This window comes from Cibotium barometz, chromosome 11 (genome assembly GCF_041138505.1).
Source record: "Cibotium barometz isolate CiBa-2024 chromosome 11, ASM4113850v1, whole genome shotgun sequence".
NCBI classification, from domain to species: Eukaryota; Viridiplantae; Streptophyta; class Polypodiopsida; order Cyatheales; family Cibotiaceae; genus Cibotium; species Cibotium barometz.
The window spans coordinates 48,832,645-48,976,823 of record NC_141056.1 but is presented as its reverse complement, the minus strand read 5'-3'; the positions used below and the strand labels follow the sequence as shown (position 1 = coordinate 48,976,823).

Sequence of the window (144,179 nt, the reverse complement as noted above, 5' to 3'; positions counted from 1 at the left end):
AGATGACAAAACTTAGCTCTTATCCTAACTCTCAGAAGGAGATTGAGCAACTCCAAGAATTTGGTCATTTAGTTATGAAAACCCAAGAGGATTGTGAGCCAAAACCCAAGCAAGTGAGAGTCTCAGATACTGTACACCCTAGTACCTTAATGTGCCTACTACTGAGATTTGTAAACCTCTAGATGTGCCGAGTGTCAACATGGAAGAGACTGAGGCCTCCACATCTCATTGTTTGATCCCTGATTGGTTCAAGGGGGCATACAGAACCCTTGAGACCATCTCGAAAATGGATTTGCAGTCTCACCGTCGGCACCTACTTATGGAAAGGAGGTCATGAACGCACCACTAAATATCCCCAAATTGTTAGACTTTATAGCCTCACAAAGCAGTACAACTATAACTTCCCGATTGAGTGGAGATCCTGAATTGAAGCAATGAGAGCTCTCCTTAATGGAAACTCAATGTCGGACTTACCACCATTTGCTGACATGCATAAGGCATGTCCCCAATGTACAACGGAGACACCTTGAGTTATACCCGAATCAATAGTCCCTGGGGAAGAAGAAAATACCAAATCTATGGTTAGAATTCCACTTAACAAACTAAGAATATTTTGAAGGTGACGAGTCTAACGCATTACTACCAATCATGCCGAAGGGTATCACAGTAATGGGAGTCCTAGATGGTGGTGCGGGAGTCAATATAATCACCAAGAATTGCTGGGAGAAGATGGCCAAGCCACGTCTAGAAGTCTCGGACATCATTGTCAAGATGGATGACGGGGCTATCGCCAAACCTGTTTTGGGATGTGTTAACTCGTAGATTTATCTATAGTTATTTACTACTTATCTGCCGTAAAATAAGCCATGAGAATTCAATCGACATACTGGATGTATGTGTTGTTTTGTACCACACCTGTTAACATCTTAAGGTGCAAAGCGCACTATTATATATTCGATTATTCATTCATTCAGAGCAACAGTAATATTCACTGATGGTTTGCTGATTATCTATTCTTTATTTCTTTGTACTGTTATCTTTTAATGTTCTGTATCTGTTATGCTTTAATAGCATAATTGTATTTGTTGGCTTTTTCACCAACACTTTGGGCGATCCTGCTGTATTCGATTTCCATTTGAGTCTCTTGGTTCTGGTTGTTTGTTAGCATGTTCTTTTCCATGCATGGATCTCTCACTGGTTGAGTGATTACCTCTCCCAACGAAGCGAGTGATTGTCTAGCCTTTTAGAGACTGGCAATGCCAAAATCATCAATCGCAATGTGGCATCGTCGGGTTCTATCCCCATTTATGTTTAGATTATGGTCGTAGATGTCTATGCACTCTCATACGTTGATCACTATCCCGCTGAATTCACCACCATCCAATTAGCTAGTCATTGGGGTATTGTTGATCACATTGAATTTAAAACTATTAATTTTTCAAATGGGTTGGGTTATTACTGCCATCAATTTTTACATTGTGTTTCTCGTGCCATGTGGTTTGATGATTTTTGTTAGTTTTTCCCTTTACTAAGTGGCATGCTTGTGCTCTTTGATCCGGATACTAAACAGGAACTGGAAGATCTGGAAACTCTCTGGGATGAGCAAGGGTATGATTCCTAGACCGCATGACCAACCGGGCACAACGTTATGCCGCTCGTCAGGAAAGACTTTGCCTCATATTGCGCTGGCTGACGATAATCCCCTAGACAATGCCAGCTAGTATAATTCAAATCCCAGAGATGCATGGGAGGAGAATTCCACTCACGAAGAATCTGGAAGTGATCTTAATTGCCTGGATGGCCTTGTTCGTGCACGGAATTTATTAATCTCTGGTCTCCTCCTCGTGGGTCTCGGCGTTTTCTACTCTTGCTTTGGTTCCATTGGGCCTTGGTAGTACTATTGCTTTGCCACCTGTCACATAATGGTTCATCGAGTTTCCTTAAAGTATCCAAAGTTCAATTTGGCAAGAAAAAGGAAGATCCGGATACTCTTGTCGCAACTTTTGAAAATATCTGGTGCTAATGGTATGCCACCCACTGTTCTAATAGTTACCAAGTGTAATGCTTTCAGTGGCACTTTTGATGGCAAAGCAACAAATTGGCATGCTCCATATGGTTGCAATCATTTTCTTACCTTTGAGGCCCTTCAAGATGCTTTCCTTCATCAGTTTCGGAAGGATAAAACCTCTTCTCAAGTGCTGGATAAACTTCGTCGGTTGTTGGAACAAAAGCAGTTGCCTGTGGAGGATTATACGGCCTGTTTCCGTACTGTTTCGAGTTGGGTGGACCTGTGGATTGGCCTACTGAAGCTTTAATAGGGGAATGGTTTTTTCACGGATTGCACAAGAAGTTGAAACCAGCTGTCGCTTCGATGGATCTTATGGGTAAGGGGCTTTGATGCATTGGTGGAAGCCGCCCGATGTGCTAAGCACAGTTTGACAAGTCACACTTCTAAGAAGGGAAGGCATAAGCACAACTTGGACACCTTGGATGATGACCAAGAAGCTTGGAGGAGGACACTTCAAATGTGGACTCAGATTTGGATTTGGATGTAGATTCCAAGCACTAGAACCGGATTTGGATGTGGATTCCAAGCACTAGAACTGGAAGCAGCAGATCTAGAAGGAAGTCGATGAATGACTGTTGGTAGTATTGGCAAAGCTTACCGGAGGAAGTGCGGGTGGGACTAGATCCGAATTTTGTCCGGGAGTTTGGTGGACCAAGTGCTCCAATGAAGGTCATACCAAGGAAGAGTGTAAGCTGATCCCATATTGTGTAATCTGCTCGACCAACACACATATCACAAAAGCATGCCGGTACAACAGTCATGTTTACTGTACCCCATGAGTCGTAGGACTAGGGAAAACCAGTGTTTCCATCTAGCACAATTGGTGAGTGTCAGTTTGTCAAATGCTAATGCACTGCCGTATTGTTCTTATAGGCAAGGAAGCTCTCGAGGAGTACCCGGAGGCAATTTTCATTGTTATTATTGTAAATCTCCAGGTCACCGCCCGCAAGTTTGAATGTTCAGTCTGGAAGAGGGGGAGTTACAAAAAAATCAGGTGGAGGGATCTACTTCTCAGGCTCTGGCAATTAATATGGTGTAGATTGAGCCTATTCCAGTGGAAGACTGTCCACCAATGGCTGTACTGGCGGTGACACATTCACAGGAGTCAGTGAGATGAAATAAAAAAATGCCTTGCGGGGAAAAGGACAAACCCACGAATTGGGTGGACCAAAAGCGTGTCCGGGACCAAGTTGCCAAGTAAGTACAGGAAGCACAAGGGGCAGTTTGGAACATAAGCAGGTCTAGTCTCAGATTCCAGTGCTACATCTAGCTTTGCCCGTTAGAGAAGCAAAAAAAAGGAAAATACTATTGTCGTTTCTTCTTATGGAGAGCGTAACAGAGGCTAAAGTAAGAAGCTGATGGCCTGCGAAGAATTCGACCCTCGTGTGATGAGGAACTGACATTGGATGGAGGAGGCCGAAAAGTGCTAGTACGCACTGGGATGCATGAAATAAATCAAGTTGGATGAAGGAGGCCGGAAAGTGCGAGTTTGCATCGGATGTGGGAAAACCATCCAGTTTGAGGATACTTTGCTAAAGAGGTGTGAATAAAAGTCCAAGGAAGCAGAAAGCTTCAGCCAGCAGATGGGGGATTAGACCCCGAAGACGATAAGCCAGTCCAAGCAACACGATACTATCTGGAAGTCTGGAAAGAAGAAACAATCTGGAAGTGGAAAGGTAGTAGCTTTTGAGTATGATATTTGGGAGGATCTAAAAAATATGAAGCTGGGTATGATGCTGGATCAATTGTTGCTAACTGTGGTACCCAATTACCGGACACAACTAATTCGAAAGCTTATGGGAGAAGATGGCCTTGTTAAGGTTCCAACCACATTGATCTGTACTCTGGAAGACAAAGAGAATCAATCTGCTTTCAAAGTCCAGCCTAGCTGGCGGATTAGGACGAATCAGTTCCAGAAGTCACAGTTCAGATATAGGGTAAGACCATAAAGGGAGTGGTTCTTGGCAGATCCGGAGTAAATATCATTACGGATAAAACCTGCCAGGAACTAGGCATCCTGGAGAAAGAATTAGAACCGACTCCATTTCTCATCCAAATGGCAAGTCAGCGAGAGTGAAGCTGCTTTGGGTTACTCCGAAACTCTAAAATCCTGATAGCAGGGTGTGACTTCCCAGTTGCTTTCATTGTGTTGAAGATGGAGGGAGTGGCTGAATCTTACCCCATGCTGTTGGGCAGACCATGGTTGATGCAAGCAAAGATTAAACATGATTGGGCAACTGATTAGATTATAATCCGAAACCAGAAGAAAAAAATCCATGTACAAGTGGCATCCTGTGATATGTTACAAGAATTCGTGCGCCCAGTTTGTGCTGAAGGATTGAACTGGTTAGAAGGAGTTGATGTAGATGAAGAGGACAAAATCCTTAGCCATAATCTAGATTTCGTATCACGGTTTGAAGTGGATGTGGATAAGATTATTTCCCATTATACTCCAATTCTGGATATGGTCTAGTCTTTGGAGAGCACTATCTTAGATGACCAATCTTCTGCATTGGAGAGCACTATCTTAGATGATGCGGGTGTACCGGATGAAGTTCAAGCCCTCATCCAGGCTGAAGAAACTCATGAGAGAGCAAATAAAGCACATCCCACTGGGTCACAACAGATGAGCTGGAAGATATGAATTTGGGTGATGCGGAGGATCCAAAGATAGTTCACGTCAGTATCCATTCTCAATAAAATATTATTGAGAATCTTGAAGAAAGTGGTCAATGAAAACCAGATAGATTGGGATCAAAAGCTATATTCCACACTTTGGGCATGCCGTATAGCTTACAAGTCAGCAATAACAAACGCCGTTTTCCATGGTCTACGGACTGGAGATGGGGACTGGAGATGGTAGTTCCAATGGAATATTTGGTACTACCCAGCTTAAGAGTGGCGGTGTTTGCAAGATTATCTTCTGATGAATCCAAAGCACACTGATTGGAATAGTTATTGGTTGTGGAAGAAAAGCGGTTTCAAAGTTTTTGGACATTTGATGTCATCCAACACCAGAGAAAGCTGTGGATCGATTGCAATACAAAATTTTGATTTTTTTTAATTTTAACGATCCGGTTTTATTGTTTAATTCCAAGATGGCTCCACATTCGGGTAAATTAAAGTTGCGGTGGACGCGCCCATTTTGGATATTTTTCAGACTCGGCACACCGGCACTCTGGATGGTGTGAAACTTTTGAAGCTCGTAAATGGTTTCCAATTAAAGTCCTATTTCGGATGGTTACCTGAACTGGAGTGTGTCATCCTAGTGTACATTGTTTTTGCCATACATGCATCTACCATGTGTCGTAGTCCACGTTGCACTCATGTATTGGTTTGTGCATTACCAAATTGGGCCATTATTCCTATAAAATGGGGCGGCATTTCTTTAATCATTATTAACTCACATTGCCGCCTTGTTCTTTTGGATAGAGCGCATCTTCATTATTGTCATTATCATGAAATCGTGGGTAAATCTTTTTCCCGTTTAGATTATCATTACCATGGTTTAACATTCTTATTATCTACTTTTCATATTTCGTCTACAATATTTTACCAGAATTTTAGCTTTCTTGGCTATCATCGTGCTCACTATCCTCTTTGCTCTTTTTCCACTATTCACCTTCACAGCCTTTGTCGCCTCCTTCATAGCCTACTCTATTATCCACACTTAGCAGCAACCATGGTGGAATTTGAGAGGCTAACAACAACCGTGGATGTCAATCTTAAGAGAAATAAGGCATGTTTGGAGAAAGTGGGCCTATTATAGTTTGCATCCATGCCATGGATGTCAATCTTAAGAGAAATAAGGCATGTTTGGAGAAAGTGGGCCTATTATAGTTTGCATCCATGCCATGGAATTAGATTCCACGTGGCCTTGAAGTTTTCAAGCAATTGTTGGAAGTGCAAAAAAATGTAGTATCAAAACTGCAGATTGCAACTTTGCCTTCACTCCTGAATATGTTTCTCATGTTTTTAATATTCCCTTAAAAGGTGCAGTCGACGTATCAACTGCTATAGAGAAGGACATGGAGTCCTATTTTTCAGCTCCAAAGGATCGGCTAATGAATTCAAGCTCAACAACCATCAAGATGCCCACAACAAATTGCACTTTTGATTCATCTTCAAAATGATAATCTTAAGGTAACTTGTATATGAAAGAAGGCCATGGGGTTATATTTGTATGCCTCTACAGGGAAGCCTATTGCATGGGCTAGAATTATGTACCAGCAGAGCTGAAGGAAGAATTAAGGAATATTGGGCCTAATTCCAAGACCAAGATTGGTATGTTTATTCAATTCATGCACCAAGAAGGTGTGCAGAGCACACCGAGCTTGCAGTCGACTGTAGGAGGAGCATTTGGTTTCATACACAGGGATAAGCGCAGTAAGAAGAATCAAGTGCAAGGAAGTGCCTCTGCTTGCAGAAGAAACACAGGAGGAGCAGCAACATAGAACTGTGAAACCAAAGCGCTCTTCCGGATCCAACTGGTCAACAATAGGACTTTGCACAAATCTCTTTTTCAGATACAATAGATGATATCAATCCGGAAAAGATTCAAGCTGCTTGCAAATGTATCTCCCTATGTGTAGACAAAACTGTTTCTCTTCAGCAAGGAGTAGATGATATCAAAGAAGAGCTTTGAAAAACAAAGGAAGAGTTGCAAACACTTATAGAAGCAATCAAACAAAGAGTACAAGTTTTTGTTTGATATCAAAGAAGAGCTTTGAAAAACAAGGAAGAGCTGCAAATACTTACAACAGTAGTCAAACAAAGAGTACAACTCCTTGAAGAGTATTATTGATATGCCAGCCAAGGAGCTCTCTCAAATTAAGCAGGAAAAAGTCCAAATGTAGTAGGAGATGAGGACCTTGCAAAAGAAGTGTACGATTGCTGAGCTTCAAAGTGAACATCTGTTAAGCTAGCATATGTTTGCTATGGAGCAGCGAAGCTTAGGCAAGGGAAGATAGAGAAACTTTGCAGGTGCTGCAAAGTAGAATCGACGCTTTGGGTGCACGGGATGATGCATACGTGTATGAGTTGTTATCCGCGAGTGAAGTCGATACATATGAAGCTCACATTCATGAGCTCATATAGGCAGTCTCTACGCGGGTACATTCAAGAAGATTATTCAAGTGACATGCCGTTCGGATGATGTACTCCGACAACAAAACGATTGATGAATACCGAGAGTCAGATTCGGAGGAGGAGTTGAAGGAGTAGGAGGATCACGAACTTCTGAACAAGCTAGACAGAATCAATAGATAGCCGGAGAGACCACTCAAACAACTCAAGAGAAGTCTACAGGAAAAGATAAAGGCGATCAAGCTGAACCATCAGAAGCTCTAACATTGAATCAACTTAGAATGCAATATGTTTTGATTCAAGAGCAAATAAGAGCCTTTCACCATAATGTGGAGCAGTTCAAGAATGAAGCTAAAGCATTAAAGCTAGTAAATCAACAACTAGAGGAGTGTAATGCCCAATTGGAAGATTTGGTAGCTTAAGATTCCACCATAATTGATAAATTAAAGGAAAAAATGCAAGCAATAATGATAGAGTGAAAAGAATGAAAGAATATACGTTAATTCTTCAAAGACTATAGGATGAGCACAACAAATATGCAAAAGCAAGTGAAGAAAATATAGGGGAGTTTCGAAGATCCATACAGGTGCTAGAGAAGGAGTTAAGTGCTCAATATGCATAATGGAGGCAGTGGAAACATTGCAATAACATTGCAATCTAGTGATTTACCTCTTCCCTCAAATTGGCGGTTGGTACAAAAAATAGTGCCACACTTTAGCAAACTTGTACAACCGGTTAAGCCAACAACCACTGGATGACCAATAAAGACAAAGTGTAGAATGATCTGGAAGATTTAAAGAATCTACATAGAGGGCTCAAGGACAGTCTTCTAGAGGAGTTGGTCATGCACAATGCGAGGTCTGTTACTTGACTATATGGTTAGAGTAACCAACCGAAAACAAAAGAGTAGATGCAGAGGAAGCTGGGTCGTGCACAATGTGAGGTCTGTTACTTGACTATATGGTTAGAGTAACCAACCGGAAACAAAAGAGCCGATGCAGAGGAAGCTGGGAATTTGGATAATCTGGCACATTCTTTCTTAGATTACTTACAATCTCAGTTTTATTCTTATAGGCAAGCACATCCATCAGCCCATATTATAGATATAGATTTTAGAAATCCTTTATATAGAACCAGATTAGAAATCCTTTATATAGAACCAGATTAGGCTTTTAGGAAGATTTCTTGAAGAAGTGACATAATCTGGTTTCACTTTTACTTATCCTCGACATCAAGTGGGTTCGACTTTCATCCACTGTGGGACAGACTGCCCATCGGCGGGTGTGCTAGATTTATCCTTAGTTATTTACTACTTATCTGCCAAATAAGCCTTAAGAATTCAACCGACATACTGAATGTATGTGTCGTTTTGTACCACGCTTGTTAACATCTTAAGGTGTAAAGTGCACTGTAATGCATTCGATTATTAATTCATTTAGAGTAGTAGTAATATACACAGTCTCACTGATGGTTTGCCGATTATCTGTTCTTTATTTCATTGTACCGTTTATCTTTTAATGTTATGTATCTGTTATGCTTTAATATGTGTAATTGTATTTGTTGTCTTTTTCGTCCATAGGATGCTATGAGATTTAAAGATCAAGGTTCTCAAACATCGGGTTAAACATACCTTCATTATTATGTACTTTTCCAAACAACAAGAATAATATGAAATGATCTTAGGATGCCCATTCATGAGAGAAGCAAAGATGGTACATGATTGGTCTAAGAACCATGTCTACCTCCAATTCGATGATTCCATCATTAGGGTTGATCTTGTGACTGGGGCCGCGTACATCCTATGGGTAGTGGAGGACTTTTTGAAAACCATTTAGACACCACCACTTATTCGGCCCCATTGCAATACTGCTACACTTACAGAGAAGAGACCGATGTAGGGAAGGACCCACCCTACAAAAATGCTAAAATACAAGCTATTGAGCCTAAAGATGATCTAAACTGGATACATATGATGGCTACAATTGATACCTGGGAAGCTAGAGGATTTACTGAAAAGATGCAGGAGGGAAGAGAGCTTGAGCTCTTGCAAGCACACACACACTCACAAAACCCTAATAGAGAACACACAAGGTGAGAGGCTGAAAATCTTCTTCTTCTTCACTCAACACTCAACACACCATATACAAAGATAAGAGTACACACCTATGAAAATGTACTTAACCAAATACATACTAGGGTTCTCTATAGTGTGAACCCAACTAAATGACCTGGCGCTATAACTATGCCAGTCTCTAGAATGGCTGTCACACATAGCCTCTCATCCCACTGGCTGCATATCACCCATGATCTCACCAACCATGCCAGTGGTGTAAGTGTGGGACCTATCCTCCAGGCGGGTCATCAGTGTTCACCGCCACCGCCTCACTAGATGAGCTCGATATCTCAACACTCCCCCTCGAGCTTAACTCCATCTCATGTACACCAGGCGAAGCCCTGAATCTGCAGAGCTTCTCTGTATACCCAATGCTTTGGTGAAGATGTCACCTACCTGATCCTGTGTGCTGACATAAATAAGGTCAAGGTCTCCTGTGCCAAGACCTTCTCTCTGACAAAAAGGTAGTGGACCTCTATATGCTTCGTGCGAGCATGAAAAACTGGGTTCCTGGCCAATTGTATACTACTAATGTTGTCACAGAAAATGATAACTTGTCTATCCACCACTGATAGACCCAAATCTGCAAGTAGCTTTCTCAACCAAGCTACCTCACATGCTGCCATAGCAGCTCCTCTGTACTCGGCCTCTATACTGGATAGAGCAACTGTAGGCTGCTTCTTGCTGCTCCAAGTCACAGCAGCACTCCCCAAAGAAAACATGAAGCCACTAGTAGATCTCCTATCTGAGATACTACCAGTCCAATCAGCATCTCTGTACCCATGTACACATATCTCTGTCCCAGTTTCATAAAATAGTCCACAATGCAAAGTAGACCTCACATACCTCAGTATGCGTCTCAATGCATCCAAATGCAACTTTCGAGGAACCTGCATAAACTGACTCACCAACCTAACAGCATAGCTCAAATCTGGCCTGGTGATCGTCATGTAGATCAAGCTTCCTACTATGCGCCTATACATAGTAGGATCCTCCAAAACCTCTCCTGAATCTGCACTCAACTTGCCATTTTGATCCAATGGCACTGAGATAGGCTTACAGCCTGTCATACCATACTTGGACAACATGTCCAAGCCATATTGTCTTTGCAGTAATCCAATACCATGTGGTGACCTAATCAACTCAATACCCAAGAAATATCTGAGCTCCTCTAGATTCTTCATCTCAAACTTCTGTCTAACCAAGATCTTTACAAAGATCTCTGCATCATGGTCCCCCGTAATGATTAAGTCATCTACATAGATGACAACAAGCACAACCCCTCTATCACCGTGTCTCACATACAGCGAGAAATCTGCATTGGCTACATGAAAGCCAATAGTGATAAGATATTCAGAAATCTTGTCAGACCATGCTCTTGGTGCTTGTTTTAACCCATACAAGGCTTTCTTCAACCTGCAAACATGCTTGGGGTGACTCACATCCTCATAACCAGGTGGCTGCAACATATACACCTCTTCCTGCAAATCCCCATGCAAGATTACATTCTTTACATCCATCTAATGTAAAGACCATTTCTTTGATGCAGCCACTGCTATCACAACTCTCACTGTTGCCATCTTGGCAACTGGGCTGAAAGTTTCCTCATAATCAATGCCATATGTCTGCGCATATCCTTTGGCTACCAATCTAGCCTTGTACCTGTTTATGCTTCCATCACTGTTATGTTTTACTTTGTACACCCACTTGCATCCAATGGCTTTCTTGCCTTCAGGCAATTGCACTAAATCCCAAGTCTCATTTCCATATAGTGCATCTCCTCATCCATAGCTTTCCCCAACACACATTTCCAACAGCCTCATCAATGCATGTGGGCTCTACAACCTGCACAACCTTTGCCATGTATGCATAGTGAGGTGCCACATAACCATCATAGGTAAATCTCTGCACAGGATTCTTCACTCTCCCAGATCTTCGCAGCTTTGCATTCATGGCTTCCATATAGCCTTCTTTACACCAGGTGTTCTCATAGCTAGTATCCCAAGCTCCTCATCAAGGCTCATCTGTGAGCCACTAGACTCTCCATGAACATGAGAATGCCCTGCAGAAATGTCAGGCATACCAAGGGGCTCAACCACTTTCTCTTTTCCTTTATGTGATGCACTAATCACATTTGCAGGACTTGTATTATGACGCAGCTTGCCACTCCATGGTCTATCAACAACTGAACCACTAGATGAGGACTCTCCTGGTCCACTCAAAGACTGTGATTGCTGACTTGCATTCTGTGCAACCACACTTCCACTCACATCAACCCCAACAGCTTCTTTTTCAGCAGCATACCAGCTGCTCATCTCATCAAAAACAACATCCTTGCTTACCCTCAACTCACGTGTAGCAGGGTTATAACACCTGTATCCCTTTTGCTCAAGGGAATATCCAATAAACACACATTTTTAAGCTTTTGGATCCAGCTAAGTTCTCAGCTCATCTGGCACATGCACATATGCAATGCATCCAAATACTTTCAGATGAGACAAATCAGGTTTTCTGCCAGTAAACCTCTCCTCTGGAGTTACATCATGTATGGCTGCAGTTGGAGTCCTATTCATGATGTAAACTGCTGTAGAAATAGCCTCAGCCCAATAGCTATGCGGCATATTCTTCTCTTCCATCAATGCTCGCGCAATCTCAGCAATGTGCCTGTTTTTCCACTCAATCAGCAACTCCATTTTGCTGCGGAGTGTATCACTTATTTGGCCTCTAATTTGACAAGCATAGAAATTACTTTTAGATTAGAGAATTGCTTCATGAGAGAAGCTTCATTTCAATATAGAATAGGTCATAGGAATGACCATTCTTTGGGGGGGAGAGAGAAATGCTTAAAAAACATTATAATTTAAGCATAAATAAAATTTTATGTGTTTTATCACTACAGTTCATTAAAGAATTTCAATTGTATTCAAAAGCCATTCAATTGAATGCTTCTCAAGCTTGAGAGGGGTTGAGAAGAAAGAAACATTTGGAGATTAAAGAAAAAAGACCATAAATCACATTTTACCTTCTAGATTGCTTGATTCTTTGATCAAAGTAGAGGCCCCCAACCAATCAATTGGTTTGGTATGTTGATAGAATCTCCAAGGAAGATTGAAGAGAGAGAAAAGCTCCAATCTCTTCAATTTGTAGAGGATTTTTAGAGGATAATAGAAAATAAGCTTATCTTAGAGTAATACCGGCATAGTTTAGCTCATAGATGAGAATACAAAAGAACGAGGGTCGAGGCCACTTACTGAGTCCAACTGAGTTCTAGAATTTTCCAGCTTCAGTTTGGCTGAATTTGAACAAGATTTGGACTAGTTTGGCTCTCTTTTTGATTTGGTTTGATCTAGGAGAGAGGAGAGATAAAAATATCCTATTATTTTTTAGTTTAAAACTCATCCACACATGTGAAATAGGCGCCTCCTTGAAGGGCCTCCTTCTCCTTACCAATGTGTCAAAAATGAATGATTACTCCAAAATATCTCATTTTTTATTAATACTTCATAATTTTTAACTAATAAATCTAGTACTTAGTCAACTCTTCATCTTATGTGGGCATTTACTCATTTTTTGGTATTTTCTTTTATTCTTTGGATTTATCTTATCCCAACACTTGGATTAATCTTATTGTCCATAGGAACCTTAATCCAAAATTTTCAGAAAATCTTGACCCTTAGGCTAAGGTCTTCTAAATCATTTTTAATTAATTCCAATTGCACCTTGGAAAATCTATTTTGATTTTCTATTTCAGGAAAATATTTTTTTGATATTAGTAGAATTTATTTATCCAAAAGTATCCCAATATTGATTTACCACTCTCTAGAAATTTTTATCTCACTAGGCCAAACAAGGAAAAATAATATTTTCTTGCATTCAGAAACATAGAATGATTACAAGGGATTGAAGTAGAGGCTTATTTGTTATTCAGGCTGCTGAGGAGGAATCTTACAAAGCTAAATGCCTTCCCTGACCAGCAGCGCCAAAAATGTTAATGGATAACATACTTTCTCACATACACAAGAGAAAGAATATGAGAAAGGTGCATGCAAGGGTCGAATCCGATGAATGGAACTTAGCCAACCCTATGAGGGTTAACTCCCCATGTGAGGCCGCTAGGGGCTCACTCTACACTCTAGGGGCTCACTCCTTGTGTCACCCAAAGAGAGATCCAAGGCTAGGCAATGAGCAAGAGGGAAAGAGCTATGGAGAGCTCAATCTCTACCTCATGCCAATCGTATGAAAATAAGACATGGTAGATAGCAATGAGAAGGTAGAAGAGAAGAGAAGAGAAGAGAAGAGAAGAGAAGGGAGAGCACTACCATTCCTACTCACATACACCAACACAAGCAAGTAAGCCACAACACAAGCAAGCAAGCAAGCATCAACTTAAAAGAGAGACAGAAAGAGAAGGCAAGAACCAATTGAGACAAATGGGATTGTCCCTTTTCATATTTCTTGAAATGTCTTATATACATGAGCTCATATTTACAATTTTTGGCCGCCAAATTACAAATAGGGGCCCAAAACTAGTCTTCCTAATTTAACTAGCTATATGTACATCAATTCCTTATGACCGGCATTACACAAGTCGTAAGCTCGGTCATCCCATGTCTCTTTTACAATAAGCGCTTAGCGCGGTTACAAAAAGATGAGTTACAAAAAGGCGTAGTACAGCCACGCGAAAGGCCATGTTAACCGGAGTAGTTAACACTAGGTTCACACCTAGACTCACATCACTAGGTTGACATTGCAAGCTCATGTCTTTCTTGTGTAGGCACACGTACCTTCTTGCAATAAGCCTCTACTTGGGGGACAAATATCTAAGAACTAGGTCTATGATAGGGTTGGTATATGCGCTTATTGGGTAATAATTATACTTTAATTTCCCAATCATTGGACCTATGATGACAAGGTTGGTGTGCACCTATTGGGTAATACTTTAATTTCCTAATTATGGAGGATAATAATTTTCCTTGGAATTTGTAGCTCGTACAGATTGTATGACATGAAAATCTTCCAAGAACATGAGTAGGTGTATTCGTATGAGTCTTTATAGCAGTAATAATTAGTTCATACAATGTTAGGTATACCTACTTGTAGAGTCGCATCTAGGGACTCGCATATGCAAGCTCACCTGTCTAGGCTCACGGCTCACATGTCCACACTCACGGTTCATATGTCCAAGCTCACAGCTTACATGTCCAAATTTATGTCTTTTTTTGCAAGACTCTAGGCTCACGCCCTCTACCGAGAGCTAGTTTGGCTTGGTTTTTTATGTTTTGAAGCTTGATGAGGAGGTGTGATTAATGATCTTAATCTTAATTAAGAGTTGTGCTATAAGTAATTAAATGGTTTTTGACAGATTTGCATGCTAATATGCTACCAATTTAAACAATGCATGAAAAAATACAAAATATACGTAATGCATGAACAAAAATTGACTGTCCCACTCTAACCTAACCTAATGGATCTCAATGCTCCACTCCTAATCACAATTGCTAAGCTAATCCTTCAATCAAAGCAATGAAATCTAAGCCTCTTTGTCTCTAATTTCATGCGAATTGCGAATGAACCAGGGTTTTATCTCACCAATAGTTAAAAATAAAATGATCTACTCTCAATAAAGTTTAAAATGCTCTACTCTCAATAAAGTTTAAAGAAGAATCAAAAGAAACAAAGAAACACATTAAACAGCTTCAAAACCATATGTTTTTCAAAGTGTGACCTAATCAACACCTAGAAATATTGAGTGATCCCAATAGCTTAGAATGTAAATGGTGCTAAAGCCCTAGCCAATAGTGCCACCAAATATGTTCGATTCAAGAGCTTACCTTATCCTTGCCAAGTTAGGTCTTTCCTTAGGGCCAGAAACTATAACTTCCTTATGTGGGTATGCTAGCTCATCCATCGCATCCTCACTCTATTGTCACACCAAAATGCTCCTATGAAGGGAGAGCTCTCTATGCCTAGATATAGGCAACAAGAAACATTCCTTTGTGATGATTCTCTCTTATAAAAGGGAAGGGAAGAACAAGCTAATAGATAGAAGAGGTAAAGGGGAGGTAAAGCTACAAAATCAAACCTATTTAAACAAGAATCCAATAACATACAAGCAAGAAAGAAGAGGAAAGAAGGAGAGCTCACAAGTCAACTATGGCAAAGAAATGATTGTGTCTCGCTTATTGTCAAAATGGACTTATATACAAATGACTTCTTTTCACTCTAGGTCAACCAAACTTAACGAACTCTTTCACATGTCTTAAGCAAGTATGTACATGAAGTCTTTAGACTTTCCTTATTTGACATCAAGCATGGGATATTGCCACCTTAAAAAGGATCCCTCTGAGTGGGTAAGATGGAAAAGCGCCTTACGATAGGTTGGGTGGGTGAAACCATGTTAACCTACGAAGTGATTAACACAAGCTTAAAAAAGCATGGGTCTGAAAGCCATGTAGAAAAAACTCTAATTGAAGCTCTTGATCCTTAGTATTTCTATTATTTTATTTATTGAACAACTTGGTGATTATTGCAATGAAACATAATGAAAAAATGGTAAGATGTGTGACATTAAGAAATTGAATATGGGATTCGTTGCATCTATAAGGTATTAGAGATTTTTTTTTTAAACTTCTCGTTACTACTAAACAAATTCTGAAGTGAATCATGATTGTAGTCTTCTAACACATACATTTTTCTATTTATTCCATCATGTATTTGTATTCTCGTTAAGAAATTGAATATGGGATTCGTTGCATCTATAAGGTATTAGAGATTTTTTTTTAAACTTCTCGTTACTACTAAACAAATTCTGAAGTGAATCATGATTGTAGTTTTCTAACACATACATTTTTCTATTTATTCCATCATGTATTTTTTTTTAAACTTCTCGTTACTACTAAACAAATTCTGAAGTGAATCATGATTGTAGTCTTCTAACACATACATTTTTCTATTTATTCCATCATGTATTTGTATTACAATTGCTACTTGATGTTCAAGACAATGGCATTAGTAGTCATTTTGGAAAATCTCCGAATAGCAACATCTAAGTATTATCTTTCACTCATTATTATGCGACCCATTATTGCTACATAAAATATAAGTAAATTTTTCTTATCCCCTTTATCTTTTATGTTGTGCAAGAAAATCATTAGCAAACTTCCTCATTGCATTTGTCTTGCACTTATCACTATGCCTCCCATTCTTTTATGTGCAAGAAAATCATTAGCAAACTTTCTCATTGCATTTGTCTTGCACTTATCACTATGCCTTCCATTCTCTAAAGTCGAGGCTTGAGCTCACTTCAAAAGCATATCCAATGTGACTGTGGCCACACAATTTCTTCACACATCCAATAGAAATATAGCTAACTCTTGAGGGCTATTCTACACTATCAAGATTTAGAAAGCCGATATCATTGGCCTAATACAACTTTATATAAAAGATTACCTCTCTAAGATGCATTGCATGGAGTCAACCAAAGCATTCTAAGATGCATTGCATGGAGTCAACCAAAGTATGTCATTTCTATATTGCACCACATGGTTGCAGATGTTATGTGACTCAATTGGGAAGTACCATCCATATAGCTCATTCCAATTTTAGGCTTCTTTTGCCTTCTCAAGACTTTTTCTTCACTCCATTTGTTACTTATATCATGTCTTCACATATGACATACCTTGTTTCTTTCATATTATCCTTTCTTATGAATTATCAACCATGAATCTTTCTAAAGCATGAGGGGGGGTGTTGGCAACCAACCAGCCTATCTGGCAGCCGCCCAGGTTGGTGCCCATAGTGACCCGTTGTGCAACAAGCTATTATGGTTTGAGCCTTCTTGTTTTGTAACAAACCTATAAACAATTTCTTGGAAATGGGTAGTACTCGGATGGATCTAAGCAGCAAAGGGAAAATTATTTAGATATGTGTGGATTAGAGGATAAGGAACTAAAGGGATAGTTGAGTACAACATGGATGAGTTGAGCCTTTGCCATTGTACTGGAGTGTATTATTCAAGCTAATACTGAAGAATGTTACAGGGATTGATCTCTAACTTGATTCTCTGCTCTGGTGTGCATAGCTATGTCTATTCTGTATCCGTTCCCATGTTAAGTGCATTCTTATCTGGATGTGAACTCCAGTCCCGAATCATGACAGACCTAGGAACAAACCTGCATCTAGACACGATTAACTCTCCTAGATTGAGCAAACGGGTAGCTCAACGTGCCAACGTTGAGCTTATTGCATTGATCATAGTTACATTAGTCGTTGCTCTTCAAGAGCCGACTAGGTGGTCTAGAACCATGTAAGTTATTGAGAAATGTGGTGCCAAAGAGCACAAGGAAGAGGTAGTGAGTGAGTTAAGTAGCCAAGAAAGTGTAAAGCATAGCATGAAGCCACATGAGCAAAGGGATTTATTCCACATTGATATACAAGCCCAAAGGTGTACCTCATTATATAAAAGGGGACCATTTCAAGCAATGAATCATATCACTTGCACATATCTCATGCCTCTTTATGAGTACAAGTCTTAATCTTGTAATAACAACCTAATTGTACTTGAGTCTGTTACACATACTCATCATCATGAGTTCACTTAGGTATCACCCACCTTAGATTAGTCATGTTAATTGTGTTGTCATTAGAGTAGGATTAGTATCAAATTAGTCCTGTTAATTGTATTATCATTAGAGTAAAATTAGTATCACCCTCCTTAGATTAGGAATGTTAATTGTGTTGTCACTAGAGTAAGATTAGTATCAAATTAGGTAGATGTTTTAGAAGAGCTTGATCCATGATTCTCAACATGGTATCAGAGCTAGGGTAAGGCTCTCCAGGTTTTAGAAAATGATTAGATTTTATTAAGCAAGTATTTTAGTCTTAGATTAGATTAAGTTTATCTTCTCTTCTAGTCCTTAGGGTTATATTTCTCATTAGAAACAGGTCTATCAATCATCTCCAATATTCTTTCAAAGAGAAGAAGGAGGTGCATCATCAAGAGAGAGTCTATGCTGGCCTGCTACACCCAAGCTGAGAACTAACAAAGCAGCCATCCAATAAAGCAACAAGAGGTTGAGCAGCTGAAAGACAAAATCTTTGAAGAGAAAGAAGAAGCTGAAGTAGTGCGTATAACAAGTGGAGCAAGTGCAACACAACAGCTTCAAGAGAAGAGCCTAGAAGCACAAAAGTAGTTAAAGGAGCATGGTGAAGAAGTTGTTGTCACTGCCCGAACAAAATGGAGAGGTCTGCAGTTCAAGGAGGAGAAGAGAGGCAGTGACGTTCTTCTCAAGACAACTCTCTACATGGCTTTTGAGCAGAGAAAGCAAGCGTGGCTTGGTGAGGCGGTGAGAACAACAGAGTTGGCACCTTCACGCGGCAACAACATAATTGAGGAAGATATCCAAGGAGATACTATTGCAGCACCGACAAGGCATAACACACACCCTGCAGAGAGTGTAGAGAGAGGCACAATAACAAGTAGACATCCCATCACAGAAGAGCAGTGGAAAGACAAAACTCTCTGAGAAAAGCAGCCGGGCACTGTGGTCAGAATATTGAAGCAAAAGCACAACCAAGAAATAGATGTAGTGCACATTTCTTGCGCAGCTCTGTGAAATTTGGCAGAGAGAGAGAGAGAGAGAGACTTGTTGGTTTTCTGTCTGGAAAGTGCAGTTGCATAGCGACTCCCGTAAGGGTGGTGGCTTTTCAAAGCAACGCCAATTGTGGAGAACAAGCAGGTCCTTGGCACCACCTCCTAAGATAAGGCCGATGTTGAAGAGGAGGAAATATGCATCACCAACCGAGGCGGTCTCCATAGCCAAGAATTTTGGCCCTAGCAAAAAGATAAGGTGAAACATACATATTATCTCAAAATTTTTTAAAAAAATAAAAAATACAAAGGGTTGTTTAACCTTATCCTCTCATAAAGGGTGTTCTCATGGGAACCAAAGCAACAATGTCTATGGGCTGTATGTCCTACCCTCTGGGGCAACCAATGATGTAGCCAAGGTAGTAGAAATAGTTAAAATTTGTTAACCCTAGTCTTAGAAGAGACCTCTAGACCTCAAAGATAGGTCAAGTCTCTATCAAGGGAGGGACCTCACTCTTAGAGATGACCTCTAGGCCTCAAAGATAAGTTACGTCATGGCGTGAAAATATATTATAAAACCTCGCATCCAACCACCTTGAGTAGCCCAAAGATTTGGCACCACGGGGGGGTTTTGAGAAATGTGGTGCCAAAGAGCACAAGGAAGAGATCAGAAGTGAGTTGAGTAGCCAAGAAAGTGCAAAGCATAGCATGAAGCCACATGAGCAAAGAGATTTATCCCACATTGATGCCCAAGGGTATACCTCCTAATATAAAAGGGGACCATTTAAAGAAATGAATCATATTACTTGCACACATCTCAAGCCTCTTTATATGAGTACACCTTAATCTTGTAACCTAATTGTGCTTGAGTCTATTACACATACTCATCATCATGAGTTCACTTAGATATCACCCACCTTATATTAGCCATATTATTTATGTTGTCATTAGAGTAGGATTAGCATCAAATTAGGTCATCAAAAATTTTTTCGACCCAAAAAGGACCTCCTAAGGATTCCTAATTTTAAGAGATTAGAGCTTAAAAAGCTGGGCTTAAGAAGGACAAAGGCTATGACGACCCCTATTTTTTGTCTTGCCACATCAACCATACCCTCCTAGTTTCACTTTTTAAAGGGAATATTCTCATACTCTCTCTCTTACTTTTTGACTTTTCTCATACTTTCTCTCTTAGTTTTTGAATTTTTTATCTTCACTCTCTACAAATTGAATCTTTCTTGTCAGTTTGAAATCTCCTTCCTCATTAACTCCCACCATATCTCCCTTCCACATCAGCAAAACATTCTTGTATTATTTAGGTGGACCCCAAAAAGTGATTTATTTATTTTTAATTTTGAGGTGGAAAAAACACCACCCAACCAATATGTATGATGAAAATACTTTTTTTCCTCCAAAAAGCTTGTAATTAAAGGGTCACATCAGAAGCCTGTCAAGAACTAGTACATCCATAACTAACTGTCAGGTCCCCACAACCCCATAACATAACTAACTGTCAAGAATCACTACATCTGTGAGATCCTGAAATTGTGGGGACCCCAAAAATTATTATTTTTTAATTTTTCTCATAAATGTACTTTATTATGAAAAACTCCATGTTAGTATATTTGTATATCAAAAATATAATTTTCTACTTAGAAAAACAGATTTGTGTTAAACCTCCACAGCAACAAACATCAAAGTTTTAACAGTCTCTCTCTCTCTCTCTCTCTCTCTCTCTCTCTCCTCTAAGAATCTCTATGCTTTAGCTTCTTCTTCTGCTTAGTTATGGAGCCTTTGCAAGCTTTGTGTGTAGCCCCTTGTGAAGCTAGAAAACGGAAGGTTGATTTACACATTCATATTCCTGAAGAGTATGACAACTCTAAAAAAACCCATCCTACTGATGCACAATTTGTCCAAGCTCGTATGATAGCTAAGTTGAAAAATGTAGATCTTTGGGTTGATGGGCGTCTCTATCCAATTGACCCTCCATTAAGAGCAAACCCTCCTTTTCCCGCCGCGATTTATCATCTTTTATGCAATTTGTTGGTGGTGAAGGAGAGCTTGGCTTGTTAGGATACTGTAGAAGATTGACTATAAGTGGAGCTTGGCAAACCCATATTCTCCAATATCAATTGCAAGCATTACAATTCACCCTTTTACAATGTCAAGAAGGACTTCAAACATCATCAGATAAAATGAAAGAGATCCTCATAGAGAATGTGGAGAAGAATGCAAAAATTCAAAGGCTAGAGAAACTTATCAAATGACTCAAAGCAACGCCAAATGGTGAACGCAAAAAGACATTAGCTGGTATAGAATTTCTTGCGTTTAAAGGTGGAGCACGGAAGAAAAGGAATTGTACAACAAAGTAAGTAACATAAACTTTCATTATGCACTCAGTGATTTAAACAAAATAGTCATGATTTGTGTTCTGCCAGGAATTTTCTATAAGAGGTGTGTGGTTCTAAACGAAGAGGGATGGAAGGATTTGGTCAAAGCCATTCTGAATACCAAGGATATTCTCTCAATTATTACTGACCCTCATCGTCCTAAAATACGCCAAGCTGTTATCAACAATGTGGTGAGCGAGATTACCACCTCCATCGATTCTTCATCAATTCAACATGCTTGTGATGCGACTGGAATCAGTGAAAGGGTACCAAGCAATCCGTCAGGCTGTAAAAGATGCATTTCTAAGACAAGGGATCACTGGCACTTTATTTCCTACACTCAAGGTAATTCACAATGTCAAGCGTATCAATAATGATGATGTGTAGCGAGCTATAAGACAGTTTTATCATGTTGAGGGCACACTAACATTAGACACAGGGTCGAGCAAAAAGAAAAGCAAGACAACAAGTATAAAATTTCACTATGATGTTTACAATAACATCTTTGTTCATATTGAGAGACTACAACAAGCTATGGTGAAGTTCTATGGTCTTTCACCAGAAGGTGAGAACTTGTAATTGCTACTATTCATGTTTCTCAGTATAAAATGAAGATGATTATTTTGTTTTGAATATTGTAAATTATTGTTTATTTGCAGTTTTGGGGAGCACACTTTCATTTGTGCTCAAGCTAGATGAGTGCCAAATTGTGAAAGGTCGAAAGCTGGAACATATGAGCATTACGCTCATGAATGAGGCCATGATATGTGTATAGGAAAAGACTACCAAACCAAGTCTTAGTGTGTAATCTGAGAAAGAAGTCTGGTGGCTTGGTGCATTGGAGGTACCGAAGGAGACACATGAGGTATTGACATAGATGTTTGAAAGGACTTCCTGGATAACAAATGTAATCAAAAAGCAAATTGATGGTCAACTTTTAGATATAGAAAACATAGGAGAGTTCAAGATGGATTGGCATCTTGGGGAAGATTTGAAGACAATTAAATGCATGATGGGTTGTGCTCAAGGCGTGACATCAAGATGGCCTTGTCCATACTGCAATGCTCATATTGATATTCCTAGGCAGAAAAAGACAAATGGAAAAGGTATGCAGAAGGTTGGTTCTGTTGGGAGGATGCCTCGAAAGGTCCCAAGAAAGAGAAGAAGCAATAGGAAGATACAAAAGATCCAACCGAGTCAACTGACGATGAAGATGAGGAACAACCAAATGCAAGATGGATGGACGGTGTCATGTCTCCTGATATGCTAGGAGAACCAAACATGAATTCAAATTGGAGCCCCATCATTAAATTTTCACTAAAGAATATTCACTTTTGCACACTTCATGCATGCATGAGAATCTTTGATCGATTGCTTAAGTGCCATATCGATTACGCATTCACAATGCCTACACAAAAGAGGAAAGTTGCAACCCTTGGTAAATTAGAGCATCTTTTGAATTCTATGGGCTACCATGGTAGAAACATGAAAATTGAAGTGAATAAGCAGGCCTCTGATTTGAGGTTGCTCAAAAGATCTCTATGACTGGAGCAAAGGCAAGGAGATTTTTGGAGAAGCCAGCAAACATAGAGAATTCAAAGAAGAATTGGGGACTCTGGAGAGACTTGTGTGCAATCACCATAAATATAGATTGTCCAATGCTAGCTCTTGTAAATATGTGCAAACAGCTTTGGATAAATTTCAATAACATGGTTCACATTATGAATCAAAGTAGCACAACTGCCCAAGAACGAGCATCATTCCAACAACGTATCATAGAATTCACCAAAAGTGTGCTAGGTGGTTGGGGAGAGAGTAAAGTAACACACTATATGGTAAGTTGTATAATAAAAAAATAAACTTGTGTTTTAACCTGGACTTTTTGTAATTAAATTCTATTGTCATGTGTACAACACATAGTTTATGCGCATGGTGCGTATTTCATGAACAAGTATGGATCGCTCGACATGTGGAGTACCCAAGGGATGGAGAAAAACTATTAATAGTTCCTTCTCACTTCATTTTCATTTCACTTTTTTAGAGAGCTTGAGCTCAAGATCTACGTAGGCACCCATGTAAGGACACCAGCACATCACCACGTTAGCACAATAGGCATAGTCACACATGGATATGGCACGCACCAAGAACACCACACGTGTTACCATGCCTTCACAAAACACAGTGCAAAAGGTACCCAATGACCACATACTGGCATTACCACGGAAGAGAGTAACCCCTTGGATTCTAGGACATGCCTAATTGGACCACCAGAGTCCAACCCTCCTCCCATAGCAACACGAACGCACACACGTGCAGGCCCTTCTAGTGGGAGCAAGCACGTGAAGAAGACCCCACAATGCAGCCACCCCAGAGATCAAGACAGAGAGGCCGATGATGAGCGATTCGACTGGGTTGGTGAAAACATTCTTACATTGCGCAGCACCATAGGTGGCAAGACTCTACTACCAGGACAAGGTCCCCTACCTACCCGGGAGGAACTTGATACACATGTACCACAGCAGCATCAGCAGGAGGATTCAAACTCTGAGAGAGACCAAGGGGAGGTTCCTCTGCAAGTGCATGCAAGCGCAGAAAGGTCAAGCTCTTCAAGCCAAGGAAGTCCCAACCTCGCCAATGCACCAACACAACACAGAGAGCTCCAAGGAGAAGGATGCGCCAAGGGCATAGGGCTCTACAAGAAATCAAGTTTTATCAGAGGAACACTGAGTTACTGATAAGAAGAGCCCTTTTTGCTCGCACAGTGAAGGAGATTCTCCAACGATATAGAACAGAGTTCCGTGTGCAAGGGATTGCCCTTGAAGCATTGCAAGAAGTCGCTAAGGCTTACCTTGTTGGGCTTTTTGAAGACACCAACTTCCTTGCAATACATGCAAAGAGGATTACCATTTTTGCCAAGGACATGCAACTAGCTTGGCGTATTCAAGGCGAGTGAGACATGATCTAGAGATCTTAGATGTTAACCTGCTTTTTGAAGCAACTCTTTTATTTCAAACCCCCCTTTGTAACAAGCCTATATGGATTTCATTTGTAACCTTCTAATAATTTAAATTTTAAGTTTCTCTTACAATGTCTCGGTGTCATCATGTTTGTTTAACATGGAGTGTCTATCATGTGCCAGTTTGTCACCCAAGGCATCAGCAATGCTCCTGGTGGAGAACTGAGGAAGCTGTGCCAAAACAATGCGAATTTGGCCTCTACTATGTAGGCTAAAAATTCGCACTATTCTGGCACTTCTACCCTAGCCACTCAGGATCATTTTTGATGCATTTATAATGAAGTTGAGTACACTAATTGTGAGAAACATTAGTTTACAAGATAAAAACACCTTTAATCATGTGTAAAAATACATTGTTTGTCATCCAATGCATCAAAATTACTCTTGGAGGATTGGGGAAGCTATGCCAGAATAGTGCAAATTTGGGCTCTGCTCATCAGCGGTGGGCGGGCGGTGCAAGCTTAAAATTCGCACTGTTCTGGCATTGCTCCCCCCGCCACTCAGGATTATTTCTGGTGCATTTATAATGAAGTTTACATTGATTATGAAAAACGATAATTTACAAGATAAAAACACCTTTAATTATGTATAAAAATACATTATTTGTCATCCAATGCATCAGAATTGCTCTTGAAGGGTTGGGAAAGCTGTGCCAGAACAGTGCGAATTTGGGCTCTACAGCAGCAGTACAGGCTTAAAATTCGCACTGTTCAGGCACTACTCCCCCAGGCCCCAGGGTCATTTCTGATGCATTTACAAAAAAATTAATGGTACAAACTAAAAAAAACAATGATATACTTGATGAAAATAAGTTTGCAAAAACTGTATTGTATTCATATAATAAGACGTGATACATCAACTTTACAAAAGCTTTCTTACAATATTGAGCTTCCTTCTCTTGTTATTGGACAGAAATGCAGAACGCTGCATTTTGCCCAAAATACAGCCTTCACAAACATGTTTCAATAGTGCCTCAAGAGGGGGCAATGAAGCAACCATATCAAATTTCTGCAAACGCACAGCAAACTAGCAAAGTTCAGATGACCAAAACGAGCATGCCATAGTTTTGCATCTGAAACTGTCTTTTCATCAGAAACTGCATTTGCTGAATCTTCCACACACTTGTCATAAGAATTGAGCCTATACAGCCCACGAAACAAGGTGCTAGATGCAATAATCGTATCACCAGAAGTCAAATCATGAACAGTACATTTGTCATCCACAAATTTGACTACAAGTCCAAGTCTAGCAAGCATAGAGACAGACAATAGATTCTTCTTTATCCCTGGCACATACAAAGCATCTGAAAGTGTGAAAACGCTGCCATTTGCAATAGTAAGCATAATTTTACCAATGCCCTTCACTGGGTAAGAAGCATTATTGGCACATGTGACAGTATTCCCATTAGAGACAGCCTCAAGACAAGTGAACATATCACGATGCGAGGTAATGTGCTTAATGTAGCACCACTGTCAAAATACCATACATCAGAGTCAACAGAAACTGCCAAACATGCATCATGTACAGATGGGTCATACTGGCAATACACGCTAAACGCCCATTCTGTATCCTGCACAACATTTGCAGAATCTGGATTTGTAGAAGCATCCGCTATTGTGGCTGCATTTGACTCTTTCTTCTTTGCCTCTTTAGCCTTTAGCTTAGGGGCTATTTCTTGAGGATCCTCTGTGCCTATGCTTTTGGCTATACCTATACGAGCAAAAAGCTTACCCCTAGATCTAGAACCAAAAACATCGAAGGCAAGGGATTTTTTAATCAGAACTATACATTTGGTGCTCTGCGCCATATAGGCTACAGAGAGCACCTTAGAGAGGGCTTTCAAAAAGAAGATATTGAAGGCAGATTGAAGGGTATAGTCTCTATGGATAACGGTGATGCCATCCATAGGAAGCTGGCCAAGATAGTGCGCCAACGCAGCATCATGTCCATGGATCTTGGCCTGGTCTCTGCTGCTCTGCCGCCTCTCCCAGCAAATGTGTCAATTTCAACCACCCTCTGCAATCAAAGGAAAAATCAAAATATTTTCCTATACATAATTGCAAATGTTTCTAAGTTGTAAAAGGTCGATTATTACCTCTTGCTCAATGTCTTCTTTTGCGAAAGTGCTGGTGGGGGCAGAGAGGTCAATCGAGGACTTAGCCTCATCCTTTTTAGGTCCTTTGGTCTCCTCCATCACTCCAGCAAAAACAAGGGTATCCTTTTCAGCCTCTAGCTTGTCTTGTAAGGTTATGAATTCCTCCTTTTGAACTAGGGCTTGCTCCACGGTCTCAACCACAGTTTCCTTGACCAAAGCAACTGTCTCTGCGATAGATTCTCTAAGGGGTAATATGACACTATCTAGGTGAGGACCGATAGACATATCAAGGTCCGCCCTCACATCACATGCATATAATGTCCAAGCATTCATCCATTCTCAAGCCAGCTTCCTTTTCAAGGTCATGATGAAGAAATAAGTATTCTTCACCTTCCACAACAATGGTCCCGAGATTGATCTCAAGCTCCGGGAGCACCTTGCTCTCCTCATGTGGGGAAGATGGCCCCGCATCTTCCACTATAGCGAGCTGTTCAGCTACAGATTGTGCACCCTCTAGAAAGTGCTCTGATGCAAGTTGCTCTTCCACACCAGCACTCGTACCTAGTACCTTCACTTCCTTGTCATCCCTCAAATACCCTGCCAATTGCAATACAGGCATCTCTACCTCCTCATCCGAATCCTCATCCTCGCTGATGAGGAACGCAAAAGTGGCGAGCCACGAGAGGAACCTAGTTCCTAAATTGCCCTTCCCCAACCTCTTCACCTCCTCCTACTTATTGAAGGTACAGTAAGCTCCTGTGTTGCGGGGATGCAGATGTTGATGAAGCGTTCAAGGCGCTGGATGTAGGGGTGAGCATATTGTTGAATGTACTTAAGCAGCTCAACACGCACCCATCTATCATTGGGGCAATCGAAAAAGGAGATGGAGTGGGGAGCCAAGTATTGATCCATGTATGTAATCTGCATCTCATAATGTTAGGACGCAAGGACGAGCGACTTTTCAAAGTCGACTTCACGAGTGAACATGGCAAAGAGCTCGCTCTTGCCCGCCCACGGGGTGGTGGAGAGTGGGTAGCCATGTGAATGCAAAGAGATAGTGTGAGCTCGTGCTTGGTTTCTATCGCGTGAAAATGAGAAAGAAGGCACCTTTGGTCTTATTTATAGTTAAAATTTAAAGTTTGGCCTTTTCACACTAGACGGCTAGATAAAAAAATCATAGTTTATAAAAATATTAAGATTTCAATTAAATAAATATTGGTTAAAAAAGAGCCTGCTACAAAATTAGCATGTCATCTAATCTAAAATTGTTATAATGTCTTCATTTTTTTACCTCTCTTGTGACATTTACTTCATGTTGATCTCCATCTCCTTGTTGACTTGAAAGCTCGTCATTGCCTTCACCTCGATCCTGAAACTGTTGTCCCTCATGTGCATTAGAACAGAGGCTATTTTTCCATATACCCATTTCATCTTCAAGCTCTTCCAGATGCCTACTATGTGTTGGTAGGGCTATGCACCTTGCTGAAAATTCAAGGTCCCCCATTTGCCATTCTAAGACCATGGTTGTCCTTATGCTTCCCAATCTATAAAAATATAGAAAGTGACACAATAACCAGAAAGTGTAAGGGTTAATTCTAGACATATAGTGGAATTAGATATACCTTTCTTCTCATCAAGTTGAAACTTGACTCTTCCACATTGTCAAAGCCCATGATGCTAAAGTGTTGACGTAGGTTTGCTAGGCTCCAATGCTTGCTTGCTGCCACTCGCTCAATCCATCCATTTTGCATCATCACAGCTACCTCAATAGGCACAATTTCTTCTTCTGAGGCTTGAAGTGGGATCCATGTCCCGTGCTTTTGCATCCATCTTTGGTAGTACAGACACATGTACAAAATAGAGTGTGCCTTCAAGAACCTGAAAGACATTGTAGAATCTACTACATTGCAGTTGTACACATCACCTTGATGTGACCTCTCATTAACCTCCCAACCCTCTCCTAGTAATCCTTGAATGAGGTCAAACCATACCTCCTTACAATACATTGCTTTTGTTTGGTGTATTGGCATGGAATTGAACATATGCACAAAAATATGTAAAGGAAAAAACCAATTTAGCCGTACTGACCTAGATGCCTTTGAAAACTTGAGTGATGTCTTGATATCACTTACCATCTTAAACTTTAAGCATAAGATGGTCCAAGCATCAGGTTTGGGCCATTCGGGATTATTAAGAGGGGGATTGGGGATCTCTTCTAGCTTGCCAAATAAACCTGGTTTTTTATCTACAAAATATGAGTGAGAAAAGAAAAAGATATTGTTTTATACACAAGATCACTTGGGCTTTGAGATACAAGCATTGCCTCTCCAATGGATGCATGCATAGTATAGAAAACTCCAGTGAGGCTTTGGAGTGGTTGTTCCTCAACATAATTAGAGGAAAAAATATCTGCAGATAGAGACATAAGAAAATTTGAAACAAAAAATCCAATATTAGCATGTTGTTAAAGCTGTGTTTATATTACACTCACAATTTGAAGAAAACCTTGGTCGTTGGGCCTTGAATGTAAAGGTCTCCAAGGGTATACACATGTTACACTATGGCAACCAGTCCTTCCTTCTTAGTATTCTTGAAGCCTTGTAGCCGCCCCTTCCAATGATGTACATATTCCCCAGTTGTTGACGCACTCGATGTGGTCCCTTAGAGCTTGGTTGCATGTAGACCCAAGCCCCAATCCTAAATCTTGTTGGAGCCCAAACTCCATGCTCATCTCTTGTGTTATGTAGCACAAGCTCTTCCACCTTCTCCCTAGGTCTTCTCACATTACTGGAAGACGCCATGGTGGTAAGAAAAGAGAAGAAGGAAAAAGAAAAGCTTGTTACAACAAAGGAGTGGAGAGGAAAGAAAGTTCAAGGTTTTTAGTGTGCAGCACAATGGAAAGCTTAAAAGAGGGTTAGAGTTTGAGAATAGGCTTCCTAAACCTAGAGTAGACTAAAGAGGGATAGAGTTTCAGCAGCAATGGAGAGGGAGGGAGCTTGAGAGAGAGAGAGAGAGAGAGAGAGAGAGAGAGAGAGAGGGAGGGAGAGCTTGAGAGGGATGGAGTTTCTACAGCAATGGAGAGCTTAGAAAAGGAAGAAAGAGGGAGACAAAGCTTGAGACGAAGGGAGCTTGAGAAGGAGGGAAAGCTTGAGAGGTATAGAGTTTCTGTAGCAATGGAGAGCTTAGAAGAGGAAGAAAGAGGTTCAAAATGAGCTTTCCAAACCTAGAGTATGTTGGGGGGAAGTTTGAGTGGGAAAAAAAATAATTTTTAATTTTTAGGGTTTTTAATCTGTGCATTTCTAGGTGGAGTGACCTCTAAGTTTGGGCCTAGGAGGTAGAGGGACAAGAGTAGTAATTAGGCCCCATTAGTAAACCAAAGAGTAAATATAATATTAGACAGCCTCGTTAAAAAGCTAAGAATCACAGATATGCAGCCTGCTCCGTTCCAGATCTAGATGGCTAACTAGAGAAGATTTCGACCAATTGGAATCATCAAGGGAGAACAAATAGAAGTGGTAGGATCCATATTCATTGCCATGTTCATAGTCCTAAAAATGATTGAGATAGCGGGTGCATATCCCATGTTGTTGGGAAGATCATGGCGGCTCGGAAGTGGAAGAATCAAGCACAACTGGGATACGAATAGGATCACGATCCAGAGGGGAGGGAAGAAGGTATGCATCATAGGAAAAGACAAGTTAAACCTAGCCAACCGACTGTTACATATACAGAAGGCCTAAATTACTTGGAAGGGGTAGAAGATGACGAGGAAGAGTAGATCTTGAAAGAAAATCTAGATCTACTATCACTCTTTGAGGTGGACATTGAGCGGATTGTAGAGAGATACGATCTAGAAGTCTTGTCGCTCAACTTGAGGTGCTCATGAATGAAGAAAGTACAAAGAAAGATAAGGAGGGCACTCAGGTTAGTATAGCAGAAATACAGGCCGAGAAGGAAGGCCATGGTTACTCTCAAGCAGGAGAAAGACCAACTAAGAAGGCATAACATCAGAGTACAAGAAGATTAGCTTAAGAAAGCAAACTTGGGAGATGGTCAAGATCCCAAAACAGTAAGAGTCAGTGCAAAACTGAATCAAGAATTCAGAGGAAGAATCTTGGAGCTGTTGAGATCCTACAAGGATGTGTTTGCATGGAACTACTCGGATATGAAAGGAATTGATCCTAGCTTTTACCAGCATAAGATCAACCTAAAGGAGGATGCAATTCCTATCAATAAAAATAAGTATAGAATGAACCCTAACTATAGCAAACAGGCCAAAGAGGAGATTGATAAGCTGTTAAAAGTGGGGTTCATCTATCCAGTTGACAAAGCAGAATGGCTATCACCCATAGTCATTGTCTCAAAGAAGAACGAAAAGCTCAGAGTTTGTATAGACTACCGCAAATTGAACACCTCCACCATATCGGATCCATTCCCACTAACATTCATAGATTCTCTACTAGAAGCAGTAGCCGTACATGAGACATGCTCCTTTCTGGATGGGCTCAGTGGGTACAACTAGGTGTAGATGGCTCACGAGGACAAGAAGAAAACAACCTTCGTGACCAAATGGAGGGCTTTCGCCTCCAATGTGATTGCTTTTGGGCTAAAGAATGCTCGTTCTAGAGGATGGTTCAAGAAATATCTACAAATATTTAACCACCTTCATGAGGGTCTTCGTGGATGATTTTAGTGTGTTTAGAAAGAAAGAAGACCACATAAAGTACCTTATGACGTGTCTGGAGAAGTGTAGAAAATCCAGATTAAGCGTCAATCCAACCAAGTGCGCCTTTACTACCACGAGCAGATCTCTATTGGGGCACATAGTATCTACAGAAGAACTACCAGTAGATCCAACCAAGATCCAGATTATTGTAAAACTCCAACTGCCCAAGAACGTCAAAAAACTTGCCAGATCCTTGCAACTTATTAAATGGCATAGTAGATTCATGAGGTTCCTGGTGACTGTAGCGATACCCCTATATAGTCTGACCGTGAAAGATGCAGAATATGTGGTCAGAATCCTGTCAAGAAGCATTCCGAAATCTGAAGCAGTTACTGTCATTGGCACCAATTCTTAAGGGACCTCACAACACAAGGTTTTCCAATCCAATACATAGAGGCTTAGAGAGGGGCGGGCGGACCCAATCCTTCTGATTTTACCATTGGAGGTTCTTTGATGTAGGAGTCGCAAGAAGGCTAGTTCCGACCAGTTTACTATGCAAGCAGAAGGTTGCCCAAGCCAAAAAGAAACTAGTCCACCACCATAAAAAAGGAATCATTGAGGATGATCTACTCGATCAAGAAATTCAGGCATAATCAGTTAGGCCATGTGTTTGAATTTCACGTGGACCCTAAAGCACTCTTGTACCTAGTCAACAAGCTAGACCTGGCAAGAAAATTAGCCAAATGGATGCTATTGTTTTAAGAGTTTAAGTTCACTATCAAGCACACCCCGGAAACAAGCACGCAATTTAGCAGATTTCCTATCCAAAGTAGAGTCGGGAGAAAATCCAGAAGGGGTGAAAGATGAAATTCCAAATGCTCAGCTCTTTATCGTAGATAGAGAAAATTCCAATTAGTATAATGAGATGTTGCAGTTCCTCTCCGACTTGTCCTTTGCGGAGTATATGTCCAGAGATCAAAGAAAAAAGATGACTCTCCAAAGCAAGTCATGTATGGTGGTGGCATGTAAACTTTACACGATGGGCATTGACCAGATCCAAAGAAGATGCGTCCTCGAGCACGAACAACCGGCCGTGCTGGCAAAAGAACATCAAGAGGGTGCTTTTCCGGAGAATTCACGAGATGGAAAGTGTTCCAAACAAGAGTACGGTGGAGCTGACGGCATTAAAAGATGCACACAAGTTCACGAAGGAGTGCGACATGTGCCAGAGGCTGGGCCAACCAAGTGATGTAGATAGAATACCTCACATCCCAATATTGCCACTAGAGCCGTTCTAGAAATGGAGTATGGACTTTGTAGATCCATTCAAACCAGGAGCTCAAAGAACAGAAAGCTGATACATTTTGGTGGCTATCCATTATTGCACAAAATGGGTAAAATCCAAGGCTCTGAAAGACTATAAGGCATCCTTAGTAGCGAAGATTCTTTACGAAACTATCATGGCAAGATTCAGGTGTCCAATAGAGAGAGTCATCAATCAAGGGAGTCACTTCCTCAATGAAGTGATTAAGAAGCTGACAGAGCAACATATGATCATACATAAGAAATCAATAGTCTACTACCCGCAAGAAAATGGACAGGTAGAATCCATCAACAAAATCCTGAAAATAATCTTGATCAAGACGATAAATGAAAACAAGACCAACTAGGACACGAAGCTGCTCTCAGCATTATGGGCATTCAAAACAGCTTACAAGAATGCAACAAGAGACGTCATTCAACATGGTTTATGGATTGTACTGCCCATGGAGTTCCTCACACAAAGCTTCAAGATACCCATGGCAGAAAGACTCTCTCCAAAAGAGTTCGAAGCGCATAGAATTAGACAACTCCTTTGTCTGGATGAAAGGAGACTGCATAGTTCATGGACGATCGAGATTGTACAAAAGAGGAAAAGCTCCTGGTGGACAGAAACACGAAGTTCGAGATCTTCAAAGAAAGAGATGCAATCCTCCTATTCTCGTCAAGAATGGGACCTCACCCAAGAAAGTTGAAGATGAGATGGACAAGCCCATTCAAAATCGTCAAGAAAATGGGGACAGCAACCTTCAAGCTAGCAAGTCTGGATGGTCAAAGGCTAAAGAAACTAGTGAACAGATATTGTATCACAGATGAATGCTAAAACATGAAGAAACCCGAGCAACCAAAACATGAAGGAACCCCAACAAGAAAAGCGTGTCCAAATCCAGAGAATGTCCAACAAGTAGAATCCGAGTCCAGTCAGTCACAAGATCAGAAATTAGAAGTGAGACAGGATTCTGGAGAGAATGAAAATAAAAAAGAACAAAATCTAAAATTAGAAATTCCCTATGTAAATGTGATTGCAGTGTGCACAAAGAACGAGCAGCCAGCTAGCAACAACGTGGAGGTGGTGGAAAAATCAATGTTATTGTCTCAAAAAAGGATACATGGATGGAAAGGGAGACGCATCATCACATCACTTTCGCCCCTCCTCAATCTGACCATTTATGATCTGGCAACTCGTGTAATCGGCACTCTTGGACAAAATTTGAAAAGAATTAGAGAGAATCATGGAGATATCAAGTAGTTATGGCCATACCAAGGGAAGGCGTGCGCCACGACAACGACTCAAAATCGTATCACTTTCTCTATCAAAGTTAAATTTGCAGTAATGTGGTAAGCAATGGTGGATCAAATGCAAGAATCAACATAATTACAAGTGATTAGATGATGATTAAGATGAGATTAGTGAGCAATTGATCTAATGGCTTAATGTAGACATGGATCCTCAAAAACTAGCAATTTCTCATTAGGCCAATGTCTCAATTTATAGGTTGTACATCCACAAGATGCCAAGCATCTAATCCCACTGATTTCTCCTTGATTTGTGCCACCTCCCCTACATCTAGGGACACCTTTTCCTAGAATCTTTCCACACCCCTATATTCACTCATGCTACCCTTGATTCTCTCATCAATAGATTCTTTTCACCTTTTCACTACTATCCACTTAATTACAGACTCCCTTTTACAGTCTCTTGTTCTCTTGCTAAGAGCTTGTTCCCACACACACCCATTCACTTGCATATTTCAACACCTCCCCTCAAGTGAATAATTCTAGCACACCTGGATCCTATACCAAGTTTCCCTCTTACTTGGTAGCTTGCGACCAGTGCCTCAAGTCCCTAACTCATAGTCCTTGGCACTCTCTCTCTATTTAGAGGATAAGAAATTGAGGAGATATTTGAGTACAACATGGATGAGTTGAGCCTTTGCCATTGTATTGTTCAAGCTAATGCTGAAGAATGTTACTGGGATTGGTCTCTAACTTGTCTATACTCTATTGTGCATAGCTATGTCTATTCTGTATCCATTCCATGATAAGTGCATTCCTGTCTGGACGTGAACTCCGGTCCGAAATCACAATGGACATACAAACTAACTTGCATGCATAATATGATTAACTCCCCTAGATTAAGCAGACGAGTAGCTCAACGTGCCAATATTGGCTTATTGCATAGGACACAGTTACATTACTTTAAGAGCCGACTAGGTGATCCGAAACCACGTAAGTGCCGAGTCTTAACTTGATACCAACAGGGGGGAAAGGAGGGACAATAAAGGAAACATAACCAAGATGGTATATGGGAATGGATCTAAGCCATATCCATGAGAAGCCATGTGTTAACCCACACATAAAAGGTCATAGACCAACTCCCATGAAAGCCCAAGGCTGGACATACCATGTACTTCAAGAAGACAAGATCTCTATCATATCAAATGACCAAGAAGATATAAAAAATGTACAATAGTTGTCTACTAGCTAACTTATATAGCCACTTTCCTAAAATATGTCCACACTAGCCCATGCCCAAAGCCTATGTGCCTCAATGTCTATATGTGCTAATGGAAAGTAGCTTTGTGTGTGTGTGTGTGTGTGTGTGGAGGGGAAGGGGAGAGGAGGGGGGGGGGGGGAGGGGGGAGGATGACTCTTGAGTGTTGGTTATTTACACAAAGCAACAAAAACGTAGATGATAGAGCTTGAAAGCATGCTCCTAACATTCATTAAAAACATCTCTATCTAGCAAGGTAAGGACAAGAAATGGCCATGATGTGTGTGTGTGTGTGTGTGTGTGTGTGTGAGAGAGAGAGAGAGAGAGAGAGAGAGTGAGTGACATCTACGCAAGACCCAAAGGGTCCATAAGACCAAGCAATAGTACGAGTGTATTATGAATAGGCTAGAAGTCAAAACTCGAAAACAAACAAAAAATATCATGGGAAGAAAAGAATCTAGGAGTACAAATCACAATTATGCATCCAACGAGAGGAAGGAATAATATGTCATCCTCATAATAAGTAAAGAAATAAGAGGTGGTTGGTTCTTGTGGGGAGGGAAGACAGGAGGCGAGCACCATGTGTGCGCATCCTATACCATTTTTCAAGGCCAAAGAAGCCTATGATCTTTTTGTTGTGTGCATGTCCATACAAGAAACAAGTTGGTGTGCGTGGGCTATACATGTGTGAGTTCCACAAAAAGTCCATAAAAACATATCAGCTAATAAAATATAGTCCATCAAAATAAAGAAGTTAATAAAATAGTGGTCTATCAAAAAATAACCATCATCATACACGAGGGCACTTATACATTAATGAAAATGACGATCATAAGTTACATACTAGCCAAAAAAAATACATGACGATCTTAGGTTACATACTAGCCAAAAAAATACATGAGGCAAACTACACAAATCCATCGTGTCAAGGAGACATGGTCTGTCAGGAGATGGTGGTTGGAGTGAATCTCTTAAATATCATCGTGGGCCAGTTCCAGAGCAAGGATCTTACAACGATAGCATAATTAAAAGTGAATGGACGTGTGGAGTTGCTACTTGTGGCTACCATCAAAATTGCACCATCTATCCCAACTGAGTCTCGACTCCAAGAGGAGGCTTCCCTACCACTACCAAAAAACCTAATGGGGTCTCTCAAGGAATCAGTGATTTCTCTCACAATCTGCATCTTTCTAGAACTCTGATAGCCCCCCAAGTGGAACCCACATAAAAACATTGTAGCACTCAAAACAAGCCTCTTCCTATTCACCTATATGCGAAATCCGTCTACATCCTTCTTCACAATATAGTTCTTCAGATACCAGTTGAGTCTCTTACCTCTTACCTTAAGTTCACCTGTCCCAACTTTCCAATCCACCTTTACAAGTCAACCATGGTGGACATATCTCAAAGTATCTCAATGACAAGCTGTAGTAGGATATGTCAGGATATATGTAGTATTTAGGAGGTGTATGTTGTGCGGATAAATGCCGTAGAAGGTGGTATGTCGGGATATATGTAGTATTTAGGAGGGTATATAGGGTACTCGGTGGCAGCGATATATGTAGCACAGGGTGTTTGGGATTTATAGTATGTGGTAGAGGATAAAGTGTTAGGGTATGTGTAGTAGAGGGGGATCTCAAAAAGTAAAGAGTTCTTCACAAACTTTATCTTGTCATTAATATGATGAAGGAGAAAAAGGACTCAACCTGGCTTGAATCGTGAAGTACACAACCTGGCTTGAATCATGAAGTACACAACCACCATATACACATGACAGATTTACTCTCAATGCAATTAATACGTTAAGTAGCCAAAAACAGCCACGAAAAAATCCTGTGAATACTAGAGTTTTATGGTATTATTTTGATTCAATGTCCACACCATGTTCAGCATGGTTTTTTGACCTTGCACGTTCTATGCAGCTCACAATACGATTTCCAATGTGCCTCATGGCCCGACTACGTTGCCACGGTGCCATTTGCAGCACCTGATACCAAAAGCAAGACTTAGATATGAAGCCATTACCAACATAAGTCAAAAAACCACAATCCAATGAATAAAGCAACAGCAGACACAATTTTATGAGTTCTCAAGTATGTATCTTCCATCATAGTTACAAAGTAGCTTATGAGATAGAAGAAAAAAAGAAAAGATTACTACTGTCTTCAGGGGCCAAAACAGCCCATGAGACATCTGCAGGTACTGTGTAGATTGGGCATCCCCTACAACCTAAACAATGTAAATGAAAAGGAAAGATAGAAACTGTGAGGTGTGCCAAGAAGCCATCGATGGACAACAAAGGCACAATATGTCAATTTTCAAAGCCTGATAGGATTGCAGAACCATCTCAAGACCTCATTCGGTGACAAAGGGGGATCCAAACTCATGGCTTACTATAAGATTTAAAATAGGCCTCTATCTCCGAAGATTAGTGTGTATGGGTAAGGTGTCGCATGGACAGTGAACTCCTCTGCTGAGCTTTGGGTCTTCAATGTGATATGCATGTCTTCATCTGAGGCGTCTATGTGATATGCATGTCTTCATCTGAGCATCTAGCAGCAGCTAGATGTGTCACAACAGAAACTCCCTGTGACTGCATTTGTCTCCTGACATCATCTAGTACTTGGGTTTGGCACTCTTTAATGCTTTGGAAGAACCATGTAAGGGATGTCTGATACTGGCTCTGTTCTTGCTGCCTCTGCCCTTTCATGAGTTGATCTCTCTGTTGGGGCTAGGGTTTGGAGCAGCAGCTACACACACACAGTGAACTCAGTCTGAGCAGAAGAGAGAGAAAGAGAGAGGCACACAACTCGATGTGGATTATGTGATAATGAAATGAGTGCCAAGTACAAAAGATAAGGACACCCAATGAAATGATATGCATGAATCACCAAGACAGAAACAAAAATCACTAGTGGACACCCTAGGGTCGTAACATCCAGCCCAATCGAAATCATTGAAGGCGTTGATAGCCTGCCAATGCCTGGTACCTGAGCTATGCATAAATTTGCTAAACTGTGAGACTCCAAACTGAATGTTTGGCCTCGTATTGCATGAGTAGATCAAACATCCAATAGCTTGCTGATAGCATGTCATCAAAAGGATCACATGGATCCTAGAGACCGAGTCTGGCACCTGTCTCCACTAGTGTAGCAATAGACTTGCAGTCTTCAAGATTAAACCTCTTTAACAACTTCTATATATGCTTCAACTCCAACATGACAATACCATCAGCACGTTGAAGAAACTGAATGCCCAAATAGCAATGCAACGGACCAAAATCTGTCATTTGAAATGACACATGTAATTTATCCTTGAAGGCTAAAATCTTCTCATCGTAAGGGGATGTGAGCAGCATGTCATCAATGTATAAAACGATGACCAAGAAAACATCATGAGTCCACTTGACATAGAGAATACTCTCAGTTGGACTATTCTAAAACCCAAGAGCAATTAAGTATGCATGAATCTTCTCATACCGTGCTTAAGGTGCCTACTTGAGACTATACAAAGCCTTCCGTAACCTACACACTTTGCTCTCATGACCCTTCTGGAGCAAATCCACGAGACTAAGATACGTAGATCTCCTCATTTAAATCACCATTCAAGAAGGCAGTCTTGACATCCCCAACTCATGTACATGCCAACCATGATGTGTTGCCAATGCAATTATATGCCTAATGGTAGTCATACGAGATGGGGGAGCAAGGTCTTATCATAAATGATGCCCTTTTGCTGAGCATAACCCTTTGCAGCAAGCCTTGCTTTGTAGCGGTCAACACTACCATCAACCTTCCGTTTGAGCTTGTAAACCCACTTTGTACCAATGGCCTTCTTGCCATAAGGCAAATCTGCCAAATATCAAGTGTCATTCTTGAGGATTGAGCTATACTCATTCTACATGGCATGCAACCAGTGATCATTCTCTTGTGCTACCTCAAAAAAAAACAGGTTTTTCATCATCATTGCATGTGCTGAAAATGAGAGCATGATCCACATGATAACTAGATGCATAACGAGAACCTGCACGTGTGAGCTGTGATTTTACTATCACATAGTGTATTGAACAGCCATCTTGGCACCCTTTTGGACTCCTGGAATGGCTGTTTGTTCCTAACAGCGGTCAAGAAAAACCACCTAGGCCTCCACAATGTCGCGAGAGACTTCTTCAAAAAGCTACAAAGAAGCCATGGAAGGAGAGATCAACAAAGAAGATACCACCACATAAACGCTTCCACAATTCAGTGAAGACTTCGTCGGGGTAATCTTGAAACAAAACAAATTACTTCGGTAATAAATTGAGGCTAAAGAAGAAGCAACAAAAAAAGCCAAAGAAAAAAAAGCTAAGGAGGAGGCTGAAAAAGCCAAGGAAGCACTCAAAGAAGTCGAAAAGCCATAAGAACTTTCAAAACTTGATTTTGTTCCTCATCATGGAGCAACAAAGACAAAAAGAGGAAGCCAAAAAGACCGAAGAATGAAGGGACAAAGAAGCCCGAGGTAATGATGAACAAAGGGCCAAGGAGACCAAACGTAGCGGTAAAGAAGACCAACAATGAGCAAACCAAGTAGCCTGAGAACACCAACAAAAGGCTTGAATGAGACGCCATGCAACTCCAACACTAGCAACAAATATGCCGTCAATTCATCTATGCAAGCAAACATGCTGTCAATTCACCCTACAATGGCACAACAAGGTTTCTCCACCGCTCCAACCACCACCTGGCACCATCATACGAGCTCAACCAAATTTGAGTAAGTATGATGGTAAGTGTGATCATGCTCCAGTTAGGCAATTTATTCATCAATTTGTGGTATATTTTCCTTTGGCTAAGCTTTCAGATCCTTGTTGGAGTGGAGATCAATGTAGCAACACACACATAGATGCAGTAAGGAGAGAGAGATGAAAGCACAACACTCTAAGTAGATTGATAAGAATAAGTGAAGTACAAGTGAAGCGACATGATAAGGTCACTTACACACACTCATAAGAGTGCGTACATACACTCCAGGAAAAAAACCTCCTAAAGAGGGAAAAAGTGTCCTGACCCATTATTAACCTACATCCACACATCACTACCATGTAAATGGCTACAAATCTCCCATGTTAGATTCTAGCCCCTTCTCAAGAAAACCACAAGGTTGAGATACATAAACCTCCTCACGCAAGTCACTATTTAAGAAGGCAGTCTTGATATCCAACTGATGTACATTCCAACCATGATGCGCTACCAATGCAATAATACACCTGATCGTAAAATGGATACACCCAAGTGTGCTTGAAGTAATTATTAATAAAAGTGACAAAGAAGAGATATACCCTAATAGATCGTGCCCTCATGGGACCACATATATCATTGTGTATGATGTTACGTCCAGGACAAGTGCACACTAGCGCAAGGATAGATTGGAGGCCAAACGCAAGCACCTAGTGGAGAGACATCCCTAAAGTGGGAAGAGGCTTATAAGTAGAGGCATAGTTATAAGTATTATAGAGTTAAAAGCTTCTAAAAGCACTAGGGCTAATTATCAAGCCTAGTGGCGAACGCATTTCCAACAAGGTCTAAAGGTCTAATTTCGGCAAGTTTTGGCCTCTTCTGGTCTTCGCTCCCAAGAGGACTCCATGGCAACCGCTCTATCTCCCTCGACCGAGGCCGCCATTACCTGCCTTTCGTTTTCTGAAGCGGACCTACAGCTTCTCGCTACCACTGTAGCATCCCTAGAGGCCTCCACTCTGGTTTGCAAGATTGTCAGTTGAGCCACCCTGCGCGTGGCTGACTCAGAGATCTCCTTCAGGCTAGCCTCCTGGATGCACCTGCAAAGATCACAGATATTCATACATTGGGACGTGGCTACTACCAAGTTGAGTTCGATTCACCAGCCGCGTCTGATCTTGTTATGCAACTGAGCCCCATTGCATTGCGTACGGCCCAGGCCTTCTTTGTACGGTGGCAACATGGCTTCGACCCGGCATCTGACCCTCTAGCCGGAGTTTCAGGCTTTCCCGTGACAGTCTGCTTTCCACGCCTCAGGAAGGAATACCTTCCTCTTCTGCCGGTGATTGGTGGTTGCCATCGGGAGAGTCAAGTGATCCCCTTGATTTGTGGATCTAGATACCTTTCCATGTGCTCCAAGTCAACATTTGGTGGCTAGTATTCAAGGCCCTTGTCCACCTGTAGTAGTAGGCATGGATTCCTTCACCTCTTACTCACTTTTACATTGCTTGGATTTACTCTAAGGTGCACTCTTTATGGCTCGTTATTACAAGGCTTTCATTTCTAAGGTTTTGGGCTTTACACCATGGACATTTAATTGGCCCCTCAAGATGGGTGTCACTTGATTTTTCCCAACAATCTCTCCCTCAAGTGATATCCATCCCTCTAGCATATATGGATTTAACCTATTTTGTTTTATATACATTTTCATCATCTTAGCTTGGGTGATGTTTTACACAAGTTAGGAAGTGGGGGTGGCCTTATGGCCTTTGGTGATAAGAATGCTCAATCATCATGAGCTAGGTTAGCCTCTTCTGTTGAGCCAGAGGCCTACTCACCTTTCTCTTCTTCATCTGCAAAGTTTGCTTGTGTTTGTGCTTTCTTTTTGACGTAGCAATCCTTCTCCAAGTGATTTTTCCTCCCACAATAATTGCACTTCGTTTTACCCTTCATTTTTCTTTAGCTAAAATCATAGATCCACAAGATAAAGTCTATGTGGCAGCACCCCACCTCACGGGGGAAGTTGTTACTTGGTGGCAACATTGGTCACAACTTCACACAGACCCCATCACAGGCCAAGTCTGTTTTCATTGGAACACCTTCGTGGTGGCTGACCTCAAAGCCCATTTTCTTCCACCACTGTACATGACCAATGAGTTTTACAAACTCACTCAAGTGGTTCCCCTGTTTTGACCTATTCAAACTCACTCAAGTGGTTCCCCTGTTTTGACCTATTCAAACAAGGTCATTACAATGGCCCAACAGTTGGGCATATCAGAAGAAGCAAGGTTTAGGCACCACCATTAGGTACCTAGTGAGGAATTTTGAGCCTCAAACTTATGCACGGGCACTGACCCTCGCTCAGAATCAGGAGCTGATGCTGAACGGAGGCAAGCCCAAGCAAGTACAGTCTACCCCAAAGCCCCAACAGCAACCATCCACCCAGCAATCATCTACAGAGGGTAAGGGGGCTTAGAACAGCAAAGACCAAAAGGACTAAAAGAAAAATCCTTCGGGTCAATCAGGCAATAAGAAAGATTCTATGCCCAAGAAGACTCCTGAGGAAAAAGCAAAGGAGGGCATCACTAGAGGTTATCTCCAGCCATATGAATAGACACGCTACAAGACAGAGAACCGTTGTTTCTTCTGTCACACTGTGGGACACGGGAAGAAAGATTGCACCAAGTTCCAAGCTGAAAAGTTTGCTAAGGCATCCACTTCCACAGTAGCAACCGTAGCACATCATCCACACCTCCACCATCAGCCTCAAATGTCGTTCAGCTTTTAGATGAGTTGTACCTTGGTTCCTTATCACTTAGATGTGGACGGGTTCCCCCCTGGTCTACATACACACATCACTCATAAAGCTCAGCAATTTGAGTTTCAAGTTCAACGGGCCACATTGCAGCGGGATTTCATTATCTCCCCTCTTTTAGGGTGCGACATGATCCTCGAGATCCACCAGTTTCGACAGTATGCACCCATTCCTGATTGGAGGTACGACCATAGTCACAATGGACGGGGGACGGTAACGAGGGGCAAGCATGGGAACGGGATGGGGGACAGCCATATGTAGGGAACGGGGACGGGGGTAGGAACGGCACTTAAAAATTACTTTGTCAGTACCACCCACTCGCCTATACGAGCAAAGCTTGCATGTCCATGGCTGTGCACCACCTCAATGAGGGGATGGGGTGTGATTGACCTCATCCCACCATGTCCATCCCGTCGTCCTTCTACGGGTAGTTGGAACTTGAAGAGTCACTACCACGAGGAGGATGCCATGGATGATGGATGCCTCCTTCTCACTTGATAGCTTGAGAGAGAGAGAGAGAGAGAGAGAGAGTGAGGCTTGAGCCTTGAAAGTTGAGGGAGAACTTGAGAAGTTGAGTGTGAGGGTGGGTGGGGGTGTGTGTGTGAAGCTTGAGAGAGTGTGTGTGTGAGGGAGAGAGTGTGTCTTGAGAGGCTACAGGTTGCCTGTGTGAGAGCTTGAAACTTGAGACCTTGGCCCTTGAGGCTTGCCGCTTGAGGGAGAAAGAAAGAAAGAAAGAAAGAAAGATTTTATTAACGTCTTCCAAAAGACCGAACTCGGCCTATGAGACAAATCGGTGTACCTGTATGGGGTATCCTCTGTCATCCCAACAAAATGAAAAAGTACTGAACTAAAAAGCTGAATTTGGGTGTGCAATAAGTACAATGAGTGGTGGAGGGGATGGAGCTCTACTACTAGGAGAATGCAAAGCTATATCCATGGAGTATACAATCATGATATGCAACCTAGCTAGCTCCATCCTATACCATACTGGGGGTATAAAATGGTATACATCAATGAAGGGGGTGTCCACAGCTCCCTGAAGAACATGCTTGGGTGTGCTCTGAAGCGAGCTAGTCGCTCCGCACCCTCTCTGTGAAACTGAGCTCTGATCTCTGTCATCTCTCTCTGGTATAGGCGTGGTGTCCGAAAGCCAGGTGTCCTCTGTCTCCTGCGGGCTCTGAGTGTCTCTGCTCTCTGAAGAGTAATTCCCTGCCGTGTAGGGGCTGGGAGTGGGATGGATCTCTGAAAAAATGTAGTAATGTGTCTGTCGTCCCCCCTCTGGAGCTGTCTGAGCCTGTAATGATGTCTCTCTCTGGCGTTGTATGTCTAGAATGAATCTCCCCAGTACGCGCTGGTCTGCTGCCTCAAAGATCTGGCGTAGGGAATGTGGCTCTCTGAATAAAATGGGATATCTCTCACTGATGGCTGTATATGCTCTGCATCTGCATACATAATGCTCCTCACTCTCCACCTCTTCTCTGCACAATCTGCATACCCTCTCCTCTCGGGGGATCCGTGCTGCTCTGCCAGTCTCAATCTCCAATCGGTGTGATGAAACTCTAAGCTGACCAATAGCCACTCGGGAGCCGTGTGGTAAAAAGCCCTCCATGTATCTAGGCCTCTCTATAAATCCATCATCAGTGATACTCATGAAGTGATCTCTGTAGTATAGCATCTTCGGTGGAAGAGGCTCTGTAGGTGATATCCATGTCTCTCGTGTATAGAGCTGCCATAGATCCTGTCTCAATACTCTGTTCCTCTCACTATGAGAGAGACGGATATGTGGTGCATCTTTGTCATACTGGAATGGTGGTAGATGATCCATGTCTAGGCCATGCTGTGAGAACCAATGTGTGACCTGTGCATACCATGATCCTCTGTCTCCTGCCTCAGCGAGCTGTCTAGATGCCTCAAAAGCTCTGTATGACAATCTGTCCTGTGGCAGCTCTCTAAATCTATATAGCAGGCATATAGTCTGAAATATGGCCTCTACCATCATAGGAGGCACAGCAAACTCTGCTCGGATAATGTCATGAGGTACTGACGGTTTGCTGCATATCATGCGTGCCATCATGAAGGCATGTGGTCTCTCTATCTGTGTCCACCAATGGGTAGCAAGGCCTGGCGCCCATACCGCTACTCCATACATCAATGCCGGTGTGACTAATGTGTCAAATAGCCACCCCTTCGTCTGGGGCTCCTGAAAATGCGCCTGGTGGCACTGTCTCTCTAGCATAGCCAATGCTGCATATCCCCATGTCAATCTAGCTTTGGCTGCTGAACCCATGGTGAAGCGTGTGGCTGCTACAGAGAAGGTAACCACTAGGTACACGTATGATGTCACCACCTCCACCAGGCGTCCTGCGAGAGTGAATGTCAGCTGACTCCTGCCCTGTCTCAATGTATGAAAGACCATAGCCTTGGTTTTTCCAAGGTTCACAGTAAGACCCCTCTGTGTGCAAAAATCATCGAGTGCATGTAGATGCTGCTGTAGACCACCTGGAGACTCAGACACTAATACAATATCATCAGCATAAAGCATAATATGTACTGAGGTACCTGCTAAATCAACTCCATCTCCGCCTCCCCGTGTAATGAAGTCAGCCACCTCATCAATGTATAACCCAAATAGCGTGGGGGAAAGTGGGTATCCTTGCTTCACACCAATGGTGCTAGCAATAGTCTCGGACATACCTCCTGGACATCTGACTCGCCCAAAAACCTGCTCATATAATGCATAGATGCCCCATGTCATATTTGCTGGTATGCCAAGAGACTGTAGGCGCTGAAAGAGCCTCTCTCGTGGTACTGTGTCAAATGCCTTGCGGAAATCCACAAAGCAGCAATAGAGCTTTCTCTTCCTCACTCTGGCCTGATCAATCATACATCTCAAAGTGAATACATGGTCAGTGGTGGAGAAAGCTCTCCTGAAGCCTGCCTGCCCTGATGAGCGTAAACCTGCTCGCTCAGCATATAAGCTAAGCTCTTGCTCCAACACTGCACCATAGAGTTTGGCCAGCACGTGGCCAACCATAACCGTCCTGTAGTTGCTCGGATCGAGCATATCTCCTGTTTTGTGAATCGGCACAATGGTGTGCATCGTCCACTCCGCAGGCAAACCCTCTGCTAGTGCCCTGTTAAACAGGTGTGCAAGAAAAGGAGCCAAAGAATCTACTGCATATATGAGATGCTCACCCTGCAGGCCCATATGGTCTCGGTGGCCCGTCCATGCTATAGGCGGCGGATAGCTTCTTGTACCATCGAGTGGATAAAGAAGCTAGCTATGGTAGGTCAAGGCTCCTATGGTGGCTGAGGTATAGGTGGCTGCTGTGGGGCGTGGTATAGTTCTGCATATGTGTGCCATGTCTGTGGGTCTGCAATAGGTGTCGGTGTCCGGGGCTCTGGCTCTCTGAAGTGCCGCCATGAGACAGGGCTATCTCTACTCATGAAGAAATGAAAGATCTCTAGCTCCTGTATCTCTGCGAAGGCCCGCCTTTTGTGGCAAGTAAGTCTCCTCATCTCTCTCCTCGACTCCTGCTCGGTGATGCCTCCCAAGGTTCTCTGTATGCGGAGCCATGAGTATAGGGCTCTGCACTCGTCATCATACCATCTGTTCTGGGGCATAGTCCCAGATCTCGCAGGCTCTCCTGAGTGGACACGATGTGGGAAGCTTTGTAATGCAGCCGTGTATAGGAGTGATGCCAGCTCGGCTGTAATGGTATCCATAGGTGCCAGGGGATCCATGAGTAGGAGCCCATCCTCTACTCTGCCAGTGTATATGTCTGTCATGTCATGTGTGAAGTAGATGGTAGTGTGTGGCGTCGGTATGTGGGGGGCTGGTGATATTGGTGATCCGGCTAGTGAAAATGCCAAGTATGTATGATCTGTCCCAATAGGACGAGGTGGAATGGAGAATGAGGTGACAAGCTGTGATGCCTCCAAAGACCCCATAATGTAGTCTACCACCGTGCCTCCGGTCCGTGTATGACCCCCATGTGGGAAGCATGTCAGCCCTCCTGATCCCGGCCACTGTAGCATCCCGTTATAAATAACGAGACGATGCCTGGCTCCCAACTCTAGTAAGTGGTCCCCATAATGTCCTCTGTCTAGTCCAGTGTCCTCTGATGCCTGACTAGCCCCTATCTCCTCTGGATCCACAGGGTGGAAGATCTCCATGTCATCATAGTCATACACCTCACACTGTCTGCTCTGTGTGTGGGCATTGAAGTCGCCCGTAAGAAATACTTCCCCTAGTGTAGAATAATGCATAATCTCCTCTGACAGACAAGTGTATGGCGAGGCTCCTGTCTCCTCCTCCTGTGGCATGTCCTTTGTAATGACATAGGAGGATCCTGATGGAGAAAAGTAACATAGAGCTATGTATATAACCCTGTCCTGTGAGAGCTGTAAGCTGATCCACATGTATCTGGCCTCTGGATCCTGTGCTACCACTCTCAGTCTGCCCTGTAGCTCCCGTCTGAATAGAACTGCTACTCCCCCCCCCCGACCCTCTCGAGGTACCCTGGCGTGTGGTCCTCCTGTATGCTGACTCCCACTGGAATCCCTCTACTCGAGGTAGCCCTCTCTCTGGGCTCTGATGTGTCTCTGTCAGAAGTATGATGTCTCTCCCCATCATAACATGCTCCAGTCGTCCAGGCTGCACCCATAGTGAACCATTACAGTTCCATACTGCCATGTGTATCTCTCTCAGTGGCATAGATAGACGGAGTGTGTGTAACTCGCGGCGCCGCCCGGGGGACTAGGGCCTTTGACACACTTGTTGATACCATCAAAGCATATTAAAACATTTAAACATGGCCACAACCTTAACACATATCCATCATCACTTTGCATAAAACATAAAAGCTAGACAAAACATCCACAAATGCTGAAAATGGAGCTTGCACGTGTGACACGCATAGAGGCCGGAATGGGCCGACTCCCCCCTTGGAGTATTTTATTACCCAAGGAGAATCATATCATGTACAAGCTTTGAGGGCCTTACTCTCCCCACGGGAGATGCCGGATTATCCATATACAAATGCCATAACACAGCCCAACATGAGGCAACCAACCGGAACATAGGCTGTAGAAATGCCGAGCCAACAATATAATCCATATACCTCTGTGTGGGTACTGATTCTTCCCCAAAAACCACGGGTCTTCATGCAATAGAGCTGGTACAGCAAGTACAACTCTCCATTCAGCCGGTACAACAGGTACAATGGCTGGTAGAACCGATACAGTGGCTGGTGCAACTGGTACGGTGGCTGGTACAGCAAGTACAAATGCTAGTACAATATGTACAATGACCAATACAGCAGGTACAATGGCTAGTACAAGTACAAAAGCTGGTAGTCGGTACAAGGGCTAGTACAACAAGTACAGTGGCTAGAAATCATAATAAATGATTAAATACCCTTGCCTTCAGTATTTCTTCGCGATGGAAGCCTCCAAAACAGACCCCAACAGCCGGTATTCTTCATGGGCAGCCTTCAAGAGAGAGAGAAAGAGAGTAGCCATCGTTAGGGCAGCCTGTAATGGTGGTAGAGGCTAGTGTGCAGTCTATTAATGAAGAGAGAGGGCTCCAATTTATAGATTTGGGCCTCCCATGAGCTAAAATGGCAAGAGAAACCTACAATGACAAGTGGAGAGCCACACAATAGCTGAAGTGACAAGTGTGAGGCCACTTGTCTCACTTTGATCCACTTTCTAACAAGTGTCAGGCCACTTGTCTCACTTTGGTCCACTTTCTTGCCACATGTCCCAATCTAAAAGATGGGTCCTTCCATAAACTTTATCTCTAAAAATATCCCAACTGGTAGACATTCTGTCATAGGCACTTTGCCAACTCTTGGTATTTGCTCAATTCCAGATGTAATGACGCGAACAGAATTTCCATCACAGTCGGGCCAAAAATAGCAACTCTCCTAAATTTTAGGAGTGTGGTCCTTTGTATTCTAGGATAATCCCCCATTCCCAAAGCTTGTACTTTCCAAATATTTAGACATCCTGGAGTCCACCAGACTCCTTTCATACTGGGAAATGTCCAGGCTGGTGACATCCTCCCCAGCTTCTTAAAAGTTGTCCGTAACTTTAATCTTCAAGCCATATATTCAAGATATAATCATGTCCCATCAAGTGGGCGAGACGAGACAGTCTCAAAAATCCAATATATCTGAAGAATCCATGTCCCAAAGAAATGGGTGAGACTAAATAAGTCTCCTGCCAACAAGGCATCGGTCCACATGACCCTTGGCATAGACATAAGTCCCGTGGCAACCAGGCGTCATGTCCACTTTACCACTTGCACTCCGTGTTGGTACTCTGACCACACACCTTGGATGAGAGGTGGGCACAAGTAACAAGATAAAACAATCACTCGCAGGCATAAATAGCCTGGTGTTCCATAAACATTTCTGCTACCAATAGTTTGTAGGCATGTCGGCCACAAACTCACAGTACCCTCTCAAGTGCCCATGTTCCCTTCCATCTGCTCTATATTATTCCACCCACACATGGTAGAAACAATCTTCAAGAGAGCACGTAGGACAAGAGAGCACTACGCAGGGTATGTTGTGCTTGTCACTACCCTTTGACGTGCCCATGTTCCCTTCCATTTGCTCTCTATTGTTCCACCCACACATGGTAGAAACAATCTTCAAGAGAGCACGTAGGACAAGAGAACACTACACAAGGTATGTGAACCATGAGTTTCATAATCCATCTCAGTGAAAGGGAGTCATAAACATAATCCATAAACCTGAGGATGGATCCAACTCCCTAGAAAAGAAGACCAGGAATCCATAGACCTGTATACCATAATCCTTGTATACCATAACTCTTACCACATACTCCGTGCTAACCACACACCTTGGAGTAGAGGTGGACTTTATCCATAAAAGCATCATATCCATGAGATATCCAAAGATTTCTTCTCTATAAACTCGGACAAATTCGTCCATAGAAATTGCTTGTGAAGCCCAATATCTATATAAATCTCGTCCAAGAAAGAAATTGCTTGTGAAGCCCAATATCTATATAAATCTCGTCCATAGAAATTGCTTGTGAAGCCCAATATCTATATAAATCTCGTCCATAGATATAATCCATCCCAATAAAGGGAGCCATGAAAAGAATTCATCCCATTAAAGGGAGCCATAAACAATGTTTCCCTGAAACCATCTCAAGGCAAACAACAACACCTTTCTCCTTGTATAGCTATACAAGGGTTAGTGAACATCAAAAACACTTCATAGTAAATAGCAAAAGCACGAACTTTGCAAACTCAAAGTGTACTTAGCTTTTCTTTGCCAGGTTGGTCATGAAGCCAAAATAAATATCTCCTCACCATATCCTTAAGATATCCCGAGATATATCTCCATATAGCATGACTGTAAGCTTGATAATATAATCCACAATATCCATATGGAAAGAGTGCTAAACATGTGCACATAAAGCCAACTCAACACTTCCAAGATAAAATTTTGTGAATTTATAAATCCTTAGATCAACAAGCTGTCTACTGCTCATGCTCTTGCTTCATAAGCTATGAAGCGGCTGGCCATGCTTAACAGCAATGATGGTAAGTGTGGTCTCCACTTGAGATCTTTTCTCTTCCTTATTGATAGAAGGAAGCCTCCGCTTCCAAGAAAGCCTATGCTCTGATACCAATGTAATTCGCGGTGCCGCCTGGGGGACTAGGGCCTTTGACACACTTGTTGATACCATCAAAGCATATTAAAATATTTAAACATAGCCACAACCTTAACACATATCCATCATCACTTTGCATAAAACATAAAAGCTGGACAAAACATCCACAAATGCTGAAAAAGGAGCTTGCACGTGTGACACGCATAGAGGCCGCAATGGGCCGACCCCCCCCCTTGGAGTATTTTATTACCCAAGGAGAATAATATCATGTACAAGCTTTGAGGGCCTTACTCTCCCCATGGGAGATGCCAGATTATCCATATACAAATGCCATAACACAGCCCAACACGGTTTCGGTCTTAGCTCGTTGAAGCTCCCGCCATCCCCCCCCCCCCCCCCGCTCGTGCTGCCTGCACGCCCTTCTCCCCTTTTCTCCCTCGCGCCCTCTCCCTCCCGCCTGCCCTAGTTTATGCACCCCCCCTCCACCTTGCTCTCCTACGCTGAAGCGCCTCCATCTCCTCGCCTTCGCGCCCCCCCACTTCAGCGCCCCGTCCCCCCGCCCCTCTTTCGCGCTGCTTTCGCCCCCCCCCCCCACTTCAGCGCCCCGTCCCCCCGCCCCTCTTTCGCGCTGCTTTCGCCCCCCCCCCCAAGGGTTTGCTTCGCCGCCTTTCCCTTCTCTCCCCGTCTTTCTGGGTTTTTTTTTTTTAATCCTTCCGCCTTCCCCCTCCGCCCTTCGTGTGCAGCTCGGTTTCCTCCAGGTCTCTTCGCATTCGCTCCGCCTTCGCCATAGCTTCAAACTCTCATGGAGGCTCCTCCCGCCCCACCTCAGAGGGACTCTTCCGCAGCCCCCTCACCCGCCCTTGAGGATACCCCCATCAAGCTCTCTCTTTCGCCAGAAGAGGAAGCGAGCCTCGCCGCAGAGGTGGAACGCCTCCAGGCACATTCCACCATCTGCCGTATAGTTGGCACTCGCCCCAGCAGAGGGGAGATCCGGGATCTTCTTCAGGCCCGCCTGCTTGCAGATGTGGACAAGATCCTGGACGTTCAGCTACTGGGCCGTGGACACTATCAGATCGAGTTCGAGACAGCCCACAGCGTGGCCCAGGTCCTTGCCATGAGCCCCCTCGACATCAGGGGCGCTCGAGCATTCTTCAGACCTTGGTAGCATGGCTTTGACCCAGCAGCGGCCGAGCAGGGAGAGCGCCTTTTCCATGTTACAGTTTGCTTCCCTGGACTCCGCCACGAGTACCTGCCACTCCTCTCGAGGCTAGGAGCACTGGTGGGCTCGGTGCTCGAGACTGGCCCCACAGCAGCTTCAGTGGTGGCTAGAGCAGCAGGGCTACCTTCGGTCAGAGTTTTGGTTCCTGACATCTCCTCCCTTCCGAAGGTCATTCAGCTACCTAGGATAGGGGGGGGATGGATTGATCAGAGAGTGGAGTTCTCAGGGCTCCCGAACCAGTGCTTTATTTGTAGGCAGGTCGGCCACCTGGCCAAGGCCTGCCCTCGCAGGAGACCCCGACCTTCACCGCAACAGCAGGCCCCTGATGGCCCGCCCACAGATGCGGCTCGGTAGGCAGCCTCCGGGACACCTGCTCAGCCCACAGAGACCTCAGAGTGGCAGCCTGGGCAGGGGCGCCGTCGAGGTAGACAATGACAGCAGCATGCCCAGAGACCGATGCAACAGCAGCCACAGTCTCAGCACCACTGGGTTCTCGTGAGGAACAGCTTTGCTCCCCTCCAGGAGGAGACCCCAGCACCGACTGAGGACCAGGAGATGCCAGCACCCCCTCCTTCGCCCCCACCCCCCCCCCTCCCCCATCCCCCCCTCCCGCCTCGCTTCCACCTTCGCCTCCTCCCGTCCCCACTCCGGTTTCGGCAGCGGCTCCTTCTCCACCCCCTTCTCCCCCCGATCATCCCCCCCGCCCGCCTCAGCTCCCCAGGAGGCCCTGGCAGTCCCCTGGCGTTCACTTGCAGTCCGGAGGGCTCTGAGCACCGACCTTGCTCGAGCACCGCAGAGGAGACTTACCATGCCGATTCGGGCTTCACGGATATCATCTATCCGCAGTCGGCTGAGTCGTCTCGGCACTAGACAGCGCTCGGAGGCTTTTGATTACTCCTTCACACGGCTTTTTGGAGCAGAGGGCCCCCATGAGCCAGCACCCATCAGAGTGCATGTAGTGATACCTCTGGCCCGCGGGGAGGAGGCACTTGATTCAGAAGTGGCCTTCTCTTTCCCTCTCTGTGGCCCATGCGATCGGGAGTGGACTCTGGAGCTCGCTCTTAGCACTTTGACGACTCAAGCAGTTGAGTTTTCTCACCATGTGAGCGATCTGGAGGTGACAGATGTGATAGGCCAACTAAGGGAGTTGGCTCATTTTTTCTTGGATCCTGGGAGTGTGGACGCCTCAGGGATTCGTCATTTGGTCGTTCGCATAGTGGCAGACTTAGCACGCGACCCTGGATATGTATGCATACACGAGGTTGCTCTGTCTGAGCGGGAGGCAGTCGCCATGGGACACAGCCACTGGCGCCTGATCCGTGATTCTTGCAGCACACCGGGTGGGCAGATTCGTAGCCGCTCGGATGGGGACTATTCTCCATCCAAGCCGCTAGCGAAGGCCCGCCGTACGGCTGAGACAACATCCACCTCAGCAGGTCATCCATGAGGATCATCTCATGGAATGTACAGGGCCTTGGCAGAGCACATTATATACGTTATCGAGGTTGCTTGAGGCAGGAGCTTCAGAGATGCCTGGTTGGGGGCAGCATTGATATTTTGATGATGCAGGAGCACCACTTGGGTGAGAGCAGGATCCGGAGATATGGTTCGGTGATGCCTGGTAGATGGGACACCTTTTGGTCTGCAGGGTTTGGCCCTTTGGGTGGGCAGGGAGGAGTATGTACGGTCATTGCGGAAATATGGCGGCAGGCCATTGTGGATCGCAGGATCATTGTGCCTGGTAGAGCACAGTATGTCATTCTGAGGACGCATGATGAGATCTTTGGCGTGCTCAATGTCTATGCGCCCAACCATGCTAGTGCCAGAGCAGAGTTCTAGACCCACGTTACGGATGCATTGCCAGAGGCCGCACATTGGTGTGTCGGGGGAGACTTCAACATGCTTGAGGACCCGGCCGATAGGGTGGGAGGCAGTCATGTTACAGTGCACGGCACGGAGCTTGCAGCTTGGGAGCGATTTTGCATGTCACTGAGGATCACTGATGCATGGCAGCATGGGGCCTTCTCCCGCTCTCAGGACAGTCTTAGTTTCTCTCGGTCGGATCGCCGGCAGGGAGGGACTAATCTATCACGGATTGATCGCTTCTATGTGGGCGACTGGTTAGGGGAGCGAGGGGGCTCCGTTGGCATTCTCGCTGGCACCTCTTTTTCAGACCATGCGCCAGTTATTTTGACACTTGAGGAGAGGACACGAGAGACTAGCTTGCAGTTGAGGATCCTAGAGAGGGTTCTTACAGATCCTAGTCTCGCTGAGGACATTGAGAGGATATGGCATGATAGTCAGAGCTCTGACCAGGATGCAGCAGGCCAGTGTGCCCAGGGACTCATCGAGCTTAGCTCTTTTCTGCACGCAACAGCCTTGACACGGCTGGGAGAGACTCGCGAGCGGGAGCATCGGCTAAGACGTAGCCTTGCTTCGCTTCAGCGCCTCCAGGAGCAGCACCCTGCATGTGAGTGGGTGGCATCCCAGCTGAGCCAGGCACGCCAGGAGGTTAGAGAGGCAGAGGAGCAGAGACATGAGTTTTACTATCGTCGCCAGGCCTCTCAGTGGACGCAGCTTGGTGATAGAGTGACAGGGGAGTTTTTTGAGATTATTGGACCCCGCCATGCTCGAGGAGGAGTCCGCCAGCTTGGTAGGCCGGACGGATCGGTAGCTACTGAGCCCGAGGAGATCAGAGCCATTGCCACTTAGTTCTATAGAGACCTGCTTTCAGCGGAGCCAGCCACTGAGGCTCGGGATGCTTGCAGACAGACTGTGTGGGCCCATGTGCAGAGGAGGGTCACAGATCGTATGCGTACAGTTCTGGGAGGGCCTCTTTCAGAGGTTGAGCTTGCTGAGGCCTTGAGGGTCCTTCCGTGTCATAGTTGCCCAGGAGAGGACGGATTGACGCCTGCCTTTTTTATGCGCTATTGGGACCTTTTGGGGCCAGGCCTCCGCAGGGGCTTCCAGTATGTTTTGGACACTGGGATGATGCCACAGAGCTTTTCAGAGGGCTTGATCTTTCTTATCCCCAAGGGGGAGGGAGTATCAGATGATATTCGGCATTGGAGACCTATTACGATCCTCAATACTGTCTACAAGGTCTTAGCAAAGGCCTTGAGTTTGAGGATCCAGCCCTTCCTGGGGGAGTTGATTCATGCTACCCAGACAGGATTCGTCAAGGAGCGTAGTATCCTTGACAACATCTTCACCTTCTGGGAGGCGACGACCCGAGCTAGATTTCTTGGTGAGGACTTGGTCGTGATGCTTCTCGATTTTGAGAAGGCATACGATAGAGTCGATTGGGGATTCTTAGAGGGCACTATGCTTCGCCTGGGCTTTGAACCACGTTGGATTCGAGGGGTGGCGGCTTTGTATTCCGCAGCTCGTAGCCAGGTGCTGATTGCAGGAGGACGGGGGAGTTTTGAGCTGACCAGATCAGTCCGTCAGGGGTGTCCTCTCGCCCCGTTTCTTTTTCTCTTCTTTGCTGAGGCCATGAGCATGTATCTGACGGCAAAGGAGGTTGGTTTGAGAGGACTCCAGCTCCCAATCCGAGGGAGGACTTGCTCGATGCTGAGTTTGCTGATGACACGAGCTTATTTTTGCATGGCCAAGAGGCCAATCTTCATCGGGCAGAGCAGTCGCTCCAAGTTTTTAGTACAACTTCGGGAGCATTGATCAATTGGCGCAAGACAGTGGCCTTTTGGATCAGTAGCGCTCCCACTCCGGCATGGAGCCCAGACCCGGGTTTTAGATGGATTCCTCCTGGCACAACAGTGCGATATTTGGGATGCCAGATTGGACTAGATTTGTCACCTGAGCAGCAGATCGCCCCGCTTCTTCTGAGCATTCGGAAGAAGCTTTTGTATTGGAGTACAGCTCGGCTATCCTTGGCGGGGAGGGTGGTGGTGGCAAATCAGGTGCTTTTAGCGACCATGTGGTATATTACGTCCTGCTGGATCTTCTCGAGCTCTTGCATCAACCAGGTACAGAGGCTGATCAGGAACTTTCTTTGGTTTGGGCGGGATGGTCAGCCAGCCCGGGCAAAGGTTGCTTGGGCAGTCATTACACTTCCGCTGGCCCAGGGAGGCTTGGGCATTATAGATCCAGTTGATCAGAGTAGAGCCTTATTGGGGAAGCTTATTGTTCGGGGGCTGCTTCCAGGCGGCGCTGAGCCTTGGAAAGAGCTTCTTTTGCAGCGGCTGCAGGCTCGGGCTCCCCCAGCAGGCGGCACTTGGGCACCAAAGATACGATGGATCTTCATAGAGATGAGGAGGACAGGCCTCAGTAGAGGATGGGAGGACAGATTGCCTTGAGCATCCTGAGAGCTTGGGAGTTGCTGAGACCGGGGCTCTCTCAGAGACCTCCTGCTTGTGTTGAGGAGGGGGCCAGACAGCCGCTCATCTGGAGCCCAGCGGTTCGTACAGAGCAGGGTCATATGCTGGGTTCTCGGCCTCGTCTAGCCAAGGGACCATTGGCGGCAGGCCCAGCACGTAGTTTTGGAGATTGGCAGGCCTTCTGCAGCCTCCCAGAGGAGATCCAGGTGGAGAGGCTGAGTCACTTCAGAGGGGGGTTGATTATGAGGGATGACATTCAGGAGGCACTCACAGAGGAGTGGTTCACGCCTCTCGAGCTAGTGGCCCCACGGTGGATGGGAGCCTTTACACAGATGGAGATCCTGATTGCTGTCCGAGCTTGTACTGAGGATGGCAGATGCCTCTACTATGAGATCCAGGATGAGGGCAGACTTCAGAGAGTGGAGGTGGAGTCGCCTTTGGTTGCAGAGTGCATCTTTCAGAGGATACGGGTAGTGGCCGCCACTTCTCGAAAGTGGCATATTGACCCAGACCCTGCAGATGTGCTCCCTGATTGGCGCATATGGGCATATGCAGCGCGCCCCTTGGCTTGGCTCCAGCGGGACCCTGGTGAGTACGAGTGGCATGATCCTTATGCATCCCCTGAGGCCACGGAGATCACCTTTTTCCAGTATACTGTTCGGTTGGGGCGACATATTTTGACGGCGAGGAGGATGGTCTCTTGTCACGTGCATCCCGCACTTGGATGCCACGTAGACATTCTGTACAGAAGGTGCAGGACCTGGGATGGTGAACTGGTCCCATGTGAGCCCAGTCCGGGACGAGTCAGCCAAGGATCCATCTCAGATGTCCGAGGTCAGGTGTGCATTGTCCTGCACATGAGTCTAAGGTCAGGTGTGCACCGTCCTGCACATGAAGCAGTGCCAGTCCGCGCTGTGAGTCTCCCTCTGGAATGATGTCGGATGTGCTGTGTATCTGGTTTGCAACTGGATGCCAGACATCTGTAGGCATGTAGTTTGCATGTAGAGATGGGGTCAGCCCATAGGGCTACCCCAGGACAAGGGTTTGCATGTGCATACTTAGATGGGCATGGGGGAGGTGTAGAACCACCCCCAAGGGGCCAGGAGGGCCCAAGACTTTGCCCACCAGCCAAGGCAAGGGCTGGAGGGGCAGTCGGCCAGCTCCAGAGCCTCTGGACAGGCAGCCGACAGAGGGTAAAAGCCCTAGACAGTAGGCAGCCAGGTGTAGGGGCAGTCCCCACACCTATGCGCAGCATGCCCAGCAGCCAGGGGCTGTCCCAGAGTCATGCGCAGGCTGGACAGGTGTGAAAACACTTTATTAAAGTGTGCACACAGATTATTACAAGACTCAGTCGTGGGGCTGATATGAGCAGGCCGACTGGATGATAGGAGGGGTATAAAAGCCCAAGTCATAATTCATTTCATCCATCTCACAATTCACCAAGAGCCTCAAGCATTCAAGGGCCAGGACAGCCAAGGGTTTGCTAAAGCTAAGGGGTGAAGGACTGAAGGTCAAGGGCAGGTTTTCCAGCCAAGAAAAGGTCAAGTACTTTGTATTTGTTCAGATTTACATCATAATAAAGCAAATACACCATCCGTGGTGGGGGCCCTACAGAGGGTAATTGGGACCCAATACTGTGTCCTCTCCATCTTCCCCTTCTCTCTCTATTTTCTGCACATCGTCTTTCAATTTGTGCGTTAATTCCGTCGCGAAAAGAGTGCTGTTTTCTGAGTTTTGAAGTACCGATCCTTCTCCGAAGCTTCCGCATATTACAGTGGTATCAGAGCCTACTTCAAGGATGAAGATTCAGCAAAGAAAACCAGAAAATTTTTTCGCTCGTGTGGTTGGTTTTTAGACGCCGGTGGACTACCCCTTTCGGAGTGACTCCTGTCCCTCGAAGGACGGTTGGTTTTTAGCCTCCGGAAGCCTCCGGAAGTCTCCCACACAGATAGTGGATGGTCAGATTGCGTTCCGGAAAGGAACTGCATATTCCCGCTATGGCGAGCTTTGGCGACGAGAGAGAACCAGAACCATGCGACCAGAGTGCACCAGGCAGCCCAGCTAGGGCACCCGGCTTGAGTGTACAAGACATGTTCCAGCAGATGATGCGAGCAATCGCAGACCAGACAACCAAGTTGGACGAGCAGAAGGCGCGGATTTTGGCTCTGGAGGAGCGTTCTCGCTCTCCAGCGTCGCGTTTTCCATCTCCTCCTCCCTCTCCTTCCGTACCCCAGATACCAGATCCTCGTCACAGGGACCCTCTCGAGGGGTCACAGCCGCAGTCAAGCTCCTTGCTTGAGAGGCAGATACGGGCATTGGAGATTCGACAACGAGAAGACGAAGCCATGCGACGAGTGGAACACGAGCGTTACCTCCGAGCTTTGGACGCCAGATTGACACCGGCGGCGCCCTCGAATCATTTTCCCGAGAAAATGAACTTCAGTAAGTATAATGGTAAACTCGATCCCACTACTCTGTATTCATGGTTACATCAATTTGAAGCTTACTTTGCCGCAGTTAGGAAATCAGATATTGACAAAGTGATCTTAGCCAGTTGGTATTTGGAAGGTGAGGCCATTCCTTGGTGGACTCAGTGGGCTCATGCCCACACCAGATCAGGTATGGCAGCTTATGGGTGGGACGAGTTCGTCCGTGACCTTAAGCAGCGGTTTTTACCGCCCCACTACCTTGAGCGACTCGAAGACGAGTTCAGGGGTGCGCGTCAGAATGCGCAACCAGTCCTTCAGTTTGCCAATAGAATTTCGACCTTGTGTCTACAATTAGGCTTATCTGATGCGGACAAGAAAGGGCAGTTTTTGTATGGCCTGGACACGCAAATCCAGTGGGAGGTGCGTATGTTTAGGCCAGCCACCTTTGAGGACGCACTCTCGCTTGCGCAGAGTGCAGAAATGAAACACAATGGTGGCAAGCCCAAGACTTCCCAGCCGGCTTCTCCTAAGGCTAACGCCTCGGGGGGCAAAAGCCAGAACCAGACGGGGTCTTCCCCAGGACAGAGCCCGGGAGCCTCTGGCTCCAAGAACTCGAACAATGCGTCTAAGCTTACTCCAGACCAGAAAGCGGAGGCAGGCAAGACAGGTGGCAAGTTGAGTGCTGAGGAGCTTTCTCAGTACAGGAAGGAGGGTAGATGTTACTTTTGTCACACAAAAGGACATACTTCTCGGGATTGTCCGAAGAAGCCTCCAAAGGCCGCCGCCGCCTCCACAGCTTCCGTGGTGAGCACAGCTCCGCCACAGATCCCAGCGGCTACCCCTAGTTCTTCAACCCCCGGTGCTTCAGTTGGAGCAATTATTAGCCGGGAGCTCGAAGATAAGCAGAAGGGCGCCCATGACCAGGAGTATGAGCGCAACGAATTGCTCAAGTCCTTTGGCTACATAGGTGGCCAGAGAGTCGTTGTCTTGTTTGACAGCGGCAGCACGGAGGATGTGATCACGGAAGAGGCCGCTAGGCGTGCCCGCTTCGAGCTCACTCCGGTGGACAAACAAGTTTAGGGATTTAGCACAGGTATGACTACGAGCGTCAAGTATGAAGCTCTAGGTGCTAAATTAGTCTTTCAGGGCATAGAGTTTGTGCGTGATTTTATGGTTGCCCCTCTTGTAGGAGCAGACATAATTTTGGGTATCCAGTGGTTTCACAAGTTCCTTCCTGATGTCAAGTGGGACAAGCACACGTTCCAGATTGATCGGAATGTGTCAAACACCCCTGTGACCATTAAGTGTGAGCCAGGTATTCCAAACTTTCCGCTCATAAGCCACTTGCAGGCTAAGCGAGCAGTCAGGAAAGGCGCACAGTGTGCGATGATTTACATCCAGACAGCCCAGACGGTGGCCAGTGCTTCCGAAAAGTACTCGGTTCTCCATGAAAAGTTCCAGAAGATTTTTCTTCGGGACAGACTCCCTCCCCAGCTTCCCCCGTCCAGACCGGAGGATCACAAGATTGACCTCCTCCCAGGCTCGGAACCCCCGAGCAAGTTTCCGTATCGCCTTTCTAAGGCAATGGAATCGGAGTTGGACCGCCAACTCCAAGAATTGTTGCAAGCTGGCTTCATTCGCCCCAGCGTGTCGCCGTTTTGCAGCACCGATCTTATTTGTCAAGAAGAAAGATGGGTCTTCTCGGTTGTGTGTCGATTATCGTGCACTCAACAAGCTGACTATCAAGAGCAGATTCCCGATGCCTCGAATTGACTATATTCTCGAGAGGCTGAATGGAGCTAAGGTGTTCCCTAAATTGGATTTAAAGAGTGGGTACCACCAGGTTCGGATTGTTGAGGGGGATATCCCCAAGACAGCTTTCCGTACAGAACGGGCCCACTATGAATTTGTGGTCATGCCATTTGGTTTGACGAACGCCCCAGCTACATTTAACCGCATGATGATGCGTATTTTCCGGGAGTTGATTGGAGTGTGTGTGTTCATATTTTTGGACGACATACTCATATTTTCAGCTACAGTTGAGCAGCATGACATTGATGTGGAGAAAGTCCTTAAGTTGCTGGAAAGCAACGAGCTCTATATCAATGAAAAGAAGTCAGAATTTCATCTGTTCCAGGTACATTACTTGGGATATATAATCAGTGCCGAAGGCATTCGACTTGATCCGGCTAAAGTGGCCGAGATTGTTAACTGGGAAGTACCTCAGACTGCTTATGACATTAGATCATTTGTGGGTATATGCCAGGCATATTCCACCCACATTGACAAGTTTTCTGATCTCTCGGCAGACCTCACCGATCTGCTAAAGGGAGTGAAAACAAGGAGGCAAAAGATTCGAATGACTCCACGAGCGTTGGAGGCATTCCAGAACCTCAAGGTGGCTTTGTCAGAAGCGCCTTGTCTAGCCCTTGCCTCGTGGGACGAACCATTTCAGGTGATCACCGATGCGAGTAACATCGCAATTGGAGGTGTATTGCAACAGAATGGTCATCCAGTAGCTTACATGTCTCGTAAGTTACTGCCCGCCGAAAAGAATTACTCAGTCTACGATCGTGAACTCCTAGCAGTCATTCAGGCCTTGAAACATTGGAAACATTTCCTGTATGGCCGTGACTTCGAGGTTCGCACTGACCATCAGGCATTGCGCTGGATTCAGACAATGCCAAGTGCACAGTGGAGTGATCGACAGCACCGCTGGAGTCAGATATTCCAGCAGTTCGGTGGTATGATTGAGTACCTTCCAGGAAAGGCCAATCCAGTGGCCGATGCTTTGAGCAGGAAGGGACAAGTATCTGCGATTCAGACCACTAGACTAGACCTTGCTGGTACAGGACTAGAAGACATGAAGCACACGTACGCGGATTCCGAGGAATTCGGTACTCAGTGGGAACAGGCATTGGATGCCACAGGACCATGCCATTTTCTGATACGCGATGGTTGGCTTTTCTACAAAGGCCGACTTTGTGTCATGAAATCATTCCGGGCAGCTCTTCTCCATGATGCCCATGACGCCATTACAGGTGGTCATAGGGGCATGAATTCGACTCTGGAGAAATTAGAACGGCAGACATTCTGTACAGAAGGTGCAGGACCTGGGATGGTGAACTGGTCCCATGTGAGCCCAGTCCGGGACGAGTCAGCCAAGGATCCATCTCAGATGTCCGAGGTCAGGTGTGCATTGTCCTGCACATGAGTCTAAGGTCAGGTGTGCACCGTCCTGCACATGAAGCAGTGCCAGTCCGCGCTGTGAGTCTCCCTCTGGAATGATGTCGGATGTGCTGTGTATCTGGTTTGCAACTGGATGCCAGACATCTGTAGGCATGTAGTTTGCATGTAGAGATGGGGTCAGCCCATAGGGCTACCCCAGGACAAGGGTTTGCATGTGCATACTTAGATGGGCATGGGGGAGGTGTAGAACCACCCCCAAGGGGCCAGGAGGGCCCAAGACTTTGCCCACCAGCCAAGGCAAGGGCTGGAGGGGCAGTCGGCCAGCTCCAGAGCCTCTGGACAGGCAGCCGACAGAGGGTAAAAGCCCTAGACAGTAGGCAGCCAGGTGTAGGGGCAGTCCCCACACCTATGCGCAGCATGCCCAGCAGCCAGGGGCTGTCCCAGAGTCATGCGCAGGCTGGACAGGTGTGAAAACACTTTATTAAAGTGTGCACACAGATTATTACAAGACTCAGTCGTGGGGCTGATATGAGCAGGCCGACTGGATGATAGGAGGGGTATAAAAGCCCAAGTCATAATTCATTTCATCCATCTCACAATTCACCAAGAGCCTCAAGCATTCAAGGGCCAGGACAGCCAAGGGTTTGCTAAAGCTAAGGGGTGAAGGACTGAAGGTCAAGGGCAGGTTTTCCAGCCAAGAAAAGGTCAAGTACTTTGTATTTGTTCAGATTTACATCATAATAAAGCAAATACACCATCCGTGGTGGGGGCCCTACAGAGGGTAATTGGGACCCAATACTGTGTCCTCTCCATCTTCCCCTTCTCTCTCTATTTTCTGCACATCGTCTTTCAATTTGTGCGTTAATTCCGTCGCGAAAAGAGTGCTGTTTTCTGAGTTTTGAAGTACCGATCCTTCTCCGAAGCTTCCGCATATTACATCTCTCTAGCTGCATCGGGGCACTGGCGGCTACAGGGACTCTCACAGGAGTTCCTGGAGGATTTTTGGACCCGGCTCTGGACTAGTCGACAGGCATGCAGGATCTCGACTTTCCAGAGGCTGGTCGCCCACAGGGGCTCAGCAGTTGGCACCTGGCTTGTCTACAGCGGTCTTTCGGCGGCCTGCGTCCGATGCGGCCACCCTCTGGAGACACAGAGACATTGCCTTTGGGATTGCCCTCAGGCGCAGCAGATTTGGCTGCGAATGCTGCGCATTCTGGGCCCCCTCTCTCCAGAGGGTATGTATACGTGGGGAGCCGCTGCTTGGTCGACTTCGTCAAGGCCTGCTATGGGCTATGAGACGGAGCAGGACAGCCAGGCCATCAGATTCATTAGGGGCCAGCCTCGCCTTGTTCCTTCACCGGATTTCTCGTCCGCCAGCTGGACACAAGAGAGGGATTTACGATGGGAGCTCCTCAGCAGCCTCACCATCTGGTTCACCTGGAGGGCCCGGTGTTTCAGGGCCTTTGAGGGGAGACTGGAGCCACCAGCAGAGACTGTTTGGGGGATTTGGCAGGAGTTGATCCACACCCTCTGAGGACAGTATGACCGCATCTGGGGCGACTCGGATGAGGCGATCTTGCGGCGCCAGGCTTTTCACACCACTTGGCGCAACGGCCCCTTTTATACCCTACACACGAGGTCCCCTCGTTGGCACTACAGGCCACCTGTTTGGCTCTTTCCCCCTCGTATTGTATGATATAGCCCCTCAGTTCTTTGTACTGCTACTTGTACTTTTTAGCACCTAGGGAGAGTCTCCCTGGCTGCTTTTTTTTTTTGGTTCTCTGCTCTGCTTTCTTATGAGCAGGAGAGGATCTTTTGTAGCCCTACGGGCGTTTTTATATAACTAATGAAAGGATCTTTTTTCGGAAGAAAAAAACACAGCCCAACACGAGGCAACCAAGCCGGAACATAGGCTGTAGAAATGCCGAGCCAACAATATAATCCATATACCTCCGTGTGGGTGCTGATTCTTTCCCAAAAACCACGGGTCTTCATGCAATAGAGCTGGTACAGCAAGTACAACTCTCCATTCAGCCGGTACAGCAAGTACAATGGTTGGTACAGCCGATACGGTGGCTGGTATACTCGGTACGGTGGCTGTACAATAGGTACAGCAAGTACAAATGCTGGTACAACATGTAGAGTGACTGGTACAGTTGGTACAGTGGCTGATACAGCAAGTACAGAAGCTGGTACAACCGGTACAAGGACTGTACAACAAGTACGATGGCTATAAATCATAATAAATGATTAAATACCCTTACCTTCAGTATTTCTTCGCGATGGAAGCCTCCAAAACAATCCCAACAGCCGGTATTCTTCATGGGCAGCCTTCAAGAGAGAGAGAAAGAGAGTAGCCATCATTAGGGCAGCCTGTAACGGTGGTAGAGGGCAGCAAGAGAGCCTCTATTAATGAAGAGAGAGGGCTCCAATTTATAGATTTGGGCCTCCCATGAGCTAAAATGGCAAGAGAAGGCTACAATGACAAGTGGAGAGCCACACAATAGCTGAAGTGACAAGTGTGAGGCCACTTGTCTCACTTTGATCCACTTTCTAACAAGTGTCAGGCCACTTGTCTCACTTTGGTCCACTTTCTTGCCACATGTCCCAATCTAAAAGATGGGTCCTTCCATAAACTTTATCTCTAAAAATATCCCAACTGGTAGACATTCTGTCATAGGCACTTTGCCGACTCTTGGTATCTGCTCAATTCCAAATGTAATGACGCGAACAGAATTTCCATCGGAGTCGGGCCAAAAATAGCAACTCTCCTAAATTTTAGGAGTGTGATCCTTTGTATTCTAGGATAATCCCCCATTCCCAAAGCTTGTACTTTCCAAATATTAGACATCATGGAGTCCACCAGACCCCTTTCATACTCGGAAATGTCTAGGCTGGTGACAGTGTGTGTGTGTGTGTGTCTTCTCATAGGGAAGGGAGACAAGAGAGAGGCCAAGGCCCAAAGCCTCAAAGGCTCAAGGCCTATGGGCCAAGGCTAAAGGCCCATGAAAAGCCCCTCCCAAATGGCCAAAAAAAAGGTCAAAATGTGGCCATTGCCCAAACAGTAACCTGCGGCGTTCCCATGCAGCCGTCCCCTCTTGGATCCATCCCCGGAACGCCGTCCCTTGTGAGGGACGCCCAACTGGGAACGTCCGTCCGTTCCCGTCCCACAGTGTTCCCGAGACGGCGTCCCGCCGTTCCAAGGTTCCATCCCCTGTGACTAAGCCACTACAGTATACGGGATGGTTGGTTGTTTTTCAAGAACCGTCTTTGTGTACTCAAAGAAAAGCGCCAAGTCCTTCTCCACGATGCCCATGATTCTCTTCTTGGGGGTCATAGGGATATCAACAATACCTTGGAGAAGTTAGAGAGGTCATTCTATTGGCATAAGATGCAACGGGATATCTACCAACATGTCCAATCATGCCAGATATGTCAAAAAGTGAAAGTTCGTCATACCAAACAGTTAGGGTTACTTCAGCCTTTGCCTATTCATAAGGGACCCTTTCACGACATCAGTATGGACTTCGCAGGCTCTCTTCCCACCTCAGATGGATCTAGAAACACACAGTATATGACAATTGTTGACAGATTCAGTAAGTTTTGCATACTCATTCCATGCAAGCAGACAGTCACAACCGAGGACATAGCTCGCTTGCTCATTCAGTTTTGGTATCCCATTGGTGGTTTGCCACGAACTATCACATCAAATAGAGATCCCAAATTTACGTCCAATTTTTGGAGAGCATTGTTTTACAATTTTGGGACAAGTTGCAGTTGTCCAGTGCATTCCATTCTCAAACAAATGACCAAACAGAAATTTACAATTAGTTGGCCTTCGACGTTCTAAAATCTACTGCCATGACCAACAGTCGAAATGGGAACAATATCTTCCTTTGGTTCAGGCAATCCTAAACGATACTCACTCATCGAGTATTGACCGGGCGTCGTATGAGACAGCATTTGGTCGCAGCTTCTCATCTCTTTTGACAAGACAGGTGTCACCATCTCTTAAAGCCAATAAAACCTCCGAGACATTCTCGGAAATCATGGAGTCGGTTTAAGGAGCGCCTTGCCAAGGCTCAGGAAGCCTATACCCAACAAGCCAACAAATCCAGGCGAGATGTCAACTTTAACGAAGGGGATTGGGTATATCTCCACATCATGAAACAACGGGTAAAGCAAGTGGACAAGCATTGTCCCAAACTATCATTCCGAAGATTCAGCCTATTTCCAGTCATTCAAAAGTTAAGTGATGTCTCTTTAAAGTTAAAGTTGCCGGAAAGTTGAACTATGCACAATGTCTTTCATGTTTCTTGGTTGAAGCCATATGTAGGTCAAGCATTGCAAGATATACCCGAAGAGAGAGAACCAGATATGATAGACGAAGCTGAAGTCATAGAGCCAATATGACATCCAAGGGATTGATCGTAGTAAAACAACCTTAGGCTAATACTAAACTTCACTTAATGATGCTTAAGAGATAGACAATGGTGTCAATGCAATGCAATGCAGCTATATTAAATGCAACGGTTACAATGAAGATCTATGAATAGATCTATGCTGAATATCCTTCTCATGATGAGAGAGAGATGCTGGACGCTGATGATGATGACTGATTCCTTCTCCAATGTTGAGGTCCACCCTTGGATGCCGGCTTTCCTCTATGTAGGAGGTAGGAAGATGACTAATCTGAATGCTTCTACTATCTGAATGATGAATATGCTGATCTGCTGACTCTCCTTGCTCCCTAGATAGGAAACGCTGAGAAGAGATGAATATGCTCAGATGATCTATGCTGAAATGATGCAAATCTATATATATGGTGTACTGATGCAGGTCAGGCAGGTCTGCTGCTGTCAGCCAGGTATTAATGCTCACGACTACATAAAATACTCCCAATAATGCTGTCAACTACTGAATGTTGCTGTCGGCTGCCATTAACTGCTGTCAGCTGGTCCTAACAGGCCCGATCTGATGCTATTAAATGCCCTGAATGCTACTGATGATGGGTATACTGCTGTAGGTGCTGTAACAGCCCCTTACACATGTTGTAACTACTAGGAATGATTGCTTAAATGCCTGATGCTCATGAATGTTATCTGCTTGATGCTTATAAGTGCTCTGATATGCATGTCACTTGTACACCTTCTGGGTGTGCACGTGACAAGCAACAACCAGATATGATAGACGAAGCTGAAGTCATAGAGCCAGAGTAGATTCTCCTCCATAGATGGAAGCATGGTTCCGGTCGAAGAATCCGACAATTCTATACAAAGTTTAAAGACCGTGGAACCCATGAAGCAGTTTGGCTGGATGAAGAGTTCTTTCAAGAGTACCCCAATTGTTGGCGGACTACTTGGAAACCCTGAAACTGCCGCCAAGTTAAGCAAGAGGGAATGTCACGTGCACCCTGCACTGGGGTACACAATGACACACTGGCATGATCATCAGTGCAACATGATCATTTATGCAACATTTATACAGGAGGTAACCGGTCCATATGGAACCCATGTGCCTGAAACCATTGTTTTAAAGAAGCAGAAGAAAATGATCATTGGATGCAGGCCATGAAGGATGAGTATAACTCAATCCTCAAAAACGACACTTGGTATTTAGCAGATTTGCCTTATGGTAAAAAGGCCATTGGTACGAAGTGGGTTTATAAGCTTAAACGCAAAGCTAATGGCAGTGGTGATCACTACAAGGCTAGAGCGCATCATGGTTGGAATATACATCAGTTGGATATCTCAATCTTCTTGAATTGTGGCTTAGATGAGGAGATTTATGTATCTCAGCCTCATGTTTTTGTTGAGAAGGGGCAAGAATCTAAAGTATGCATGTTAACAAAAGCTTTATATGGCGTTAAGCAAGCTCGCAGAGCATGGTAGGAGAAAATAAATGCATACTTGGTTGCAAATGGTTTTTGCAACAGTCCAACTAAGAGTACCCTCTATGTAAAGAGGAGTAAAGATTGTTTTTTGTCATCGTTTTATACATTCATGACATGCTGTTCACAGACCCTTCAAGGCTGAATTACATGTGTCATTTGAGATGACAGATTTGGACTCGTTGCATTATTATTTGGGCATACAATTTATGCAACATGATAATGGTATTGTAATGTTGCAATCAAAGTCCATACAAAGGCTGCTTACACGGTTTGGTATTGAAGACTCTAAGCCTGTTGTTACACCAGTAGAGACAACTGCTAGGCTTAGTCTCCAGGATGCTGGTGAACCATTTGATGCATCGCTTTATCAAAAAGTTAACGGGTGCCTCATCTATCTATGTAATACGAGGCCAGACATTCAGTTTCGGGTCTCCCAATTGGGCAGGTTTATGCACAGTCCCAGAAGTAAGCATTGACAAGTTGCAAAGCGAGTATTCAAATACTTACAAGGCACTCAGTCCCTTGGTCTATTCTATGCTAAGAGGGGTGATACTTAACTGCATGCTTTCAGTGATTTCGATTGGGCTGGATGTTATTGTTAGCAATCATCTTCTGTCTGTGCCATATTACTCAGTATGGAGTGAGGGCCTCTGTTGTGGGTGTGCCTGCCCAGTTAGGAATAGTCCCCACTTTTCCTCATTTTATTGCCATTTTTGTTGGCCGACTGATGATTTTCAATTGTGGGCATTTTCTCCTGCTATTGGCTTGTTTTAGGTTGACACCGACTATCAGGACATAGCGAGGATGACCACGATTCGGACAGTTCTTGCCCTTGCCTCTTCTCAGCGGTGGTCGGTGTATCAGATGGATGTAAAATCTATGTTCCTTAATGGTGACTTGCAAGAGGTGTATGTCGAGCAACCTCCACGCTTTGAGGTTCCGGGATCAAAGGGGATGGTTTCCAGCTTACGGAAGGCCTTGTATGGTCTTAAGCGGGCTCCTAGGGCTTGGAATCAGAAGATTGATTTCTTCTTTCTACGGAAGGGTTTTCGAGAGATCACTTGCAGATCCAAACTTGTATCTCTTTCGGAAACGCGGTATGGTCACCTTGATTATCCTTTATGTGGATGATCTTATGCTCACTGGTGGTCATGTGGAGCACATAGCTGTGACGAAGGCTGCCTTGTCAAAGGAGTTTGAGATGACGGATTTAGGCTTACAAAGGAGTTTGAGATGACGAATTTAGGCTTACTCCATTTCTTTTTGGAATTGGAGATTTGGCAGAGCCAGAGGGGGTTCTTTGTTTCTCAGTAATGGTATATTCACGAGTCGCTCGAGACCTTAGCGATGGAGAACTGCAAGCCTATTTCTTCACCAATGGACCCGAATACCAAACTTACAGTTAATGATCCTTGTGAGCAGGTTGATGCCTCCTTGTATCGGAAGCTTGTTGATTCATTGATTTGGTTGCGGAACACCAGATTGGACTTGAGTTTTCGAGTAGGGCTGTTGAGCTTATTCATGTAGACACCTTTGAAGACTCATTGGGACGCAGGATTGTGGATCTTGCAGTATCTGCAGGGTACGAAGGATCTTGGACTCTTCTATGTTACTGGAGGGGGAACAAAGAACCGAGTCATACTCCGAGATGACAGTGACTCAGATTGGGGAGGAGATCCAAACACGAGGAGATCTACATCAGGCTACAGATTTACCCTTGGCTCAAGAGCTATTTCTTGGAGCAGCAAGAGGCAGCCAACTATTGCCTTGTCTTCTAGAGAGACAGAGTACTGAGCTGCTTGTGGTGCTGCTTGCGAGGTTGTGTGGTTGCGGAGGTTACTTGGCGAGGAACCCACGGTCATCCATTGTGATAAGCAGAGGTGTATAACTATTTCTCCAAACCCGGTCTTCCATGCCCGGACCAAGCACATAGAGATACAATATCACTTTGTTCGTGAGAAGATTTTGACTGGTGACATCTTGCTTATCTATTGTTCAACGGAGGACAATGCAGTGGACCTCTTCACGAAGTCTCTACCTCAGGTGATACTCCGGGTTGGTTCCACATCCGGGAGCTGAGAGGGGGTGTTAGCAGTCATCTTCTATCTATACCATATTCCTCAGTAGGGAGCGAGGGCCTCTTTTGTGGGTGTGCCCGCCCAGTTAGGAGTATTATCCATTTTTTCCTCATTTTCCATGTTTTTTTTCATGTTTTGCCTGGTCGTGGGGGCTGTTTTTTTTCTAGCCCACTTGTCCAGTCTCTAGTTGACTGTTGCGATGCTGGCCGACTTGCTCAGGAGCTGGTCGACTCCCAATTTTTGTTGGCCGACTGATGATATTGAGTCGTGGACATTTTCTCCTACTATCAGCCTGTTTTAGGCTGGCCGACCACAGCAGCCCAGGGTGGTATAAATACCACCCTTGCCTCCCACACCATTCTTGTACCAGATCTTGTGTATATAGCAGAGTTCATACAGCTTCTCTCTCTCTACACTTTTGTGTTTTCTTTCTCACAGCAGTTCATCTATTTTCTGTTGTGCATTCCAACAGTTATGACACGCGAGTGTCCACTAGTGGCTTTTTCTTTCACCTTGGTGATTCATGTATATCATGGCTTAGCAAGAAACAGTCGGCAATGGCTAGTTCAAGCTATGAAGCTAAATACAGAGCAGCTTTTACAACGATTGTGGAGTGTATGGCTTAAATGTCTTTTGGTATATCTTGGTAATGGACAACAATCCCCCACCTCCATCTTCACTAACAGCCACAGTGGATTAGCTGTTGTGAGAAACCCAATGTTCCATGCTCGCACAAAGCACATTGAGATACATTATCATTATGTCAGGGAGAGACTCATTGCAGGAGAGATTAGACTGGCTTATGTCTCTACATATCACAATGTGGCAAATATGTTCACGAAAGCTCTCTCGCAAAAGAAGTTTAAAGCTTTTCACAAGGCTTTGAACTTATTGTCATTTGGGGATTGATCACCGTCCAGAGGGTCTCATCCAGTATCCGTCTCTGTATGTATTTGGTGGGCTCTGTCTGTGAATGATACATCTCTCTCCACTTTGGATCCACAACTGTCTGTAATAGTGGATCTCTCAATTTGAAAAGCCTGTGTAGCACCAAATACATATAGGCAAATCTTGTCTTGGATGGCCGCACCATATCTAGCTTACTGTGGCTCCTAAAGATAGCCAATGCCTGGTGCTTCTTTCTGAAGAATGTAGTGATCTTCGTGGCATCAGAAACTGTGGGTTGCACCCAACTCAGCTTGCCTATGTCCTCCATAAGCAAATCAAGGCAATGGGCTGTACACGGAGTCCACACAATGCGAGGAAACTCCGCCTCCACCATGTCTCCCATTGCCTTGCAATTAGCAGCACTGTCTGTTACAACCTGCACCGCATTCTCTGGACCAACCTCAACAATTGCCTGGCGAATATGCTCATAGATACTCTCAGCAGTGATGCGTTCGCCTGCCTTCCCAGCATCCACAGCGCGTAAGAAATACGTACCAAGACATGAAGAGACAAGAATATTGATGATGTGTCGTCGTCGTGTGTCACTCCAACCATCCGAAATGATAGTGCAACCAAATTGTTGCCAACCTGCTTTCACTGGCACCAATGCCTTGTCTATCAAGGCCTTTTGCTCATCAAGCATCGTGGTGCGCATCTTTTTGTACTCAAGACTCCGTGTGGAAGCCTCCAAGGCTGCCTTTAGCCACAAGTCTTGCTTTGTACCTGTCAATAGTACCATCAAACTTTCTTTTGACTTTGTACACCCACTTTGTTCCAATGACATGCTTGCCTTTAGGCAATTCCACAAGATCCCAAGTATTGTTCTTCATGATAGAAGAGATTTCAGCTTGCATAGCTTGCACCCAATGCTCATTCTCATGTGCTTCTTCATAAGAAAAAGGCTCTTCTGAATCAAAGAGACCACCCATGGCTAATGCAGACTCCCCACAATGTATATTCAATGCATGGCTGGAACTAGCCCTTGTTCTACCTGTGAGTGGAGCTACAAATTTGCTTTCTTGCAAAGTTTTCAGCAACCATCTTGGCACTGACTTGGCTGTGCCTGTCACCAGCCTGGACATTTCCCAGTATGAAAGGATTCTGGTGGACTCTAGGATGTCTAAATATTTGGAAAGTACAAGCTTTGGGAATGGGGGATTATCCTAGAATACAAAGGACCACACTCCTAAAATTTAGGAGAGTTGCTATTTTTCACCCGACTGCGATGGAAATTCTGTTCGCGTCATTACATCTGGAATTGAGCAGATACCAAGAGTTGGCAAAGTGCCTATGACAGAATGTCTACTAGTTGGGATATTTTTAGAGGTAAAGATTATGGAAGTACCCATCATTTAGATTGGGACATGTGGCAAGAAAGTGGACCAAAGTGAGACAAGTGGCCTGACACTTGTTAGAAAATGGATCAAAGTGAGACAAGTGGCCTCACACTTGTCACTTCAGCTATCGTGTGGCTCTCCACTTGTCATTGTAGCTTTCTCTTGCCATTTTAGCTCATGGGAGGCCCAAATCTATAAATTGGAGCCCTCTCTCTTCATTAATGGAGGCTCTCTTGCTGCTGCACACTAGCCTCTACCACCGTTACATGCTGCCCTAATGATGGCTACTCTCCTACGGTCATGTAGGGAATTTGAACTATTTTTAGTTTTATCTTTATTTTCATTTTGTTGCCCCCGAAGTGGAATGTAATCACATGGTTGTATTTGATTAGTCCTATAGGTCAGATGTGGCCTCTAAAGGACGTTAATATAGTTTTCCTTTCCTTTCCTTTCTCTCTCTTGAAGGCTGCCCATGAAGAATACCGGCTATTGGGGACTGTTTTGGAGGCTTCCATCGTGAAGAAATACTGAAGGCAAGGGTATTTAATCATTTATTATGATTTCTAGCCATTGTACTTGTTGTACCAATCCTTGTACTTGCTGTACCAACCACTGTAATGGCTGTACAAGCCCTTGTACCTGCTGTACCAGCCACTGTACTGGCTGTACCAATCCTTTTACTTGTTGTACCACCCATTGTACCTGCTGTACCAGCCACTGTACTGGCTATACCAGTCCTTGTACTTGTTGGCTGTAAATGCCTTGTCTCCACCAGGGTTGCTCAATAAGTTTGCTCTTGTTTGCTCTTCCTGCAAGAGTAGACCCACCAGCTCTTCAAAAGTGACGGGATCACCACCTCCTCTCATAGAGAGGTTGAGAGAGGTGTGAAAGCCCAAGTAGGAAGGTGGTAAAGAATGAAGAGTGTTGGTGACCATCTGTCTGTCGGGGATAACCTCATCAATGTTGAGCAATTGTTCCTGCAAATCTTTCACTTTGGTGAGATGATCTGCCATGGAATCACCCTCATCCATGGAAAGAAGATCCAATTGCCTCTTCAAGTAGGCAACTCTTGCCTCGTTGCGTACCTGATACATTGCTTCCAATGTGTCCCATGCAAGCTTCGATGTCTTGCAAGAACGAATGTGCGGAATAATAGTCCTTTTCACTGAAAGGGCTATCAATGACATGGCCTGTGCATCCCTAGAGTCCCATCTCTTTTGCTCTTGTGTGGGAGCAGGTTCTACTTCAGGAGCTCTTTGTGCACCTCCCCTTTGAGGCGTGGCTGTGGGCGTGTGTCATCACCACACACGATGCCCCAAAGCCCTTTGGCTACCATCAAATTACGGATCATCAAACTCCAGAGGGAGTAGTCAGATCCATCCAACTTGTCCTTGTGGGTGAGCACACCAAATACATCTGTAGCATTTTGAGCCATGTCAACAAAATATACCTGCAAGCAAACCAAGCACCAATGTGCACTGCCAGGCAACCAAATGTCATGTGCAAATGTTTGCCTGCAAACTGAAGTAAGTGTAAACCTGCACCAAATTGTCCAATTACACAATGTGTATACATATGCGACAAATCACAGCTGTAATGCCCAATTACATGCTCCAATCTGAAAAGCCCCAATTTTTATGCACTCCAATCGCTTCAATGTGCAGTTAATTGGCCAATTTTCACAAAAGCCCCAAATTTCTGCAACTAAAAGAGGCTCAATTTGCTGATTTTGACCTCAATTTGGAAAACCCCAAAATTCCAACCCAAGCAGCATGAATGGCACCACCTGCAATTTTTCTAGCAAAGGGGAATTTTGGCAAACCCCAAAAGATTGCTGAACCTGCCTTGCCTTGAAATGGGTGCAAAGCTGTGTTTTTTTTTTTTGAAAAAAATCTGAATTGAAGGTACCTGCAAGCGTGGATAGCACTGATGGCACAGTTGTCAGACTGGCAGCACGGGAAGACGTAGGTACTGAAGTCAGGTCAGGCCGGCGAGGGAGTTGCAGGCACACTCTGAAGTGGAGCAGTTGGGCGAGGCGCTGGTAACGCTAACGCATAGCCCCGCCAGTTTGCAGACGGGGTGGTCGGGCGCCGAGGGAACTAGGCGGAGGCGGGGTTGGCCAGACGCCAATGCAAGAGGCGAAAATGCAGGAGAACTGCAAGCAGGCGCGTGAGACAACGTCGAGTCTGGTCTGGGCGGCGGGCGCTCGTCGGGGAATGCAGATGCAGATACGCGCGTCTGGAAGGCCAGAACCGTGCAAACGAGGTGGCCTGAGCACGGCACGGCGGAAGGCACACCCAGAGCGGCGCAGCCACTGGGCGAGGAGGCCGCGGAGGTTCCCGCACTAGCTCCGCCGGTACCAGGGAGGCAGTAAGCGGCAACGGCGGAGGTCTGCGCAGTAGTGCCGCCAAAAGGGCTGGGCGGAACAGGCGGCGGCGGCGCTCCCTGCACTAGTGCCGGCGGCGAGGCTGGGCGGAAGAAGCGGACGAACGGACGGACTTCCGTCGACGGAATTTCGCACGCGACGAACGGACGGACTGCGCCGACAGAATTTCGTAGGCAGCTGCAGGGCCAAGACTGAACTTCCAGAGGGGCTTGGACTGAACCTCCAGAGCTCTGATACCAATTGTTGGTGTTGGACTCACACACTCACACACACACAAACCTGCACATTAGGGTTAGGTGCAGGATGGAGAAGCTCACACAGAAATGAGAGAGAGAGAGAGAGAGAGAGAGAGAGAGAGAGAGAGAGAGCCAAAAGTGTGGTAGCCACAAAATGCAATGCTATGTGATCAAGTTCTTAATCATGTCATTAGTCATCATCCATGTGCTAATCCATGGCTCTAATCCACTACGATCCTCCATGGTTAATCTCAGTTCATTCCCTTCAATTGGCATCAGAGCAAGTCTTGATCCAAGCCTCATTAAGTAGGTAATTAAGCCCACTACTTGTAATTAACTAGTTTTTCTCTGCTAACCAGAAAACCCCTCTCTGCAAATCAGTTGAGATCTCCCTCTTTGAAGCTTTCTACTTCAAACCATTTACATAGGCCTCTTGCCAAGGTCCTTGACCTACTCCGGATCAAAGGACGTCAAGTAATTTGAAACTTTTCATCATCAAATCGCCTCTGCAAACAATGCAGCCCCTTTGGAGAACAATGGTGATTTCTACATCTATATTGGAGTGGAGCCAAACCCTCTTAGGAGTCAACAAGTGGTTCAATGAGAAGTGCAAACATGAGATCTTGAAGCATTCTATTCGTTGCTTGGTGAGTGTCAAGCATTTTCTCAGTTCTCAGTTATCTGTCATGCTATATCATTACCCCTTTGATTTGAGCACTAGATTACATTTCTGCCTATGTTATTAAGGGGAAGCTTTGCACTAATGGTCATTAATGAGTTGTCATTAAGCATCAAATCTTTGTGTAAAGGGTTTTGACATTGTCCTTGAGTGTCATTAAGCATCTAATCTCTGTGTAAAGGGTTTTGACACTACCCTTGAGAGTCTCAAGTGGAAAGACCACTCTCATTGCATCATCACGATGATCTCATTGCATCATCATGATGATGGTCACTTGTAGAAATCTTTGCTTAAGTATGCTTGTTCTGGTATATGTGTTGCCTTTTCCTTGATCCTCCTTTCCTCTTCCAAGAGGGCAGTAGCAACTCCTTCAAAGGTTGGATTAGGTAGATTTTTGTAGGTGGAAACAACAGTCCCATATGGCTCATTAGGTACACTTTTGAGTAGGATAGCAATGGAATCCTCCTCATCAATGGGGGCTCCAATTTGTAGGCATATGCTCACATATGGTAGTGCTATGTGTGAAAAGGGCTTAACCAACGGCACTTTTTCCCATGTGGTTTTTCCCCTTGGATATGAAGTGTGAAAGGACACTCTACATATAATATTTTGTACTTCTATATTATATGGATGTGACACACATGCAACACCCTTATCTTGCATAAGGTTCATGCCTTCTAAATAGGCTTGTGGATACAAGGATTAGATCATGCTAAGCATGTCTAGGTGAATGACTAGTTGCTAAAAAAGCTCCCCTTGATTTGTGGATCTACATACCCTTTCCATGTGCTCTAAGTCAGCATTGGTGGCTAGTATTCGAGGCTCTTGTCCACTTCCAATAGGCATGGATTCCTTCACCTCTTACTGGCTTTTACATCAAGGCCCCGCATATGTTATATTTGAGGAAAATTCCATAACTTGTTCCAACTGATATTTGGTCCTCTCCACAAGTCATCGTGTATGAGGGTCGACAATGTGTGGCCTTATAGATGCAAGAGATATAGAGATGAAACCACAAACTCACGAGGCATACTAGGAACGAGAGCTAGGCAGGCACTTCTCACATCCTTTTTCTAAAGCCAGAGAGACAAACATGAACAGGATGAAATTATACCACAACATCACACAGCTAAAGCTTTCTTTTTGGCAGATTACCATAATATTTAATTTCTCTAGGTATTTGCAGAATAGTTTACCAGCACACCAGTTCATCTCTCAATATTAATATATCTTTGTTATATAATAATCATATTGAATTTCCGAAATGGATTTTGCCATCCCAATATCTTACTTGTTAGCTTGTAAGAAAACAACGATTCATCATATTTGTGAGTTATTGTTAACCTGTGCTATTGTTGGTAAAAGAGATCCAAGAGGTTTAGCTAGCTTGCTTAAAATCTTGAGACATCCATTTGAAAAAAGTTCTTTTCTTGAAGTTTCATGCCCTTCTTCACAAAGAGGATTTTTGAGAAAAACTCAGAATTACCTTGTCAGAATTAAAGCTCTCTACAATCACACCACCACGACGAGGCACACCACGTTCCCTCCAGTCCATAGGGAAAATACCAAAATCTTTTGCGAGCTCCTGCAACACAAGCAAGATTTACTATGTGAAACCAATGCCTAGACCCCAATCTATTACCAAGGACATCAAAACACCCTAACCATTGTCATAAGCCGACTACGCATTCCTTTCTAGATGACCCAAAAGTATGGCATCATATGTAATACCTCACCTTGTTAAGAGATGCCTCTGCATCCCCGATGATTCCAAAAATAAGTCCCCTATAATCTGCTGTAGATCCCTACGCTTGCAACATCGTCCAACAATGTAAAAGCTTATAGTAATGCAGTCAAAATGATTTGCTTAAGGAGATATTGAGGTCAAGAAGGCCTCTGAAAAGAAAATGTACAGGCCATAAATTTGAATCTCAAACCTGGCCATGGATCTCCAACACAGGACGGCCTTTGAGTGTCTGATATCAAAACAAGCACATGTCATGATAGATATATTTATATCCGCCCATATATCAGTTGCATATATGGACTGCTGACAAATAACCACTCAATTCTCATGAGGTATACTACACCTTACTCCACCTGTTTTGATACCCAGTTCAGATATTCCTCCCATGACAAATACGGAGCATCGCGATCAGGTCGAAGCACCTCCCATCCATTCATACACAATTTTTTCTCCGTAAAGTTGGCAATCTGCTCAACAGAAGTTTTATGGAACCAAGGATATGAAATATCCTTTTCTTAATAGAAACTAATTAAAAAGTTTCTTTACTTCTAAATTGAAGTCCCGCTCTCCAGGAGCTCCCTGCTCAAACCCGGGATCGATCCAGTGCCCTGGAGCTATGGTAATGGTTTTACATCTTCCAAAGCCTTCTGAGGCCTTCAAGTATGCAGAGGTTGGAAAAAGCTTGTCTCTGGAAGCCTATAGATTCATGAAGAAAATTAGGGATAACAGCTTGTCTCTGGCAGCCTAAAGATTCAGTTTTTTGGCAAGAAAATACATGCACACATAAAAAAGTGAGGCATTTGACAACATGCGTGCTTACGATGCAGAAGACAACTTTGGATATAAGAGGCGCCTACTAACCGTAGTACCAATATTTTGAGCTACTTTCACTGACCAAAATTCCATCCCTTCTGGGAAAGTCCTTTGAAATGTAGGAAGAGAGGAAAAAGACAGAATTTGCATAGCAGCAGAGGCCACCTGCAATCATGAGCATACATCAACAAAACTGGTGTTTACAACATGCAGCTAGAGCCTACAATGCGAATTAAGAAAGAGACACAAGGTGCTAGCGAGGGCGTGCATAGAAAAGCACTATAAATTACTACTGGTCATATGCTCATGTGCCAAGGCTGCAAGCAAACCCTGTATAGAAAAGCACTATAAATTATACTGGTCATATGCTCATGTGCTAAGGCTGCAAGCAAACCCTGTATCAAAGAAATAGGGTAAACCCTGTATCAAAGAAATAGGGTTCCACTACCGGCAAAGAATCTCATCTTTTGGAACTGAGTTGTGTCCCTAGCGCATATCTGTGAGCTCTCCCCCCTGCCTGCGTTTTTCTCTGCTGCCAGCACCCTTCCCCCTTCGTTATCACCAGCACCCACCCCCCCCCCTCTCTCTCTCTTCTCCCACCGTCCTCTCAGAATGCACAGCGGAAATGAAGACAACTGCTGTAGAGAGCAATACACAGATGAAAGAGATAGAGAAGCTAGTGTAACTCTGCTATATACACCAATAAAATCCCGAAATATACAAAGAATAACTGTGAGGGCAAGGGGCCATTTTATATGGCCCCTGGCTGCTGGTCGGCCAGCCCAAAGTCAGCCGACTGCTGCCCTGGTGCCCACAACCTGTAGAAATAAATACCCAATCGGCCAGCAGTTCAGTAGTCGGCCAACAGTATGGTATAGTCGGGTAGCACCAGATCACACAGGCAGCACAAACTCAATCGGCCAGACACCTGGGGACAGCCGACAGCCCAAACACAGTTCCAAATAAATGGGAAAAAATACGGAGAGTGAGGAAAAATGGGAAGACACCAAATACGGGCGGGCACACCCACAACAGAGGCCCTGACATAGTGTACACACAGGAGATGACTGCTAACACCCCCTCTCAGCTCCTGGATGTGGAACCAACCCCAGTGAGCTGCCGCTCGAGCATGGCCTGAGGTAGAGACTTTGTGCAGAGGTCCGCTGCATTGTCCTCCGTCGAACAATAAAGAAGCAAGATGTCACCAGCCAAGATCTTCTCACGAACAAAGTGATATTGTATCTCTATGTGCTTGGTCCAGGCATGGAAGACCAGGTTCCGAGCAATAGCGATACAGCTCTGGTTATCGCACTAGATGACCGTGGGCTCCTTCTGTGGAAACCCAATCTCGCCAAGCAATCTCCACAGCCACACAACCTCGCAAGCACCACCACAAGTAGCCCGGTACTCTGCCTCTGTTGACAACAAGGCTTACTGCTCCATGAAACAGCTCCTGAGCCGAGGGTAAAATTATAGCTTGATGTAGATCTCCTCGTGTCTAGATCTCCTCCCCAATTTGAGTCACTCCAACCTTGGAGTGGAACTCGTTCCTTCGTTTCACCTCCAGTGGTGTAGAACAGTCCAAGATCCTTCGTACCCTGCAGATACCACAAGATCCGCAATCCTGCGTCCCAATGAGACTTCAACAGCGTCTGCATATATGAGCTCAACAATGTGATATGTAGTGGAAGTCTTTGTATTGGAAGATCCTGTCACACAAATGCTCACACCGTCTTCTGTATCCTGAGTTTCGTGAGTTTAGCAATCCACTTTAATACTTCAAACTTTAAAGAGAGATGAGAAAGAGATATGAGAACTGTACACCAGATTGGGTCCCGAATCACCCACTGAAGGGCCCCCTATCCCGATAACGAGATAGTATTTGCTTTATTTCTTTAGAGAGAATGATTGTGGACTGTAGATAAGCCAAACGCAAGATCTCGGAGGATCGGAAGCCTAGCTGAACTGTACACGGCTGTAGAAACACCTCGATGAACTGATCTCGAGCCTATGCACTCTTCCCAAGGGCATGAGGAAGGGCTGCACACTTGAGGCTGAGAAAAGGAGATGGTGGACTGTTCTTAGTTATGTTAGAATGCTGTAAATGCTTATGAATGCTGTGTTACCTTCACCAGAGGGCTGGTGTATGACTGGATGATGTACTGAAGGCTGAATACTGATGTAAACTGCTGTAGCACTGAAAACGCATGGAAGGACTGCTGGAAATCTGCAAACGCAGGGCTGCAGAGCAGCTTTCTGGCGTAGGACTGAGGCTGGACTGAAACGCAAGTTGCAAGGGCTGCTACTGGACAGAAACGCAAATCTGTAGGGGCTGAAGATCTGTAAACGCAGGCTGCAATGGACTGAACTGCAGGCGGCTGTTCATATGCAAAAAACGCAGGCGTCTTATGCTGATTTGGGGCTGATCTGATGCGCTTATGGCTGTAGGGACTGCTGAATTGCATGCGTTGGAGAACCAAGGTTGGCTGAAGCAAACTCAAGCACTCCAAGGGCTGGATGAGACTAGTCTAGTGCTAAAGGCAAGGGAACTCCTAGGGCTGAGGAGGAAAGCTCTTAGCACACTGAAGACTGAATGAGAAACTAAGCCCTATGCAAGCCTATTTATACTAACTAGAGGATGGTCAAGTTGGCTGGTCATTTATTTAATAAAGCTTAGATTTATAAATGACAATAAATGCTAAATAAATACCAAAAAATATGGGAAAAATACCAGATAAATCCTAGTAAATTCCCTAAGGCTTCTGGGATGTTCTAAATGATGCACAGGCATATGAATGCATATTATGCAGGATGCAGAGTGCTTTCTGATGCAAACCCTAAGGCTTCTACAAACTCTACATGCATGAATGATTCTTTCCAAGTAGGTTAAGGGACTTGACTGACTGACTGACCCGCTAAGGCTGAGGAATGACCTACGTAGCTCGTGCCTGACTTATCCTGGACTGAGGATGTACAATGGGGTCACGGCGTACGACAATTATCATCCTTCTGGGTTCTAATAATGTACAACTGTTGCACTGTTGATGATGAGTCATCTTGTCACCATGCACTGAGTGCAGAGTGCATGTGACATTCCCTCCTGCTTAGCTTGGCGGCAGGTTCATGGCTTCCAAGTAGTCCGCCCAACAACTAGGGGTACTCCTGGAAGAACTCCTCGTCGAGCCATACGGCTTCGTGGATGCCTCGATCTCGGAATTTCGTATAGAACTGACGTATCCGTCGACCGGAACCATGCTTCCATCGATGAAGAAAGATCTGCTCAGGCTCAATAACTTCTGCTTCGTCTACCACGTCTGGCTGCTGTTCATCTGAAACATCAAACACTTCTGGACCAACATATGGTTTTAGCCAAGAAACATGGAAAACATCATGCATTGTCCAACTGGTAGGCAACTTTAACTTCATGAAGACATCACTTAACTTTTTGACACGGAATGAAAGCTTGGGACAACGTTTGCCCACTTGTTTCAATCTTTGTTTCATGATGCACTGATATACCCAATCCCCTTCCTTGAAGTGGATATCTCGTCTAAACTTACATGCCTTTCTGTGAACTGAATAATAACGCTCAAGATTGAGGGCCAAACTGGGTTGAGTACCAAACTCTCCGGAATTGACATACTGATCTTTTATGCTATTTAAGTCTTTTCCAGGGATGTTGAGAACGGTAGACTCCGGACTGGTCTAGATGCTGGTCTTTCTACTAAGAACATCTGCCACCACTGGGTTATGCTGACTAGGGATGTACTTGTTGGAAGAGCTGACCCTGTCTAGTGTGCTGAGCACTCCACTGGGCACTTGGCATCATCGAGAGCCACTTAAGTGCTTGGTGGTCTATGGTGACTGTGAAAATGTGTCCATAAGGAACATGTTCCAAATGTTTGAGAACTGACTACTGTTCTAGCTTGTCCTTGAAAGTCTTGGAAAGACAAGAGGAAAACTTGCTAGGAGGTTCTACTAACTGTGGGATACTGGGTAGGAGATCATCCTTAAAAATGTCTGAATGAGAAAGGAGATCTGCCAACTGAGGGACTGAAGAAGATGAGACAGCGGTTATCGACGAGATAGAAGCTGTCTGAGCATAAATCAATGCTCCTTCTACTGCTCCCTTGCACATAGCTCTTCGGGCCTGGAGATGAGAAATCATAGGAACGCCAAGAATGCTCCTATTGCCTCGAATCATGATAGGCTCAGGAAAACCTTTAGAGATAATAAAGGTGTCTTGCCCCCAATTGGGAATAGGTTCATACTGATGAAACCACTGGATTCCTAAGATCATGTCACATCCCAAAAGAGGAGAGACAATGAAATCTCGCTGGAATGAGGCCTTTTGAACTTGAAAAGAAAACTGTTGTGCCTGTTGAGATATGTAGGTGCGGAGACCAGGTGTAAACCCGTCTACCTCCAAATGATAGGGCACTAAGGTACAGCTCATGTTGGTAGCCAACTGGGGAGAGATGGCGTCCTCAGAACTGCCCATGTCAAAAAGGATTATGAACTGTCGGCCCTTGGCAGAGCCATAAGCTCGGATCAGGCTTTTGTGTGTGGTTGTTGCCTCACCCTCCTGCTTAGCATCAAGTACCATGGATGGCATAGAATGCATAGAAGGTAAGATCTGAATTGCATTGGTGGTAGCAGGCGGGTCTGGAGGAGCGGGGGATACTGCGGCAACTGTGGCAGAAGGCTTGGAGGCTTGCTCCGTTTGCCTTTTTGGACAATCATTCTTACCATGCCCAATGGTATGACAGAAAAAACATCGATTTTCTGACTGATACTGTCTTTGGTCCTCTGGAGGAAGATAGCCTCCAGTGATGCTTGCTTGAGCCTTTTCCTCAGGGGTCTTCTAAGGCTTGGATTCCTTACCCCCTGAACTAGAGCTAGGACTCATGTCTGTCTTAGTGTCTTTAGAAGACGAATTACCCTTCCCCTATTGGGGTTTGGTACTGGACTGTGATAACTACTTGGGCTTGCCCCCGTTGAGCTTCATTTCTTCATTCTGAGCGAGAGTCAGAACCCGGTCATATGTACTTGGTTCAAAGTTACAAACTGTGAACCGAATGTTAGAGTCCAATCCACGAATGAATTGCTCCATCTTAGCCTGCTCAGATAACCCTAACTGATGTGCTAAAGTAATAACCTTACCGAAAAACTGAAGCACTGGGAATCCATTCTGTCTGAGTCCATAGAACTCGTCTTTCAGACCGGTCATGTACTGGGGCGGGAGAAATCTGGTCTTCAGGTCATGGATAAAGATGTCCCAGTCAAACGCTGTGACACCTGTGGCCTGGTCTGTATGAATACTAGACCAATGCTGCCACCAAGTGACTGCCTCACCAGTGAGATGGGGAGCCGCTAAGTGGACTTGGGGAGCCGCTAAGTGGACTTTGTCTTGTGGGTCTGTGATCCTAGCTAATGGAAAATGAGCATTAAACTGATGCATAAATTGATTAACTGATGAATGATCACACTTATCATCATACTTACTGAAGTTTGGTTGACTGCGAATGATGGTGGTTGATGCTACTGCAAACTACTGGCTGGTGACACCTATGACTGGGGAGACTGAGGAGAGCTGCTGATACCTCAAGTGTATGGCCTCCTTTTCCCATTGGTGCTCGAGTAACATACGTTCTCGATCAAGCTCACGTTCGTGTTCCCGAGCGGCGAGTTCAGCCTAACGCCGGTCTTCGTCGATTCTGCGTTGGGCTTCCTTATAGTCCCGTCTTTTTGCTTTTTCTCTTTTCCTTCGGGCCTCATCCTCTCTCCTTTGTTGTTCCATCTAAAAGAAGAGAGAGATGTAGTCGGGTGCTGTTGGAGGTGTAGAAGGACGTGCTGCTATACTGCCTCCAAGAGTTGGAGACGCTCCATGAGCAGCTAGTTTTGATGCTCCTTCACATGATGCCCAACACATGGATGTACATGTGGATGTTCAGAATGAGGTTGAGCAGCCATGGGTGGAAGTACGTGGTAAAAAGATACGATTTGTTGCCCCGCGGGGGGATTTCTCAGATGCTGTTTGGCGGGGGCCTTTGCGTACTCATCAGGGGCCCTTACATACATATGCTCGTCGCCCTTTGGGTTCAGGTGCCCAGCAACAGACCAGGATTGAGAGGCCGGGAGGCCAACTTTCTCAGGGTACAGGGCCTCTTGGGGTGGATAGAGTAGAACGCTATCCTATTAAAAGTCGCCTAACAAAAGAAGCACAACAACAATTGCCTCTTGTGTTTGGTTCGAAGGGTGAGGTCATCTCGCCATGGGATGGTCATTACCCTTTGACACGTGCTCGGGAACTCCAAGGGCAGTCTGAGATCACAAATACCATGTCTAAAAATGCAATGCTTCAAAAGGTTCGTGATTTGGCAGATTGTCCTGGGCCTAGTACACGGCCTTGTTGATTCCTTTTCTGGGAAGGCTTATGAAAATTGTACAATGGAATGTAAAGGGTATTTCTTCGCGCCAAAAGCAGTTCAGGCTTTGGCGTACAACTTTTTGTCATGGTTGGGATGTTTTGTGTGCAGTTGAACATAAGCAGCATAAGTTGGCTGGCAAAGCCTATGTATATAAGGGGTTTCATGTTTTCTACAGCGGACATCCTGCTTCGCAGTCAGGTGTTATGTTTGCTGTTCGTTCGCAGTTTCAGCCTTCTCTTGTGATTCAAGATGTTCATGGAAGATTTCTAGTGATACAGATTGTTTGGGATGATACGCCTTTATGGTTGTTAGGGGTGTATGCTCCAAATAATGCTCGTGCACGCCGTTTGCTATGGAATGACTTGTGTGCCCTTTCAATCTCTCATCCTGGCTTTGTGATGGGGGACTTTAATATGTGTGTCTCCAGGGAGCAAGCCACGTCGCCTCATTCTGTAATGGATGGCCCGGAGAGAAAGGCGTGGGAAGCTTTTGCAGCAAGGTCGCTAAAACAAGACATGTGGTCTTGGTTGCATTCAGATGAAAGGGGTTACACTTATGCCTCACAACAGTTTCGGGGCACTTATGCTAGACTGGATAGGATGTATATTTTACATCAAGATCTCTTTTTGCCAGAGGTTCTTACTATGATGGTTGATCAGCAACAGGTTTTGTCAGATCATTGGCCGCTTGTGTTTGAAATGGTCTATCATCCTGTGGATGCATATAAAGGCTTGTTGGGACGCTTGCCTTTGCGCTTAAATCACACTTTTTTGGAGCATGAAGTTTTTGATGTTTATATGCGTCAGTTGATACGACATTTCTCCACAAGAGTGTCCATGGCTGATTATCATGCTTGGCCAGTGTTCCTTACCAACACTCGGAAATTAGCACGGCATTATGGTCTTGCTAATGCCTCTATACAAAAACAGCATGTGGCCCTCCTTGAGTCGCTTTTAAAGGGCTTGCAGGCGTTCATGTTTACTGACTCTATGGATGCAGAAGTTGTGGATGCCATAGAATGGCTGAAAAAGGAGCTATCTAGGGTGCAGGAAGCACAATATGTTCGCTTTAAACTACTTGCACGTCTTGATGCTTTGCGGGATGCTAACTGTCAATCTCATCGCTTCTATGATAAGTTGCATCAAAAACATATGCGTGAGAATATTGTTAGGCTGATGGATGCCAAAGGCAACCTTGTTACTCAACCTTCTGAGGTTATTCAGCATTGCATCAGGTTTTATGAAGATTTGCTTGCCCCTCGAGAGGATGTCTCACCGGCTGTCCTGGCTGCAAGGGAGTCATTGTTTGCTGAAGTACGATATCAAGTTGACCCTGATGTGGCGGTTCAGCTTGATGCTCCTGTTTCTCAAGGGGAAGTGGAAGCTGTTCTCTCCAAACTTCCCATGGGAAAGAGCCCTGGTTGGGATGGTTTGACAAATGAGTTTTTCCGAAAATATGCTGATCAGCTTACAGAGCCTTGACGCTTATTTGTCAAAGGGTTTGGGATGAGGGATATATGCCTGCCGATTGGAAGTTGGGCATACTTCGTTTGTTGCCCAAAGTCCCTTCGCCAACTTCTTTGGCTCAATGGCGTCCGATCTCACTTATGGGTATTATGTATAAAATCTTTACAAAGATTTTTGCCAATCGCTTGCAGAAGGTGCTTCCTACTCTTGTTCATCCATATCAATATGGATTTGTGCATGGCAGGAATATTTTGCATAATATTCTTAATGTTCAAATTGGAGTGGATTATGCCAAGGCAAAGAAGCAAGAGATTGTGATGGTGCAGCTGGATCTTGAAAAAGCTTTTGATCATGTCAGCTGGTCTTTCCTTTCTCAGTTAATGACAGCCATGGGCTTTGGTCCCAAAATGGCTAATTTGGTGCATTTACTTGGCTCTGGCTCTATCACGCGGATTATGCTCAATGGAGGACTTTCGGATGGTATTTCTCTCACCCGTTCTCTCCGGCAGGGCTGTCCTCTTAGCCCTCTTTTCTTTGCCATTGCCACTCATCCTATGTTATCTCGCCTAGATGCTATGGCATCGCATGGTGAAGTGGTTGGTTTGCATCTCCCTCATGGCAAGCAATTGGTTGCTCAAGCCCTTGCGGATGACACTTTTATGTTTCTCAGGGCCGAAAAAGGCAATATAGATCGAGCAATGGAAGCTTGGAATAATTTTGCATTGGCTTCTGGGCTGAAAATAAATTCATCAAAATCAGCCCTCATTGTATGCACGGAATTTGATCTTGAGGCATTAGGGTGGCAAGGCCGTGTGGTGCATACAGGAGACATTGTTCGTCATCTTGGATATCTGGTGGGTGTGGATGTGGACCCCCAAGCGCTTCTTGCTTGGATTTCTGCTCGGATCTCAGATAAATTTGTGTATTGGAAAGCTCAAGGGTGGCCTATGCATGTGAGGGTTAAGGTAGCTCAGGTTATTATGCTTAGCATGATTTCCTATTTTTTGCCTTTGCTACCTTGGACGCACAAATCTCTCATCCGTTTGGTTGCTCCCATTCGGTTTATCCTGTGGAAGAGGCAAGGAAATATTATGGGTCAAACATGGATAGCTTGGAATCACATTACGACGCCCAAAAGAATGGGTGGGCTTGATTGGGCACTATGTAAATCTGGTGACTTGATATCACTCTCAGCTAACCAGGTCTATCATAAGCTTGTATCAGAGAAAGATTGGGTTTCAGCCAAGGCCAATAAGGTGTGGGGATTGCACAAGTCTAAATCATGGTGGCAGAAAACTCTTATGCGTGGTTGGCAGTCTAAGCTCCCTTACCAAGGTAAGGTTTTCATTTGGAGGATGTTGGTGGGAGGGTTACCTACACGGGATCAGCTGAGCCGTCGTAAAATTACACTGGCCTCTTGCTACTTCTGCACAACATGCACTGAAACAGTTATGCATCTGTTCATGAGTTGTCCAATGGCCCGTCAGATTTGGTCTTTTGTCTCTCGCGTTTGGGAGGCAGTAGAGAGGTCTACTGTTTCGGCTCATCAGTGGATATTTGGGATTTGTCCTCAAGTCATTACTTCAGACAGCCACCTTGTGATATTCCATTTCCTTAGATGGACACGACTTTGGCATATTTGGACTACACGGAATGGGTTCATTTTTGATTCCTTGTCTGGAATACATGGGCACATTCTACGTATCCGCGGTTTGCTGCTTTGGCAGTTTTCTTCTCTTCTCTCAGCTCAGCTACTGGATGCAGATGTTATTTCGTTATGGTCTACGGCGGCTCGGCTGGCTCATCTTTGATCCTTTTATCTGGGATGCTTATTTGGTTAGGAGGCTTTCTTATTAGTGTATAGGTTTGCATGGTCATGATCCTTTAGAGGATCTTTTGTGGGGGTTTTGTTTGGGGCCATAGGTTCTGTGTGAGCCATGTGGCTGATGTACATTTTACATATAATATAAAACACCATTTCACGAAGAAAAAAGAGAGAGAGAGAGAGAGGCGGGAGAGAGGGCGGCGAGCAGGGGCGAACAGAAAGCGGTGAAGAGAGAAAGAAAGAAAGAAAGAAAGAAAGATATATTAACGTCTACGAGAGGCCAAAGTCGGCCTATGAGACAAAAAATAATACAACTGTGTTCTTCCGGTAATCGAAAGAAAACGAAAAGAAAGAAAAGAAAAAGTGTGCATGTGTATGGATACAACTATGAATCATCATGGATCGGTGGAGCCCATATACAAACAATATAAAGAGGGGTGGGGATGTGGATGGAGTGCTAAGGCAAGATGCATCTCTATATGCTGAAGGGGTAGTACAAGCATGCTATGCAGATCTATGTCTAACTCCATCCAGTGCCATAAGAGGGATATAAGATATCATACATCGTTGATGCTAAGGCTGTGAGTGGCGTGAACATGTAAACTGAGTCTGAATGAAAGCGAGCTAGCCTCTCCTGTGTCTCCATCTGGTGTCTCATCCGGATAGCTGCTATCTCTCGGTGACAGAGTCGGGGTGCTCTGTGTCCAGTCTGTCTAGGTCTCCTCCTGGCTCTCAATTCCTCTGCTCTCTGTGTGGTCACCCCACGTGGTACATCAGCTGGCACTGGCATAGGTCTCTGGAAGAAATCTGTGAGCTGGGACTGTCTCCCACCCCTAGTGGGAGCGGGTGTCTGGAGGAGTCTCTCTCGAGAACTATGAAGCTCTAGTAGTAGTCTGCCAAGCTGTCACTGGTCCGAGGCCTCCATCAACTGATGTAGTGAAGAGTGCTCCTCAAACAATCCTGCATAACTATCTCTGACCCCCTGGTGGGCTCTACATCTACATACAAAGTGATCCTCAGTCTCCACCTCCTCGCGGCACAATCTGCATATCCGCTCGGCTCTGAGAACCCGTGCCGCTCTCCCAGCCTCTATCTCTAGCTGATGTGATGAGACTCGTAGCTGTCCAATGGCAACGCGAGAGCTGTGTGGCATGTATACATCCATATACCGTGGTCGCTGTATAAACCCATCCCCTAAGATGCTCATAAAGTGGTCTCTGTAATACAGCATCTTCGGTGGTAGTGGGCTCTTTGGTGCTGTCCATGTCTCCTGTATGTAGCGTTGCCATATGTCCGGTCTCATCACTCTGTTCCTCTCATTGAGAGAGACGTAACCCCGTGGAGCAGACTGATCATACTGAAAAGGTGGCAACCGCTCAATGTCTATCCCATGATGTGAGAACCACTATAGCATGTGTGCATACCAAGATCCAGTGTGTCCAACCTCGGCGAGCTGTCTGGATGCCTCAAAAGCTCGGCGGGATAATCTCTCCATGGGAATCTCCCTCATCCTGTATATAAAGGAGATTAACTGGAACAATGCCTCCACTGCCATAGGTGGTGCAGCAAACTCAGCTCGAACAATGTCGTGCGGGACGGATGGTTTGCTGCGTATCATCCTCGAGAGCATCAAGATCTGTGGTCTCTCTAGCAGTACCCATGTGGAGGCTGCAAGCCCTGCTGCCCAAACCGCTGCTGCATACATCAAGGCTGGTGTCACTAATGTATCAAAGAGCCACCCCTTTGTGTGGGGTTCCTGAAAATGTGCCTGATGACAATGACGCTCAAGGCCAACAAGAGCTGCATACCCCCGGGTCACTCTGTCTCGGACTGCCTAAGCCATAAAGAAGCAACAAATGAGCTAGTAAATGTGATGCCAAGGTAAACATAAGAGCTCACCACCTCGACCCGCCCTCCTCCTAATGTGAGAGTAGTGTGGCTCCTGACTGCGGGTGAGGTGTGGAAGATCATAACCTTAGTTTTCCCAAGGTTCACTGTGAGACCCTGCTGTGCACAGAAGTCTTTGAAGCCCAACCTGCGTGTCGGATACCAAGACGATGTCATCAGCATAAAGCATAACATGGACAGTAATACCTGATAGCTCAACCCCAAAGCCTCCTCCCTGTGTGATGTAATCGACCACCTCATCAATATAGAGCCCAAAGAGCGTGGGGGAGAGCGGGCACCCCTGCTTCACACCAATGGTGCTAGCAACTGTGTCGGACAAGCCTCCTGGGCATCGGACTCTCCCAAAGACCTGCTCATATAGCCTGTATATGCCCCACATCATGTCTGAGGGTATGCCTAGTGTCTGTAGTCGCCGAAAGAGGCGCTCTCTGGGCACAGTATCAAATGCCTTGCGGAAATCCACAAAGCAACAATAGAGCCGTTGCCTCCGTGCCTTGGCCTGATCTATCAGGCACCTCAATGTAAAAATGTGGTCGATGGTCGAGAAGGCTCGTCGGAAGCTTGCCTGGCCTGCTACTCTCAATCCCCCATCCTCTGCATGAGTGCTCAGCTCTACCTCCAAAACTGCCCCGTATAGTTTGGCCAATATATGGCCAATCATGATGGTCTTGTAGTTCCCGGGGTCTAGTACATCTCCCGCTTTATGGATTGGCACAATAGTGTGCATCGTCCACTCAGCCGGAAACCCCTCTGACAGAGCTCTGTTGAAGAGATGAGCAAGAAATGGTGCCAATGTATCAATACCATAGATGAGATGCTCTCCCTGTAATCCTCTTGTATGATCTGTCGCATGTCCATGTTGGAGTCGGCATATGGCCCTCCTAACCATAGGTGGGGTGAAGAAGGTGGAGACTGTGGAGCATGGCTCTGTGGCTTGTGGTATAGGGGGCTGTGCAGGCACATCATAGAGTCTCCCTGCATTTGTCTGCCAGGTCTGAGGATCGGTAATAGGTGTGGGAGGATGGGGCTCTCTGAGTCTCCTCCAAGCAGCAGCAGCATCTCTGCTCATGAGCATGTGATATGTGTCCCAGTACTGAGCCTCCTCATTAGCTCGCCACTTACGGCGGTGAGAGTATGCATCCTCTTGCTTGCCTGTCTCTGGGTGATTTCCCTGCGAGCCCTCTGCACTCAGAGACTGCGGTAAAGGTTTCTGCACTCATCATCATACCATCAATTCTGGGGCATGCTCCCAGATGTAGGTGGCTGTCCTGTCTGTATGTGGTATGGGAAACTCCTCGCGGCTGCAGAGTGCAGTACATGTGAGAGCTAGGAGGTGAGCATAGCCATGGGTGCCGATGGGTCTAAGGCAAATAGCTGATCATGAAAATGATAGTCATACACATCGGCTAGGTCCTAAGTGAAGTGGAAAATAGTGCGTGGTGGCTGTATGATGGGTGGGTGGATCTCCAGTAAGCTCCTGAAAGTGAGGGATAGATATGTATGATCCGCCCCAATGGGGCATGGTGGTACGGTAAAGTGAGACACCATATCTGCTGCCTCCCGAGATCCCATCACATAGTCCATTGTACTGCTGCCGGCCCCCACTGGAAAGCAAGTCAACCCGCCTGAATCTGGCCACTGAGTCATCCCGTTATAAATAACGAGATGGTGTTGGGCCCCAAGCTCCAGCAAATGTTGCCCATATCCAGTGCTGTCAGCTCCTCCGTCAGCGGAGATCCGAGTGGTCCCTGTATCCTCTGTAGCTAGCGGCTCTAGTCTCAAGGGATCCTCAAAGTCATAGATCTTGCACTGTCTGCTCTGAGTCCGTGCATTGAAGTCCCCCATCAAGAAGACTTCTCCCAGTGTCGAATAGTGTAAGATCTCCTCAGATAAGACAAAGTATGGAGACTCACTAGCCTCTCCTCCACCCGGCTCCTCGGTGGTGGCAAACCGCGACCCCTTCGGAGGAAAGTAGCAAAGGGCGATATAAATCCATCTGGTCTCCGAGAGGCGTAAGCTAATCCACATGTATCTCGCCTCCGAGTCTCGTGCTACGACTCGAACATGCTCATGTAACCCATGTCTGAAAAGCACTGCAATACCTCCTGAACCTCGGAAGGTGGCTTGTCTCATCCCCTGTCGGTGAGCTGACTCCCACTGATAACCCTCAATCCGTGGTAAGCCCCTCTCCGGGCTCTCATGTGTCTCTGTCATCAAGATGATATCCCGGCCCTCCATCACCTCCTCAAGTCTCCCTAGATGTGTCCATAGGACTCCATTACAGTTCCAGACTGCTATGTGTATCTCTTTGTCTTCATGTTGTTTCCTCTGTGTCTCATAGGCGAGATGGCGCTATTCGACCCTCTTCCCATCAATGTAGATGTGACCATCCCTATAATGTGCCTTCTTCCCTTCTTTGCGTGCCGCCTTGATCTTCGGCATGCATAATCTTCTGTGCTCCAGCTGCATCCATGTGAGGTCATCATCGAAGTAGATGGGGTCCCCTGGCAAGCTTCTCAAGATAGCCCGTCTTCTCATAAAGCTCATCCTACTCTCCTCGTCTGGGAACTGTAACACTAAGGCCTTGCCTTTGGTGGAGTCCTTTGGGGTTGTCCTCCATACTCTAGTGAATGGGAGCGGCTCATCCTCCTTTAGTCCCAACTTGGTACATAGGTTCCGCCCGTCAATCTCGGGCGTGGAGGCAGTGCTCTTTGGTATCCCTGTGACTCGGATGTTTAGGCGCCGGATCCACTTCTACCCATCCTTCGTGGGCCGCCTCCATTTTCCCTCGATTGTGTGGGTGAGGGTTTTGGTGATCTCTTCTTTGATTGCCTCTTTGTCCACCTCAAGAGTCTCTCCTTCCTCCCGTGGACGATCGCGTAAGGATGCCACTTCACCCTTCAAAAGGTTGATTTCCTCCTGCATGGTGAGCTTTTCCTTCTCCCACTCCTCTTGCATGGTAAGATTCTCTTCCTTCCATATTTCCGCCTCGGCCTCCAGCTTTCCCATGCGCGTCAATAAGTCCTTCTTGATGGCGGTGATGGTACTGTCCAATGTCTTCTTCTGGTCCTTGATAAGATCCGTAAGGATATGATCAAGCTGGCTGATTTTGTCATCTACAGACCCTCCCATTGTAGAGGGAGGGAATGTTTGAAAGGAGCAGGTAAATATGTGGGAGAGAAAGAGAAGAAATGGTGAGAAGAAATGGCAGGCAGCGGGAGAGAGCGCGAAGTGGGGTCCAGGCAGACAGTGGGAGGGAGGCCGAAGCGGAAATATGGAAGGAAGAGAAGCTTACCATGCAAGAGGAGTGGGAGAAGGAAAAGCTCGCCATGCAGGAGGAAATCAACCTTTTGAAGGGCGAAGTGGCATCCTTACGCGATCGTCCACGAGAGGAAGGAGAGACTCTTAAGGTGGACAAAGAGGCAATAAAAGAAGAACATCAAAAAGGAGGTGCAAGAAGATGTACAAGTGATGAAGAAGAACATCAAGGAGGAGGTACAAGAAGATGTACACATGATGCAGTCTACTCTTGATGAAGAGAAGATGCGACAGATCCGGCGCCTAAACATCCGAGTCACAGGGATACCAAAGAGCACTGCCTCCACGCCCGAGATTGACAGGCGGAACCTATGTACCAAGTTGGGACTGAAGGAGGATGAGCCGCTCCCATTCACTAGAGTATGGAGGACAACCCCAAAGGACTCCACCAAAGGCAAGGCCTTAGTGCTACAGTTCCCAGACGAGGAGAGTAGGATGAGCTTTATGAGAAGACGGGCTATCTTGAGGAGCTTGCCAGGGGACCCCATCTACTTCGATGATGACCTCACATGGATGCAGCTGGAGCACAGAAGATTATGCATGCCGAAGATCAAGGCGGCACGCAAAGAAGGGAAGAAGGCACATTATAGGGATGGTCACATCTACATTAATGGGAAGAGGGTCGAATAGCGCCATCTCGCCTATGAGACACAGAGGAAACAACATGAAGACAAAGAGATACACATAGCAGTCTGGAACTGTAATGGAGTCCTATGGACACATCCAGGGAGACTTGAGGAGGTGATGGAGGGCCGGGATATCATCTTGATGACAGAGACACATGAGAGCCCGGAGAGGGGCTAACCACGGGTTGAGGGTTATCAGTGGGAGTCAGCTCACCGACAGGGGATGAGACAGGAAACCTCCCGAGGTTCATGAGGTATTGCAGTGCTTTTCAGACATGGGTTACATGAGCATGTTCGAGTCGTAGCACGAGACTCGGAAGCGAGATACATGTGGATTAGCTTACGCCTCTCGGAGACCAGATGGATTTATATCGCCCTTTGCTACTTTCCTCCGAAGGGGTCGCAATTTGCCACCACCGAGGAGCCGGGTGGAGGAGAGGCTAGTGAGTCTCCATACTCTGTCTTATCTGAGGAGATCTTACACTATTCGACACTGGGAGAAGTCTTCTTGATGGGGGACTTCAATGCACGGACTCAGAGCAGACAGTGCGAGATCTATGACTTTGAGGATCCCTTGAGACTAGAGCCGCTAGCTACAGAGGATACAGGGACCACTCGGATCTCCGCTGACGAAGGAGCTGACAGCACTGGATATGGGCAACATTGTTGGGTGTTGGACTCACACACTCACACACACAAACCTGCACATTAGGGTTAGGTGCAGGGTAGAGAAGCTCACACACAGAAATGAGAGAGAGAGAGAGAGAGAGAGAGCCAAAAGTGTGGTATCCACAAAATGCAAGTCAACCCTTACATGTGTGCCACATCCATATAATATAGAAGTACAAAATATTATATGTTAGAGTGTCCTTTCACACTTGATGTCCAAGGGGAAAAACCACATGGGAAAAAGTGCCCTTGGTTAAGCCCTGTTCACACATAGCACTACCATAAGTGAGCATATGCCTACAAATCCCCCCTGTAGTGGAAGTGTGAACCTGTACAAGGTAGCAGATCACTCTCTGTATGAGAGTAAGCCCAAAGCTTTGCGGAAAGCTTCAAACTTTTCTCGAGGTAAAGCCTTTGTGAATAGATCTCCAACATTATCCTGTGTAGGGCAATAAGATAAATTGATCTCCCCAGCATGTAGCCTCTCTCTGACATAGTGATAATGAATCTCTATGTGCTTGGTACGTGCATGAAATACTGGATTTCGTGCCACGGCCATAGCACTCTGGCTATCAGTGAGAATGGTGGTGGGTGTTTGCTGACACTCACGAAGATCAGCCAATAGTCTCCTCAACCATACACAATCTACTGTAGCTGTAAAGACTGCCTTGTACTCAGCCTCTCAAGTAGATGTAGCTACAGTGGGTTGCTTTTTACTCAACCAAGATATACATGAGCTGCCAAGAAAAAAACAATTCCCACTGGTGGATTGCCTGGTATCATAATCACCAGCCCAATCTGAATCACTGTATGCATAAAGCTGCAAGCTGCCCCCCTTGGGATAGAACAAACCAAGATCGAGGGTACCCTTAAAATAACGAAAAATGCGTTTGATTGCTTGCCAATGCTTTGTGCCTAGGCTGTGCATGAATTTGCTCAACAAAGACACTCCAAAAGATATGTCTGGCCTCGTGTTACACAAGTAAATGAGGCATCCCACTGCCTGGCTATAAAGGCCGGCCTCAAAAGGCTCTCCAATATCATGCATAGTAAGCCGTACACCTGGTTCTACCGGAGTAGAAATGGGCTTACATTCATCCATGTGAAACCCTTTTAGCAAACTTTTTATGTACTTAGTTTGCTGAATAACAATGCCATCATCTGTATGCATAAACTGTATGCCGAGATAGTAGTGTAAAGGCCCCAAATCTGACATATCAAATTCAGCTTTCAAATCAGATTTGAAATCTGAAATTTGTGCTTTGCTAGTACCTGTAATGAGCATGTCATCTACATACAAGATGACTATGAGAATATCGGCATCGGTTTTCTTCACATATAATGTGCTTTCAGCTGGACTATTCTCATAACCTTGGCTGGTTAGATGAGCATGTATCTTATCATACCAAGCTCTTGGAGCTTGCTTTAACCCATACAATGCTTTGTGCAACCTGCATACTTTATGTTCCTCACCAGGAACTACAAAACCAATGGGCTGATTTACATATACTTCCTCCTGTAAATCCCCATTTAAGAATGCAGTTTTGATATCCAATTGATGCACTTTCCATCCTTTATGGGCAGCCAATGCAATCACAGATCTTATTGTGGTCATTCTCGAAGTAGGAGCAAAAGTCTCTTCATAATCTATTCCCTTTTTTTGGGAGTAGCCTTTAGCCACAAGTCTTGCTTTGTACCTGTCAATAGTACCATCAGACTTTCTTTTGACTTTGTACACCCACTTTGTTCCAATTACATGCTTGCCTTTAGGCAATTCCACAAGATCCCATGTATTATTCTTCATGATAGAAGAAATTTCAGCTTGCATAGCTTGCAACCAATGCTCATTCTCATGTGCTTCTTCATAAGAAGAAGGCTCTTCTGAATCAAAGAGACCACCCATTGCGAATGCAGACTCCCCACGATGTACATTCAAAGCATGGCTGGAACTAGCCCTTGTTCTACCTGTGAGTGGAGCTGCAAGTTTGCTTTCTTGCAAAGTTTTCAGCAACCATCTTGGCACTGACTTGGCTGTATCTATGGCTGTTTGCTCTTCCCTGACAAGATCTTCCACTTCTTCCATAGAAGGGGGCTGAATGGCTGGCTGGTCCACATGTTCTACATGTGGATTTTCTTGTGTAGGGGCTGGCTGATCTGAATCCCCCCTAATTGCAATGGGTAAAAGTCCATCAAACATGTCCTGTAAGCCTGTATCATTGCTTTTATACAAGCTGACCATGGGCTGTTCTGAATTTTCAGCAAATACCACATCTCTACTCACAAAAATCCTTCGGGTAGTAAGATTATAAAGACGGTATCCTTTGCTTTCATTGCTGTAGCCCACAAAAATGCATTTAATTGCTTTGTCATCAAGCTTTGTTCGGAGTTGTTCTGGCACATGTGCATATGCCAAACACCCAAATGTACGCATATAATCCACTGTTGGCTTTCGGCTATACCAAGCCTCAAATGGTGTTATGGTTTTCAAAGCTTTTGTTGGACACCTGTTCAACACATGAGTTGCACACATTATAGCTTCCATCCAAAATTTGAGGCAACTTTTGTGCTTTCACCATGCATCTTGCCATTTCCATGAGAGATCTATTTTTCCTTTCAGCTACACCATTCTGCTGCGGTGTATAAGGCACAGTACATTGGTGTTTGATGCCTTTTTGAAGCATATAATCCTTGAATGCATTTGACATGTATTCTCCACCTCTATCTGAGCGGAGTGTTTGGACTTTACATGCACACATATTTTCAGCCATTGCTACAAAGTGTTGAAAGCATGTAAACACATCTGTTTTTGCTTTCAAAGGGTAAGCCCAAGCAAACCTGGAGTAGTCATCAATGAATGTGACAAAGTAAAGATGCCCCCCTATGGATGGTGTCCGCATTGTACCACATACATCACTATGTATGAGCTGTAATTTACTTTCAGCTCTAACAGCTCCATCTTTGGGGAATGGTTTGCGTTGCATCTTTCCCAAAATATACCCCTCACATACATGTCTTGGCGGAGACTCAAGAGGCGGCATATTATCAACCATATGATGCTTCTGCAAAAGCATCAAACTCTGAAAATTTACATGCCCAAAACGAGCATGCCATAGCTCTGCATCATGCATAGCAGGAGTGTGGGCAGCCATTGTATTTGCATCATAAGTGCGCTTGTCATAGCTGTCCAGCTTATACAAGCCTTTGTATCGTGTTCCAAAAGTGACTATTTCATAACCCTTTGATGGGTCTTTTACCAAACACTTCCCATCTTTAAATTCAACCTTTAAACCTTGGTCATTTATGGCTGAGACGGAGAGTAGATTTTTCTTTATTCCTGGAACATACAATACATTTTTCATACAAATATTGGCACCATTGGCTGCAATAAGTATGACATTACCAATTCCCTTTACTGGATATGTGGTATGATCTGCACATGATACAGTGCGGCCATTTGAAGCATAAACCAAGTGCTGAAATACATCTTTGCATGAAGTAATGTGGCTCGAAGCACCACTATCAAAATACCATGATGCATTCTGTCTGTCAGATGCAATGCAAGACATATCAGTGTCTGAAGCACCTGGTGTGTCACTAGTGCATGTGACCAAAAAAGTGTACTCTTCCTGGATTACATTAGCTGATTGCTGTGCTTTGTCATCCGAAGAGTCTGCTACTGCATTGCCTGCTTCTTTCTTTTTCTCTTTTGCAATCCTTTTCCTACATTCACTGATGTAGTGTCCAGGCCTATGGCAGTAGTGACATTTGCCCTTCTTTTTGGGCTTGTTTGCATCCCCTTTGTCAAACTTTTCACCACTAGAAGAGGGCTGTCCATGACCAGCCTTGCTAGACTGTTGTCCCCCATGCCTAAAGCTCTTTGCTTTACCCTTATCCTTGGCTGTAAATGCCTTTTCTCCACCACGGTTGCTCGATAAGTTTGCTCTTGTTTGCTCTTCCTGCAAGAGTAAACCCACGAGCTCTTCAAAAGTGACGGGATCACCACCTCCTCTCATCGAGAGGTTGAGAGAGGTGTGAAAGCCCAAGTAGGAAGGCGGTAAAGAATGAAGAGTGTTGGTGACCATTTGTCTGTCTGGGATAACCTCATCAATGTTGAGCAATTGTTCCTGCAAATCTTTCACTTTGGTGAGATGATCTGCCATGGAGTCACCCTCATCCATAGAAAGAAGATCCAATTGCCTCTTCAAGTAGGCAACTCTTGCCTCGTTGCGTATCTGATACATTGCTTCCAATGTGTCCCATGCAAGCTTCGATGTCTTGCATGAATGAATGTGCGGAATAATAGTCTTTTTCACTGAAAGGGCTACCAATGACATGGCCTGTGCATCTCTAGAGTCCCATCTCTTTTGCTCTTGTGTGGGAGCAAGATCTACATCAGGAGCTCTTTGAGCACCTCCCCTTTGAGGCGTGGCTGGCTGAATGGTATGTGGGCGCGTGTCATCACCACACACGATGCCCCAAAGCCCTTTGGCTACCAGCAAATTACGGATCATAAAACTCCAAAGGGAGTAGTTAGATCCATCCAGCTTGTCCTCCTGGGTGAGCACACCAAATACATCTGTAGCATTCTGTGCCATGTCAACAAAGTATATCTGCAAGCAAACCAAGCACCAATGTGCACTGCCAGGCAACCAAATGTCCTGTGCAAATGTATGCCTGCAAACCAAAGCAAGTGTAAACCTGCACCAAATTGTCCAATTACACTCAATGTGTATACATACGCGACAAATCGCAACTGTAATGCCCAATTACATGCTCCAATCTGAAAATCCCCAATTTTTATGCACTCCAATCGCTTCAATGTGCATCTAATTGGCCAATTTTCACAAAAGCCCCAAATTTCTGCAAGTGAAAGAGGTTCAATTTGCCAATTTTGACCTCAATTTTGAAAACCCCCAAATTTCTGCAAATGAGAGAGGTTCAATTTGCTGATTTTGACCTCAATTTCAAAAACCCCCAAATTGCACCTGCAATTTTCCTTTCAATCTAACTTGCACAGCATTCATTGTCTGCAAAATCGGCATATGACCTGCACTGCAATGGCTGCAGATTTTGTATTTGGGTTTGATAAAAAATTTTGACAGAGAAATACCTTCAGGCAAGGGTAGCAGGCGTGGAGCAGACAAATTGAAAAAGAACTTGGGCAATGGACCAAGTCGTTGCAGGTGGCGAAGGCGGATGGCTGTGGGCAGCCGATGGGGAGCTGGGGCTGAAGCTTACGGAGCTGATGTCGTAGGCTAGCTGCACCAGGCAGCTAACGAGGTAGTCGCTGGAGCCAGGTGGGCGTTGAAGACGGAGTCGCTGGGCGTTGGTGTCGGGCGAGCCAGAAGCGGGAGACAAAAGCGAGTACGGCGCTGTTGAATAGTCGGGAAGGTGCGCCGACGGCCTTGGACCAGTGCGGGCGCCTGGAGTCCACGGTGGAGCAGAGACGGCCGGCGGGCCTTGGACCAGCGCTGGTGCCTGCACTCGACTGGTGCCGGTCGAGACGGAGCAGGGCCGGTGAGCGAGCGAGCCGGCGGGTGGAGACGGCCTGAACGGAGACGTCGGCCGGCGGCTGCTGTGACGGAGCGGAAGGCGCCGACCGGAACGGAGACGCCGGACGGGTGCAGACGGCGACTGGAACGGAGAGGCGTGGACGGAAGTGGTCGACCGGAACAGAACGGCAGGTCGAGACGACGCTGGCCGCTGTGACGGAGCGGAGGGGGGCCTGGGCGGCGAGAGGAGCGGGCGCCGGCTGGAGTTGGCAGAACCGCCCGCGAGCTGGGCTCCCCACTAGTGCCGCCCGTCTCTGGCGGCTGGACGGCTGAGCTCCGACGGACAGAAACACAGCGGCGACGGAATCCGACGGACGAAAAAACGCAGGCGACGGAATTTGACAGCCTGTGGAGGGAATTTCGCAGAAATTTTTCCAGCAACAGTTTTCCAAGGCCAGCTCCCAGCTCCCAGCTCTGATACCAAATGTTGGGTGTTGGACTCACACACTCACACACACAAACCTGCACATTAGCGTTAGGTGCAGGGTCGAGAAGCTCACACACAGAAATGAGAGAGAGAGAGAGAGAGAGCCAAAAGTGTGGTATCCACAAAATGCAAGTCAACCCTTGCATGTGTGCCACATCCATATAATATAGAAGTACAAAATATTATATGTTAGAGTGTCCTTTCACACTTGATGTCCAAGGGGAAAAAACACATGGGAAAAAGTGCCCTTGGTTAAGCCCTGTTCACACATAGCACTACCATAAGTGAGCATATGCCTCAAACATTTGCTGGAGCTTGGGACCCAACACCATCTCGTTATTTATAACGGGATGACTCAGTGGCCAGATTCAGGCGGGTTGACTTGCTTTCCAGTGGGGGGTGGCAGCAGTACAATGGACTATGTGATGGGATCTCGGGAGGCAGCAGATATGGTGTCTCACTTTACCGTACCACCATGCCCCATTGGGGCGGATCATACATATCTATCCCTCACTTTCAGGAGCTTACTGGAGATCCACCCACCCATCGTACAACCACCACGCACTATTTTCCACTTCACTCAGGACCTAGCCAATGTGTATGACTATCATGTTCATGATCAGCTATTTGCCTTAGACCCATCGGCACCCATGGCTATGCTCACCTCCTAGCTCTCACATGTACTGCACTCTGCAGCCGCGAGGAGTTTCCCATACCACATACAGACAGGACAGCCACCTACATCTGGGAGCATGCCCCAGAATTGATGGTATGATGATGAGTGCAGAAACCTTTACCGCAGTCTCCGAGTGCAGAGAGCTCGCGGGGAAATCACCCAGAGACAGGCAAGCAAGAGGATGCATACTCTCACCGCCGTAAGTGGCAAGCTTATGAGGAGGCTCAGTACTGGGACACATATCACATGCTCATGAGCAGAGATGCTGCTGCTGCTTGGAGGAGACTCAGAGAGCCCCATCCTCCCACACCTATTACCGATCCTCAGACCTGGCAGACAAATGCAGGGAGACTCTATGATGTGCCTGCACAGCCCCCTATACCACAAGCCACAGAGCCATGCTCCACAGTCTCCACCTTCTTCACCCCACCTATGGTTAGGAGGGCCATATGCCGACTCCAACATGGACGGGCGACAGATCATACAAGAGGATTACAGGGAGAGCATCTCATCTATGCTATTGATACATTGGCACCATTTCTTGCTCATCTCTTCAACAGAGCTCTGTCAGAGGGGTTTCCGGCTGAGTGGACGATGCACACTATTGTGCCAATCCATAAAGCGGGAGATGTACTAGACCCCGGGAACTACAAGACCATCATGATTGGCCATATATTGGCCAAACTATACGGGGCAGTTTTGGAGGCAGAGCTGAGCACTCATGCAGAGGATGGGGGATTGAGAGTAGCAGGCCAGGCAAGCTTCCGACGAGCCTTCTCGACCATCGACCACATTTTTACATTGAGGTGCCTGATTGATCAGGCCAAGGCACGGAGGCAACAGCTCTATTGTTGCTTTGTGGATTTCCGCAAGGCATTTGATACTGTGCCCAGAGAGCGCCTCTTTCGGCGACTACAGACACTAGGCATACCCTCAGACATGATGTGGGGCATATACAGGCTATATGAGCAGGTCTTTGGGAGAGTCCGATGCCCAGGAGGCTTGTCCGACACAGTTGCTTGCACCATTGGTGTGAAGCAGGGATGCCCGCTCTCCCCCACGCTCTTTGGGCTCTATATTGATGAGGTGGTCGATTACATCACACAGGGAGGAGCCTCTGGGGTTGAGCTATCAGGTATTACTGTCCATGTTATGCTTTATGCTGATGACATCGTCTTGGTATCCGACATGCAAGTTGGGCTTCCAAGACACCTTGTGGCTCTTGATGACTTCTGCGCACAGCAGGGTCTCACAGTGAACCTTGGGAAAACCAAGGTTATGATCTTCCACACCTCACCCGCAGTAAGGAGCCACACTACTCTCACATTAGCAGGAGGGCGGGTCGATCTTATGTTTACCTTGGCATCACATTTACTAGCTCAGCTGGACGCTTCTCCATGGCTCAGGCAGTCCGAGACAGAGTGACCCGGGGGTATGCAGCTCTTGCTGGCCTTGAGCGTCAGTGTCATCAGGCACATTTTCAGGAACCCCGCAAGAAGGGGTGGCTCTTTGATACATTAGTGACACCAGCCTTGATGTATGCAGCAGCGGATTGGGCACCAGGGCTTGCAGCCTCCACATGGGTACAGCTAGAGAGACCACAGATCTTGATGCTCTCGAGGATGATACGCAGCAAACCATCCGTCCCGCACGACATTGTTCGAGCTAAGTTTGCTACACCACCTATGGCAGTGGAGGCATTGTTCCAGACGATCTCCTTTATATACACGATGAGGGAGATGCCCACGGAGAGATTATCCCGCCTAGCTTTTGAGGCATCCAGACAGCTGGCCGAGGCTAGACACACTGGATCTTGGTATGCACACATGCTACAGTGGTTCTCACATCATGGGATAGACATTGAGCGGTTGCCACCTTTTCAGTATGATCAGTCTGCTCCACGGGGTTACCTGTCTCTCAATGAGAGGAACAGAGTGATGAGACCGGACATATGGCAGCGCTACATACAGGAGACATGGACAGCGCCAGAGAGCCCACTACCACCGAAGATGCTGTATTACAGAGACCACTTTATGAGCATCTCAGGGAATGGGTTTATACAGCGACCGCGGTATATGGATGTATACATGCCACACAACTCTCGTGTTGCTATTGGACAACTACGAGTCTCATCACATCAGCTAGAGATAGAGGCTGGGAGAGCGGCACGGGTTCCCAGAGCCGAGCGGATATGCAGATTGTGCTGCGAGGAGATGGAGACTGAGGATCACTTTGTTTGTAGATGTAGAGCCCACCAGGGGGTCAGAGATAGTTATGCAGGATTGTTTGAGGAGCACTCTTCACTACATCAGTTGATGGAGGCCTCGGACCAGCGACAGCTTGGCAGACTACTACTAGAGCTTCATAGTTCTCGAGAGAGACTCCTCCAGACACCCGCTCCCACCAGGGGTGGGAGACAGTCCCAGCTCACAGATTTCTTCCAGAGAGAGAGACGCGATGGCGCCGCGCAGAGGGGGGGGGGGGGGGGGGGGCAGCGAGCGAGGGCGGCGAAGAGAGAGAGAGAGAGAGAGAGAGAGAAGAAAGAAAGAAAGAAAGAAAGTTGTATTAACTTCTTCAAAAGGCCAAAATGACCTATGAGACCAAAATGTTACATCATGTCCATGGAATGCATCACGTGGTACTGAAAATAAAAATAAAAGAAAATATCCGTTTAAAAAAAAGAGAGAAATGCAAGAACCTAATAAGCTCAACTTGTGTGTTTGTTAAATTCTAAGGAGAGAGATTCTAAAAAACAAACATAAACTTAGCATCCTAAAGAGCTCAGTAGCATCTACATGCAAACAACAGATGAAGCGTTGACAATTTTACTTACAATATGCCTCTGAACACAGAGATGTAGCCATTTCAAATATTAGAACAGCAACACAAAAAATTGCAAATGTCCATTCTCTTCTACCATAAGTAAAACTCACAAGTTTGGAGTTCTGAGTTAAACTGAATCTCCGCGAGCATTGCAAAGCTACCACATCATTTGCCAGCTTACTCTGCACTTTGTCCTTGGTACCAGAAACAACAAAAAAGCCCTTTAAATTTTGACATGGACCACAGTGTGAAAGGTGCACTAAAGGACCTAGTCAGAAAAAATAAGATCTTTTGATCATATTTTTAAACTCACCGTTTCTGTTGAATACCAGTCCAACTTAATGGCCCATCGTGGTCTATCATCAAAACCCTTGAGAACTCTGCCAACCTGCAACATCAATTCAAAAGTCACCTTCCTACCACTTGTTGGTGAATTACTAGACATTTAATTGTCTGTTTTGAAAACCGAAAGACATTTCATGTCCATACTATGTCACAACTAGAACCATGACGCTAATTCAGACCATTGTCAAAACAGACTTGGCATGGCATTTTAGTCATCACCATAATCTTGTCACACGCACACACAGGTGCATTTAGATAAGAGCCATTTCCAACCAATTTCAGATTCTTTGATAAGAATGTAGTACATGCACACCTCGATGCTTGCTCGGATTGCAAACTTTGCCTGGCCAACTGAGAACTCCCTCCGTATCTCTGCTGCAGAATCTGCAGAAAGCTCCAGCAAAGGCTGCAGGGCTGCACAGCCCAACATCTTCAGATCCCCAGAGCAGCATATACCAGTGCTGCTGCATCTGCCAGAGCCCAACTAGCCTGAGAAGAAAGCCTACGATGACCTCCTACAAGTCCTTAAACAAGATGAGCGGAAAGCTTACCCAATTTCCCCAAAACAGGGGTCAAAGATTTCAGGCGGATGTAAGGAACCAGGTGTAACTGCACAGGGAAACTGTGGTCACGTTTCCTTTGCATATATGGTTCAACCTTGAGTCCCAATAGCAAAGAAAGGGGTATCCATCCCCAACGCCACCTTCCGTTGTCTCCTACAAAACAATCCACAGTTGACAAGCAATCTAGTCAAGTTGATCAAACATGAGATGCATCATTAAGAGAGTGGATTAAACGCAACAGAACACATTAGCAAGTAAGTGTCCTGTCTATGGGACATGCTGCAATGTTAATAAATAAGGAAAATCCTCTCATTTCCTGCATGGAAGGGTGGCACTGCCTTAGGCTCCATACAGCCCAGTTTACTGCCTGTCACCACCCTAAATTGTTGTAACATGCAGCGGAATTATGCGTAATGAAGGATCCTGTCACACAAAGTCTCACACCACCTTCTTTATCCTGAGTTTCACGAGTCTTTAGCAATCCACTTTTATCACTTCAAACTTTAAGAGATGAGAGAGAGAGGTAGATCTATACACCTTATTGGGTCCCAAATTACCCACTGAAGGGCCCTCTCCTATTGCTAGAAGTATTTGCTTTATTATCTTTGAAGAGAATGAATGAGGGACTAACTTACGCTGTAGATAAGCCAAACGCAAGACCTTTGGAAGACCAAGAGTCAGGCTGAACTGTACACGACTCTAGAGGCACCAATGATGACCGATCTCAAGCCTATGCACTCTTCCAATGGAATGTAGGAAGGTTGAGAGATGGGGCTGATTGGGACTGTTCTAGGCTGAGTGTATGTGCTGGAAATGAATGAATGCATGCGTTTTACCTTCACCGATAGGGCTGTAGCAAAACGCTAATGAGATGGAGTGCTGAATTTTGGTTGTATGCTGAAAATGCAGGGTGCTGAAGCGACTCCTTGCTGTAGGAGATGCGTTTTGATGAAGATATGCTGAATGCTCTAAGCGTTATTGCTCCAAAGGCTGAGGGGATGATACGCTTAACTCCAAAGATGATGAATCAATGATATGGAATGCAGCAAGTGATGCTATTTATATGGGATTCATGCTGGCCGACTGCATCATAAATGCTACACGACTGGATAATAGGTGATAAATGCTGAAATAATGATGATAAAATGCTAAAAAATATGGTAAAAATGTAGAATAATGCGCTAAATAATATTATGATGCTTCTGCCATGGTCTATGTGGTCTTATGTGCATATGGGATGAATGTTATGCAAAATGCAAACATGTTCTGATGCAAACCTTAAGGCTTCTACGACTTCTATATGCATGAATGATTCTCTCCAAGTGGGTGAAAAAATGTTCTGATGCAAACCCTAAGGCTTCTATGACTTTTGTATGCATGAATGATTCTCTCCAACTTGACTAACTGGCTGATTATCTAAGGCTAAGGAATGACCTACATAGCTCGTGCCGGACATATCCTGGAATGAGGATTACAATGGGGTCACGGCGTACGACAAATATCAAATCCTAAAGGTTTCTACTGTTGTACAGTGTTGCACTGATGACGAGCCATCTTGTCACCATGCACTACAGTGCAGAGTGCATGTGACAACTGCCCCTTCACTCCCCACTTCTTCAGCTTGCCGTCTTCCTTACAGCACCCCTTCACCTCTCTCTACTATCACCATCCGGTCAAGACTCAACACTTCAGTGGTTCTAGACCACAGAGCCGGCATCACCTAGCCAAGCTATCCAACTGTACCCAATGCCATAAGAAGGCGAAACACGCCCAACACCAGCTGCATTCACTGGGAGCCCTCTTTAAGTTAATCCGAAAAGCCTACTACTGCTAGTAGAAAATGTGCATACAGACTTAGATAAGTGAACTTAACAGCACTTCTTGCACACAATACACAACATACACCATAATAGTCCATTGCATTCCAAACATTACGGATATGGCTCAAATGAGAGTAGCATGAATACATTAAGCAGTCCCCTGGTACAAATTTTACCAAGCTCTTTCTACTCTCAGTTGCCATCTTCTAATCCCTGCCTAGCATTCCCCATACTACCTGTTGTAAAAGTTGTTACAACCAAGACTCCCAGCTCCAGTTCATGATACATCAGTTATTGGTGAGAACAGTGGAGCCTGTTCACCAGCCAACACGTAGCACGCCTAGTGGACATTGCACCATTAGTTGAACCCTTCTTCAAGCTCTTGAAACTCCAAGAAGAATTTTTTCTGGAACTACTGCAGATCTAGAATTATTCACTCCCATTCCCATCCTCCTTCATTTGAGTAAGTTGGTTCATTAATGCCCCCATATACAAACTCTATCTTTGTTCTTGTATTGTATCTGGGCTCACATTCTCTTTTGCATCTCCTTATTGCGGCTTGTCCGAGACTTGTCTTCTCTTTCGGTCTCATGTGCTCTACCTCTATCACTTTGGCTCTAGGAAATCTAGCATGTGCTCTGTACATGGCTGAAATGGCCATCTTGGTAGCAAACACGTGAGGCTTTGAATACTCAAGAGCGATGGCATCATCATGGAAGCTACGGGGGAGATCGGTAACTCCAATGCTCAGAAACCAGCACACGTTTCATGACAAAAATAACGCACAAAATTGAATTTAGCTGTGCAAAAAATAGAGAGAGAGGGAGAGAGGGAGAAGAGGACACGGTATTGGGTCCCGAATACCCTCTGTAGGGCCCCCACCAAGGATGGTGTATTTGCTTTTATTAGAATGATGCAAAATCTGAAATAAAAGATGGAAGCTGAACCTTCTTGGCTGAGATAGATCTCTGTATAGGCATATGCTCACTTATGGTAGTGCTGTGTGTGAACAAGGCTTAACCAAGGACACTTTTTCCCATGTGGTTTTTCCCCTTGGATATCAAGTGTGAAAGGACACTCTACATATAATATTTTGTACTTCTATATTATATGGATGTGACACACATGCAAGGGTTGACTCGCATTTTGTGGCTACCACACTTTTGGCTCTCTCTCTCTCTCTCTCTCTCTCATTTCTGTGTGAGCTTCTCCATCCTGCACCTAACCCTAATGTGCAGGTTTGTGTGTGTGTGGGTGTGTGAGTCCAACACCAACAATTGGTATCAGAGCTCTGGAGATTCAGTCCAAGCCCCTCTGCAGCTGCCTGCGAAATTCCGTCGACGCGGTCCGTCCGTTCCTCGCCTGCGCATTTCCGTCGACTGGTTCCGTCCGTCGCTGGTAGTTCCGTCTGCCAATAGATTGCGGCACTAGTGGGGAGAGCACCGTCGCCGCCCTTCAGCTCCTCTCGGCCGGCGGCACTAGTGCAGCGAGCACCGCCGCCGCCCCTCACCTCCTCCCGGCCGGCGTCACTACTGTAGCCAGCACCGCCGCCGCCTCTCAGCGGCTCCCGTCCACCGGCAGCCCGCCCGTTTCACCTTGACGTGCCGGCAACCTGTCTGCAACCTCCGTCTACTCTTCTCGCCCAGCGCCTGTCTGCGGGTGGTCACACCTGCCAGCCAGCTCATTCCGTACAGTACCATCCGGGTACTGGCCCCTGCAGGTACCTTTTATACAGATTTTTATTCACATGAAAATACAAATTTTGCAGCCATTTCAGGGCAGGTCAGATTCGAACAAAGTTCTGGGGGATTGCCAGGAAAATTTGCAAGTTGCAGGTGGTCATGGGTTCAGGCAATTTGGGGGATTTCTCAATTTGAGGCCAAATTGAAAAATTGGACATGTTGCTTTGCTTGCAATTTGGGGGTTTTCCAAATTGAGGTCAAAATCAGCAAATTGAGCCTCTTTCAATTGCAGAAATTTGGGGCTTTTGTGAAAATTGGCCAATTAACTGCACATTGAAGCGATTGGAGTGCATAAAAATTGGGGCTTTTCATATTGGAGCATGTAATTGGGCATAACAGCTGTGATTTGTCGCATCTGTATACACATTGTGTGTCATTGGACAATTTGGTGCAGGTTTACACTTGCTTCAGTTTGCAGGCAAACATTTGCACGGGACATTTGGTCACCTGGCAGTGCACATTGGTGTTTGGTTTGCTTGCAAGTATATTTTGTTGACATGGCTCAAAATGCTACAGATGTATTTGGTGTGCTCACCTAGGAGGACAAGTTGGATGGATCTAACTACTCCCTCTGGAGTTTCATGATCCGTAATTTGTTGGTAGCCAAAGGGCTTTGGGGCATCGTGTGTGGTGATGACACACGCCCACTTACCATACAGCCAACCACGCCTCAAAGGGGAGGTGCTCAAAGAGCTCCTGAAGTAGAACCTGCTCCCACACAAGAGCAGAAGAGATGGGACTCTAGGGATGCACAGGCCATGTCATTGATAGCCCTTTCAATGAAAAGGACTATTATTCCGCACATTCGTTCTTGCAAGACATCGAAGCTTGCATGGGACACATTGGAAGCAATGTATCAAGTACGCAACGAGGCAAGAGTTGCCTACTTGAAGAGGCAATTGGATCTTCTTTCTATGGAGGATGAGGGTGATTCCATGGTAGATCATCTCACCAAAGTGAAAGATTTGCAGGAACAATTGCTCAACATTGATGAGGTTATCCCAGACAGATAGTTGGTCACCAACACTCTTCATTTTTTACCACCTTCCTACTTGGGCTTTCACACCTCTCTCAACCTCTCTATGAGAGGAGGTGGTGATCCCGTCACTTTTAAAGAGCTGGTGGGTTTACGCAGGAAGAGCAAACAAGAGCAAACTTAGCAAGCAACCGTGGTGGAGACAAGGCATTTACAGCCAAGGATAAGGGTAAACAAAGAGCTTTAAGCATGGGGGACAACAGTCTAGCAAGGCTGGTCATGGACAGCCCTCTTCTGGTGGTGAAAAGTCTGACAAAGGGGATGCAAACAAGCCCAAAAAAAGGACAAATGTCACTACTGCCATAAGCCTGGACACTACATCACTGAATGTAGGAAGCAGATTGCAAAAGAGAAAAGGAAAGAAGCAGGCAATGCAGTAGCAGACTCTTCTGATGACAAAGCATAGCAATCAGCTAATGTAATTCAAAAAGAGTACACTTTTTTGGTCACATGCACTAGTGACACACCAAGTGCTTCAGACAATGATATGTCTTGCATTGCATCTAACAGACAAGATGTATCATGGTATTTTGATAGTGGTGCTTCGAGCCACATCACTTCATGCAAAGATGTATTTTAGCACTTGGTTTATGCTTCAAATGGTCACTCTGTATCATGTGAAGATCATACCACATATCCAGTAAAGGGAATTGGCAATGTCATACTTATTGCAGCCAATGGTGCCAATATATGTATGAAAAATGTATCGTATGTTCCAGGCATAAAGAAAAATCTGCTCTCCGTCTCAGTCATAAATGACCAAGGTTTAAAGGTTGAATTTGAAGGTGGGAAGTGTTTGGTAAAAGACCCATCAAAGGGTTATGAAATAGTCACTTCTGGAACACGATACAAAGGCTTGTATAAGCTGGACAGCTATGACAAGACTACTTATGATACAAATACAGTGACTGCCCACACTCCTGCTATGCATGATGCAGAGCTATGGCATGCTTGTTTTGGGCATATAAATTTTTGGATTTTGATGCTTTTACAGAAGCATCATATGCTTGATAATATGCCGCCTCTTGAGTCTCCACCAAGACATGTATGTGAGGGGTGTATTTTGGAAAAGATGCAACGAAAACCATTCCCCAAAGATGGAGCTGTTAGAGCTGAAAGTAAATTACAACTCATACATAGTGATGTATGTGGTTCAATGCGGACGCCATCCATAGGGGGGCATCTTTACTTCGTCACATTCATTGATGACTACTCCAGGTTTGCTTGGGTTTACCCTTTGAAAGCGAAAGCAAAGGTGTTTGCATGCTTTCGACACTTTGTAGCAATGGCTGAAAATATGTGTGGATGTAAAGTCCAAACACTCCACTCAGATAGAGGTGGAGAATACATGTCAAATGCATTCAAGGATTATATGCTTCAAAAGGGCATCAAATACCAATGTACTGTGCCTTATACACCGCAACAAGATGGTGTAGCTGAGAGAAAAAATAGAAGATGGCAAGATGCATGGTGAAAGCACAAAAGTTGCCTCACAATTTTTGGATGGAAGCTATAATGTGTCCAACTCATGTGTTGAACAGATGTCCAACAAAAGCTTTGAAAACCATAACACCATTTGAGGCTTGGTATAGCCAAAAGCCAACAGTGGATTATATGCGTACATTTGGGTGTTTGGCATATGCACATGTGCCAGAACAACTCCGAACAAAGCTAGATGACAAAGCAATGAAATGCATTTTTGTGGGCTACAGCAATGAGAGCAAAGGATACCGTCTTTATAATCCAACAACACGAAGGATTTTTGTCAGTAGAGATGTGGTATTTGCTGAAAATTCAGAACAGCCCATGTAGTAATGTACAACTTGTATAAAAGTAATAATACAGGCATACAGGACATGTTTGATGGACTATTACCCATTGGGATTCAAATCAGCCAGTCCCTACACAAGAAAATCCTCATGTAGAACATGTGGAATAGCCAGCCATTCAACCCCCTCCTATGGAAGAAGTGGAAGATCTTGTCAGGGAAGAGCAAACAGCCATAGACACAGCCAAGTCAGTGCCAAGATGGTTGCTGAAAACTTTGCAAGAAAGCAAACTTGCAGCTCCACTCACAGGTAGAACAAGGGCTAGTTCCAGCCATGCATTGAATATACATCGTGGGGAGTCTGCATTAGCCATGGGTGGTCTCTTTGATTCAGAAGAGCCTTCTTCTTATGAAGAAGCACATGAGAATGAGCATTGGGTGCAAGCTATGCAAGCTGAAATCTCTTCTATTATGAAGAACAATACTTGGGATCTTGTGGAATTGCCTAAGGCAAGCATGTCATTGGAACAAAGTGGGTGTACAAAGTCAAAAGAAAGTCTAATGGTACTATTGACAAGTACAAATGTAATATGCGGAAGCTTCGGAGAAGGATCGGTACTTCAAAACTCAGAAAACAGCACTCTTTTCGCGACGGAATTAACGCACAAACTGAAAGACGATGTGCAGAAAATAGAGAGAGAAGGGGGAGATGGAGAGGACACAGTATTGGGTCCCAATTACCCTCTGTAGGGCCCCCACCACGGATGGTGTATTTGCTTTATTAGAATGATGTAAATCTGAAACAAATACAAAGTACTTGACCTTTTCTTGGCTGGAAAACCTGCCCTTGACCTTCAGTCCTTCACCCCTTAGCTTTAGCAATGTTCTTGGCTGTCCTGGCCCTTGGTTGCTTGGAGCTCTTGGTGAATTGTGAGATGACTACAATGAATTATGGGCTGGGCTTTTATACTACTCCCTTCATGCAGTCGGCTGGCTTCAGGACAGCCCACGACTGAGTATTTTTAATAAAATACTCACACACTTTAATAAAGTGTTTTCACACTTGTACTCCCTGCTGTCCAGCCTGCGCATGCACCTGGACAGCACCCTGGCTGCTGGGCATGCTGCGCATGGGTGTGGGACTGCCCCCCACACCTGGCCGCCTGCTGTTTAGGGTTTAATCTCTGTCGGCTGCCTGTCCAGAAGCTCTGGAGCTGGCCGACAGCCCCTCCAGCCCTTGCCTTGGCTGGTGGGCAATATCTTGGGCCCTCCTGGCCCCTTGGGGGTGGTTCTATACCTCCCCCATGCCCATACTAAAAATGCCAATGCAAAACCTTGCCCTGGGGTAGCCCTATGGGCTGGCCCCATCTCTACATGCAAACTACATGCCTACAGAGGCCTGGCATCCAGTTGCAAACCAAATACTCAGCACATCTGACATCATTCCAGAGGGAGACTCACAGCGCGGACTGGCAGTGCTTCATGTGCAGGACAATGCACACCTGACCTCGGACTCATGTGCAGGACAATGCACACCTGACCTCGGACGACTGAGATGGATCCCTGGCTGACTCGTCCCGGACTGGGCTCACATGGGACCAGTTCACCATCCCAGGTCCTGCACCTACTGTACAGAAATGTCTACGTGGCATCCAAGTGCGGGATGCACGTGACATCCCCTTCTGCTTAACTTGACGGAAGCTGCATAGCCTCCAAATAATCCGTCAATAAAGCCGGATAGTCTTCGAAAAATTCTTTGTCGAGCCATACCGCTTCATGAGTTCCTCGGTCCTGAAACTTCGTGAGAAACTGTCGTAGTCTTCGGCCTGAGCCATGCTTGAAACGGTGCAGAAGGATCTGTTCTGGAACCATTACTTCTGCTTCATCAATGATGTCTGGTTCCGCTTCGTCTTTGACCTCTGAAGGGGGTGGACCTGCATATGGCTTTAACCAACTGACATGAAATACATCGTGCATAGTCCAACTCAGAGATAGCTTTAACTGCATAGACACCTCATTAATCTTTTTCCGGATGGGGAATGGTCCGAAGCTCCTAAAAGACAACTTTGGGCATCGCTTGCCCACCTGCTTTAATCTTTGCTTCATAATCCGAAGATATACCCAATCTCCTTCCAAAAACTTCATGTCCCTTCGATCTTTATTGGCCTGTCGAGTGTAGGCCTCTTGCGCTTTAGCCAATCTGTCTTTAACGGACTCTAAGATCTCCTGGTAAGACTCCGTCACTCTGTTCGCCTCCGGTACTGAAGACGACGTCCTGGTTAACAACGACTGGAAAGGCCTTCCAAACGCTGCCTCATATGGAGTCCTGCCAATAGCTGAAGAAAAAGAGTCATTCAAAACAGCTTGAACTAAAGGCAAAAACAATTCCCACTTACCTTGCTGATCGTGGACATAACACTTCAGCACATCAAAGGCCAATTGGTTGTATATCTCTGTCTGGCCATCTGTCTGTGGGTGGAATGCACTGGAAAAATTCAACTTAGTACCAAAATTATCAAACAATGCCCTCCAAAAATGACTGGTAAACTTGGCATCTCGATCTGACACTATGGTCCTAGGAATCCCACCAATCGGGTACCAATGCCGAATGAATAGCTGGGCAACATCCTCGGCGGTCACATTGGCCCTGCAAGGAATAAGCATAACAAATTTGCTGAACCTGTCAACAATAGTCAAACACTGTGTATTACGCTTACTCGGACTGGGAGGCAGATTTGTGACAAAGTCCATCGAAATGTCTTGGAAAGGACCCTCAGGAATTGGCAAAGGCTTTAACAACCCTATCTTCTTTCCACGAGGAGCTTTCACCTTTTGACAAATGTCACAGCGTTGTACATAGGTAAACACATCACGCCTCATCTTTGGCCAATAGTATTGCCGTTCTAATTTCTCCAGAGTCGAATTCATGCCCCTGTGACCACCTGTAATGGCGTCATGGGCATCATGGAGAAGAGCTGCCCGGAATGATTTCATGACACATAGTCGGCCTTTGTAGTAAAGCCAACCATCGCGTATCAGAAAATGGCATGGTCCTGTGGCATCCAATGCCTGTTCCCACTGTGTACCGAATTCCTTGGAATCCGCGTACGTGTGCTTCATGTCTTCTAGTCCTGTACCAACAAGGTCTAGTCTAGTGGTCTGAATCGTAGATACTTATCCCTTCCTGCTCAAAGCATCGGCCACTGGATTGGCCTTTCCTGGAAGGTACTCAATCATGCCACCAAACTGCTGGAATATCTGACTCCAGCGGTGCTGTCGATCACTCCACTGTGCACTGGGCATCGTCTGAATCCAGCGCAATGCCTGATGGTCAGTGCGAACCTCGAAGTCACGGCCATACAGGAAATGTTTCCAATGTTTCAAGGCCTGAATGACTGCTAGGAGTTCACGATCGTAGACTGAGTAATTCTTTTCGGCGGGCAGTAACTTACGAGACATGTAAGCTACTGGATGACCATTCTGTTGCAATACACCTCCAATTGCGATGTTACTCGCATCGGTGATCACCTGAAATGGTTCGTCCCACGAGGCAAGGGCTAGACAAGGCGCTTCTGACAAAGCCACCTTGAGGTTCTGGAATGCCTCCAACGCTCGTGGAGTCATTCGAATCTTTTGCCTCCTTGTTTTCACTCCCTTTAGCAGATCGGTGAGGTCTGCCGAGAGATCAGAAAACTTGTCAATGTGGGTGGAATATGCCTGGCATATACCCACAAATGATCTAATGTCATAAGCAGTCTGAGGTACTTCCCAGTTAACAATCTCGGCTACTTTAGCCGGATCAAGTCGAATGCCTTCGGCACTAATTATATATCCCAAGTAATGTACCTGGAACAGATAAAATTCTGACTTCTTTTCATTGAGATAGAGCTCGTTGCTTTCCAGCAACTTAAGGACTTTCTCCACATCAATGTCATGCTGCTCAACTGTAGCTGAAAATATGAGTATGTCGTCCAGAAATATGAACACACACACTCCAATCAACTCCCGGAAAATACGCATCATCATGCGGTTAAATGTAGCTGGGGCGTTCGTCAAACCAAATGGCATGACCACAAATTCATAGTGGGCCCGTTCTGTACGGAAAGCTGTCTTGGGGATGTCCCCCTCAACAATCCGAACCTGGTGGTACCCACTCTTTAAATCCAATTTAGAGAACACCTTAGCTCCATTCAGCCTCTCGAGAATATAGTCAATTCGAGGCATCGGGAATCTGCTCTTGATAGTCAGCTTGTTGAGTGCACGATAATCGACACACAACCGAGAAGACCCATCTTTCTTCTTGACAAATAAGATCGGTGCTGCAAATGGCGACACGCTGGGGCGGATGAAGCCAGCTTGCAACAATTCTTGGAGTTGGCGGTCCAACTCCGATTCCATTGCCTTCGAAAGGCGATACGGAAACTTGCTCGGGGGTTCCGAGCCTGGGAGGAGGTCAATCTTGTGATCCTCCGGTCTGGACGGGGGAAGCTGGGGAGGGAGACTGTCCCGAAGAAAAATCTTCTGGAACTTTTCATGGAGAACCGAGTACTTCTCAGAAGCACTGGCCACCGTCTGGGCTGTCTGGACATAAATCATCGCACACTGTGCGCCTTTCCTGACTGCTCGCTTAGCCTACAAGTGGCTTATGAGCGGAAAGTTTGGAATACCTGGCTCACACTTAATGGTCACAGGGGTGTTTGACACATTCCGATCGATCTGGAACGTGTGCTTGTCCCACTTGACATCAGGAAGAAACTTGTGAAACCACTGGATACCCAAAATTATGTCTGCTCCTACAAGAGGGGCAACCATAAAGTCACGCACAAACTCTATGCCCTGAATCACTAATTTAGCACCTAGAGCTTCATACTTGACGCTCGTTGTCATACCTGTGCTAAAACCCTCAACCTGTTTGTCCACCGGAGTTAGTTCGAAACGGGCACGCCTAGCGGCCTCTTCCGTGATCACATCCTCCGTGCTGCCGCTGTCAAACAAGACAACGACTCTCTGGCCACCTATGTAGCCAAAGGACTTGAGCAATTCGTTGCGCTCATACTCCTGGTCATGGGCGCCCTTCTGCTTATCTTCGAGCTCCCGGCTAATAATTGCTCCAACTGAAGCACCGGGGGTTGAAGAACTAGGGGTAGCCACTGGGATCTGTGGGGGAGCTGTGCTCACCACGGAAGCTGTGGAGGCGGCGGCGGCCTTTGGAGGCTTCTTCGGACAATCCCGAGAAGTATGTCCTTTTGTGTGACAAAAGTAACATCTACCCTCCTTCCTGTACTGAGAAAGCTCCTCAGCACTCAACTTGCCACCTGTCTTGCCTGCCTCCGCTTTCTGGTCTGGAGTAAGCTTAGACGCATTGTTCGAGTTCTTGGAGCCAGAGGCTCCCGGGCTTTGTCCTGGGGAAGACCCCGTCTGGTTCTCGCTTTTGCCCCCCGAGGCGTTAGCCTTGGGAGAAGCCGGCTGGGAAGTCTTGGGCTTGCCACCATTGTGTTTCATTTCTGCACTCTGCGCAAGCGAGAGTGCGTCCTCAAAGGTGGCTGGCCTAAACATACGCACCTCCCACTGGATTTGCGTGTCCAGGCCATACAAAAACTGCCCTTTCTTGTCCGCATCAGATAAGCCTAATTGTAGACACAAGGTCGAAATTCTATTGGCAAACTGAAGGACTGGTTGCGCATTCTGACGCGCACCCCTGAACTCGTCTTCGAGTCGCTCAAGGTAGTGGGGCGGTAAAAACCGCTGCTTAAGGTCACGGACGAACTTGTCCCACCCATAAGCTGCCATACCTGATCTGGTGTGGGCATGAGCCCACTGAGTCCACCAAGGAATGGCCTCACCTTCCAAATACCAACTGGCTAAGATCACTTTGTCAATATCTGATTTCCTAACTGCGGCAAAGTAAGCTTCAAATTGATGTAACCATGAATACAGAGTAGTGGGATCGAGTTTACCATTATACTTACTGAAGTTCATTTTCTCGGGAAAATGATTCGAGGGCGCCGCCGGTGTCAATCTGGCCTCCAAAGCTCGGAGGTAACGCTCGTGTTCCACTCGTCGCATGGCTTCGTCTTCTCGTTGTCGAATCTCCAATGCACGCATCTGCATCTCAAGCAAGGAGCTTGGCTACGGCTGTGACCCCTCGAGAGGGTCCCTGTGACGAGGATCTAGTATCTGGGGTACGGAAGGAGAGGGAGGAGGAGATGGAAAACGCGACGCTGGAGAGCGAGAACGCTCCTCCAGAGCCAAAATCCGCGCCTTCTGCTCATAGAACTTGGTTGTCTGGTCTGCGATTGCTCGCATAATCTGCTGGAACATGTCTTGTACACTCAAGCCGGGTGCCCTTGCTGGGCTGCCTGGTGCACTCTGGTCCCATGGTTCTGGTTCTCTCTCGTCGCCAAAGCTCGCCATAGCGAGAAAATTGAATTCCTTTCCGGAACGCAATCTGACCATCCACTATCTGTGTGGGAGACTTCCGGAGGCTTCCGGAGGCTAAAAACCAACCGTCCTTCGAGGGACAGGAGTCACTCCGAAAGGGGTAGTCCACCGGCGTCTAAAAACCAACCACACGAGCGAAAAAAAATTTTCTGGTTTTCTTTGCTGAATCTTCGTCCTTGAAGTAGACTCTGATACCACTGTAATATGCGGAAGCTTCGGAGAAGGATCGGTACTTCAAAACTCAGAAAACAGCACTCTTTTCGCGACGGAATTAACGCACAAACTGAAAGACGATGTGCAGAAAATAGAGAGAGAAGGGGGAGATGGAGAGGACACAGTATTGGGTCCCAATTACCCTCTGTAGGGCCCCCACCACGGATGGTGTATTTGCTTTATTAGAATGATGTAAATCTGAAACAAATACAAAGTACTTGACCTTTTCTTGGCTGGAAAACTTGCCCTTGACCTTCAGTCCTTCACCCCTTAGCTTTAGCAATGTTCTTGGCTGTCCTGGCCCTTGGTTGCTTGGAGCTCTTGGTGAATTGTGAGATGACTACAATGAATTATGGGCTGGGCTTTTATACTACTCCCTTCATGCAGTCGGCTGGCTTCAGGACAGCCCACGACTGAGTATTTTTAATAAAATACTCACACACTTTAATAAAGTGTTTTCACACTTGTACTCCCTGCTGTCCAGCCTGCGCATGCACCTGGACAGCACCCTAGCTGCTGGGCATGCTGCGCATGGGTGTGGGACTGCCCCCCACACCTGGCCGCCTGCTGTTTAGGGTTTAATCTCTGTCGGCTGCCTGTCCAGAAGCTCTGGAGCTGGCCGACAGCCCCTCCAGCCCTTGCCTTGGCTGGTGGGCAATATCTTGGGCCCTCCTGGCCCCTTGGGGGTGGTTCTATACCTCCCCCATGCCCATACTAAAAATGCCAATGCAAAACCTTGCCCTGGGGTAGCCCTATGGGCTGGCCCCATCTCTACATGCAAACTACATGCCTACAGAGGCCTGGCATCCAGTTGCAAACCAGATACTCAGCACATCTGACATCATTCCAGAGGAAGACTCACAGCGCGGACTGGCACTGCTTCATGTGCAGGACAATGCACACCTGACCTCGGACTCATGTGCAGGACAATGCACACCTGACCTCGAACGACTGAGATGGATCCCTGGCTGACTCGTCCCGGACTGGGCTCACATGGGACCAGTTCACCATCCCAGGTCCTGCACCTACTGTACAGAAATGTCTACGTGGCATCCAAGTGCGGGATGCACGTGACAACAAAGCAAGACTTGTGGCTAAAGGCTACTCCCCGAAAAAGGGAATAGATTATGAGAAGACTTTTGCTCCTACTTCGAGAATGACCACAATAAGATCAGTGATTGCATTGGCTGCACATAAAGGATGGAAAGTGCATCAATTGGACATCAAACTGCATTCTTAAATGGGGATTTACAGGAGGAAGTATATGTAAATCAGCCCATTAGTTTTGTAGTTCCTGGTGAGGAACATAAAGTATGCAAGTTACACAAAGCATTGTATGGGTTAAAGCAAGCTCCAAGAGCTTGGTATGATAAAATGCATGCTCATCTAACCAGCCAAGGTTATGTGACGTTAGCTTCTCCTGTGGTTGTCCTGGCCCTTGAGTTAGCTTCAGCACCTTGTGAATTATGAGATGATATGGACTGAAAATATGCCTTGGGTATTTATACCCTTTCCTAGACCTGGTCGGCTGGCTGCTTTTTCCCTCCACGACTTGCAAAAAATAGCATTTAATACTAATTAAGCCCACGTGTTCACACTGTGCCTTCTGTACTGGCCTAGACGCCTTGTGGGCTGCTGTCCAGGCCTGCGCAGGCTGCTGGGCAGCCCTTGGGCACTGGCCGACTGGCTGCTGGGCAGCCCTTTGGCCTGGCCGCCTGGCTGGGCTGGCCCAAAGGCCCTATTGGGTGCCTGGCCAGGCCCCTTAGGCTGGCCGACAAGCTGCCCAGCCCATACTAGGGCTGGTGGGCAAGGTTTGGGGCCTTCCTAGCCCCCTTGGGGTGGCCCATAGCCTTCCCCATGCCCATACCTAATGCACACCTACATCTACACAGTCGTCTGACATCTGGTCGTAGACCAAACATACAAAGAAACTAACATCATTCCAGAGGGAGACTCACAACGTGGACTGGCACTGCTTCTTGTGCAGAACAATGCACACTTGACCTTGAACGCATGTGTAGGACAATGCACACCTGACCTCGGACGAATGGAGTGGAACCCTGGCTAACTCATCCCGGACTGGGCTCACATGGGACCACCCTAGGTCTTGCACCTTCTTGTTCAAATATGTCTACGTGGCATCCGAGTGCGGGATGCACATGACATCATAGATTTGGCATTATGGCTCATTGGTTCTTCTCATTTTGCCAGTTCTCCAGGCCCATCCGCACCCTCTGACAGATCTGGAACTGGTTGCTTGGGTTCCTTTGGGCGTGGTGTCTGCCAGTCCTGATTCTGTTTTGCTTTCTGCTTGAGGCTGTGGCATTGGATCTTTGTCTGGCTGCTCCATGAACTTCCGGATGTCCACCCAGTTGCTAGGAGGGCCAGTCCAGCCATGCATGATCCACAAGATCCCTTAGAAAGTGCCTTCTTCATCTCAATTTCGGAGTCTTCCATGGTTTTTTAGAGTTCACTCAGCAGTCAAACTTTATCTTGTGCCAAAGCTTTTTTGGCATTGTTCTCTCTTCTAGCCCAATCTAGAATTCCAAGTGCATAGCATCCTTGGCTTCCACATCTTTTGCATGCTTCTCAAACTTCGCCTAGATCTTTTCCTGCATCCTCGCCACCTCAACCTTGGAGAAGGCAATGGCTTCATTAAGCTCATCAAAGTCCTATTCCTTAGCTCCTTTGCGGGTTCTCCTAGGTGTATTAGTGCTTGCATGCTTCTCAAGGGCTTTTATTGTCAATTTTCCCTCCTTTTGATGCTACTTGAATTCTTGCACGAGGCCATCCAGCTCTTCAATGTGGGCTTTGAGTGCAATTTCTTCACTTGTTTTGTCCTCCAAATGCTTGATGGTGGCCAGCACATGCTCTCTCAATTCATTTACAAATATTGCATCCATTGCAGTGCTAGTTCACAACACCAGCTCTTTTCTTTGGCCCTCCTTTTCCTGCTCTACAGTCACTTTCTTGCCTTTAGACTTCAAGTTGTGAAATTGGTTCTTCCAGACTTCAAGCTCCTGCATTAGCTTTTTACTCTACATTTCAAGCTCCTGTGTTTCCTTGGTTGCAACCCCACTGCCTTTTATCACTCCAGCTTGGGTGTTTTCCTATGTTTGAGCAGAATTTCCGACTCCTTGCCTGCTTCAACGATTCGGTAGACTGACTAAACTCAGGTATAAAGAAGGCCTCATTGTTTTTCACGGTCCTAGCTTGGCGTATGCTACGATCTGGACTGTCTCTTGGTTTGGATCTTCTCTCTCCGGATCCAGTTTCCTAAGCCGTTTTTCTAGAACAAGTCCATGGCAATTGTTCTCACAGCTGCACGGTTTGTCCATATAAAGTGCCCTTCCATAAAATAAAAAGACCCAAGCAAAGCTCATCCACTACAGTGCAGGGTCCATGTGACATTAAGGAAAATGGCTTGTTGATCTAACTCATAAGTCCAAGAGTGATGACAAGAATATATATATCTTCCTTTCATGAATCATTCTGCTCTTTTCTGATAGTCTTTCATTCATTACATCAACCTCAAAGTAAGGCTTTTGGTAAGAATTTCATAGGAGACATTCCAAAGGCTAATTGGTCTCCAATTACCAAGACAAGATCCCCCCCCCTCCCCCCCCCTTCAATGAGCTTAATGACTCCAAAGTTGCAACCAACCAGTAAATATTGCTGTTTCAAACTAATCTTAATCATCTTCTAGTATCCTCCAATTGGTGTGAGAAGACCCCCCGCCCGCCCCCTCCCCTCTCCTTGTCAATGAGAATGACTCCAAAAATGCAGCCAACCAGTAAATGTTTCAAACCAGCCTTAATCATCTTCCAGTATCCTCCTTCAATAATCTCCCATCCCAAGGCATTCATAGCTAGATCAAAAAGAGACGGGAAAGAGGGCACCCTTATCTCACACTTCTTTCCAAAGCAATTGCTCGAGTCTCAACCAGTTAGCATTAAGATCAATGCAGGAGCGATCTCCTCTCATCAAGAGATCAACCTGAAATTGGGTCCTAGGCCGATAACCGCAAGGATTCTTTTGATGAATTCCCAATTCATACTGTTATAGGCTTTATCAAGATCACCTCAAGGAAAATGGCTTGTTGATCTGACTCTTATATAGTAAAAGAATATATCTTCCTTTGATTAATCATTCTGATAAAGTCTTTCATCCATTATATCAACCTCAGGGTAAGGCTTTTGGCAAGAATTTTATAAAAGACATTCAGAAGAAGGCTAATTGGCCTCCAATTACCAAGAGAACCCCCTTCCTCCCCCCCTGTCAATGAGCTTTGAGTTTAATGACTCCAAAGTTGCAGCCAGACGATAAATATTGTTTCAGACTAGCCTTAATCATCTTCCAGTAATCTCCTTCAATACTGTCCCAAGCCCATTTGTTCCACTCAATGGTGAATCCATCACACCCAGGAGATATCTCATCTTCCATTTCCCAGAGGACCTTCTTTAGCTCCTCAATGGTAATGGGTTGATCCAGGTGCTTCTAGCAAAAGTAGTCACCACTTTAGGGATGATCTGGGTGTATCTGGACCAAATCCTGTGGGAACCTATTTCAAGGACCGGAAGTTCTTCAAAGAGAGTTTGATAAAACTGTGTGAAGTGTCTACCAAAATCTTCATAGATTCGAAGGATCTTCCCTTCTCATCTGAGATTGATTGAATGGTCTTTCGACTCCTTTTGCCTTTAGGACATTTGAAGAACTCCTTGTTAAAATCATCCCAAGGAATGTATATGATGGGATGGATGATGCATGAATCATAGTGACATCATTTGGCTGGGTGTATATTGTTTGGCCTGTTAAACTACAGTGGACGACAAACCATGCACCAATGCAACAAGAGCCCTCACTGCTCACCTCAAAACAGGAATGTCCAAAAATCTTCTGCATGCACGAAGAAAATGTGTACCTAGACCAAGAAAGTTGGGTAGAACCAAAGCTCGTTTGATCTTCAACTGCGGCACGGATCCTGTTCTCAGCTTGGCCCCTACCTTCCATCTATAAGTCTGCAAGATCAAAGAGAATAAATACCCTTGAGAAATGGAAACAACAGGCCAATAGCACCTCTAAGGGCTGTGACGTCCAAGATTGACAAGAACACCAACATGGCATATCATCATATTCCATGGGATGGCCATAGCATAACACTCATACAATTTATTCAATTCTGTCATGGTAGTGAGAAATAATCTGGACCATACAATCAGGACATCAGATTTCTCAGAAATAGCATCTCCTAGTCAATGTCATCATTAATCTTTTGGGGCAGCTGATTAGCCAAAATACCCTCTGCTTAGCTGTCAGAATGCTGAGTTGTCCTCATCGAACTCAATCATGCTTGTCTCTGCACGACCATGACGGCCAGGAATGGTGAAGGGGAATCTAACGGGCATCTAAAGGCGACCCATTTTCTGAGGGAGGATAAGATTCCCCTTCACTATTCCTTGATCTACACTGCCATACAAAATTGTCTCAAGCCGGCAACGAAATGGGAACATAGGTCGGGGGGAACGCTTACTCTGTGAGGTAATCTGGAGTAGAAGGGTGGGGGCACGTAGGCTGAGTAAGGCTGAAGAAAGCACAGGCTCCCGATGCAGATTTCATGATCTGTGAGCTCCTCCTCCTCCTCCTCCTGCATTTCCACCATGGAAGCCTACTCCTGGAGTCTCAATCTAAGGAGCTGGACACATACTGCCCCTAAGGATTCTCATAAATTTACCTTAGCCACCTTAGGATAAGACCTTCTCTCACTAACAAGAGTATTCTAGCCTTGTAGCTTGTAGGAGGAAGAGAAAAAGGCCTTATATTTAAAGCCTACTTTGGGTCTCATGTCGTCTACTTAACAACCTACATATATATATATCCACACCATGCTTGCCACAATATCAAAGCTTCCAAAACACTTAATTTTCTTTGAATAAGTACCAAAATTGGCATTTATATGTATCTAGCATTCCAACCCAGGGTAGTGGTGACAACCAAACACACGTGTATAAACCATTAAAACAATCTTTGAGCGACTGGATTATCTTTTCTTGGAAGCCTATGCTCTTCACCGCCATCTATCCAAAATATATATATAGGACAATAACATTAGCTACAGCAAGATATAATTTTAAAGAAAAAAAAAGCTGAAAGATAGAACCTTACAAAACTCATTCATGGATCAACATTTGAGACGAATGGTGTTTGAACAAGATTGTAAACGCCAAATCGAAAAATGTACTATCCAGTGCCTATGCATCGAAAATCCATCATGTTAGGCTTTTCATAGCCTACAAACATTACATGTACATAAAGTTAATCCGCAATCTTTTGCAATCTTAGATTATAAATTCCCAGCAGCCTAAAGCTCTCGTTGTAAGCATCTGGACTATATAATAACATTAGCTACAACAAGATATAGTTTTAAAGAAAAAAAAAGCTGAAAGATGGAACCTTACAAAACTCATTCGGTGGATCAACATTTGAGACGAATGGTGTTTGAACGGGCTTGTAAACGCCAAATCGAAAAATTATGTACTGTCCAGTGCCTATGCACCGAAAATCCATCATGTTAGGCTTTTCATAGCCTACAAACATTACATGTACATGAAGTTAATCCGTAATCTTAGATTATAAATTCCAAGTAGCATAAAGCTCTCATTGTAATAAGCATCTGGACCATACAAACCTGGCAATAATCTAGGTTCCAAAATATAAAGATATTTCATGTTTCAAGAAAATGTATCAATATCATTTTTCAAGAAAATGTATCAATATCATTTTTTATATGCATTAAAACGCCCAAAAATAGATTTTTATTCCGTAATACACATGTACACTCTAAGAGTTCAATCATTAGAGATGTTGTAGCTTATCCTTCCCAAGACAAAGGGTCTACAATTAACCATGAAAATTAAATAGATTATAGTAAACAATGATAACTATGTTATAGAGCAAACATTTGGACCAATACCTTCAATATCTTATCCATCACCATAAATAAATGAAAAAGATCTCCTTGCTACATCCATCCTATGTAGTATTACCTGTGATATTAAATACAACACTACCTCCACTAATCATTTTTGCACGATTATGAGATCTCTCTCTCTCTCTCTCTCTCTCTCTCTCTCTCTCTCTCTCTCTAATATATATATATATATATATATATATATATATATATATATATATATATATGAACGTTAAGTATTTCGAACTAAGCAAGAAAATTAATAATGCCACAGTAAAGGAAAGCAAGTCAAAAGCAAAACATTTTCTTATCCAAATGTCCCTAATAACAAAGAAGAACTCACCATATCCTTATAGCCATCTCAAAATTTTGAACCACTCCTGCAACAATACATGCCCAGGGCACTCCATACTTCTGGATCTACATGGTGGCTTTACCTCAATGTAAACCATTTATTCTATACAATGTAAGTATATTTATATATATCGATTCAATATTACCGACAATGAAAATTCCAGTGTGGGAGATAAATTGTAGGAATTTTGCCATCCAACTCCTATTTATCTTCATGTCTTCGCATCACAAAAATAAAAATGTCGATCTAAAAGAAACATCGATCAACCTGAAAGCATGCATACTTATTGAAAGACAACATAGATTGCACATACCACATCTTTGCGAACATTCTCCTTTCAAATGTTTCCTTTATTGATACAATAATAGCTACGAATGTAGTCTCTAGCATTTGTAGGCTACCTTATGGGCATACATTACATTCACATTCTTCTAGATGCCATTCGCAGTACCTCTTTGTAGACAATATTCGCTGTGTAGACTTCATTTGTACCTTCATTACTGCTTTCATGGTCCATGGTATCTTTTACACACACTTTCCCTACATCTGATGGTCTAACATCTGATGGTCTAACATATGACATAGCAACATATAACTGTCCATGCGTAAATACTTGTGTGGCCCAAATAAAGTCCTAACACAGTCAATGTTTGACCTTGGGACTTATTTATTGACATACCAAAAGCTAGCCTCACAAGAAATTGTCTCCTTTTCTGATGTCAAAAGGCAACTAAAGAATTAATGGAATGAATGTTATCCTCATAATGAAGACCCTGTCTCTAATGTTTGTACCTGTAATAATTTCTACTTCTATGACTTTGAGTGAAATTGCTTACATATCAATCTGGTACCGTTACAAAGTCCCCACCAAGGATCTAAATTACGAAGGAGCATTTATCTTTAAAAGTAAGTGGTGAGGAGGGTAACCACTACCCAAACTCAAACTATTCAAGTACTCAACTGCATACAATATTATGTCACTCTCAAAAGAAACAACTGAATCTGCACTGAGGTATTCTCTTTCAAGACCAGGTAATGCAACCAAGGCTAGTTTATTAATCTCATCCACCTCTTGATTTCATGGTGTAAGAATAGCGCAGTCTCTGAAGAAGCATCCATAATCCTCCACTCTTTGAAGATCTCTATACACCCATTCTACCAAACTCAGCAAGTTCCCATGGATCAACATTCGTGGTGGTGGAATTACCACTCTAACTTCATTGTTTGGATAGTCTATAGAGCCATCCCTAATTTGTAAAGTCCAAACTCAGCAAGTTCCCATGGATCAACATTCGTGGTGGAATTACCACTCTAACTTCATTGTTTGGATAGTCTATAGAGCCATCCCTAATTTGTAAAGTCCAATTGACAAATTCTAGTTCTGTAAAATCATAACCACTGTGAATGACCCACATGTTTTTTTGGGTGAGCTTTAAAACATTCACATGTCTCCAAATATATGACCGGCACAACATTACATCAACAATATCCTCACGTGTTCCCTTTGCAACAACAGGTAAGATTTACCTAAAGTCCCCACCAAAGAGCATAATTTTGCCACCAAACACTATATCACTTTGTATGATATCTTTTAATGTCATGTCCAATGCTTCATATGCATACTTATACATCATTGGGCCTCATCCCAAATGATCAATCTTACAAGCTTCAACATCTTGGCCAATGAGCTATTAGCTTTAATATTACATGTGCTAGAAGCATTTAAAACCAATGGGATTTTGAAACATGAGTGTGCAGTGCGTCCATTTGAAAGTAACAATGCAACTATTCCTGAAGATGCACATGCCAAAGCAACTTGATTATCTCCATGTAATCGAGATAGCAAGGCATTATATAGATATGTTTTACCTGATCCGCCTGGTTCATCGAGGAAAAAAATACCGCAATTGTTCAAATTAACGGCCTCAAGGATGGTATGGAATGCTTTAGATTTACAACTATTAAGACTCCTTTCCATGGAAAGAGCCAAATCAACCTGTTGAACATCATCAAACATCATCTCTTTCATCAATAACCCATTGTTGATAGTAGCAACAGTTGATCTATTAGGAAGAGGCAACCCTTCAAAATCATCTAGACGTTTTCCATATTGTTATAAGAGGACTTGCAAGTGTAACGAAGCTTGATTCTTAGCTATAGATTGACAAACACCAACGTCAACACATCTTCTCTACAAGCCATGCAAAAAATCATCTAAAAGTTCGACACAAAATTAGAGCCAAAGCTGTCCGAGAGATATAGGCTCACAAAAAACTAAAATGATGACAAAAAGTTGATGCAGTTGGAATCCTGTTTTCTGAAATGTAGCTTCTTGAAGACATATATACCACTCATCATCACTTTCTAGCATTCCTCTCGCTTCACATGCAGCCTTAAAATAGGGATACAACTGCCCATTCACTGTTCGTACTTCCTCAAAAGATTTGTATCCTTTATACATTGTGAGTAACATGCGTAGATAGTATTTTTCACCTGCACTTGGACTAACATTATACATACATTCAATCACATTATACATACATTCAATCACATTTCCTTTTTTCTTTTAGTCCATGACCGAAGAGTTAAATTCCATACCCACTTGCAAGGGAAATCAATATATAGTAAGCTATTTGCTTCTGCATGCAATTGATTAGCTCTCAACCATTCAATGAGAGTAGTTCTTTGATTCCTATCATAACCAATTACATCGCGCAAATCATCATGGTCATTAAATATAACATGATTTTACAAGGGAAGATGAACATGCAACCTTTGTATATCTAGCTTTTCATCATGCAGATCATACTGATATATGCACCAACTTGCCTCTGATGTAGACACGTACCGTGCATCCAAATATTGACTAACCTCATCAATAACTCCATGTGTATCTTGCAACTCTATAGTAGCTCTATCATGTCGCTTATATACATACTTATACCAATATTTCATTGCTGTAATGGTGGAGCATACTTCTATGTTAATATGGGCTTTGTATCTCATAGAGAGAAAAGAGTTATATGGAACAATCCATTGACTATCCACCCTATGATCCTTTACTTGGATGAAACTACCATCATCTTGTCACACGCAAGTTGGACACTCATTGTCATCAACAATAGTAGTCTCATAAAACTTATGGATAATGATGTTTGCAACTCCCGTTAACCATGCAAGGAGAGTACGTATTTAGTTCCACGCATGGTCCATGAACATTACACTGACTGATTATCTTGTGCAACTCGGGAAACATCGCCTTATCTGGAAGTTCAGCACATACCAACTTATCATATCTCAGTAGGTTTACATGTACCCTTCAATATCAATAATATATATGCGTGTGGGAAGCCTCTTTTTTGAAATTCAATGACATAAACAAATCCCACTACCCTTCCAAATAATGCTTTTTTCACCAATAAGTGCAACATATCCTTATGATTCTCATAGAAGACCCATGCCGTCAAGTCAGGTTGATCTTGGGCAACCTGACTCGTTAATAAAGCATTACATATTTCATCCCACTTTGGATTGCAAGTAAAGGTAATAAAATAGGTTAGGTTTACCCAACTTCCTAACAATTGCCACCGTTGAATCCTGATACAATTGATACATATATCGAGGCCCCCAGTATATGTAGATGGTAGAACTATCAAGTGTCTCTAGCAATGCCCCCAGAGACTCTATTGATCCCATCACTGATATTAACCATATCTGCAAGCCCTTGGTATACTTCAGCACGCAATGCTTTTTGGTTATTGTGTATCCATACTAATCTTGATTCTTCCATGCTGCTATATGCATCAACAATGTACTGTTGCAAAAGTCAACCATCGTGTAGAAGGCAAGCATTTGTATCTTCCCTTATTTGTAATCTATATGCATAATATTGCCATTGAGCTACATTATTTGTATCATCATTTGAATTTTGTCTATTCCTACCATGGAGTGGAATTCCAACATGCCAACCATCCTCTCCTTGAGGAAATAGAAGAACATATAATAGAGGCATATATGAACAACGCAAATTAGATATTCTTTTTATAGCACCTGTGCAAGACATTATTTGAATATCTCTATGACTTACATGAAAATCATCCCCTTGACCTGGTGTGATAGCAACTACCTCACTACCCGTAGGAACCAAGTATTGCCTTGAGGTTGATCGAGCTTCATTGATGACCTTCTCAGATCTGCGTGTGGACTAGACTGTAACATTTCTCTCATTATACGAAATGCATAGCATACGGATTGTGTTCATACATCATTGTTTGTAACCTTTCAAGCATATTATGAGTTAAAGAAGGCATCCCATTAAGTATATTCTCCAATTCATGCTCCGTATCATACACATACAATTGCGTAAATTAAGGAGCTGCATCTCGTGTTTCATTGGGTATTATAAATCCAACACGATGATAGGTAGTACCATGGATTTGAAAATTAAATACACCTTCTTCCCTAGTAAATTGATTATCCAAGTGAGCACCCAGTGAAACGAATGCTAACACATTGTTTATAAGAGTGTATATTCTTTCTATATTCCTTACTTACATTATCATGACCAAGTAACGAATCAGCTAATGTAGGAGGAGGATTTTCCAAAGGCAATAAAGAGATATGTTTTTCCACAAATTGTCGTATTTTATCTTGATGCATCACATTTCCAAATTAGTGCCTCACAAAAATGGCACTTGTAAGAAAGGGTCCCTTTAAAGAGTGAAGAGTACAATCTCCGAAACATAACACCATGGTTACTGGGTGCTTAACATTCTAAGGGAATGAAAAAACACGCCTTATAGAATGACATCCATATTTAATACCTTTCACATCGCCAATTGAATAGGAAATAGGTTGAAAATCTTCAACACGACCAATCTCATCTATAGGTGGCTCATTTAAATCAAAAGAAATAAGGCCTCCTGCCATATCTCTATGTGCCCAAACATTCAGATTTTCATTTGCTAAGTTCTTGAAGAACCGTAGCAATAGGAGTTGCTCTGTTCCAAGTAAATTTTAGCATAGAATTCTCTATGCTCCTCATCTTCAACCCTTCCAAATGTTTCGATCTCATTTACATTGAAGTACTCCATTAAATTAGCACGAATTTGGTTTCAAATGCTAGCCCTTGTTTGCGAACAATTATGGCAAGATGCGTGTGTTACATCTAAAATTTTAAGCCGACGAACTTGGTTTGAGCTTAGGTATGTACAGCTCCTAGCCATCTTCAAACTCCTTTTAAAAAGAAAAAAGCAACATGTGAATTCTATTTTTACATTTATTATCTTATTAAATTTATTCTACTTTAAGTGCCATTATCCTCACGTATGATCTTGGCAGGTATATCACACATATGACCCTACTCTCAAGGATAGTCTTTGCACATTAATAAACATTGTGTAATTATTAGAGAGATTTAGAGAGACAAATACAATTAGTTTGCACTAATAAGTGATAATCTCTCTTTGTCTCTCACCTTATTTGCCAACAAAGGCATTACTCCAAAGAGAGAGAGAGAGAGAGAGAGAGAGAGAGAAACATATAACTCCAAAGAAAAAAAGAGCAAATAATAAAATAGAAAGGGAGATATAAAGACTTCGAGAAAATAGGAAATTCATTAATATCACCCGAGGAGTCCCACATTAATAACAAGGAAAATAGAATCAAACTTCACATTAATAACAATCATAATATTCTTTATAGTTAGCAAGAGAGAGAGAGAGAGAGAGAACATAAGAAAAGAAAGAGAGAGAAAAAGATAGTATTTGTATGAAAAATATAAAGACTATTTAAATACCAATGGTCATAGAAGAAGAACATAACTATATTTATTTTCAAATGAGCTTATGCTTTGGGATACATTTAATAACTTCGTCAAATACTTAACGTACTTGATCTCTTGGGCTAGTGACATTATAGTCTATTTCATAAAGATCAAGCATGCCTAGACTTTATTTAATATTCATTAGCGTAATATTTTCATCTAAGTTTTCTAAATCTAAACGTATAATAATTTTTAAAACATCGTTCCATCCAACAGCATGAACCACCCAAACCAACTTGGACTATGAAAAACGTGACGCTTAAATTCTGTAGCCAAATTCACCCTTCCTCAAAGGAAAGAGTACTCCTCATGTGCTAAAAAAAATGCATCACCTCTTCCATCTTTGTCAACTATGCATACATACATATAGGTAAGTAGATGCATGATTACTCTGTGCATCTGTATATAAATCAAAATTATAGCTACTATGTGCAAAGATATACAAAGATGTGTAACATCTACAAAGATGTGACATGTAAATAAACACATCTAATTACAAAGATCACCATGAAAATTAAAAAACATATTGCACAAAAAATATGAATATTTTAAAGAAGGGTCCTCTTACATTGAAGAGTGTGATAAAGAAAGGAATATTTTTAAATTTGTCTATATATGTATGTATGTACGTATGTATACACATATATACATACATACATTAATCTTATAAATACATGAAAATAAATACAACTTATTAACTTTTGTTGCATTAACACACACACACTCTCTCTCTCTCTCATGTTTGTACAAAATATGTGGCATTCTTTTTTATATTTCTATAATTTAAAACTGCATTTACAAAACTTGCTCTCAATAAAAAATACATTATACTATACAACGTTTGTAATATGTATGTGTGTGTGTGTGAGTGTTTGTGGGTGTGTGTGTGTGAGTGTCACCCTATGTGTATATGTATGTAGACACGCACTCTCTCTCTCTCTCTCTCTCTCTCTCTCTCTCTCTTTATGATTCACATGCTCCTCATGTACGTGCATCCATGTGTGCTCTACATGTGTGTGTGTGGGAGTGTTTGTGGGTGTGTCTGTGTGTGGGTATGTGTGTGAGTGTCACCATATGTGTATATGTATGTAGGCTCTCTCTCTCTCTCTCTCTCTCTCTCTCTCTCTCTCTTTATGATTCACATGCTCCTCATAACTAATTTATGATTCACGGTACATAAAATAGAAGTTCCCATAGCTATATTCAAAAAACATAACATGGGCTTCATACATCTTGAACTTGCTCTGTATTTAAAATACATTACACTATACAACTTTTTGTAATATATGTACATGCATCCATGTGTGCTCTACATGTGTGTGTGGGTGTGTTGCTCATCTTAAAAATAGTAGATCATCTTAAAAATAGTCTCATCTTGAACTTGCTCTCTATTTAAAATATAAAATACATTATACGTTCATCCATGTGTGCTCTACAAGTATGTGTGCGGGTGTGTGTGTGTCACCATATGTGGCTCTCTCTCTCTCTCTCTCTCTCTATGATTCACAGTACATAAAATAGAAGTTCCCATAGCTATATTCAAAAAACATAACATGGGCATCATACATCTTGAACTCGCTCTCTATTTAAAATACATCACACTATACAACTTTTTGTAATATGTGCATCCATGTGTGCTCTACATGTGTGTGTGTGTGGGTGGGTGGGTGTGTTGCTCATCTTGAAATTAGTCTCATTTTGAACTTGCTCTCTGTTTAAAATATAAAATACATTATATGTGCATCCATGTGTGCTCTACATGTATGTGTGTGTGTGTGTGTGTGCGTGCGTGTGTGGGTGTCACCATATGTGGCACACAATCTCCCTCTCTTTCTCTCTCTTTCTCTCTCGCTCTCTCTCTCTATGATTCACAGTACATAAAATAGAAGTTCCCATAGCTATATTCAAAAAATATAACATGGGCAATATACATCTTGAACTTGCTCTCTATTTAAAATACATTACACTATTTAAAAAATATAACATGGGCAATATACATCTTGAACTTGCTCTCTATTTAAAAAACTACATCATACTATACAAATTTTGTAATATGTACGTGCATCCATGTGTGCTCTACTTGTGTGTGTGTGTGTGTGTTGCTCATCTTGAAAATAGTCTCATCTTGAACTTGCTCACTATTTAAAATATAAAATACATTATACATGCATCCATGTGTGCTCTACATGTATGTGTGTGTGTGTGTGTGTGTGTGTGTGTGACCATATGTGGCATGAGTAAATACTTACATAAGATGAAGAGTTGACTAAGGACAAGGTTAATAGTTAAAAAAGGGAGATATTTAGAAGTAATGATGCATTTTTGACACCTCTGCATGGGGAAATTTCCCTCATGAAGGAGACGCCTATTTCACATGCTTGAATGAGTTTTAAACTCCCAAATAATGAGATATTTTTATCTCTCCTCTCTCTTGTTTCAACTAGATCCAAAAAGTGAGCAAAACTGACCTAAAGATGGACAAAAATTGACCAAATTGATCTGGAAAATTCTAGAATCAGTTTGCTTGGTTAGAGGCTCACTTTTTCCTATAAATAGAAGCCCTTCCCTTTGTTGAAACTTAATAGTGTTTTTGCATTGTTACCTTGCCTCTCCCTCTCTCTCTCTATGATTCACAATACATAAAATAGAAGTTCCCATAGCTATATTTAAAAAACATAACATGGAAAACATACATCTTCAACTTGCTCTCTATTTAAAATACATTACACTATATAACTTTTGTAATATGTGTGTGCATCCATGTGTGCTCTACATGTGTGTGTGTGTGTGTGGGTGTGTTTCTCATCTTAAATCTTTAACTTGCTCTCTATTTAAAATTAAAAACTAAATTATAGTGTACAAATTTTTAAATATGTATGTGCATCCATGTATGCTCTACATGTGTGTGTGTGGGATTGTTTGTGTGTGTGTGTGGGTGTGTGTGTCACCATATGTGTATATGTAACACGCTCTTTAATTCATGAACATAAAATAGAAGTTCAAAGAACATAACATGGGCAACATAACCCAAGGGACACACACATGTGTATAAAGGTACTCACTCTCTCTCTCTCTCTCTTCATCACCAAGGACGGCCACAAATCATTGGGAGAGAGAGAGGAAGGGCCACCACTTACAAGTTACAACGGAGAGTTGGGCCGACCAGGCCGCCAACACGTGCACGTGCAATAAACAATACCAAAGATGGTCGGCCCAACACGTGCACGTGCAATAAACAACACCAAAGATGAGAAAGACAGAGAGAGAGGGCCCTCAGGGCGGTAACATGTAGCACAAAGCAGAGAGAGAGAGAGCTCACCCATGATGGACTCGTCCAGGGCCTAAATTTGACGGGTGCCTATGAAATTTTTTATGACAGGCAATTTTTTTTTCACCTTTCGCTTGATAGGTTTCAACAAAAAAGTTCTTGTCAAATGACAGATAAATTTATATAAACACAGATACCATAAAAAGAAGACACATAAAATAGAGAATAACCTACGGACCAACTCTCTTTAAAATCACATTCATGCACATCTTGCCAGTGCAAAATCCCTAATCATCAAAAGATATCAAATAAAAAACCACTAGATCACAATAAACCTCGGACAAAAGATAGAAAATGTGAACAATCATCAAAGTTGTGCAATCCAGAAATCACTCTAATGGCATAGCTCTCCTCTTTTTTGCTTTACCCCAAATTTTTTATGATGACAGGCAAATTTTTTTCTCGGGCTTGTCGTTTGATAGGAATTTTTTTCAACTACCTTTTTTGACAGGCAAAATGGCCCTTGACAGGAAAAACAGGCATCAAATTTAGGCCTTGGACCCATCGCGCCGAACTGCAGAGAAAGCATGAGAGAGAGAGAGATCACTCGAAACTTACACATGGGCACCAACCGAGCAATAGACAGACGACTGCCAACACCTGCACATACACCAAAGGTGAGAAAAAGGGCGGCAACATGCAACACAAAGGAGAGAGAGAGAGAGAGAGAGAGAGAGCTCACCCGTGATGTACCTACCGCCGAACTACACATAAAGCGTGAGAGAGAGAGAGAGAGAGAGAGAGAGAGAGAGAGAGAGAGAGAGAGAGAGAGAGAGAGAGAGAGAGAGAGAGAGAGAGAGATCACCCGAAACCTGCACAAAAAAGGCCCATCCTCATTAAAAGAGCAAAAAGCAAACTAGTGGCCAACCCATGAAAGCAAGTGACAAACTATCGCCTCCCCCTCATCCCCATCATGGCGGCACCCACCTAGGAGCTTCTACTTTGAAGAGCCTAAGCACCAGGTCGGGACAGCGGCGCTGGCTCAACATCGTCAACCACCACAAGCTGCCCATGCAATAGGCACACATCTAGGTGGCCAACGGAGATGGGCATAACATGTTCGATGAAAAGGTGCGCGAGGGTACGCTGTGCCGGTCTTCCCCTCGCAGGCGATCAAGGGTTTGAGTGGATCAACCTCCTTACCTCTAATAGTAGTTTCGAGTCTTAACGTTTCATATTTTCAAGATATGGTAACATATTGGTGTAGACTCTAGAGACTTGAGATATGGTAACATATGGGTGTAGAGACTTGAGAGTGACGAGAGATTGGAGTCTCGACTATGGACAAGTGGGCACACTAAATAGTTAGCACTTGTAGGCTCCAACTTTAATAAAAATACCTATATTTAAATGCCTAGATTCTTACCATTGAATTGGATATTAATGACCAATTTATAATGAGAAATTTAGCTCTAATCCAATTCACTGGCGAGAATTCCATTTTGTGTTTCAAAGTTCAAACTAAGCTCCCTAGAGTCCACGTGCCCCCACTGCCCGGTCCCATTGCAGTTTTTCTAATGTAGTCTATTGCGTGCTCACATGTGCCTCCCTTCTCACTCGCAAGAAGCTAGCAATATAGCATACTTGTCATGGGACCTCATGTACTTCTTGAAGAATTAATTACGCTTAAATACACATTAAGGAACAAAGCATAGACTTGAATCAAATTGACAAGATTAAAGCATAACATAAAAGCATGAAATAGAGAAAACATCACCATCGACGCAGTATTGGGTACAATCTCCCCCCTCATGTGTGTAACCCCACTTTCATAATATGAGTATTTTGAGAATTGTATTCAAAATATAACCTAAGGAGCTAATAAATAGTTGTGTGTACAAAATAGGGCTTTGCTTTTCCACTTTTACAAAAATAACTCAAGCACTAAAGCTTGTTCACACACTAAGTGTAAAATAGCCAAAATTCCTTTGTCACACGTGCTAGTAAAATAGCAATGCCATGCATAAGCGCATAAATAATATGTACAGTCATTTGGCACATGGCCAATAAAATAACCCTTATGAAATAAAATAATTTGAGATAATATAGACAAGATCTTCCATGTACGTCACATGCACTACTCATCACCTATTATTTATTTCAATTAATTTCTATCACAATAATTAATCCCAATATGAAATGTTGATATACACAAACACAACACAATCACCACTTGTTACACTTCGATGAGTGTATCACTATACACATCTTCTAGCATGGTGTGTCTCACCACTTGTTACACTTCGATGTGAGCGTATCACTATACACATCATTTAGCATGACATGTCATTTGCATAAACCACTTGTTACACTTATACCATGTAGTTGTCTAGCGTAGTCCACTTCTTTCGCTTCAACAACACACAATCGTCAAGCATGGCACTACTTGTTACACTTCGATAACATACACCCATCAAGCATGGTCTCAAGCTATACCAATAACACTAGGTAGCTAGTATTTAATGTGGGGTCACCCATGATACCAATTCACTAGCATGGTACACTAGCGTCACGGGCATCCCCTTTTAGCCAAAGGGTGGACATTATGTAACATCCCTCCTGCTTGGATAAGTAACTAACCTCACTTACGTGTTTGCTTACTTAGAGAAGAAGAGATCAAGGTCTCAAAATAGAAATTCTAGTATCTTCTCTAATTATGACAAATAGACATTCTGTCAAGAAATTCTGTGTAATAAATTTTAATTATGATAAATAGACATTCTATCAAGGAATTTTAAGTGTAATAAATTCTAGTGTCCTATACCACCATATATTATCCAACATAAATTTAGAGATAAATATGCATCAAGATCCTTCACACAGGATTAATCTTTGTGTCCCATATCATGAAGACTAATATATAGTGAAAACTCATAAAGTAAAGTTCAAGATGGAAGGGCTAGTTCCTCCAAGAAGTTCTACTTTGATGTTTAAAAACTCTCCTTGAAATTTATAAAACTGTTGAATAAAATTTATTTATAGAAATTGTTACAAGAAATGTGTATGTTAACTTAGGAGTCATAATATTTGTCGTATATTAAGAGTATTCTTATTCATCGTCATTGATTATATTTATTCTAATTGAAATATTATTTGATTTATGTGGATAATTCGATATGATATGTCCAATCTCGTTGCACCTGAAACACTTCTTTGAATCATCTTTATTAGCTTATTTGAGAATCATTAACCTACCTATGTTATTGGCATTGAGAGGTTTATCGTATGGTTTTTGAAAGGTTTTAGGCTTCCAAAACTTTGATGTTGAGGTTTGAAGTGTCATTGCTTCCTTTAGCATGCCATTTTTCCTTTCATAATTTATGTCTAAGGAAATAGCCGAGCTAAGAGAGTGCGGTCAAAACATGTTGACTTCTAATTGAATTGTGGGTTTCAAACCCGTCATAAACGTCCTTCTTTGATCCTTGTTGGAAACTTTCTCAATTATCTATATTTGTAACAAGGTCAGCCAAAATCTATCTACATAAGCGAATATATTATCCTTCCTAAGTTGTATGAAGATGGCCCATCGTTGTCTAGTCCTAGCTTTGTACGATGCTTGTTAGTTCTAGTCACGTTCCACCATAAAGCCACACTATTTACCAAATGATTGCTAGCATGCTTAATTTTATCCTTCTCCTCAGGGAATTTCTCCTCCGAAAAGTAATCATCAGGTTGACTAAGCTATGCAAGTATTGTGCAGGCATCTTTCTTACCATCAAAATTTTGAAAGGTAAAAGCTTTGTGGCTAAATTTTTTTTGCTTCCTAGACTCCTAAGCTCTAAGAGTAGCTTGTATGGTTCTTTGACTTTTGGTCACCATCGGAGTCTTAAAAATCACCATTACTAGCATCTCTATGCCTCTTCTTATGGGATAATATATCCTCTAGATCCCTTCTCAACTCCTTCTCAACTAAAATCTAGTTTTGGAGTGCTTGAATTTTCCGCATAATAATATGCCCATATCACCTTCGGCCTTACCTCCACAACCCCCAATACCAAGAATCATGCCGATTTAGTAGTATTCTCTACACCACGAGTTGAACTTGTGGCCACTAATTTGGAGGTTTCTGACCAATACAAGCAATAAGACCAATATGGGTATCTTGAATAAGGAGAACCAATAGAGCAGTAGTAGTTTAACAAAGTGCCAAAGCCTTAAATAACATGGCACAAAAGGCAGCCACCCTCAATGTCAGCAAATGTCCTTACAAACCCCCAAAGTGCCAAAGACTTAAATAACATGGCACAAAAGGCAACCACCCTCAATGTCAGCAAATGTCCTTACAAACCCCCAAAGTGGCAATCAAGGCTGCTCAAAAGAAAAACTCACAAACTTCAAAGAGACCAAGTCATAAGCTTGAGGTGAAAGCCCTAAAGTCTAAGATACCCTCAAAAGTTAGAAGATAGGCAGAAAAAGACCTCCAAGAGTGCAAAAAATGCTCCATGCAATAAGAATAACAACATTGTCATGATCGAGAGTGGTTTTGATGAGATGTGAGAAGAAGGCTCCCAAGAGGAAGAAATCCCACTAAAACCAACCAACTTAGGCAAGGGGAAATCCAACTCAACTTCCCAGGGCCTTGAGAGAGTATCCCAATTGTGTGTTTTGGAGTGAGCAAGAGTAAAACAAGCACAAGGGCTTTTGTCAAGAGGTTATCAAGAGGAAAGTGCAAGCTGTGGTCCTTGAGTGAGTAGTTAAATACAAACATGAATACAAACTAGGGCTAGTCCTTGAGTGAGCCTAGAACACAAACCACTAATGCATCTTGGGAAAATCCTAAAACCCATTCCATAATCAAAGAGTCTTAGAGTGAAACCCAAGTCTTCTCTAAACTCATAATTCCTCAAAAGAAAGATCTTAGGGAGGAATTGACTTTGGAACAAAGGCCCCAGTGAGGACCACCTAAACTAGTCAAAGCATTAGTCTCGTTGTACTAGTTGAAGACTCAAAGGAAGGCCAAAGCATTCGCCCTATGCATTAATGCAAGTATCATAGTGAAACCCAAGTCTTGCTTGAATCAATAATTCCCCAAAAGGAGATCTTAGGGAGGAAGCAACGGCCCTAGCGCCACCTAAGCCAAATATAGCATTGCTTGATGTAGTATTTGAAGACTCAAAAGAAGGCTAAAGCATGCACCCAATGGATCAACACATAGTGTTCTTCGAGATGATCATGACTTTCTTTTATCTCCTTTAGTGGATCAATCTATAAGGGGATGAATGTGCATAACATACTTGATTGTAGGTCTAAGCCCGATTTCGAGAGTGTGAATATCATTTTAGGGACATAGCATGTCTAACATCCTTCTTGTACTTAATAGTCTAAGTTCTAATAAGTTATCTATGAAAATGAAATAAGTCTATGTAGGCCCAAAATACTATTTTCCAGGTTTTCCAAAGTTTAAGGTTGATGGTATATATGGTAAATAGGCGAAACATACTTCCCACATGAAAGGGATGTGAGTGCAAGGCCATTAGATGTTATACATTCAAATGTATGGGGACCGTCGACCAAGACTGCAACAATTGCAAGTTCCATGTATTATGTTATATTCATTGATGACCACACTAGAAAAGTATGGGTTTACTTTATGAAGGAGAAAAGTGAGGTGTTTACTTACTTTCAGAGATTTAAAGCCTTGGTCGAGAATGTTGAGATATCGAGCTCAACTAGTGCTATGGTAGACATTGATGACCCGCCTGGGTGATAGCTTCCGCACTTATGTCACTGGCACGATTGGTGCGATTATGGTTGATATGCTGCTACTGGATGACATTCTGTGTGACAGAAGCCACTTTAGAGTACTAAAGTTATGGCATAGTTATAGAGCCAGCTCATATAATTGCCAAGTTCACACTATAGACTGACCACTTTATATGTTGTAGGAGAGTAATTTCCCTTTATGTAAGTACTCTTATCTTTTAGTTATATGGTTGTAGAGAAGAAAATTCAGCCATCCATCTCTCTCTGGTGTCTTGCACTCTCTTGTGTGTGTGTGTGTGTTTGCATGTAAGGAACTCAAGCTCTCTCTCTCCCCCCACATTCTCTTTATGGTATTAGAGGTGCCATTCGTGTGAGAGCTAAGGAGGCAAGTAAGAGGCAAGAACAAGCAAGCAAGGAAGCGGTACATAGGTAAGAGCATCATCATCTCTTTCCCTTCTTGGTTTAGGTACAACACCCCTCGGTAGCTCTGGGAGCTACACATCTCCGATTGAGGAGATGTCTTTGCAGGCTTGGAGGTGCCGGTGTGGTTTGAAATACCTTGTACTGATGATTTGCGGCTAGAATCGCACTTCAAGCATGTCTCGATCTCCATTCCGTCACTGCAAGGTATTTTTGCGACAATTTTAGAAAATTTTGGTTGAGAACTATCTCTGGTCGAAATCTGGTTTTTGTAGTGCAGTAGTGAATTTTGGGAGTGAAGACAGTGTTTGCACATGTATTGTTGACATTGGGTGTATGTACATGTACTTTGGCATGAATTTCTTATGAGGAATAAAATAATCATTTATCTCGATCTCCGACTTCGATAGTTTAATTGAATTTTCTCATTACTATCTTAGTGAATATGAAACGGTAGCATTTCTTCTCACAGATTATCTACTTATTCATTTTTCCAATTTTTACGGAAATTAAACAGAGGATTAAGAGAACCCTTATTTAATTATAAAGATTCTATATACATCTAATTATGCATAAAATCCAATTCTGATGAAAGTCACACTTTTATCATCATAAAAATCATTTATGATGAAAATCACTCTTTTAACATGAAGGAATTTCTTTTATGCATATGTTTATGCATACAAATCATTTATGTTTATGCATACAAATCATTTATGATAAAAATCACTCTTTTAATATAAAAGAATTTCTTTTATATGTTTATGCATACAAATCATTTATGTTTCTTTTATGCATATGTTTATGCATACAAATCATTTATGATAAAAATCACTCTTTTAATATAAAAGAATTTCTTTTATGCATAAGTTTATGCATAAAAATCATTTATGATGAAAATCACACTTTTAATATATATAAAAAATCTTTTATGCATATGTTTATGCATAAAAATCATTTATGATGAAAATCACACTTTTAATATAAAAAATATATCTTTTATGCATATGTTTATGCATAAAAATCATTTATGATGAAAATCACACTTTTAATATAAACAAATATTCTTTTATGCATACTTTTATGCATAAAAATCAATAAAGATAAAAGTAACACTTTTATAATAAAAAAAATATTCTTTTATGCATAGAAATCAATAATGATAAAAGTAACACTTTTATAATAAAAAATTATCTTTTTATGCATACTTTTATGCATAGAAATCAATAATGATAAAAGTAACACTTTTATAATAAAAAAATATTCTTTTATGCATACTTTTATGCATAGAAATCAATAATGATAAAAGTAGCACTTTTATAATAAAAAAATATTCTTTTATGCATAGAAATCAATAATGATAAAAGTAACACTTTTATAATTAAAAAAAATTTCTTTTATGCATACTTTTATGCATAGAAATCAATAATGATAAAAGTAACACTTTTATAATAAAAAATATTCTTTTATGCATACTTTTATGCATAGAAATTAATAATGATAAAAGTAACACTTTTATAATAAAAAAAATTCTTTTTTGCATACTTTTATGCATAAAAATCAATATGATGAAAGTAACTATTTTATAATAAAAAATATACTTTTATGCATTATTTTATGCATAAAAATCCATAATGAAGAAAGTAACACTTTCATAATAAAAATTATCAATATGTATCTTTCTATACATAGAATTTTATTCTATTGAAAATCATTCTTTTATAAAAATTAATCAATATGCATCTTTCTATGCATGAATGAAAATGACACTTTTAGAATACTCTAACGATGGGGATTACTCTTTTTGATTAATAAAAGATGAAATTTATTTCACAAATTTTTAAAAAATTTTACCATAACCTCCTTTGTATGGCTGACCATTTTTCAAATTTTAACTCACGAAATTTAATTAGAAGTTCACCAAGAGTATTTAAATCATTCTAATGTAAATATTTTCTACTTATTTAAGAGAAACATTATGAAAAACTTGATTTTATCCAATAATCAATCATCTAGGATAAAGAATGGTTGGATTTACTAAAGAAGAGAGGGGAATGCCTTTTTGCAATGAGGCATAACATCATTTCATTTTTGAGAAGACAAAAATCATAAAAAAACCATAAAAGAAATAGAAAAGAGAAGAATCTCCAACTTACATGGATAATTTGAGAGCTTTCCTTTGGCTTGATGGTTTGAGGGTTCTACTCTTGTTTGAAAAACAAGAGTGGCTACCAATCTTTTAGAAGAGGGAAGGTCAAAAACTAATGAATTGAAATTCACAGTTTTTGGCACTTGGGAGAAGCAGGGTAACAGTGCAAAACACTATTGAGTTTCAACAAAGGAGAAGGCTTCTATTTATAGGAAAAATTGAGCTTCTAACCAAGCCAACTGATTCTAGAATTTTCAAGATCAGTTTGGTCAATTTTTGACCATTTTTGTGTCAGTTTAGTCCACTTTTTGGATTTAGTTGAAACAAGAGAGAGGAGAGATAAAAATATCTCATTATTTGGGAGTTTAAAACTCTCCCACACATGTGAAATAGGCGCCTCCTTCATGAGGAAAATTCCCCCATACTGAGGTGTCAAAAATATATCATTTCATCTAAATATCTCTCTTTTTTAACTATTAACCTTGTCCTTAGTCAACTCTTCATCTAAATATCTCTCTTTTTTAACTATTAACCTTGTCCTTAGTCAACTCTTCATCTTATGTGAGTATTTACTCATTTTTGGAAGATTTTCCTTTTATTCTTCTATTTATCTCCTCCCTACATTTGGATGAATCTTATTGGTCCATAGGAACCTTAATTTAAAATTTCGAAAAAATCTTGACCCTCAGGATAATGCCTCTTGAACAGATTATACTTAATTTTTAATGCACCTTCTGAAAATCTTTTTGAACTTCTATTTCAGGGAAACTTATTTTAATAAGATGAGGTATGTTTCTATCCAAAAATATTTAAAATCTGAGTATTCTCTCTCTAGAATATTTTCTCTCTCTAGGCCAAAACTGGTAGAAACAAGATCTTTTATATTTCTGAAGAGGGATTTGATTACAGGGGAAGATGCTGGACATCTTGAGAGGTTGGGGAGGAATCTTACATTCTCTCCCACTTGAAAAACGCGAGATGTCCTCATTTCACAAACTGGGGATAATCCTGCAACAACAGATCGGTTTCATTCTCCGAGGTGGCATCTTCAAAAGGATAGAACTTCCATTTTACCAATAATTCTCTGAGAATTCTGTTCCTGAGAATCTTTTCTCGAACATCAAGAATTTCTTCAGGTTGGAGTTCCATCTGCCCTTGGGTTGAAGAGGTTAGGATTTCATCATCAAGCACATGATTTGGGGTTGAAGAAATGCCTGGGAAGTTACATCCGTTGGACATCCCCCAGGTAATCCAGTAATAAAGTCCAATGGATGTAACTTCCCAGGCATTTTTACTTTTGAATTTTTCTTAACGAATTTTTCTAACGAGATCAATTTCATACTGATACATTCCCACTTCATCTGGGGGATGTCCAATGGATGTAACTTCCCAGGCATTTTTACTCTTTCAGCTTTGACTTTCTGGCATGTCAGACATTGACGTACATGATTCAGTACATCCTTTTTCAGACCAGCCCCAAAGAAGCTTTTCTTTACAGACATGTAGGTTTTGATGAAACCTGGATCCGTCTTGCTATAAGGCTGTCATGGGCTTCATTCAAAATTTGACCATTGGTTCCCTCATCATTGGGAATGCATAGCCTGCGATTATAATACATAATGCCATCATTCAGGCTGTACCCTTGAACTCTATTCAATTCCTGTGGAGTTTTGCTTTCCTGCATAAGTAGGGTAGCAATAGGGCCAAAGAATCTATCCTGCATGATCTTCTCTCTTGCTTCAATAATAAAAGGATTTGATATTACAGTAATTGCAAGCAAGGAGGCTTTTTTGCTGAGGGCATTTGCTACCACATTTTCTTTGCCTGGGCGGTACTTGATTTCAAAATCAAATTCTTGCAGGGTCTGCATCCACCTTCTTTGACACATGTTGAGGTCCTTCTGAGTAAAGATCCACTTTAAGCTCTGATGATCTGTCATCAAAGTGAATCTTTTTCCCAGTAGGTAATGTCTCCACAACTTTAATGCATAGACTACTGAAAGTAATTCTAGGTCGTGAACAGCATAATTCCTCTCATGTGTTCAGAGCTTTCGGGATTCATAGGCCACTGCATGACCTTCCTGCATGAGTGCACCTCCCAGGGCAAAACCACTTGCATCAATTACTACCTCAAAGGGTAGAGAGAAATCTGGCAGCTTCAGAACGGGACTCGTTACCAAGGCAGTCTTCAGCTTATCAAAAGCACTCTTGCACCTGGCAGACCACTGAAATGGGATATTCTTTTTGAGAAGGTTAGTCAGGGGGGAAGCCATGAGAGCAAACTTTGGTATAAAAATTCTATACCAACCAGTCAATCCCAAGAATCCTCTGACTTCTTTCACTGTCTTTGGTTCAGGCCAATCTATGACTGCTTGGACTTTTGCAGAATCTGGAGAAATTTCATCTTTGGATACCAAAAAGCCCAAGTATTCAACGTGGTCGGCAGAGAAAGTGCATTTGCTTTTTTTGGCAAAGAGT

At 44.1% G+C, this 144,179-nt stretch overlaps 1 protein-coding gene across 1 annotated transcript; it reads right to left on the bottom strand.

Annotated features, from left to right (window-relative positions):
• Positions 1-36,611: 36,611 nt before the first annotated feature.
• Positions 36,612-122,753, bottom strand: LOC147634275 (uncharacterized). The gene is made up of 13 exons (XM_086805403.1): positions 122,487-122,753; positions 121,878-121,974; positions 103,925-104,089; positions 103,687-103,787; positions 103,342-103,416; positions 103,139-103,222; positions 77,356-77,472; positions 77,041-77,190; positions 76,848-76,961; positions 76,685-76,723; positions 76,484-76,552; positions 76,234-76,332; positions 36,612-36,820 (listed from the first exon to the last, which is right to left on the bottom strand). The coding sequence occupies exons 1-13, from the start codon at positions 122,613-122,615 to the stop codon at positions 36,692-36,694; spliced, it is 1,368 nt and encodes a 455-aa protein (XP_086661529.1). The 5' UTR covers positions 122,616-122,753; the 3' UTR covers positions 36,612-36,691.
• Between the last annotated feature and the right edge of the window lie 21,426 nt (positions 122,754-144,179).

What these genes read in the sequence shown, in the direction of transcription:
- LOC147634275 (XM_086805403.1), bottom strand. Translation starts at nt 122,615, where the DNA reads ATGGTGGAAATGCAGGAGGAGGAGGAGGAGGAGCTCACAGATCATGAA. An exon ending in ACTGGTATTCAACAGAAACG is followed by an intron (nt 103,223 to 103,341) that starts GTGAGTTTAAAA and finishes TCTGGTACCAAG; the next exon opens with GACAAAGTGCAGAGTAAGCT. An exon ending in AGCGGGACTTCAATTTAGAA is followed by an intron (nt 76,962 to 77,040) that starts GTAAAGAAACTT and finishes TCTGTTGAGCAG; the next exon opens with ATTGCCAACTTTACGGAGAA.